At 47.0% G+C, this 119,774-nt stretch overlaps 1 protein-coding gene across 1 annotated transcript; it reads right to left on the bottom strand.

Annotated features, from left to right (window-relative positions):
- Positions 1-6,968: 6,968 nt before the first annotated feature.
- On the bottom strand, positions 6,969-110,886 carry LOC137544750 (uncharacterized). Its single transcript, XM_068265841.1, has 7 exons — positions 110,798-110,886; positions 102,159-102,235; positions 95,240-95,293; positions 86,966-88,736; positions 39,996-40,080; positions 10,947-11,098; positions 6,969-9,868 (listed from the first exon to the last, which is right to left on the bottom strand). The coding sequence occupies exons 4-7, from the start codon at positions 88,732-88,734 to the stop codon at positions 7,198-7,200; spliced, it is 4,677 nt and encodes a 1,558-aa protein (XP_068121942.1). The 5' UTR covers positions 88,735-88,736; positions 95,240-95,293; positions 102,159-102,235; positions 110,798-110,886; the 3' UTR covers positions 6,969-7,197.
- Between the last annotated feature and the right edge of the window lie 8,888 nt (positions 110,887-119,774).

Here is a 119,774-nt window from a genome sequence, read left to right as displayed (position 1 = left end):
ATACCTCAGCTGCATCAGCTCAGGAATCTCCTCTGCCAAGGCAGAGCAGCTATTTGGTAAACAAAGGATGTTAACCCTATGTCTGCGTCCATGAAAGCAGGAAGTAGACACACTGCAGATGTATTGTAGGATATGTATCGGCTGTAACAAAGAAGTGTTTTTCTTTAACCACTTGCCGACCGCACGCTTATACCGTGCGTCGGCAAAGTGGCAGCTGCAGGACCAGCGACGCAGTTCTGCGTCGCCAGCTGCAGGCTGATTAATCAGGAAGCAGCCGCTCGCGCGAGCGGCTGCTTCCTGTCAAATCACGGCGGGGGGCTCCGTGAATAGCCTGCGGGCCGCCGATGGCGGCTCGCAGGCTAAATGTAAACACAAGCGGAAATAATCCGCTTTGTTTACATTGTACTGCGCTGCTGCGCAGCAGCGCCGTAAAGCAGATCAGCGATCCCCGGCCAATCAGCGGCCGGGGATCGCCGCCATGTGACAGGGGACGTCCTGTCACAGGCTGCACAGGACGGATAGCGTCCTGTGCAGCCCCGATCACCGGGGGGACAGGTAGGAGAGGGAGGGGGGTGAATGTCGCCGCGGAGGGGGGCTTTGAGGTGCCCCCCCCGCCAGCCACACGCAGGCAGGAGAGATCGGACCCCCCCAGCACATCATCCCCCTAGTGGGGAAAAAAGGGGGGTGATCTGATCTCTCTGCCTGCACCCTGATCTGTGCTGGGGGCTGTAGAGCCCACCCAGCACAGATCACATAATTCAATGCTGGTCCTTAAGGGGGGGGGTAAAGGGTGGGTCCTCAAGTGGTTAAAGGTTATTATGCTGTTTTGTATCTTTCAGAGCAGAGAGGTAGTTCTGAGTGCCTTTCATACTGCTGAACAAGGATGTTCTGGAATTTGTACATTTTGGACTTTGGCCACTTTGCAAATTGGCCGGCCACTTCCCACTTTGGCCAATTTCTGGTTTTGGCCATAACATATTATACACTAGTGCTGCGGAGCGCACCGATATGTATGATGTGAACCTAACCAACTTGTGATTTCAACGTAAGTGGATTTGATGCAGTCGCATTGTATCTCCACATTGAACCTGCATGGCGCAATTGTATCACAAACACACACTGTCATGCGTCATACAATAACACGAGTTGCAGCATGACGGAAATAGATTTGCCAAGCAGGGATCGGCACACGCTAGCTAGCTTCCTATGAATACAGGGACAGAATAACAGCTGATGTACTGTATATACTGGGGGTGATAGGCCTATGTCATAAAACAGGGCCTAAATCTGTAATAAAGTAATCTATAGCAGGGGTAAACCCAGGATTTAAGGGGAGGGGGGATTCCTGAAAGGTCTCCCTCAGCCATGCACAATACAGTGTAATAATATGGTAGGACATCACTGACTCTGTTAAGTTCCTCAGAGCTGCTCTGTACACACGCTGCTGCTCCGTGCTCTGTACACACACGCTGCTGCTCCGTGCTCTGTACACACACGCTGCTGCTCCGTGCTCTGTACACACACGCTGCTGCTCCGTGCTCTGTACGCTCGCTGCTGCTCCGTGCTCTGTACGCACGCTGCTGCTCCGTGCTCTGTACGCACGCTGCTGCTCCGTGCTCTGTACGCACGCTGCTGCTCCGTGCTCTGTACGCACGCTGCTGCTCCGTGCTCTGTACGCACGCTGCTGCTCCGTGCTCTGTACGCACGCTGCTGCTCCGTGCTCTGTACGCACGCTGCTGCTCCGTGCTCTGTACGCACGCTGCTGCTCCGTGCTCTGTACGCACGCTGCTGCTCCGTGCTCTGTACGCACGCAGCTGCTCCGTGCTCTGTACGCACGCAGCTGCTCCGTGCTCTGTACGCACGCTGCTGCTCCGTGCTCTGTACACACGCTGCTGCTCCGTGCTCTGTACACACGCTGCTGCTCCGTGCTCTGTACACGCTGCTGCTCCGTGCTCTGTACACACGCTGCTGCTCCGTGCTCTGTACACACGCTGCTGCTCCATGCTCTGTACACACGCTGCTGCTCCATGCTCTTCACACACGCTGCTGCTCCATGCTCTGTACACACGCCGATGCTCCATGCTCTGTACACACGCCGATGCTCCATGCTCTGCACACGCCGCTGCTCCATGCTCTGTACTCACACCGCTGCTCCATGCTCTGTACACATGCTGCTGTTCCGTGCTCTGTACACACGCTGCTGCTCCGTGCTCTGTACACACGCTGCTGCTCCATGCTCTGTACACACCCTGCTGCTCCATGCTCTGTACACACACTGCTGCTCCATGCTCTGTACACACACTGCTGCTCCATGCTCTGTACACACACTGCTGCTCCATGCTCTGTACACACACTGCTGCTCCATGCTCTGTACACACGCTGCTGCTCCATGCTCTGTACACACGCTGCTGCAACGTGTTCTGTACACACGCTGCTGCTCCGTGCTCTGTACACACGCTGCTGCTCCATGCTCTGTACACACACTGCTGCTCCATGCTCTGTACACACACTGCTGCTCCATGCTCTGTACACACACTGCTGCTCCATGCTCTGTACACACACTGCTGCTCCATGCTCTGTACACACACTGCTGCTCCATGCTCTGTACACACACTGCTGCTCCATGCTCTGTACACACACTGCTTCTACATTCAAAGTCAACTGTAGCAGGGAAAGAAAGGGGGCAGTGCTGTGAGCTGCAGGATACTTGCAGATATTCTGGTGTCTCAACTTGTACCTGTCCCCAGACACTGCACCGGCCCTGGTCTGAGGGGGGATTCTGGGCAGCCGTGTTTGCCTATGAATAGTGCACTTCAAGCAAAAAATACACTGACACTTCTAAGTGAACCTAAAACAGGACCAAAACCATCAAACTGGCTACATACAGTACCTTGCAACTTTTTGAGATAATAAAGAGAGACCCTAAAAATAAAAAAAACCAAAAAACTAATTTTAAAACGTCCATTTTGCAGGAAGGGGTTACGTTAGATAAGGAGAGATAGATAGATCATGAGGTAAGTCATTTAAAGCGGACCTGAACTCAGAACTTCCTCTCTGCTCTAAAGGATAAGCAACAGCATAATAACCTTTAAAGAAAAACATTTCTTTGTTACAGCTAATAAAACTCCAGCAATAAATCTGCAGTGTGTCTACTCCCTACTTTCCTGGAAGCAGACATAGGGTTAACATCCTGTGTTTACAAATTAGCAGCTCTGCCTTGGCAGGGGAGATTCCTGAGCTAACGCAACAGAGGGATCAAATTACAACTTGTGCTTAGGTCACAGATGAGAGGGGATTAGACAGGCTAAACTCTCTAAATACACACAGGGTGCATTTCTCTGTTTTGCTTTTGTCCTGTGCAAGATTTCAGGTCCACATTAAGGAGAGTTAAATTGTGCTTTAGTAAGGTGATATAATTCAACAGAAAAGCTTTGTGAATCAGCCTCACTGATCGGTGTAAACACTGCTTGCTTCTCCACATTATTTCTTTTGTCTGCTTTATTCAGTCACCCGCCTCTTTTGTATTTCCTCAGGACTATACATACAACCAGCACAAATAAAAATTTGGTTAGTGCAGGGGTGTCAAACTCAAATACAACGTGGGCCGAATCTGAGCTCTGGGACCAAATCATGGGCCAACTTCAAAGTCTAGTGGCCACCTCTCTCCCTTATAAAGTTCCCTGGTGCCTAATAGCCCCCTCTATTTCCTATACAGTTTCCTAGTGACTAGTGGCCCCCTCCCTCCCGTGTACAGTTCCCTGGTGTTTAGTGGCCCTCCTCCCGCAACTATACAATTCCCTGGTGTCTTTAGTGGCCCTTAGTTAAAAATGAACTCAAGTGGTTAAAAAGGAACTACCATCCCCATATATGCTGTGTGAGCTCCCCCACAGCGTAGATCATACAGTAATCCAAATAACCTTCCTTTCCTTTCACCTGGGCTGTGGTCACATGATTATGCCTACAGGAAGTTGCAGACTCAGTTGTACTGTATGCTGGTAAAGAACAACACTTTGTGTTAATGCTGAATTTCTCCCCCAGCATGCATCTGAGTTGGCAGCTTCCTGTAGGCATAATCATGTGACCACAGCCCACAGAGAGTACATGTACAGTGACCAGATTTTTCTTGGCTCAACCTGGGACAGGGAAGGGGGGGGGGGGGGGGTTGCGAGTGCAAAAAAAAAGGGCGTGTCCATGACCACGGTGGGAAAATGGGCGTGCCCATGACGAGAAAACCGTAATGTAACTCTGAGGCAGAAGGCCAGAGTTTCCTCCCAAAACACAGATACCATGTTTCCCCGAAAATAAGACACTGTATTACTATATTAATTTTTGCTCCAAAAGATGTGCTAGGGCTTATTTTCAGAGGATGTCTTATTTTTGGGGAAACATTGGTAGTTTTCCTATACAAAATGTATATACTGCATGCCATGCTAAGCAAAGCCAGTGCAGGAGCACAAGCCGCATACACAGAGCTTGCAGTTTGCAGATATTGGCTCTCACTTCCAAGAAATGGATTCTGCTGCTCACGTGGGGAAGCCCTCCCAACAGGTCATGCATACCACAGCCTGGAGAATGATGCTGCAACATGGGGATCCTGGCAAGGTTAAATAGCAGCAGCCCTCCTGTGTCATAAAAAGATAAGCATCAGGATAATACACACAGGGGGCTGTGTATCTGCTGAGTCTATTTCTCCCAGGTAGAGAAATCTCAGACAGGCTCCCCAGAGCTACTATATAGGATAAGCTGTGTGTCCTGGGAAGAGTTGAAGCTCTGCTGATGCTTATCACTTTACAACACAGATCAAGAAGGCTGGCTCCTACAAAAACACAAATTGCCTGACACACACATAACGGTCTTTAGAACTTACATTTGCTGCTGTCATGTGGCTGCTGCCTAGCTAGGGCTTAAATTCAGGGGATGGCTTATATTTCAAGCATGCTTGGAATTCCTGCTAGGGCTTATTCTCAGGGGATGTCTTACTTTCAAGGAAACACGGTAGGCAACGTGACCCTAAAGGTAATTAGGCAATGTTCCCCAAATACACAAGAAATCAGTGTTCCCGCAATAATGTGGTGAAATTGGAGATTTGCATCATGGATGTCAGTCCATGACATGACCATGTACTCTGTAAAGTGCTGTAGAAGATGCAAGTGCTACATAAATACATAATAATGATATGGCGGGACATTAGACTTTTGACTATGGCCGGGATTAGATTGTGAGCTCTGCCAAGGACATGACTACATTCTCTGTAAAGTGCTGACTTAGATGCCAGTGCTTTATAAATACATTATTATATCGTAGGACATTAGACTATGACTATGGTGAGATTAGATTGTCTGCGAAATCTGCAGAAACTGCTAGTGCTACAGTATTAGCATAGCATTTAATAATCATGAGCCCCCAAAATGCCAAATGCTGCAACAATAACCCCAAAGTAGCAAATGCAGTCTCATCAAATAATAACTGCAGCAACCGTTACCTCCGACACATGAAATGCCACTACCGTTACCTCTGACACATGAAATGCCACTACCGTTACCTCTGACACATGAAATGCAGCAGAAAAGGATTACTCCGATAAATGAGGCAAACATTAGCTCATGTGGTCACAGAGTCCCACAGCTGGGACACCCAGTGGCCAAAAGTGGGACATAACCTGGGACACATTGCAGCCTGGGACATGGAACCCTGAACCTGGGACGTGTCCCAGGTAAAACGGGACGTCTGGTCACGGTATTACATGGTGAGTAAGGTACTCATTTTAGATGCAGAATAAGTACCGACTGTAGTTGTTTAATAAGTGAAACCAAAAGCTATCTTCGGGTATTAGGGGAAAACTTTGCCTTTGGGTGGAAAATTAAAGTGGACCTGAACTCAGAACTTCCTCTGATCTAAAAGATAAGCAACTGCATGACCTTTAAAGAAAAACATTTCTTTGTTACAGCTGATACAAATCCTGCAATACATCTGCAGTGTGTCTACTTCCTGTTTGCATGGAAGCAGACATAGGGTTAACATCCTGTGTTTACAAATTAGCTGTTCTGCTGAGGCAGCCAGCTGACAGAGCTGAGAGATTTGTACTGTGCAATAGTTTAGGTCCACTTTAAGTGTTCTATTCAACGAAGTCCCCTTCCATCAGCATGGAAGTCATCTGGATGGCGATGCCAACAAATTGCCCATGTGACTACTGGAATAAGTTATGTAATAATGGTTAGCATTTGGGGTCATTTTTAATGTAGGCCATACTGATCTGACATTTTATCCAACAAACTCTTCAAGCTAAACAAAAAAATTTGATTCATTTAGGATCTCAGGTAAGATGGGTAGAGGGAGAAGTTGTGGTAGACTGACGCCCAATGGTTTTACACTGCATCAACTGGTTCGAAGTTGGTAGGAGTCCCATTCCTTCTCTATCCTTGCAATTAAATTAACAGTATAGAAAACACTTTTTTTGATAGTTGTCCTTCAAAAAGACCTAAATGTAAACAATAATTTCTTCAATACCTAGTATAAAAATAATCCACAAGGGTTGATGGTCTTCGCTATCTAGAACAGTTTTGTAAACAAGTTCTTTTGAAGAGATCTAACAAGACCTTTGAAACACACAATTTGCTCACTCCCAGCTAAAGCAATTTCCGACCTTTATTTGGTCAGCAGGCGCAAGTCAGATGTACTGTCATACACCCCTTGCCTTCCATACTAAATCTAGCAGTAATTGCATAAATTAGGTAGCATTCAGGTGGGAGGCTTTGGTTGGATGCAATCGATGATTACGTCTTTTACAGGGACGCCCCGTGTAGGCACATCTCCCACACGGTCCCCTCCCTAACCACTCCCCTGTCAACCACATCCTGGGATGCTACCTAATTTATGCAATTACTGCTAGATTTGGTACGGCAGGCAAAGGGTGTATGACAGTACACCTGATTGGCTGACTGGCGCCTGCTGACCAAATAAAGGTAGGAAATTGCTTTAGCTGGGAGTGAGCGAATTGTGTGTTTTGCAGTTAGCATTCAGTTCAGAGGCAGTGGGGGTGAATTACCTGGGGGTGAAAAGTCCAGGTCCCACCCACACTTTACTCTAGGTATCGCATGGTGGTTTGGGGGCCCAAGCCAGTGAGAGACTGGGGCCCCCAGCTGTAGTGCGAACCAGTGTTTGTGATAACAAGAATTTTGGTCAACATTATACGACTGGCTAAGGAGCAGAAGTGTTTGTAGAAGCCTCTTTGCATCTAGAAGTCCAAGCGTGATTCTTCTTCTCTCCTGAAGCAAGAAACAAAACATCTGCCATGATGGCCTTCATAAAGTCCTGATTTGTGTGATCAAAAATCCTGGATAGCACCAAGTCCTTCTTTGCTTGCCTGTAGCTGCAGCGCTGTCGCGGTGTGCCCTGCTCATCGCCGTAAGAGGTCATGGCCTTCACCACCGCTTGCATCTGGTCAATGTTGCGATTGTAATCAAGGGCTGCAAGCTGTGAACGAGCCACCAAGTCCCAGTAAGAATAATGGTTTCCTTTTTCACAGTACTTCTGGGAGGTGCAATGATACACCTCTAATTCGCCGGCGTGGCAAAAATGGGATAGGTGCTCAAGGTCATCCATCAGATTTTTGTTCCGAACAACCTCCGCCAGTGCGCTGTGGGCAGAAGAACCCGCCTTGAGCCACTCCTTGCCTCTCTCCTCTTCTTCGAATAGAGGACAGTGACAGCAAGAGTGATACCATCTTGCATCATTCCACTGATGTTGGTTGGCCGCGTGGTGAATGATGGAAGTCCATTTCTCTTTGAGTAAAAGCGGGTTCTGATCACAGGTGTTAGCAGACCACCACAGATGATTTTTAGCAGGGCCAACCCATGTGGCCAGTTGTCTACAGTTCCTCTTCCTGCTGGCTACTGAAATCTTTCTGGACACAAATTTAGTGAAGTGCCAAATCTCCAGCTGGTGCTTAATGTGTCTATAGTGTTTCTTCAGGAATCTTCTTATCCCAGCGTTTCGGTCTGTGCATACTATGCAAACATTCACTTTCTCCTTCATCAACCGGTCAAGTGCAGTTCCACAAGCCTTGTTTTCAAGGTCTGCCAGAGAGGTAGAAGGACTTACATTTTCAACCTGAAAGTCAATAATTTTTTTAGACTGGTATTCCAAGAAACTGTAGGTACAGCATTTGGAACCAAACCCTGGTGACTCGCGCCGGCAATCCCCCACCAACACTACGGGTGTGATTCCTACGGCCCGGATGACTCTGCTCCTTTCCAGGTTCCAGTGACGATCAATCGTAGGGAACAGGTATAAGGTTTCGTTATTGTGATGGGTTGATTTTGAGATTCCAAGAATGCCCATGAGATGGAAAAGACTCTTTACCTTAGTAAAACTCAAGCCACTGCACAAGATACCCGCAGAAATCAGGAGATTGCCAACCGGCATGTGCCCAATCAAAGGCTGGCTGGTCCACAGGTGAAACTCATGTTTTAGTGAACAGATAGCAGTCACCATAATCGCAGAGCCTATTTGGTATTTTTTCAGTTTGGTTATGTTCCCACAACAGTTTGCCATTCCTAAACATTTGCAGCACAACAACAACTTGTTCAAGCAAGATTCAAACACTATAAATTTTCTGTCGTTGACCTCATCTGAGGTGTGATTTTCAGGCAGCAATATGGGTGAAACATCAACATCTTTTGGATCTTTGCTAATACGTTCGTCGTTGTGCTGTGGTAGATTGTGGTCAGCTCCCAGTTTACTTGCACTCAGGCCAAAACCATTGTTAGGCTGTCGGGACTCAGATCTTGGCTCAGACAGTAGATGATCTTTTATGCTGGACTCTCCATCTGGAGAAGCTGGGCATGAAGACCACCCAGGTGACACTGGTTCTTCTTCTTCCTCTATGCATTCAATGATGTCCTCAAAGGTCATTGTGGAGTCTGAAGAAGGCTCACCCAGTTTCTGAGTCTTATGTTCTGATGACACGTCCCTTGCATGAGTTAAGGCAGGAAGGGTAACAAGATTGCATTGGATTGCTATTGACCGGTGAGGTGGCCTTCGACAGATCTGCATGGATTTATCCTTAGTTCCCATGGACTTATCAAATTGTACAGATTTGTGTTTTTGCCCAGGAAAATACTCAGTTAATGTTCCAGTTGTTCGTTTGGATCTTGGCTGGTATTTTCTCTTTCTTGGAAGGCTAATAGAGCTCATGTCATCTGCACTTTGGGACGGCAAGAAGGAGTCATCGCCTGCTCCCGTAGAACAAAGATCGATGTACTGTGGAGAAGGAAAGTCAAGATAACTACGACTTGAAATATTCCATGATTGCTGCGATAACACAAATTCTTCAGCCGCTGCAATAAACGCAGAAGTAGATGGTACAGAAGGATCTATCGCTTCTTGGGTCAACGTCTCATCTTGAACAGACATGTCTAGTGTTGAAGTCAAGACGTGAGCTGAATCAGTCTCTTGAGTTGTGTTCAAGACTTGAGCTGAATTCATGTCTTGACTCGATATTGTCTCGGCGCTCTCAGCTGCCATCTGGAGTCTTTTCTTCTTGGCATAAGGATGTTCTTTGTGTTCCTCATCGAGAAGGTGATCGATCGAAGGGAAAATGGTTGGGATGGCGTCCTTCCGTAACACCTTACCGGATAACCTCTTTTCATAGCTGGCGCTGGTGAAATGTTTGGAGCAGATGCGGTAGACACCTTTTTTACTGTTGAATATTTTCGTTGCAAACTCATCCAGATCCTTCCCTTCTTTGAAGATCTGAAGCAGCCACGTCTTGATCAGCTCCACGTTACGAGGGAAGACGTGCAGCGTGATGTCCGGGTCCTTCTGACGCCAGTGGAAAGAACACCCTTTGACGATGCATGCTGGCATTCTGTTGAAAAAAATATGAATGTTATCAGGAATGTAACCCATAGAACATGCTCAAAGAACATTTCATCCTAGATCAAGAAACTTTATTGCTGATTACACAACACACAGTCCATCCTATACAATAAAACCTAACTGTCCCTGCTTCATCCACTTTCCCTGTCTGTCCGTACGAAGCTTTTTTTTGTATTGCGCATGTGCGCAGTACAGACAGCCGTTGGGACAGGAGGTCGGGCCAGGGAGCAGGGTGCGCACGTGCGTCAGCAGGCATGCGGGTGCACGCTGACTGGCGGCAGTAACTTCACTACCTAGAGCCCGTTTTTAAACGGGCTTAGGTAGCCTAGTAATGCAATAAGCATGCAGATCGGTCAGCTTGGAACCTGGCCATTTATGTTTCAAGAGAATTGATACATAAATAACTGCCCAATTACTTCTGACATATTATCGATTTTCGATTTTTCATAGAAGAGAATGGAAAATCGTTCGGAAATCAGATGGGACCAGTCGGAAATAATCAATCTGACAGTAAATCTGACAGAAAATCTCATTGTGTGTACCTAACATTATACGGTGAACAAGAGAAAATGTACCTTGTTAAAAAAAAAAAAAAACTTACAGGACCACTATAGCGAAAAAAGCAAGCAGTTAAAATCGGACAGAACCAACGGGTTTTAGACTAGTCCATGTCCTTATGGGGGATTCTCAGGGTTTTCTTTGTTTTCAAAAGCATTTTCAGGATGGCAGTTGCTAAGTCTAACTGCCAAAATAGTAACACGCCAGCCAGCCTCCGCACTCATTTGTACACTATTTTGGCAGTTAGACTTAGCAACTGTCTAATGCTTTTGAATGCAGGGAATGCATTTGAAAACAAAAGAAAACATTAAGAATCTAACATGAGGAGATGGACTTGTCCAAAACCTGTTGGTTCAGTCAGATTTGAGTTGCTTACTTTTTTCCACTGTAATGGTCCTTTAATAACAAACTATACAACAAAAATCAGTTGTGCGAATGATGTCACATTTATTTCACGTATTTCTTAAAGGGTATCTGAGACAGGGGAAGAGAAAAAAAATTATACATACCTGGGTCTTCTTCCAGACTGATCGATCCCACGCCGCCGTCCTCCGTTGCCTGAATTGTCCACTATTCGCCCCGGAAAGTCCTCCATTCGGTGCAGGCGCAGTCCAGACACGTGCTCTCCCATGGCCGGGAGCATTTTTCCGCCAACACTCCCCTGACCGGGGCATACATGCGCAGTACACTCCAGACCAGAGGACTTTTAAGGGCGAATTGCAGAGGATCCAGGCAGCACAGGAGGACGGCGAGGGAGTGATCAGCCTGGAGGAAGCCCCAGGTATGTAGAATTGTTTTTCTCTCCTGGTCTCAGGTTTTTTTTAAAACAGTATTGAACTTGCGCTGCCACCATGGGGGCTTAAAATATACTCACCAATATAATCGTATGTATGCCGAGGGAGTGGGGCACCCCACACTGGGGTGGGGGCACATTATTTAATATAAGGGGGGGCCTGGGTCCAAATAATTGTATAATACCGTAATACCGTGGTATTTTTTAGACGGTTATCATACCATGGAATTTTATAGCGTTGCAACCCTAATAAATACAATTGTTTATCCCATCAGTTTATTTTCACCTCGTGTTCACTTTAAAGGATACCTGAAGTGACATGTGACATGATGAGCTAGACCTGTGTATGTACTGTGCCAAGTACACAAATAACTATGCTGTGTTCCTTTTTTTCGTTCTCTGCCTGAAAGAGTTAAATATCAGGTATGTAAGTGGCTGACTCAGACAGGAAGTGACTACAGTGTGACCCTCACTGATAAGAAATTCCAACTATAAAACACTTTCCTAGCAGAAAATGGCTTCTGAGAGCAAGAAAGAGATAAAGAGGGGAATTTCTTATCAGTGAGGGTCACGCTGTAGTCACTTCCTGTCTGAGTCAGGACTGAGTCAGCCACTTACATACCTGATATTTAACTCTTTCAGGCAGAGAAAGAAAAAAAGGAACACAGCATAGTTATTTGTGTGCTAGGCACTGTACATACCCATGTCTATCTCATCATGTCACATGTCTGTTCGGGTATCCTGTAAGAGACACCTAAGCAGCAGAGCACACGCCTATGAAAAGCATTTATTGTGTAATGCACACACGCAGCATACATACTCCTCCAAGCTGTTCACTTACTCAGGAGCAGTCCAGTTTCAGAGGCCCAAACGCAGTTGAGTTTCTGTAATGAGAGAGGCACCATACAGGTAGATGTTCCCTGGAGACAATAAGAAACAAAAATCAATATGGCGCATAGGACATTGAAATGTATATAAAATATTCCAGCATTATGGGATCTCTGTAACGCCCTCCCTGCAGGCAGGTTGGATATAAATCATTACAGTGGGCTTCTAGCAAAAGAGGGGGGGGGGGGGGGCATTCACAAATGAAAGTAAAGCACCTCAGGGGAGCTTTACATATGCTTTCCACGGCATAATTTGTTTAGGAATTCCAATTTCAGGCTAGGTTTTCATTAGAATATCTTAAAGAAAACCTGAACTGAAAATTAAAAGTCAAAATAAGCATACACAAGTCATACTTACCTTCCATGTAGTCTACTCCTCAGTGTCTTTCTCCTGTCCCGCATCCTGTTTGTTCACTGTGATCAAGGGAATTTTTCGTCCATTTTGAAAATGGGCATTACCCATAACAGCTTTCTGGTCAGCACACAGTTAAACTGTAACATCACCCACTTGAGCCATAGGGAAACATGGACATTACCTGGTACATCAGTTTTCCTATCAGCTATAACTGACAACAACTGATATTTTACTGACAGCAACTGATATTTTACTGACAGCAACTGATATATTTCAGATCTGACAAAATATTGTCAGAACTGGAAGGGATTATTGTCAGAAGAAAATGGTGAGCTTCTGAGAGGAACTGGTGGCAAGGTAACTATGCAATGTTCATTTGAAGTTACCTCGTGTGGTTATTTTAAATATTTTTGCTCAGTACAGGTTCTCTTTAAAGCAGCAGGGACAGCCTTACTATCCCAGGAAAAAAACACATATATAAGTAGATAAATACTTGTTCTATTTACATAACATATGTATTGTACTGTCCATGTTTTGTTTATATAGTAAATAAAGATAAAACTGTTCCAGGCATTTTCCATCTTTACTGCCTCTGACTGAAGCCAATCCCGATGTCATTTCCTCCCTTACTCTTTTTTTATCCTAGAAACTGTACTGTCATATGTAGCTTGCTTTTGTAAACACATGGGAGCACAGCATAGATCGTATTTCAGCAGCTTCTGTAGAGGGGTGAAGTGTATTTCCCTTCTCAGCCTCAGCCTGTCACACTGAACTGCCCTCAGCCAATCAGTGAGGAACAGGAATGTGGAAGGGGAGATAACAAGCTTCCCTCCCCCCAGCAATGTACCACAATAGGGCTAGGCTGCTTGAGATAAGATTCATTACAGCAGAAACGTTTATGATTATATTGGAATCCTTACAATGCAGGGTCAGGGTGTAGACTACATAATAAACACAGAGCAGTGGGTAAATGGAATTTGATTTTGTGTCTGACAGTCCAGTTTTAAAATGCGGTCAAGATCAAAAATGCAATGGGATGTCGATGAGGTGGGCATGTTACTGCACAGCTAAAAGAAAAAATGTGCAAACTATTCCAGCATCTTCAGCCATGTTTTCTAATGTAGAACTGGGAAATATAGTCTGGCCTCTTGTTTCGGCACTACTTTGAATGACACATGGTCATACCTGAAATGACCATCCCAACAGCTGAATCTACAAAGAAGAGGAAGCAAACTGTACTGCAGCTTCTGTACACAGTTTACATTCACTTATCGTTCTTAGTGTTATTAGAACTTGCCTTGGTGATTTTGGGGTTGTGCATGCTTTACAAGATACAGCAAGCGAGTGAGAGAAGTGCAATTTAAGTGATCTGGGGTTTCTTCCAGCCCCCTCCATGCCCCCCCCATGTAGTTCCAATCCACTACAGTGTGCCGCTGCCCCCTCCAAAAGATCTGCGCATGCACAGCCCCAGTCACGCACCTCCTCAATCGCGCTCCGTTGATGGAAGCATTCTGCACAGGCACAGTGTAGGTCTTACAAACTGTGTATAAGCAGATTGCTCCCAGCCACAGAAACGCAATCAAGGAGGCACGTGGCCAGGGCCACACATACATGACATAGTTCGACTTGGGCAGTGGCACAGTGGAGTGGATCAGAACCACAGTGAGTGACCTGATAGGCCACAGGGGGCTGCAAGGAGCCTCAGGTTCTGCGAGTTAAACTGCACTTCTGTCTCTCGCCTCGGGTATCCTTTAAAGAGACTCTGTTACAAAATTTCAGCCTTATTTCTTCTATCCTATAAGTTCCTATACCTGTTCTAATGTGCTCTGGATTACTGCAGCTTTTTCTAGTTGCACTGTCTCTGTAATGTATCTAATCTTCTTTTCTTTGTCAAGCTTTGTCGAGCCAGGGAGGAATGTGCTGCCTCTGCTGTGATATGGAGAAGTTATGCACGCCCCCTCCACGCCCCCTCCAGGCTCTTTGTGTGTGCTTTGTTTACTACTCAAAGACAGAGCTCTCTGAGGGGGAAGGAAGCTGCCTGTCTCATGCTGAGAACTGTGAGAATCCCAGACTGGAGTGCAGATAATTCTCTATGTAATAAAAACTTGTAGTATACTGTAACATGAGATATATACAACCATCACTTCCTGGTTGGCGGCCATGTTTTTAGTTTGTAAACACTGCCTAAAACTGGCGATTAAAAGCCAGGATCGCGGCGGGGAGCGGCGGAAACGGCAAAGAGGGGCCCAGGAGAACATAATGAATAGAATGGTATGCTTTTTATTGTAAGAATTTGAGAGTACAGATTCTTTTTAAGGAGGTCATACCTTCCCCCCCTTAGCAGATTCTATTATTGTAAATATCACTGAAAGATGAATTGCAATAACTGATATAATGGATGAAGTAGTTAGTATAGCACAGTGATGGCTAACCTTGGCACTCCAGCAGTGACAAAGCTACAAATCCCATCATGCCTCTCCCTCCCAGAGTTATGCTTAGAGCTGTCAGAGTATTGCAATGCCTCATGGGATTTGTAGTTCCACCACAGCTGGAGTGCCAAGGTTAACCATCACTGGTATAGCATATCTTGGAGTTAAAGTGAACCTGAAACGTAATTCAAACAAAAAACAAAAACAGATACTTACCTAAGGAGAGGGAAGGCTATGGGTCCTATAGAGCGTTCCCATTCCTCTCCAGGTCCCCGGGTTACAGTGCTGTCTCCCCTGTTAGCAGTCTCCAACACATTAGTCGAATACTGCTCTCCACCGCAGGCTTCGGAAGTCTTCGGGCGGCTCTGTAGTGCACATGCACTAGCACGCTCCCTCGCAAATGCGCAGTATGGAGCCGCCCATTCCGTGAGAGGAACAGGAAGGCTCTATAGGACCCAGAGCCTTCCCCCTCCTCAGGTAAGTATCTGATTTTTTGTTATTTGAATTATGCTTCTGGTTTGCTTTAAGAAGAGAGTAATATAGTTTATGCTGCAGTACGGGAGGGTGGTGATAAACGGCAGACACTCGGGGTGGAGGGTTTGCTCTGCTCTGTGATGTTACAGTCACAGCTGGACAGGAAGTCAGGCAGGAAGAGGAAATCATTCTCTTCTCTCCCTCCCATTTCCCCCGCATGCCGTCATCTAACTAGCTTACCACTCTTCTGCTATAAAGCCTCATCTGCACGGTACAGTTTTCCATCAGATCAGATCTATTAGATGGATCTATTCAACAATTTACAACCGGTCCAATCAGATTGCGATAAGATTTTGCAATAGATTTTGGGTACTTATCAATGCAAAATTGATCTGAAACAATTTGGACATCTACACACGATGCAATTTCTTATGAGATCACCGGTCGATCGAACGGAAAATTGTACCGTGTAGATGAGGCTTTAAGCTTATGCCAGTCAGACACTAATCACCATTCACCCAATTTGCCAGATCAGAATCTCCCTAATTTGAAACAGAATGAGAAACTCCCTAAACTATGTAAACACAGAGATTAAATGTGACCATACATCTACCAGTGCCGGCAACTGCATGCCCGATCGACGATGCAACCAATTTCAGGCTGAGCATGCCGATTGGACATGCTGCAAGAGGATGGGCTGTCACGGCTGATCAGGTGTGCAGCCATAACGACGTGTGATATCGGGATGAGTGACAAACGCAAAGAAACCCCCGAAACTGTCCCCCCTAATGTCAAATGTGCCCTCCCGCTGCACTATACTTTACCTGTCCATGTCTAGTGGCTCCGTCCATACACACACCCCACGTGGTTGCCAAAATACCATAAGCGTGTGTGATGTCACCCGCGCCCATGTGGGGTACGTGTATGGATGACACGGACAGGTTAAGTATAGTACATCAGATAGGCACAGTTGATATTAGGGGGGACAGCGTCAGCGGATGCAGCTTCACAAGGCTGATTCCTGATTGATTTCAGTATGAAATTGATCGGGAATCGGCCTGCGTTGTATAGGCAGCCAACAGATCTCATTGATTTGTCTCTTGATCATATCTACCCATCATCGCTAGATGTATGTCTACCTTAAGGTGCATACACGCATCAGACTATAGTCTTTGGAAAATGAAAGATCACAGACCAATCTTACCACCCTTCATGTAGTATGAGAGCCATACCTACACCAGTCTTTCTCAACCTTTTTACCTTGGAGGAACCCTGCAAATAACTTTTGGATCTTAAGGAACCCCTGCAAACAATTTTTGGGTCTCGAGGAACCCCTACATTTATTTTTCAGGAGGTGTGGTCTTTAAAAGTAGGTTAGGCTGCTAATTTCACTATCTCCTATTACACTGCCACTCATTATACTGTCTCCTGACCCCTCAATTTAGTGCTTCTTGTTACAGTACCACCTATTATAGTGTGCTCTAGTACAGTGTTTCTCAACATTTTATCGGTATGTACCCCTTTTAAAGCTCTGTATTCACCAAGTACCCCCTAGCATAGTAAACATTATCACAAGAACCCCTTGGCAAATATATATTTAATTGTAGTACACTATAATTGGTTCTAAACTATTTCCAAGCATTTACTATTGCTTTTAATTAGTTAAAACACTAATTTGGTGTTGTTTAAATAAGATTTATCATTTTCTGAAACTCTAAATCTGTTATTCTTGGTGAAGTATATCAGGCCCGAGTACCCCCTGAAACCAACAGATGTACCCCCTGGGGTACGCGTACCACACGTTGAGAAACTAGGCTCTAGTATACTTCCCCCACGATGGGGTAAAATGCCAAGGAACCCCTGCAGAGTCCTCAAGGAACCCTGGTTGAGAAAGCCTGCTCTACACAGTATTTTCTATGGAGCTGAACTCCCCATCAGAAAAAAATCTTTGCAAGATGCTGCACACACAGATGCTGTACAGACACAAAAGATCAGCATCTGCAAAAGATCTGTTCCTGCCAAAAATCCATTCCTGCAAATTGCAATGATAGTCTATGAGATCTGCAGATCATCATACACACATGATTTAACTGACATTCATCTGCAGATCAAGCAATCATCCGCAGATCTGAAAATCCATCCTGGTGGATCTGATCTGCAGATGAATGTCAGTTAAATCATGTGTGTATGATGATCTGCAGATCTCATAGACTATCATTGCAATTTGCAGGAATGGATTTTTGGCAGGAACAGATCTTTTGCAGATACCGATCTTTTGTGTCTGTACAGCATCTGTGTGTGCAGCATCTTGCAAAGATTTTTTTCTGATGGGGAGTTCAGCTCCATAGAATAGACTGTGTAGGTATGGCTCTCATACTACATGAAGGGTGGTAAGATTGGTCTGTGATCTTTCATTTTCCAAAGACTATAGTCTGATGTGTGTATGAGCCTTTAAACTTGGCCGGGGCGCCAGATACAGTTTGCCTCAGAGAGAATCTAGTGATTATCTAGGACGGGAGCCCCTTTTTGATCTGGTGGATCTGTGGGTGAAGTTGTTTACAGGGGATTTTCAGGAAGCCAGGAGTTTTGAGGGGAGTGGTGTAGCTGTTTTTAGTTTTGCGCATCACAAGCTAATCACGAGTAACCACAGTGGTTACTCATGATTCAAAGTAGTTGTAATTGGTGCAGGTATGCGACGGGGTTATTACCCATAATGCCGCCGTCCACCCAGCGTCCTACTGGTCGCGTTGCAAGCCTCGCTATGGCGCACTTCCTCCAAGCCGGAAGGAGGAAGTGCGCTATAGCAAGGCTTGCAACCCAATCAATAGGAATCTTGCAGGCTCGTTGAAACGCAGGGCGGATGGCGGCATTTTCAGTAATTAACCCTGCGGCATACAGCCGCACACCTGCACCAATTACGACTCATTTGAATCATGAGTAACCACTGTGGTTACTCGTGATTAGCTCGTGTCGTGATGAGCAAGGCTAGCTGTTTTTTTTTAATGGTGTAGATCAGTTGCGGCGAACCTGTGGCATGCGTGTTAGAGGGTCACTCAGAACGCTCTGTGGGCTCCTATCCAGTCACCATTTTGGAGGTGCAGGCAGTGAAGTTGAGGCACATGGCCACATGCAGAGTGGGCGGTGGAGGGGTGAAGTCGCGCATTTCTCCCGGATCCATGAGGACGCTTGCGACCCGTCTTCTTCCTCCATGAAATCCCTGTGGTGCAGCACCACGTGAGAGACAAAATGCCTGGGAGGCAGAACACGAGTCGTGTGCATCCCATGGATCCCGGAGAGGTGAGTGACTTCACCCCTCTGCTGTGCACTCCTCATTCGCCCATTTCTCCCCCCGCACCTCCAAACTGACAACAGCACGCAGGCACAGAGAGGGCTCTGAGTGGCCTTTTCCTCTCCTCCATTGTTAGTACTCTGTTGACGCTGGGAGGAGGGGTGGCCACTAGACACCAGGCAAACTCACTATGGGAAGAAGAGGAGGGAACTGTTAGACAACAGGGCCCCTATGCAATTCCATTTTTCTCCCGAGTTTTCTCCTAGGTGATATTTTCACACCTTGCTTTTTTAAAGGGACTCTGTGGCCTTTTTTAAAAAAAAACAAAAAAGTGTCACTTATCTGGGGCTTCTACCGGCCCCCTGCAGCTATCAAGTCCCGCGCCATCACTGAAGCCCCCTCCGTTCCTCGCCACGGATCACCTGCCAATTATTCGTCTAACTAGATGAATAGTACTGCGGCTGCATAGCTCCCAACTGTCCCTCTTTCGGGGCCATGTCCCTCTTTCCTCCTCATTTGTCCCTCTTTCAGGACTTTGTCCCTATTTCTATGTAAATATATATATATTTCTCTATTAAAAATTGTGTTTAATTGACTCTAAACTTTATTCCCATCCTGTAAATTGATACATTACTAATTTTAAAATGTTAATATGAAGGAAAATGAACCAGGACAGAAAGGACCAGTGTGGTTTGAATTATAAAACAACATGTTATTCTTATGAAATCTCAATGGTATGCGTGACAAGGGGTGTGACAGGGAGTGGTCAAGGGTTGTGACAGGGGCGTGGCTTAAGTGTCCCTCTTTCTCATCTCAAAAAGTTGGGAGGTATGCGGCTGCGCGGCTGCGTGGCCTCGCTACCTCTCGCATCCCCGGGAGCTTACTGCCCAGGTGCAGTACAGAGCAGGGTTGTGAAGTCGGAGTTGGAGTCGAGGCAATTTTGGGCACCCGGAGTCGGAGTCGTGGTTTCAGAAATGGAGGAGTCGGAGTCGCACGATTTTTGTACAAAAACCACAGCCCTGTTAATTATTAGACTAAGGAGTCGGAGTCGAGGAGTCGGAGTCTGAGCAATTTTGGGTACCCGGAGTTGGAGTCGTGGTTTCAGAAACTGAGGAGTCGGAGTTGGAAGATTTTTGTACAGACTCCACAGCCCTGGTACAACGTTTTTTTGTACTGAGCAGTAAGCTCCCGATGACGCGCCGCAGTGCTATCCGTCTAGTTAGATGAATAATTGGCAGGTGATCCGCGGCGAGGAACGAAGGGAGCTGCAGTGACGGCATGGGACTTGACAGCTGCAGGGGGCCGGTAGAAGTCCCGGGTAAGTGACACTTTTTGTTTTTTTAAAAGGCCACAGAATCCCTTTACACCACCAGCAAGCAAGAAAATATTGGTAGTACCTTTTCACCTACTTATTGGTACTTTTTCAATTGCAAAATGCTGAAAAGGTATTTTAAATGGCTTATGAAAAATTATCTCCAAGGAGAAAAAGTTAATTGCATATACGCCCGTGGCCCATATGCAATTAACTTTTTAACCTGAGTTTTCTCCTAAGAGATAATTTTTGATCTTTAATTTAGAATAACTTTTCAGCACTTTGCATTGGAAAAAGTACCAAAAGTAGGTGACAAAGTAATATCTAAATTAAATTAAATTATTTTTTTTCTTTGCTCTTTGGTGGTTTAAAGGGCATTGACAAGTTTGAAAATATCACCTACGAGAAAACTAGGGAGAAAAAATGAATTGCATATGGTCCCTGGTACGCTGTACAGGAGAGAAGAGAACACTAGACACCAGCTATACTGTATGGGGGAGGTAAGAATATAAAAACATAGGTGAATATACAATCCAATGAACAGCAGAGTCTGCAGACATGAGGGCCCTACTTTAGGGGACCCAGCAGGAAACCTCATCGGGAAATTCTGCTAACGTGATTAAAGCCAATGGGTACCGCTAATAAAAAAAAAAAGTCGGATGCTCACCTAAGGAGAGGGAAGGCTCGGTCCTAATGAGCCTTCCCTCTCCTCTCCCGGTGCCCTCGGTGCTGCGCTGGCTCTCCCGTTCGCGTCCGCCGCTGCAGGGACTTCGGAGGTCTTCGGGAGCACTCGGGCTTCCGAAGACGGGCCACTCCATACTACGTACGCGCGAGTGCGTCATAGAGGGCACAAGAGAAGAGTTATTCATTCATTTTGGTATCATTTATCTAAATCATCGTTAAAGGACCTCTGTCGCGAAAAATCTTAAAATTTAAAATATATGTAAACACATACAAATAAGAAGTACATTTCTTCCTGAGTAAAATAAGCTATAGATTACTGTTCTCCTATGTTGCTGTCACTTACAGTAAGTAGTAGAAATAGGACATTACTGACAGGTTTTTGGAGTCCATGTCCTCATGAGGGGTTCTAAGGATTTTCTTTATTTTCAAAAGCACTTAGCGAATGGCAGTTGGTCCACCCAACTGCCAAAAAAAGTTTACAGTGAGCAGGGAGGCTGGCCAGTATCTTTGTATAAATCTTTATCAGGGAGTGTCTTTATAAAGAATAAAGGCCATGCTGAGAATCCCCTATGGAGAGATGGACTAACCCAAAACCTGTCGATAATGTTAGATTTCTACTACCTACTGTAAGTGGCAGCAACATAGGAGAAAAGTAATCTATGGCTTATTTCCTCAGGAAGGAAAGTACTTCTCATTTGTATGTGTTCATATCTATGAAATATTACATACGTTTGAAATTTAAATTTTTTTTTTCGCATTAGTGGTCCTTTAAACATGACGGGTGTTCTAAAATTTTACCATTCTGGAAAAAATAAAAATCCTTTGTAGCATGTCCATTCTGGGGAGATAGTAGCAAAAAAGTTTCTGTACCGTGTTAGCCAAACAAATTATATAGGTAGAAAAAAAAAAAAAAACCTTTTGTAAGAAATAATACCTTTTAATGGCTAAATAATAGAGTTAAATGATGCAAGCTTTCTGGGATCTAGTCCCCTTCTTCAGGCATATTTCCAGATGTAAGCTGAAGTAAAACACTGATGCAGATAAATGGTAAACATGAAGATGACAGTTGTGTTGGTTACTGTTTAGCCGTTAGGTGTCAGGTGATCAGCAGGCTGGAGCCAGTGAGTTAGTGCAACCATACATGAAATCCAGCAGGTTTCTGAAGATCATGAAGCCAAATCAATCATGTTACATAAGGTGTCATGAATCCTGTTCCACAATTTAAACCTTCTGTTAATGTCTTGAACATTTTCATAAATTTGTACTCAGAAACTTTTCTTGATTGATCATTTTTGAAGTTACCCTTAAGAACAAGTACTTTTAGATCTTGCATGCTGTGTCCTGGATCACAGAAGTGTTGGCCCACTGGTGTGTCCATTTTACCCTCATTAATTTTAAAGCGGTGATGGTTCATTCTTGTGCGCAGTTTTTGTCCTGTTTCTCCTATATAGATTCCTCTTGAGGGGCATTTCATGCAGCGTATCATGTATACAACATTGGATGACTCGCAGGAAAATTGGTCTTGTATTTGATGATATTTCTGTGAGTTTGGTATTTGTATTTGGCTTGTGCTCAAGATATAAGGGCAGGTCTCACACATTGTGTTATTGCAGGGTAATGTGCCTGGAGTATTTGGTGTAGATAATGCACTTCTGATAATCATTTGTCTCAAATTGGGAGGTTGTCTGAAAGCAAGCAGTGGTAAATCAGGAAAAACATCCTTCAGGCGTTTGTCTTTATGGAGTATTGAAGAAGAGGAGAAGGTCCGCACGTTGTCCTAAAAAGAGTCCTTTATTATGGACGTATCCAAAAATTCAGTAAACACAGTCACCCATCTCCAGCTGACATGTTTCAGACCAGATGGTCCTTAATCATAGCTGAAGTACATATGACACAGGAAGAGCCTATATACCCTCCTCCTGTGGGGGAGGCGGCCCTGAAACCAGGGATAGCCTTCTAATCCACAAAAAGAGGGGATATTAACAATAATAGGCATATTAAAATTAATAAAAAACAACTCAAACAGTGATATGATACAAATAGTAAAATGAGGGAGAACGATAGAAGCGGGCTCAGGTGCAAAATTAGGTAATAAGGGCCAAATCCCACCGGGAATTTAAACCACTAGGGGATCTCGTACCCAACCTATAGATCCATAAAGCCTCCCGGCTTTTTAATTGTTTGGTAATATCCCCACCCCTGGTGCTTTGAGAAATCCTTTCCAGGCCGTGGTAGGAAAAGGAAGACATGTCGCCATGATGGACTTGGCGAAAGTGTTTCGCCACATTCGAAATATTGGTACTCAACCAACCTGGACCACAGTAGTGTTCAGCCATTCTCGCACGTAAAGATCTAGTGGTACATCCTACATATTGGATGGCGCACTCGCTACAATTGACCAAATATATGACGTATCGAGTGCCACAATTGATAAACTGTTTGATAGGAAACCTATGGCCATTCGCAGCGGAAATCGCTTCCTGGGTTCGGGTATGGACATTGCAATAGTGACATGTCCTCAAACCACACCTATATGAGCCCGTCACATCAAGCCAGGTACGGTTCGCAGACCCAGAATTAAATAAACTTGGAGATAGTGATCGGGCCAGAGTGGGAGCACGCCTGCTCGCAAAGCGCACCCCCTGCTTTATGACATTACGCAAATCCTCATCCCCCTCCAGAATCGGGAGGTATTTTTTGAGGATTGAAACGATTTCATTGTATTCAACACTGTAAGTTGTCACAAAGGTAGGTTTAGGGGACTTGACCCCAGTATAATCTCTATTGTCTAAAAGTTGGTTCCTATCCCTAGACAATGCCCGGGCTTTACCCCTCTTAATCATTGGTTCTGGGTAGCCCCTCTCCCGCAGCCTGGCTTCAACTTTCCCAAATTCCTCCTCGAGCCAAGCTGCCTCCGAACAATTGCGGCGGGCTCTAATAAACTCCCCAACAGGGACCCCGCGGATAGTATGTGTCGGATGACAGCTGGTGGCTCGAAGGGTAGTATTGCCACTGCTGGGTTTACGGTAGGTCTTAGAGAGTATCGTCCCCCTAATTGAATCACCAACCAGGGTGACATCCAAATAATCAATGGAATCTTTACGCCAGTTGAAAGTGAACTGTAGATTAAGGGTATTGCAATTGAAGTAGTTCAACAACAAAGGGATATCCTCAGGTGCCCCTTTCCAGATGACCAAGAGCAAGAAGGAGGTCGGGTTGCTGAGGAGGTGTGCTTGCAGTCTCGTCCTCACTGCAAGCGGCTGATGGAGGGCCTGCTCAAGGATTGGAAACATGAAACAGCGGGCGCCCAGCAGGTAATACCAACACCTTCTCATGTTATTGCCTGCTCTCCTACATCTGCACCCTTTAATGTCAATGACTGCCCTTCTACATCTGCTCACACTGATATCCCTAATCCACATGCCACTAATGTGCCTGGCAATATCTTTGAACAGGATTTACAACTGTTTGACTCACAGGGTCTGTTGCCCGTGTCCCAAGCTGCTTTTGGCCAGGCTGTGTCTATAGATGAAGGGACCTCTCAGCAAGAATCCACCTGGCAGTGGCCCACGAGTGAGGAAATTAGTGATCACATACAGAGGGCCACCAGCCTTACCCACATCCCCCAGGCTACCACTGAGACTGTCCGGCAGCAGGACGATGGGGTCGTTCGGGGGGATAGACATTTGATAGGCCTGGGTGATCTGGCTTATGATTCTGATAGATGCCAGAAATTTGCGGCCGTTTTCTCCAGGAAACCATATGTGGGCGAGGTGGAGCCTGAGATAGGTTTGAGATCTTCCTTCTCGCAGTTGGAGTCTCTTGTTGAAAAGGAAACAAAGGTGTGGTGGGATTTAACCACCCTGAAGCAATATGTTGCTGAGAAAATTGTACCCAGGGGTTTACGTATTAAAAAAGTGCCGACCACAGTATATTCTGATCAATTTACAGTGGAGTGGAATGTCATTTTGACGGACTGTTCGTTGGCCCTGATGAGGTTAATAATCTCCTATGAGGAAAACAAGCTCATTGATCTTAAGTTGAAAATTACAGATCTGAAATCGAATATTTCGAGGTTTAGAGACTTGGATCAGTTTGATGTTCTTAATAAAAGAATGCAGGACAACATTGTTAAATTAGAATCTATCATTACGGAAACTAAAAGATCAAAATACCTGAGAGATGTGCAGGATTATAGATCCAATGTTGTTTATGAGTGGGGTAGGTGGGAATCTATGGCAAGATCCCCTAAACCACCGAGACCAATTCTACGTCGACCCCATAGGCAGCAGCCAAGACGAGTGAGCTTTAGTTCACCAGAGGCGTCAGAATTTTCGGATGCCTCTGATCGTTCTAGTGAAAGCCGCTCCTTGCAGGCTGCGGCTATTTTTGCCTCATCAAAAAACGCCCAAGGCCAGGCCACGTATTACAGGGGACAGAGGAAGGGTCGCAAGAAAAACAGAAGGAGGGGAGGAGGAAGACCAGACGGGCGGGTTTGAAGCACAAAAGGGGTAGAACTAGACAGGTGGCGGGTGAAACATGTAGTGTGGTTAACCTCTCTCACCATGAGCTTTCAGAGGTGGAGACACGGATTTTGGGTAGAGGCCTTTCTTTCGCACCGACCAATCACATGGATGTGTTCAACACTATTGTGGATGTGAATAGGTTCGTGCGAAACCTTTTATTGCAGAAACACTTTTCCGATTCTAATACGGTGAGAATGGGCGAACAGGGGATAAGGACTGGCGTTGCTGATATTGGAGGCTTTAAGGAAACAGATGCTAGATGGGCTTTGGATCATCTGGCGTCTGAAAGTACTGGGTTAGTCTCCCTTGATGATGTTAAGCCGGTCCGGACCCGTAACCCTGACTTCTACCCACTAATGAGTAGGACCCATCATGTTGAGACCTTTCAGGAGTTGGTGGAGAGGGATCTAGTTGAGCTGGAAAGTAGTCGGAACTTCTGCGGCTCTAATCTGTCGCACCGGGAACGGCAGGCCCTCCGTGACCTCAAGAATAATGCTAATATTGTTATTCGCAGTGCTGACAAGGGGGGGGCGGTTGTCGTCCTCGATAGCGACAGTTATAGAGCCGAGGCACTGAGACAGCTAAGTGATCCCGCCGTATACCAGAGACTTAGAGGGGATCCCAGGACCCTGTTCCAGAAGGAGCTCATGGATTTGTTATCCTTTGGTCTTAGCTTGGGTGTTCTGGATCAGAAGATGGTGGACTACCTAGGTGTCACTTGTCCAGTGACTCCGGTTTTTCACCACCTCCCCAAGATCCACAAGCCAGGCGTTCCCCCGGAAGGCAGGCCCATTGTGGCCGGCATCGGGTCTCTGGGGGAGCGCCTGAGCGAATGGGTTGATTCTTTACTTCAGCCTTTGGTGAGACGTCTTCCGGGTTTCATTAGAGACACTAAGCATCTTCTCTCGAGCCTGGGGGGCTTTGTCTGGAAGGCACAATACCATTGGATCACTATCGATGTTAAGGCCCTCTACTCATGTATACCCCACCATCATGCCATTAGAGCCATTAAGTATCACCTCACTAGATACTCTACGTATCCTGAGGACCTTCAGACTTTTATTTGTATGACCGTCGAGTACCTCCTGACCCGCAACTATTTCATGTTTGATGGCGGTTTCTACCTCCAGAGATGTGGCGCCTCCATGGGGGCCAAATTTTCCCCGTCCTTAGCCAATCTCTACATGGGATGGTGGGAGGAGTGCCACGTCTTTGGGGGTGAGAGCCGCCTTCTGGGGGATGTTGCGTGGTATGGGAGGTACATCGACGACCTCTTGGTCATCTGGAAAGGGGCACCTGAGGATATCCCTTTGTTGTTGAACTACTTCAATTGCAATACCCTTAATCTACAGTTCACTTTCAACTGGCGTAAAGATTCCATTGATTATTTGGATGTCACCCTGGTTGGTGATTCAATTAGGGGGACGATACTCTCTAAGACCTACCGTAAACCCAGCAGTGGCAATACTACCCTTCGAGCCACCAGCTGTCATCCGACACATACTATCCGCGGGGTCCCTGTTGGGGAGTTTATTAGAGCCCGCCGCAATTGTTCGGAGGCAGCTTGGCTCGAGAAGGAATTTGGGAAAGTTGAAGCCAGGCTGCGGGAGAGGGGCTACCCAGAACCAATGATTAAGAGGGGTAAAGCCCGGGCATTGTCTAGGGATAGGAACCAACTTTTAGACAATAGAGATTATACTGGGGTCAAGTCCCCTAAACCTACCTTTGTGACAACTTACAGTGTTGAATACAATGAAATCGTTTCAATCCTCAAAAAATACCTCCCGATTCTGGAGGGGGATGAGGATTTGCGTAATGTCATAAAGCAGGGGGTGCGCTTTGCGAGCAGGCGTGCTCCCACTCTGGCCCGATCACTATCTCCAAGTTTATTTAATTCTGGGTCTGCGAACCGTACCTGGCTTGATGTGACGGGCTCATATAGGTGTGGTTTGAGGACATGTCACTATTGCAATGTCCATACCCGAACCCAGGAAGCGATTTCCGCTGCGAATGGCCATAGGTTTCCTATCAAACAGTTTATCAATTGTGGCACTCGATACGTCATATATTTGGTCAATTGTAGCGAGTGCGCCATCCAATATGTAGGATGTACCACTAGATCTTTACGTGCGAGAATGGCTGAACACTACTGTGGTCCAGGTTGGTTGAGTACCAATATTTCGAATGTGGCGAAACACTTTCGCCAAGTCCATCATGGCGACATGTCTTCCTTTTCCTACCACGGCCTGGAAAGGATTTCTCAAAGCACCAGGGGTGGGGATATTACCAAACAATTAAAAAGCCGGGAGGCTTTATGGATCTATAGGTTGGGTACGAGATCCCCTAGTGGTTTAAATTCCCGGTGGGATTTGGCCCTTATTACCTAATTTTGCACCTGAGCCCGCTTCTATCGTTCTCCCTCATTTTACTATTTGTATCATATCACTGTTTGAGTTGTTTTTTATTAATTTTAATATGCCTATTATTGTTAATATCCCCTCTTTTTGTGGATTAGAAGGCTATCCCTGGTTTCAGGGCCGCCTCCCCCACAGGAGGAGGGTATATAGGCTCTTCCTGTGTCATATGTACTTCAGCTATGATTAAGGACCATCTGGTCTGAAACATGTCAGCTGGAGATGGGTGACTGTGTTTACTGAATTTTTGGATACGTCCATAATAAAGGACTCTTTTTAGGACAACGTGCGGACCTTCTCCTCTTCTTCATTGTTGTTTTAAGGACTTGGCCATCCTGGTTCCAGCACTGTCCGTTTCTGTGTGAGCGGTGTTTCCGAGTGTTTTTCTACATTTATGGAGTATTGGTTGTAGGGCTTTTGATATCTTCCTCAGTGTCTTTAATTTTGGGTTGTAGGTTACCACAATTGGGATTCTGTTGTTTTCAGTCTTTGGGGTGTACTTCAACAGTTCCTCTCTTGATTTTAAAGTTGCTCTGTGTATTTGATCATCAACGATTTGTGGATGATATCCCTGATCTATGAATATTTTACGTAGTGACATAAGTTGTCTGTCTCTGTCCTCTGAATTAGAACATACTCGGTTATACCTCAGAGCCTGGCTGTAAACAATAGATTTTTTGGTGTGTTCCGGGTGGAAACTCTTCCATTTTAGGTAAATATGCCAGTCAGTTGGTTTACGGTATATGGATGTTTGTAAAATTCTATCTTGTATATAAATTGTGGTATCCAGGAAACTAACATGGGAGGTTGAAATGCTGAGCGTTAACTTGATGTTCATGTGGTACTCTGAGAAGTTTTTGTGGAATCTGATTAATTCTTCCTGTGATGCTGTCCAGATTAATAGGATATTGTCTATAAATCTGAAGTAAGCCCATGGTTTAATTACACAAGTTGAAAGGAAGTTTTCCTCCAATCTGGCCATAAACAAATTTGCATATTGGGGCGACATCCTACTTCCCATAGCACTGCCCATTGTCTGTAGATACATATCATTCCCAAATGAAAAATAGTTGTGAGTTAGTATATACCTGATAAGTTGTAGTGTGGGCTCTGTTGGTAGATCATTTAGCTGAAGGAAATGTTGGCAAGCTGCAATACCGTCCTCGTGTGGAATGTTGGTATAAAGTGATTCAACATCCATTGTAGCCAGGATAGCACCCTCTGGGATTGGACCCATGGCAGCCAATTTGTTAAGAAGGTCAGTGGTGTCTTGGATGTAGCTGGCTGTATTCCTTACCATAGGAATACAACAGGACAAAAACTGCGCACAAGAATGAACCATCACCGCTTTAAAATTAATGAGGGTAAAATGGACACACCAGTGGGCCAACACTTCTGTGAACCAGGACACAGCATGCAAGATCTAAAAGTACTTGTTCTTAAGGGTAACTTCAAAAATGAGCAATCAAGAAAAGTTTCTGAGTACAAATTTATGAAAATGTTCAAGACATTAACAGAAGGTTTAAATTGTGGAACAGGATTCATGACACCTTATGTAACATGATTGATTTGGCTTCATGATCTTCAGAAACCTGCTGGATTTCATGTATGGTTGCACTAACTCACTGGCTCCAGCCTGCTGATCACCTGACACCTAACGGCTAAACAGTAACCAACACAACTGTCATCTTCGTGTTTACCATTTATCTGCATCAGTGTTTTACTTCAGCTTACATCTGGAAATATGCCTGAAGAAGGGGACTAGATCCCAGAAAGCTTGCATCATTTAACTCTATTAGTTAGCCATTAAAAGGTATTATTTCTTACAAAACGTTTTTTTTTTTTTTTTTTCTACCTATACATTCTGGGGAGACTGCTTTCTATTTTCTGCCCTTTGTGACTCTCAAAACAGCCACAATCTATCCTGCACCATTCAATCTTCTTTAACCACTTTGTCCTCCTTGACGTATAAAAACGTCAAGGAGGACAGGCGCGCTCCCGCGGCCGATCGCGTGCGTGCACGCGCACTCCCGGCCGCGGAGTCGGTAGCCACGGAATCAATGTATCGGGCTATGGAGCCCGATCATTGATTCCTCTCCCCCGCTGAAAAAGAGACAGCTTCTCTCGGAAGCTTCGCTCTTTCTGAAGCTGTGTCCCTCTAAGCGTACATTGTACGCTTAGAGTGACGTCATGTAAAAAAAATCGAGATTGCCATCTTGTGGCCAAAAAGTAAAACTACAAGTAAATGCCCAAAACATTACAATACACCAATATTTCCCCAAATAAAACACTTTTATATCCCACCCTCCCAAAAATGCCCACATAAAATGTTTAATAAAAAAAAACAAAAAAAACATTACTATAAAAAAAAAAAAAACACATAAATATTTACCTAAGGGTCTAAACTTTTTAAATATCTATGTAAAGATGAAATATTTCTCTCTATTTTTTTTTATAAGCTTGTAAATAGTGATGTATGCAAAACGGAAAAAATGCTCTTTTATTTCCAAATAAAATATTGTCGCGATACATTGTGATAGGGACATAATTTAAATGGTGAAATAACCGTGACAAATGGGCAATAACAATACGTGGGTTTTAATTATGGAGGCATGTATTATTTTAAAACTATAATGGCCGAAAACTGACAAATAATGAATTTTTTCATTTTTTTTCTTATTCTTCCTGTTAAAATGCATTTACAGTAAAGTGGCTCTTAGCAAAATGTACCCCCCAAAGAAAGCCTAATTGGTGGCGGAAAAAACAAGATATAGATCAGTTCATTGTGATAAGTAGTGATAAAGTTATAGGCTAATGAATGGGAGGAGAACATTGCTCGGATGCATAAGCTGAAAACGACTGAGATGTTAAGTGGTTAAAAAAAAAAAAAAAGAGAGAATTTGATCAATTTCTTGCTCGAACAAAACAAAGCTTTCGATTTTTCTGCACAACCAACTTTTTTTTTTTTTAAATCAAATTGGTGCACAAACTGATATTTTTATTGTATTGCATGCGGCCACCTTGTGGAAAATTAGGAATAAAGTCCCTTTACTGCTTGACATCTTCCCTCACTTCCTGTCCTCTGTGACACCCAGAAGATCAACAGGAAGTAGCCAACATTCTCCCCTATTCAGACTCAGACTGTAATAGCAGCTCTGCTAGGACTCTAACCTCCCTAGCTGTGTCCAAATACCCCATCGAAGTTTCCAAAGAAGTTAGCCATTTATAAACACACAGCTGATGCCCCTATAGGAGGCTTGCAGGGTGTCACCCTTCAGCTGCTGAGACCCACCCCGGCCACTAGGGGCAGAGCTCTCCTCTATTGACACTTCCAGCATGCACCTAGGCAGGAGAATCTGCATGTATTCCACCCCCCGCAGCTCCACAATGAGGAGAAGAGAAGTGAGGCTCACCCAGGACCAGGTAGGTGCTGCTCCTCCTGCAAATCTACCGCTTATCAAACCTGCTGCCTCCCTCCCGTGACGTCACCCCATGCCGGGCCACGCCCCCGTATGTGTACCGACACTAGAGGTCACGCCCCAGTGTGTCTCCACCGCTAGAGACTGAGGCTCTGCCGCCCCCCTCGTTACTATGAGGAGAAGTTACATTATGACTGTAGAATATGGGCGGGCTCGGGTGATCTGATTTGCTGTGAGCGGTAAACAGAGGCCGGTCACGTGACTGCACTTTGCAGGAAGTGGAGCGTGTCAGGTGATCGCCTGGCCCCTCGGTGCGCATGTGCAGTGCAGAGCGGACCCGCTGCCCCATGCACACCACCGGTAAGTGACTGTGGGCTTCCTCCTCTCCCATGCCTGATGTCCTGTTCCTCTATAAGATGCCTCCGGCGCTGCAGTCACCTCAGTAGCCCCCCCCCCCCCCGCCAGAGGGGGAGGTGTCCTGCCCGGTGTATTGGGGAAACTAGCAATAGCGACCCCTACACTCGTAGGCAAACGCAGGGGGGGGGGGGGGGGGATTACAGCTGCCCAGAATCCCCCCTTAGACCAGGGCCGGTGCAGTGTCTGGGGACAGGCACAGGTGGAGACACCAGAATATCTGCAGGTATCCTGCAGCTCAACGGTGTTGTAACATTTTAGCATATACCCGACAGAATAGCATACAAATGCTACTGAGCATGTGCAAAGTGATGCAAGTCATACATTAACCCCATAATGCCCATCAGCAGCATTAACCTTGCAACCCGAGTTAGCTGCCTGGGTGCTGATGGGCAATCTCCACTATCCAAGTGGACATAGAGTTAGAATAAAAAGTTGTCCGAGAGAAGCGAGGGGGCAAGGGGACACTGATTCTACTTAAAAGGACTATATCACTTTTTAAATTTATGCTATTCTGTCGGGTATGCTAAAGTGTTGGAACCTGTGTTCCTACTTTCACTATCAAACGTATGCCAGGAGGGATAGGATAGTAAAAGTCTATAGGAAGTAGGCTAGTTCGACAGTGTAGGTTAGATTGTTGGAGCACCCACTTTCTTTTCCTGCTGCAGAGCAATATGGATTGCAACCACTAGTGTAAGAAATAGGAGACGCAGCAGTAAACGCTATCCACACCACTAACCGAATAAGTTCAGTAATGTTGCCTGAAGCCCAGTGGACGAGGGTTCTGATGTTTAATTTTAGTATCAGTGTTTCTCGCTGGGTCCTCTATGTCAATGCTCCCCAACCCTGTCCTCAAGAGCCACCAACACTTCATGTTTTGTGGAAATCCACAAAAGTAGTTAATCAACTCTGCTGAGACACTAGTTACCCTACCTGTGAATTTTTGTGGTTTCCTGCAAAACATGTACTATTAGTGGGCCTTGAAGACAGGGTTGAGGAACTGTGCTCTATGTCGTACTACTTACCTTAGTCATAGTATAATGTCCTACCATATTATTATGCTCCCTGATTTACATTCAAAAATGTATCACAGGTGGCAACATCTTAAAGTGTACCTGAGACTGTTTTAATTGGTGTATTTATACCTACCTGGTTAGGTGTTGCAGGAGTTAACAAGGGGTTAATAGGCTAGGTAGGGGTTAAAACTTAATGGTGGGGGCACTTTATTGAGGCCATATCACTTTATTTTATTTTTTTTAACTTGTGAAACTTGTTTTTTTTTTCTTGTCTAACGTTATTGAGTGATTGTTGCTATTTGCTAGCAACAGTTATTCACTTTTACACAGGACCGTGCACAAGTGCACCCACGTGCAGCGGCTGGCAGAACTTTTTAATAGAGAACGTAGCTTCTACTTCCAAGAACCTACTCCACCACAAATTAGGAAGTATCAGTTATGTTCTAAAACTATAAGCAGTTAAAGGGAAGGTTCAGGGACGCTACAAAAAAAAAATCAAAATCCACATCCACTTACCTTGGGCTTCCTCCAGCCCATGGCAGGCAGGAGGGGCCCTCGGCGCTGCTCCGCAGGTTCCCGGTGGCCGACCTGGCCAGGCCGGCGGCCAGGTCGGGCCTCTTCTGTGCTCCATTGTGCGTTCCACGCCGGCGTGCTGACGTCCGATGACGTCAGCGCACCGGCGTGAAATGCACAATGGAGCGCAGAAGAGGCCCGACCTGGCCGCCGGCCTGGCCAGGTCAAGTCGGCCACGGAGACCACCGGGAGCCTGCGGAGCGGCGCCGAGGGCACCTCCTGCCTGCCACTGCTGGAGGAAGCCCCAGGTAAGTGGATGTGGATTTTTTTTTTGTAGTGTCCCTGAACCTTCCCTTTAAAGGGAACCTTAACTGAGAGGGCTATGGATGTTTACTTTTAAACAATGTCAGTTGCCTGGCAGTCGTGGCTGTATCACACATCTGAAACAAGCATGCCGCTAATCTAGTCTGACTTCAGTCAGAGCACTTGATTTGCATGCTTGTTCAGGGGCTGTGACTAAAAATATTAGAGACACAGGATCAGCAGGAGAGTCGAGCAACTGGTATTATTTTAAAAGGAAAAAAATCCATATCCATCTCAGATTAGGTTCCCTTTAAAGAACTCACGAGGTGACATGTGACATAAGATGGACATGGGTATGTACAGTGCCTAGTACACAAATAACTAGGCTGTGTTCCTTTTTTTTCTTTCTCTGCCTAAGAGTTAAAAATCAGGTATGTAAGTGGCCTTTCCTGTCCGGGTCAGACTCTAGCGTAACCCTCACTGATAAGGAATTGCAGCCATAAAATACTTTCGTGGCAGTAAATGGCTTCTAAGAACGGGAAAGAGATAAAAAAGGTCAATAGTTCATATATTTTAGCCCTGCCATACTTCAATTAACCAGCTGGGCGGTATGGACGAGCTCAGCTCGTCCATCACCGCCGGAGGCTGCCGCTCAGGCCCTGCTGGGCCGATTTTCATGAAATAAAGAGCAGCACACGCAGCCGGCACTTTGCCAGCCGCGTGTGCTGCCCGATCGCCGCCGCGAGCAGCGGCGAAAGAGGGTCCCCCCAGCCGCCTGAGCCCAGCGTAGCCGGAACAAAAAGTTCCGGCCAGCGCTAAGGGCTGGATCGGAGGCGGCAGACGTCAGGACGTCGGCTGACGTCCATGACGTCACTCCGCTCGTCGCTATGGCGACGATGTAAGCAAAACAAGGAAGGCCGCTCATTGCGGCCTTCCTTGTTTATTCTGGGCGCCGGAGGCGATCGGAAGAACGCCTCCGGAGCGCCCTCTAGTGGGCTTTCATGCAGCCAACTTTCAGTTGGCTGCATGAAATAGTTTTTTTTTTATTAAAAAAAAACCCTCCCGCAGCCACCCTGGCGATTTAATCAGAACGCCAGGGTGGTTAATGTGTCATTGAGAAAAGGCCATGAAACAGTAAAAGCTTAAAAAGTTGATTGAAATATAAAACAAAACTGCAGGATAATTTTAAAAGTCATTTTTAGAAGGAGGAGGACAGATACAATTGTTTATCTCAATTTTTTTTCCGCCTCGGATGTCCTTTAAGGTGTCAGTCTGTGCTGACCAGTCAGAACAAATCCATGTCTGTAGCTGTATTTCTGGTTATTTCTTTATCTGTCTATGTATGTTTATATATATTTATATCTTTGCCTTTTATTTTATTTTCAGATTAATCGCCACGAGTTTTCATACACTGAACAGGCAAAACCTAAAACCACTGGCAAGTTAATAACACTGAATATCTTGCTGCAATGGCATCCTTCAAGAGGTCGGATATATTGTCCAAGAAGTAAAAAGTCTGGTCTTGAAGGTGATGTGTTGGAAACAGGAAAAATGGGCAGGTGTAAGGATCTCAGTGACTTTGAAAAGGGCCAGATTGTGATGGCCAGGCGACTGGGCCACAGCATCTCGGAGACTGCAGCTCTGGTGGGGTGTTCCAGGTTCGCAGTGGTCAGCACCTACCAGAAGTGGTCCAAGGAAGGACAGCCGGTGAACCGGCGACAGGGACATGGGCGCCCGAGGCTCATTGATGCGAGTGGGGAACGGAGGCTAGCCCGTCTGGTCCAAACCCACAAAACGGCCACCGTTGCGGAAATTACCGAAATACTCAACTCTGGCCACGAAAGAAAGGTGTCTGAACACACAGTGCACCGCAGCTTGCTGCATATGGGGCTGCGCAGCTTTGGACAAATCAGAGTGCCCATGCTGACTCCAGGGCAGCGGCGAAAGCGTCTACAGTGGGCACTCGAGCATCAGAACTGGACTGTAGAGCAGTGGACGAAGGTGGCATGGTCTGATGAGTCTCGGTTTCTGTTGGAACGTGTTAATGGCCGGGTATGTATACGTAGCTCATCTGAAGAGGAGATGGCACCAGGATCTACGGCAGAAAGACCGCCAGCTGGTGCCGGCAGTGTGATGCTCTGGGCGATGTTCTGCTCGGAAACCTTGGGTCCAGCCATTCAAGTGAACGCTGCTTTGACACGCAACACCTATCTTGACATTGTTGCAGACCATGTACACCCCTTCATGTCGGCGGTATTCCCAGATGGCGACGGTCTTTTTCAGCAGGGCAATGCCCTCTGCCACACATCTAAAATCGTTCAGGAGTGGTTTGAGGAACATGATGAAGAGTTCAAGGTGATGACTTGGCCTCCTAATTCTCCAGACCTCAACCCATTCGAGAGTCTCTGGGATGTGCTGGAGGAACAAGTCCGAAGCATGGAGACCCCACCTCGTAAACTACAGGACTTGAAGGAATTGCTGCTAAAGTCTTGGTGCCAGATACCACAGGTCACCTTCAGAGGTCTTGTGGAGACCATGCCCCGACGGGTCAAATCGGTTTTAATGGCACAAGGAGGACCTACTCAGTATTAGGCAGGTGAGTTTAATGTTTTGACTGATTAGTGTTTATTTCTTAGTTGAAAAAACAAACACCACAACGGCAAGTCAGTTCTTTGTGAATAAAAAAAAAAAAAAAGTACGCTGTAAAAACTCTCTAGATAAAAAATAAAATCCACTACAAACAACTCCTGTATATAAAGTAAGTTATACATGCGGTACAGTTTATAATCCAGCATAAAAACAGTTCCAGCTTTCCCCTGTGTTTCCTGCCTATTTTATCCGAAAAACTTTGAAGCAAGTGACTCATGCTGCTAGCTCACATTTCCAATTCCTGAAACAACTTTTTGTTGTGAATGATGTAAAAATGCTAATTATCAGGAATGAAGGATCTCCCTAGAGGCCTAATATTCATTATGCACACCCCCTGCAGTGTATTCAAAAGGTGGGGCCCCTGTTGTGTCCGAGGGGTCTGTAATAGATCAGCAAAATGTTTTTCTTTTGAATCTGCTTTAACCTGTTAGCGACTGCTCCACGCCGAATGACGTGAGCAGCACGGCCGCTCCATGCTGATTGGCTTGGGAATAGATTGTAGGAGATTGCGTGCATCTCCGCATGAATGACGAAGCTCTACGCCGCCATCAGTCTCCCAGCAGCGATCGCCACTCGGAGACTGTTAGACAGCGAAACCGACGTCTATTAACACTGTACAGCGCTGCGATCTAAGGCAGAGCTGTATTGGGGACAGCTGTGTCACTCGGCTGTCTCCCTCCAGAGGCACAAATGCTGAAGCCTATGACAGCCGATCGCACTGATTGGCTGGGGGAGGGAGGGGGGATTATAAAATAAAAAAAGTGTTATTTATTTAAAAAATATTAAGATAAATATTTATAAAAAAAAATTCCCAGCAGCGATCTTAACTGTTGGTGGGCAGAAAAGGGGGGGGAGATCGGCCCTGCAATGAGCCCTTAACCCTCTTAGCGGTAGCCGCCGCAGAGGATATCTCAGCTCCTGGTGGTGCGATTTGCCTCATTTAAAGTGCTGTAGGCGCAGCTAGCACTTTGCTAGTCGAGCGTACAGCTTGATCGCCGCCGCTCTGCGGCGATCGTCCGCACGCAGCGGCGGAAGAGGCCCCCCGCCAGAGCCCTGCGCTGCCCGGACCAATGACTTCCAGGCAGTGCTATGGGCTGGATCGGAGGCATCTGACCTCCTTGACGTCATTCTGATCGTCGCCATGGTGACAGGAAAAGCCAAACAGGGGAACGCGTTATATACGCATTCCCCTGTGTGCTATTGATGCCGGCGACGATCGCACTAGAGGGACACATGCGGCCTCTAGTGTTTCATGTAGCTACAACTCTGGTAGCTTTACATAAAACAAAAAAAAGTATTTAGTAAAAAATGGCCTGGTCGCTGGGGGGGGGGGGGGGGGGGGGGGGTTAACACCGTGGTCCTTAAGTGGTTGAAATTTTAAACAAAATCGATTTCAAGAAAAGGTTGTTTTAGCTGTATCTGCGCAGTTTGGAACTGTATCTTGCCAGAGGGGCCAAAATTAACCACTTTAGGACCTGAGGCTTACACCCCTCAGTGACCAGACCATTTTTCACAATACAGGGCTGTGCAGCTTTGTCAGGTTGCTGCACAGCCCTACAACTCAGCACACAACTGAATCTGACCTCTTATTGTCCTTAATAGGACACGCTTTCGGAGGTCTCTGATCGCTGCTGGTATCTTTGTGGGGTTTTTTTCCCCTCCTTCCTCCCTCCTTTCCCTCTCACTGCCTCCCCCCTGTGCCGTCCTAATTGCCATAAGACGGCGATCGGCACTCATCTCTGCCTCTCATAGGCCTCAGCCTATGAGAGGGCTTCATTCCCCAGCCAATCCGGGGGACAGCCGAGTGTTCCCTGTACAGCACTGCAGGAGATCGCAGCGCTGTACAAATGTAAACAAAGGGGATTTCTTTCACCTTGTGGCAGAAAACAGATCTCGGAGCTCCGTGAACCAGCAGGGAACTATCGTGCGTGCGCGCTAAACTGCAGCTCCAGGACTATACGCCAATCGGCGTTAGGTGGTCCTGGGGCTGCCGCCATGGTCACGCCCATTGACGTGACGCGATAGTTAAAGGACAACTAATGAGAGGGATATGGAGGCTGCAATATTTATTTCCTTGTAAACCATACCGGTTACCTGGCCGTTCTGCTGATCCTCTGCCTAATACTTTGTTATAGACTCGAGTAAGCATGCAGCAGATCAGGTGTTTCTGACATTGTCAGATCTGATAAGATTAGCTGCATGCTTTTTTTTTTCTGGTGTGATTCATACACTACTGCAGCCAAATAGATCAGCAGTCCTGCCAGGCAACTGGTATTGTTTAAAAGGAGATAAATATGGTAGCCTCTACATACCTGTTGCTATACAGTTGTCCTTTAAGAATCCGTTTTTGTAACATTAAAGGGCAACTGAAGTGAGAGGGATATGGATGCTACAATATTTATTTCCTTTTAAACCTTGCAGGCAGGTAATTAAATCTGAACCTTTCCCTCCCTCTTGGGTATCCTTTAAATTCCAATACTTTATCTCTGGCCACTGTCAAACTAATAGTATTATTTCATTTCTTACTGCCTCAGACCGTTCCTCCTCAGTCAGGTCAGCTATATAAGGCTGCCATTTTATCATAAGTTTATCAATACAAAAAAGATATCATTTGAATTTGGACAATACGGATAAAAGTTAGTTCAGTGATTCAATAATCATTAAAGGACAACTGTAATAAGAGGGATATGGAGGCTGCCATATTTATCTCCTAGTGTCTGCATAGCACCAGTAACAAGTATGCAGCTAGTCTTGTCAGATCTGACAATAATGTCAGAACTACCTGATCTGCTGCATGCTTGTTCAGGGGCTATGGCTAATAGTATTAGAGACAGAGGATCAGCAGGACAGCCAGGCAACTGGTATTGCTTAAAGAGACACTGTAACATCAAAAACATCCCCTGGGGGGTACTCACCTCGGGTGGGTGAAGCCTCCGGATCCTAATGAGGCTTCCCATGCCATCTGTCCCACGGGGGTCTCGCTGCAGCCCTCCGAACAGCCGGCGACAGACCCGACTGTAAATTCAACATTTACCTTTGCTGGCTCCAGCGGGGGCGCTGTGGCTGCTTTCGGCTCCGAAGTAGACGGAAATACCCGATCTCAGTCGGGTCCGCTCTACTGCGCAGGTGCCGGAAACTTGCACCTGCGCAGTAGAGCAGACCCGACGGCGATCGGGTGTTTCCGCCTACTTCGGAGCCGACAGCCACCAGAGCGCCTGCGCAGGAGCGGGAAGGTAAATATTTACGTCGCCGCTGTACGGAGGGCTGCAGCGAGACCCCTGAGGGACGGAGGACGGCGTGGGAAGCCTCATTAGGATCCTGAGGCTTCCCCCTCCCAAGGTGAGTACCCCCCAGGGGACGTTTTGACGTTACAGATTCTCTTTAAAAGGAAATAAATATGGCAGACTCCATATCCCTCTCACTTCAGTTGTCCTTTAAGGAGTCAAGCAGGTTAAAATCAATGACAAAACCTTGACTAGAAAATTTGGTATGAAACGACATGAAGACTATAAGAGCATTTTGAAAAATTAGGACATTTATAAAACAAATGGGCGATCAAGTAAAGAGAGCAAACCACTAGTGTAGCAGGGTTCCATACCCTTGCCTCCAACCACCATTGTGCCCCAGCCAGTACAACAGACCAATAAAAGTGAAGCATATGTGGTTAGCTGCTAACGCTCTAGTTTTTTTTTTCTCTTGATTTTACCATCCTGAGGCCCGCCCCATTCCCAGGCTGAAGCAGATGCAGGGCTTGCCTCTTAACTGCACATGCAATCACACAGTGTTGCCTCCTCCTTCTCCTAAATGGTAATCATGACATAATTGATTTAAAAAAAAAAAAAAAAAAAAAAAAAAAAAAAGCAGTACAATATAGGTTATTGGCTGCCTTCTTGAAATATGTTGCGAGAGACTCTTGTCACGCTTCAAACATTAAAATACTTTTTATTTTTATTTTGTTATATACCTTTTTTACTTTTAAGGTTATGTATTGTTTTTCTATATTTCAGGCTTACAAAAGTGCATAGTGAAGAATTGCTCCCGTTTAACAGGAAAAAGTCTGTTCCCTCATAAGGTTCTTCACCTTTTCCATAGCATAATACTCGTCTAACAGTGGCTCCGCCTTGCCAACATGGAACAGGAAAGCCTGAAGCTTGTCTTTGGAGATCCTTCAAGACAAACACTCGGACTTGTTCATAACGTGCTCAGCTCACTTTAGACAAGACGTCTCTGCGTTGAAAGGGTTAACAAAGGTCCTTACAGAAGATATGAAGCCCGTACAAATCAGTGGATTTTGCTAAGGCACGGGAGATGCATTGGATTTACAGACGAGTTCATAGACAATAGTCTGTCTCATTCCTCAGATGACCCTATAAAGGTGGACATACATCTGTAGACTTGGCAGCCAATCAATCATCAGATTCAATCATTATCGAATCTGATGAATTGGTTGCCTGATCGACAATTCGACCAAATCCGGGTCTAAATTGGTGTCTTGTATTGACTGGAGATGCCGAAAAAAATTGGGCCAACATGCTTGAACAATTGCGCAGCGGTAGCAGCATGCAATGCACGACTAACATGACGGAAATCCCCGGCTGCATCGCCCTAAATATACATGTACCCTCCCCCCCATGCATTAATCCTTTACCTGTCTCCACGCTCTTCTTTATTATTTGTGCCCCACGTGGTTGCCTGCGTATTGCACGGGGGTCGTGTGCATGATGTTGCAGAGGGTGGGGTACATGTACATTTCATGGAATTGGCCAGCGGTCAATGGATCTCTCTCTGATCAGATTCAATTACAGAGAGATCTGTTTCTTGGTCGATTGCCTGTCAAAATAGTGATGTATGGCCACCTTAAGTGTCACATGACGTTTATCTGTAAGCAAGAGCTGTCAACTCGGCTCTTGCTTACATACATCAGTTGAGCCTTGTGGTTGGCTAACTGCTGGGAAATTTTCAATGTCCATGATATTTCAAAAACTTCACCTGTCGGAGGATCAAAAATAGTCAATGGAAAAAGAAATGGACTCAATGTTAGTGCGGTCTCTAGGAATACTTTACATCCAGGGTTTGGAAAAGATGGGGTCTCAAATAAAAGTAGAAAATTGTAATAAAAGAAGTCATAAGACATTCAGAGTCACAGGTAGCTGGTCCAAAACCAGAAGATGCAATGGCCAAAAACGGACTAGCCTCTTTTTGAGACGAGAATTGAGCTTGTGGGGGTTCAGATAAACCAAGATAGTTCCTACAAGGAAAATACTTGGCATTTGGGTGAGGTCCACCAGTGAGAAGGCTTCTGCTTTTGCAATGCCCGTTCAAACTTGGGAAGATAATGTCTTTGAAAAATGGAAACTATATAGCCCACAAAGATCAGCACACTCAATTTCAATTATGCAAATCCTCTTGCTGCAGATAGGAGTCATCGACCCCCAAAGTCCATCAGATGCCCACCTAGTCCAAATAGCCATAAGAGTTAGGTTAGAGTCTATAGTACACAACTCCAAAAGTGTATGTGTCTCAAAGCATGGCGACAGACATTAGCCTAGAGCTGGTTTAGGCATCCTGCCCGTCTTCAAGCCTATAACTGTGCAGGAACTGTGGTAGGGGTGGCTCAGCACCCTGTAGAAAAAGGCACAGGAGACAAAAGTACGGGAGCCCAGTAGTGCAATACGTCAATCATCACAATGAAATTAAGTAATTAGGAGTACTACTCACAAAGGAGGGTGGGGGGGGGGGCAAGCAACCACAGGAAGCAGGTGGAGACAACAAACCCGACTCCACTCGGGGTGGTCCTAGCCATAACCTGGAGATGGTCGCTCTCTTGGAAGAAAAGGGGGATAGAGGTCCACTGTGGCATAATCCACCAGTGCCATTAAAGTAGGAAGGGGGTACGGGATATCACCCTATTAGGCTCGTCTCACCCATAAGAAACCACATACAACCAAACAAAGATAGTATGGGGAGCCCAGAGCTGGTGAAAGATGTATAAATTTATTCATAAATATATGGCAAAATTCCACAAACAAACAACCGACAAACAAACATATACCCTCCCAATAAAAACACTAAGGAGCCAACTGACATCTGGGGTGAAGCGTATAACTTGGAGTGCACTCCTATCTAGTCAATATACGCATGCATGCAATTTCTTCAGGCCCAGGAAAACAGCTGCATCCCAACAGAACGGAACTTGATCCAAGGTAGTGAATTGCACCAGCCCGTGTGTATCAGCATACATACACGCCTCTGCACAGTCCGCTTACGCCCTCATTACAGACACCTTAGGTGTCTAACCTCAACCCCCATAGCGCAGGTATACTCATATTGTGGCACTCACGTGACCTGTGCAGATGGTTGTGAATGGCGTGGATTCGCCGTAGCAGGAGTTCTTTCTCCAGTAATCTGGTCAATTTGATGTTTTGGTCCCAAAGTGTTCAGGAGCAAGGAGCGGGGAGCATCCTTGGCGATTCCTTGTGTGCAAGGGGGGAGGAAGAGTGGCGGAGGCACGGGCGGCGATCCTCAGGAACACTTCCGCATCTGTGAGCGTCTCACGATAATCCACCAGTGGTCTGTCACCACCCCTCGGACAGGGTATGTACGGGGGTACACTTAGCACAACGGGGGAAAAAGAGGCGCTGTGGTATGATAAAAGCGTCTAAAAACAGCTTAAAAATGATAAGTATTGTGAGGTAGCTTACCTCAATGACAAAATCTCTGTAAGTAATACAAAAGATTTTTATTTAGCTCAGGCAACGCGTTTTGCGGGTCTGAGCCCGCTTCCTCAGGCCAATAGCCATCCTAAATGATAAAAATCAGTATAGCATAGCGAGGCTCCCTAAGCTTTACTGATTTTTATCATTTGGTACTGCTATTGGCCTGAGGAAGCGGGCTAAGACCCGTAAAACGTGTTGCCTGTGCTAAATAAAAATCTTTTGTATTGCTTACAGAGATTTTGTCATTGAGGTAAGCTACCTCACAATACTTATAGTTTTTAAGCTGTTTTTAGATGCTTTTATCATACTAGGGTGTCTTTTTCCCCCGTGGTGCTATAAATGTGCACATTTATCAACTTGAAGACAGGCATTCGATGGACTTTGGGGGTTGATGAATCCTATCTGCTGCAGTATATCTTTTGCAATAAAAAGCAAGAGGGTTTCCATTATTGAAATTGAGTGTGCTGATCTTTGTGGACTGTATAGATGTGATTCCGCCTGTTGCTCTGGTGGATTGATGGATTGTACCTCACTACAGGAAGGAGTGTGTGGCTGGGTACCCCCACTTTGTTGAAACTAAATAATGAACTTTGCAACTTCCATGTTGATTGTACTACGTGGAACATTGATGAGGGCAATTTCAAATAAAGAGAAAAAGTACTAGATTAACAAAATAAGTTGCCCCTCAAATGAAGAAAGAAACTATTTAAACTAAGAAACCAGTAAGGTAATGATATTTCAGCAGGTGATGTTCTTCCCAAAATACACCAAAGGAGGAAAAAAGACAAGCAACATTAATTTGTCTGACTCAATCCAGCTAATCAACACATTTTCCAGGTGTTAGACTGAAGAGGATACTTGTGCCTTTGCCACTCAAGGAATATGCCAAAGAAAAATGTGTGGTTTGTGCCTGGATCGACCTACAACAATGATAAAACACTACTTGGAGCGTATAATAGAGTTCATAAAGAGACAGCAGAATCCTTGGGGGTTGTATCTGGGATCTGCTGGAGGAGTTACAGCATAAAGCTTTGGGAAAGTCGGCCATAGGAGAGCATAGTTGGTGCTGGAAACGTACTTCTGTCTGCATTGCTTGATTTAACCAGTTTTGAGTTTTTTGAAAATCAAAGCAGTGTGCCATCTTCTCGCTACGGAATCATTATTTCATTAGCAAAGCCTTTATGACCCATTGTTGATCAGCAGCTCAAGAAGAAGACTCATTTGGTATAGCATCAGAAGACCAGGGAGATGTTACCTTGGATAGGAAGATGTCCTTGTGAAAATTGTTTGTTTTATGGAAAGAAAGCGAAATGGTCCTAGTCTTCAAGGCTGCGTGTGTTGCCTAGTGCGCACCGTTCCTGATAGATAAAATTTTATATAAAGAATTATAGTTTTTGAAGATTAGGAATGACACCTGCTCTGCTGGTACTGATCTCCAACCAAGGATAAATTCACAGGAACCATTATGGGTGCATACAAACATCCAATTTTACCACATCTATGTAGTATCAGCATGAAGTGGTGAATGAAAATGAGATTTTTGGAAAGCTATAGCTGTAGTGTACTTGAACCTTGCAAAGGCTTTTGGCACTGTTCCCCACAATAGCCTGGTGCAGAAGCTGAGGACACAGGGACTAGGAGAAAATGTGTAGATAGAGACCTGGTTAAAGAGGAACTCCAACCTAAACAAACAAACATACTGTCATTAAGTTACATTAGTTATGTTAATTAAAATAGATAGGTAATCTCTTACCCACCCTGTTTTAAATGAACAGGCAAATGTTTGATTTCATGAGGGCATGAGCCATCTTTTTGGTTGAAAGCAGGTGACAGGGAGCATGAGACACAGTTCCAACTGTCCTGTGTGCTGATCACCCCTCCCAGTTGCTAGGCAATGTGAATAACAACATAGGAAATCCCATCATGCTTTGCACAGCATCAGGGAAAAAATGCACGGGCAAATTTTGTTTGATGGGGCAGAGCTTAGCTAAAATGATGCTTGGGTAAGAAAAACAAAGTTTTGATGCTCTGAAACTGTTAAACACCAAGCCTTGTCAGTTCTGCTGAGAAGATTTTTAGTCCAGAGGTTCACTTTAAGGGACAGAAGGCAAAGATTGGTGAAGAAAGAGCATACTCAAAATGAGATTCTGTTAGTGGAGTCCGCCAGGGGTCATTACTTGGTTAAATTCTTTTCAAATTATGTATTCATAATTTAGCATAGAGAATACAGTGTAATGTTGCCATCCTTGCAGATACAAAATTATGCAGAATTATCAACACTAAACAGGATAGTGATATTACTACAGGATCTTCACAACATGGGCTGGCACATGGCAGATGAAATTTAAAGAGACTTCGTAACAAAAATTGCATCCTGTTTTTTTATCATCCTACAAGTTCCAAAAGCTATTCTAATGTGTTCTGGCTAACTGCAGCACTTTCTACTATGACAGTCTCTGTAATAAATCAATGTATCTTTCCCCTGTCAGACTTGTCGGCCTGTGTCTGGAAGGCTGCCAAGTTCTTCAGTGTTGTGGTTCTGCTATGAACTCCCCCTTGCAGGCCCCTCTCTGCACACTGCCTGTGTATTATTTACATTAGAGCAGCTTCTCTCTTATCTTTTACAAGCTGGATAAATCATCCTCTGAGCTGGCTGGGCTTTCACATACTGAGAAAATTCAGACAAGGGCAAAGCTGTTTGCAGGAAGAAAAGAGCAGCATGAAACTTCAGTGCATGAGAGATGCAGGGGGAAGAAACACACAAATGATCTCTTGAGATTCAAAAGGAAAGCTGTATACAGCCTGCTTGTGTATGGATGTATTTTCTATGTGTGGACATACTGTACATCAACCTACTTCCTGTTTTGGTGGCCATTTTGTTTGTTTACAAACAAACTTTTTAAAACTGTTTTTAACCACTTTTAATGCGGCGAGGAGCGGCGAAATTGTGACAGAGGGTAATAGGAGATGTCCCCTAACGCACTGGCATGTTTACTTTTGTGCGATTTTAACAATACAGATTCTCTTTAATGTTGATAAATATATACAGTGTGCACCTTGAACGTACCAATGGTATAGCAGTATATAAAATGGCATAGAGCTAGGAACATAAGACTTGGAATTATTAATTGATAAGTAAAAATAAAAAGTCTTCAAGCAGCAGCTAAAGTAAATAAAAATTTTGTATGCATAACATGGGAAATAAAATCTTGAGACGCTAGCACACTACTCCCTCTGTAGAAATCACTTGTGAGGCCATATCTGGAGTATGGAATACAGTTTTTGACACCACACTATCGAAAGGATCTTCTAGAACTGGTACAAAGACGGGCAACTAAATTCATCAGAGAGGGTGGAAGAGCTCACTTGCCTAGAAAGGTTGGACAAACTTGGCTTGTTTAGGTTGGGATAAAGTCAACTGAGAGGTGACCTGATTTGTATAAATACATCAGAGGGCAATACAAAAGCTTGGCAGATGAGCTTTTTGTCCCTAGGGTTGTACGACAGACATGGGGACATGATCTGAGCTTTAGATTGTAAGCTCGCAAGGGCAGGGCTCTCTCACCCTTTTCTGTCTTGGATTTTGTTGTTCATTTCATAGCTTGCACTCTGTTATACATTTTATTCATCATGTTACATCTGCCATTGTAATCACCAGTTGTGTATTTTGTACCAGTGTCCATATTTCATGTATATCATTGTCTGTATCATTATGTACCCCTTGTTTCTTTTCCCACTTTGTACTGTGTCACAGAATATGTTGGCGCTTTATAAATCAACTAGCAGACCTAAGCCACGTTTACATAATGGGCTCCAGGCCTCAATCACAACCCCCCCCCCCCTCTTCTGTGACTGCCGCACGTATGTGCGCGCATGGCCTGCACACACATGCAGTGCGCACACGCTACCCCCCCGGCCCATCCTCTTCCTGTCCCAACGGCTGCCTGCGTGCTACACATATGCAGGTAGCGCAAAAGCACAGACACAGGGACAGAAGGGGATGCAGAGACGGGTTTTATAATACAGGATAATAATAATGAAGGAAAAAAAGTATTTGCCATCTATTTAGAAAGGGGTCCTTCACAGTGAGAGTGGTTAAAATCTGCACTATCTTACCTCAGAAAGTAGTTATGGCAAACTCTATATCTGCATTTAAAGAGGGTTTGGATGCTTTCCTTGCATTGAAGGGAATCCATGGCTATAATTATTAGGTAATTCCCGGAAGGGTTGATCCAGGGATTTATCTGACTGCCTTCTGGGATCAGGAAGAAGTTTTCCCTTTTAATGGTCCCAAGCCTGTAAAAGTCTTTCTCTTTCACCCTGAATCCACCAGGATGTGTTGTGGGCTCAGGACAATGTGTTTTTGTGTTCTGGCTAACTTCCCTTGGCATTCAATTTCTTCTGGATTTCCGTGCAAAATGTGGTTTAATTAACTTTTATGAAATTTTTGCCAGTAACTTACCAAAATGTGTTAAGCATTGATCTAGTATACGTTTTAAGTATAATAAAACACAAAATCATGACAAAATACATTTTACTATTTTCCTTTTCTGCCAGGCCACAATTCCCCACTCTTCAGCTTTTTGGCAGAAAACTTAGTTTGTTTGTTTTTTTTTGCATTAAAATTAATGTACGAATTTTCGCAGGCAGGTCTCCGGAGCATGCGGAAAAAAAACAACATACCATTTTCAACTATTTTTCCTGGATGATTCAGGCTCATCCAGACTGCCAGGGAGGTTAAACTTGATAGATACATTTTTTTTTGTTTGTTTTTCTCTCAACTAAACTATGTACTAAGGCCAATAGATTTTGCATACTATGGACAGATTTAGGTACGCTGTCCTACTACATGGAGGCAATAAAATTGGCTGATTAAAAATGTGTGTATGCACCTTTAGGGCTGGTTCAGACGGACGTTTGGAGGCGTCGCGGTTTGCGGGTTTTCAGCAGCGTTCGTGTTGCGTTCGAATGCGGTCGCGGTTTTTCTTCCCATAGAGGGACATTATCCGTCACGGTTAACCGCCCCTGGAAGCTACATGTAGCTTCCAGGGGCTCCTTGAACACCAGGGAAAATCGGGACCCGAACGCTGTGTTCGTGCAAACGCGCTTGAAAGCTTGGTACAAACGCTCCCATTCACTTGAATGGGAACGTTTAACACCAAGCCCCGAACGCTGGCTGTAAACGCTCTGCAAGCGTCCATCTGAACCAGCCCTTAGTAAGGCATAGGACATAAGAGGAGATCATTGGCACCATCTACCAACTATGAAGCACAAATAACTCCATCCTCAATAAGAACACTGTGAAGATGCTAACATTTGGATTCTCTTTTCCTGTTGACAAAGTGGAACATTTTTCAAATAGAAATAGTCAGTCTGGAGGACAAAGTGCATTACTAAAGAGGAAGACAACATCAGAAGTTCTGCACTAAACTTCAGGAACTTTACAGTTTACCTGAGACGAGAAGCAGCTCAGGTTCCATACTTACCTGGGGCTTCCTTAAGCCCCCATGAGGCTGCTCGTCCCTTGCTGGCTCCTGTCACTTGCAATTCAGCCTGAAAGCCTGGGCGAGTTGTGTTTCATTGCGCATGCCAGGCGCACTCCTGTGCCTGGGAGCGTCCTGCACTTCTGCAGTGCTACTGCGTAGAACACTCCCAGGGATGGGAGCGCGACAGGAGTGTGCTGGGCTGGGTAACAAAGTGTGACTCGGCTCAGCTTTCGGGCACTATTGCAGGTAACAGGAGCCACCCGAGGCGACGGCCTGATGGGGGCTTAACCCTCCTGGCGGTACGCAGTTTCGGTGGTTGCGTTTGCGGGAGTAATTTTTTGAACAAAACTTATTGTAAACCTTGTAGCTAGCATTAGGCTAGCTACCTGTGTCCCCCAAGTGCCCCTGCACCTCTCTGATCCCCCCAATCGCCGGCGCTTATATTTATCCAGCCACGATCCCGCGAGAGCCGCAGCCTCCCCAATCAGCTTCAGTTGTCACTATGGCAATGATTGGATATGATGTCATCGACGTCATGCCCAGTCCTCCCCACAGCGAAGCCTGGAGGTGGTTGGAGAGCCTGCGCTATCGCGGGATCTGGAGGTGGTACGTATAACGACAGCGAGCAGAGCGGAGGGATTTGGGGACACAGGTAGCTAGCCTAGCGCTAGCTATAAGATTTACAACAAGTTTTATTCAAAAAATTCCTCCCGGGGCCATGTAATCCTCTGCGGTGGCTACCCCGAGTGTAGGTCGAGGCTACTGCCAGATAGGTATGGAACGCTTCTCTTAACCCTCCTGGCAGTATATTAAAAACCGCCAGGGGGCAGCGCAGCCGGTTTTTTTATTTTTTTATATCATGTAGCGAGCCGAGGGCTACGTTCGGGGTTACCGCCAGGAAGGTTAAGCAGCCGAATGATTGGACAAAAACATCCAGATAAAGTCAGATTTTGAAAGTGCAAAAACTCACTATGCAACTGACTTGGTAAAAGGCACAGCAGAGGTTTTATTCCTATGAGATACCTGGCCAAAACAGAATAAGGAACACCGTAATCGTCGAACAGGAAGTTTATAATGAAAGTGACTTGTTTACTTCCTGTCAGCACTGCAGATGGATGAAACTTTTATATACAGTATATATTTTGGAAGTGTGGATAAGAATCCAAATTGGATGGTCTTCCAGTTTTGATCGGTAGTATTCGCATGTGGCTCAGCGTCTGCTGAAATGCAGGATTTCCAAAATGTGTAAAAACAAAAAAATAAAAATCTATTTTTAAATTCTAATTGTTCATTTTGCCTTTATAATGACAAATAAATACCGTAGTTGTCACTTAAAGCATGAGTGCATTGAAAGCATAATATTTCATTCCTGGATGGATACAAGGGGGTTCGGTCACACAGCCGCTTGTCAGGAGAAAGGCTAGTAATCTGGTTTACAAATTGTATGCATCCTGGAGTTGGACAAGTCAACATCAACAGAAAGCAAATTTCCCATTTGGATTACATTTTAATGCAAGCGACAATTGGTAGCATCTCTCAGACCATCTCTAGGGAGGAATACAGTTTCAGGATCTCTAGCTAGGTGCCTCCTTTAACCTCCCTGGCGTTCAATTTTCCCAGGATTTCTGTGCAAAAAGTGATAACATTTTTTTTTTAAACTTTTTTTTTTCCTGTAACTTTCCAAAATGTGTCAAGCAAGGGTCTAGTATACAGTGCAGGAGAGTATTGATGTGTATGCATGTTTATACTGTTCACAGCATGTTTTTATGGAAGGATATATCTGTCCATACCGCTAGGGAGGATTTTCCCTTTGATTACAGAAGGTCAATGGCCTCAATTCACTAAGCTTATCTCCTGTCTTTAATAACTCTTCTGAGCTGTTTCTACAGTTATCACTATGGTGATAACTGTAGAAACCGCTCAGAAGAGTTATTAAAGACGGGAGATAAGCTTAGTGAATTAAGGCCATTGTCTTTGTCGAGTCTGAAGTGAATCTAAAGCCGCATCTACACGCGTAGATGCAGCCGCGATGTGGATTATCAATCGAGCCGCTGATGTGGCTCGATTGATAAGATCCGACAGGACGGATCTTGCTTCCGCCGATTCCCTGCTCGCTCCCCGCGAGGGGACAATGGCAGGGAATCGAGCGGGAGATAAGCGGCGCCGGCGGTGACGAGCGGGGAATTGAATCCGGAGCGGGGACGCGGCGGGCACGTGCGGAGACGCGGAAGAGGCGATCCGGCGGCTAATCGAGCCGCCAGATCGCCGCCGCATCTACTCGTGTAGATGCGGCTTAAAAAGATACCTAAGGGGAGGGAAGGCTTTGGGTCCTATAGAGCCTTCCTGGCCCCCTTGTTCCCCTGCCAAATTCACTGTTCAAATGTCCTGCCGCGGGAGGCTTCGGAAGCAGGGCTGTGGAGTGGGTATAAAAAAATCATCCCGACTCCTTGCTAATTGCTTAACCACTTACATTTCAGCGGTCTCTGTCCCCTTAACCCTCCTGGCGGTTTGTCAAAATCCGCCAGGGGGCAGCAAATACGTTGTTTTTAAAAAAATAAATAAATTTTTTCATGTAGCGCGGCGGCGCGTATAGCGGCGGATCGGCGGCGATCGGGCACTGCACGCAGCTAGCAAAGTGCAGCAAAAAAAAAATTATGCAAATCGGCCGAGCGGTGCCTCCCGGCGGCATAGCCCGTGCTCAGCACGGGCTTACCGCCAGGGAGGTTAAGGACCAGAGACCGCTGGTACAATACCAACAGAATCCCGACGAATCACTGCATAACCGTCGTACGCCGGGATTCTCCTGACATAGACTCTGCTGTCTCTATGACGGCAGAGTTCCTGTGAGCCGGTCAGGAGCCACTTTCATTGGCTCCTGACCATGTCTATCAATGTAAGCCAATGGGAGCAGCTTACATTGATAGACACGGCCAGGAGCCAATGAAATCCTGACCGGCTCACATGACTCTGTCATCATAGAGACAGGCAGAGCCTGTGAGCTGCGGCGAGAGACGTCGGGTTTGAGCAGCATGATCGGCGGGGAGCGACAGAAATGGCGAATTCGCGCTGTGGGTAGTGATTGAAATGTACGCCCTGCCAGCCAGGAGCCCACCTACACGGTGTAGATTTCAATCACCTCGGTCCTAAAGTAGTTAAGACTCCAACTCCTTTGTCTAATTTTTACAAAGGCGATGGATTGGGTTCAAAAATCATCCGACGACTCAGTTTATTGAAACCACCGACTCCAGGTACCCAAAATTACTCCTTGACTCCGACTCCACAGCCCTGCTCGGAAGTCTTGGGGAGCCCGAGTGCTCCCAAAGATGCCGGCACTGTACTGCAAATGCACTTGCGCATGCACGTTCACATCAGGGTCGTTTCTGTGCGCTTTTCACAGCGCACTGCCTTGTGCTTTCTGCAAGGTGTTGATTTTCCCATGTAATTAAATGTGCCTGGTTCACATCTATGCGCTGCGCTGAGCTGCATTACAAAAACGTGGTGTTGCATGCATTTCTGTGCGTTGAGCTGTAAAGCGCACATCAGTGCAAGTGAATGGGTGCGCTTTTTAAGTGCATAGAATCACATGCGTTTTTTACCCCATTTGAAAAAAAAAATGAAAACAAAGCTTTATTAACAACTGCTACAATAAGCAAAACATGCTTAAAAAAAATCTCTCCGCAACGCACTGGCGGTTTTTATCATGCACTTTTACATATTTTTCAACGCGTTCAATGTAAATGAGTCCTAAGACTTCCAAAGCCTGCATAGGAAGGGAGCAGTCCCCAACCCATCGGTTGGAGACTGCTGACGGAGGAGCCAGCACTGGAACGAGGGGACCAGGAGAGATACGGGAAGGCTTTATAGGACCCAGAACCTTCCCTCTCCTTAGGGCCCATTCACACCTGAGCGGGAATCTCGTGATTCCCGCTCAGGGCAAACCGCTAGCGGTTTTGTAAAAACCGCTACACATTGTAGCCATTGGCAGTGTTCTTACTTCCACGTTTGCGGTTAGCGATAACAGCAAATGCGCTGCATGCAGCGGTTTGCCGGCGATTAGCGTTCCGTGATTAGCGTGCAAAGCATGCTAATCACGATCGCTCCAAAACCGCCGCAGTGTCCAGTGATTTTTCCGTGTTAAAATCGCAGAAAAATCACTCCAGCAAAACCGCCAGCGTTCTGCGGTTTCAGATGTGAACAGGACCTAAGGTATGTTTTTTTTTTTTTTTTTTTAAGATTCTCTCCCTTTAAAGCAGACCTAAAATCTGTGTATGTCTCTGCCTCTTTTGATGCAAACCGTACACACTCCTGATAACGACCACTTCAGCCGATAATCAGGCGTGTGTACAGAGGCCTCCGACCCACAAGTGATCCGCTCAGCGGATCAACTCACCCCCAGCGACGGCCGATCACATTGTTCACGTCGCTGCATCGTCCTTCCACCTCCCCACATAGCAACACAGTGCGTCGGAAGCTATGCAGCCGATGCATGTCTGGGCCAGTGATGTCGCCCAAGGGGAACAGTTCCCAATCTCTGACAGGTGACATCCATCAAAGGCAACCTGAAGCGAGAGGGATATAGAGGCTACCATATTTATTTTCTTTTAAAAGATACCAGTTGCCTGGCTGTTCTGCTTACCTCTGGCTGCAGTAGTGTCTGAATCACACCAGAAACAAACATGCAGCTAATCCAGTCTCAAACATGATTTTCATGCTTGTTCAGGGTTTGTAGCTAAAATATTAAAGACAGCAGATCTGCAGGACAGCAAGGAAACTGGTCTTGTTTAAAAGGAAATAAGCACGGCAGGGGACATTTTTTCCACTACATTAACAGTAATCAGCCAGCCAGGTTAGCAATACAACGTGGATCAAGGTGTGTTATTGCAGTTGAATATGTTGGCTGTGGACGACTGTCTCCGTGCTGCGCATGCACAAGTACATTTCACCAGGCCCAGCAAAGAGAAGGCACCCGTGCACATTTTTTTTCCTCTGTGCACAAGCACTTCATTCTTCTGGACCTGTGCGGACCTTACTCGCACATGCTCAGTACAGACGTGCTTGTCCATGGCCACACTTGCATGCAGAAGAAACTGCAGGACCAAGTGCAGGGGCGTAACAATAGACCCTGCAAGGGATGCCTCCGCAGGGGGGCCCAGAAGCCACAGAGGGCCTGTGGTGGGAAAAGTTTGAGAGACTGACAACTAAGGGCGTGGAGAGAAAAAACGTATTCTGCTCTCGCACCATGGTTATATTGACTGCATGTGTCCACCACACAGATAAGGAATCATACACACACACACTTTGGAATTTATAGACTGTCCCTGCTCCCTAGGGTTCGTATAAAACATCTGTCTCACACTGCAGCAAAGTTCTGATGACTTCATGTACAACCAAACAAAGGAGTCACATTTTGAAAAAAAGTTGTAGACTGTCCCTTATTCAGCAATCACTCCGGAGAGATTCCTAGATTCTTATCACACACAGGCTAATGACCTTATGGTCACAATGGAGTGGGTAAGATTGATGTCTCTGCCTCATTGAAAGCTTGTTGTCTCATACTGAGTTCAAGACCCTGTAACAACAGTATCAATCAGTGACATTCTGAATGTTTTGCCAGTTACAGTGAATACTATATCTTATGTTCAGCATGTCATTGTTGTTCCTCCATATAGCATGTGCTCTCATGTAGTAAAAAATTAAAGCTGTGTGTGTATGTATGTACTGGGAGCAGAGCTGCGATGAGGGACTTGTCAGCTGCAAGGGGCTGGAGGAAGCCCACGGGTAAGTAGATCTGTGGGTAGCATAGATTGCCTGACGTTTCCCTTAAGTCTAAGTGTTTTTATCTGCATGGAGAAAACACATTGTTCCTTAGTTTTCTTGTGCAGAAAGCGAGGGAGGTGGGGGTGGGGGGCACCCATCCAAAGTTGGGCAAGGGGGCCCAGTGATGTCTAGTTAAGCCCCTGACCAAGTGCATAAGAATCTATCTTTTCTCCTTTAAGTGCCATTAAAGAGAACCCGAGGTGGGTCTGTAAATTAAAAAAAAGATCAATGCTACCTGATCCGGGGGCTGGGCGGATCAGGTAGCCGCCATCTCCATCGCTCCGGTGGCCTCCTGCTTTCACTTTTAACTCTGGAAGAGCTGCTCTCCCAGAGTAGCATTCAGGGAGGCGGGGGAGTGGCAAGGGGCGTGGCCGTCAAGAGACAGAGCTGCCCAATGGCAGCTTTGGAAAGCCTGCAGGAACACCCCTAGTGGGCGTTTAAAGAGAACCTGAGGTGGGTTTGAAGAATGTTATCTGCATACAGAGGCTGGATCTGCCTATACAGCCCAGCCTCTGTTGCTATCCCAAACCCCCCTAAGGTCCCCCTGCACTCTGCAATCCCTCATAAATCACAGCCACGCTGCTGACAAACAGCTTGTCAGAGCTGGCTGTGTTTATCTCTATAGTGTCAGTCTGCTGCTCTCCCCGCCTCCTGCAGAACTCCAGTCCCCGCCTGCATCCCTTCCCTCCCTGCTGATTGGAGGGAAGGGACGGGGGCAGGGACCGGAGCTATGCGGGAGGTGGGGGAGCAGCTGAGACTGACACTACAGATGTAAACACAGCCTCACAGCACGGCTGTAATTTATGAGGAATTGCAGAGTGCAGGGGGACCTTAGGGGGGTTTGGGATAGCAACAGAGGCTGGGCTGTATAGGCAGATCCAGCCTCTGTATGCAGATAACATTCTTTAAACACACCTCGGGTTCTCTTTAAGCAGGTAATACCTCTCTTCCCTTACCCTCCGGAATAGACACAATCGCTTGTCACTAATTACGGGGGGCTATAGTGCGGCGGGGGGCTACACAGGCATGTCCTGCAGCAGAGAACATGCCTTTGTGTCCCATCTGTGCACCCCCCCCCCCGCAGAGCCTCGGGTACTCTTTAAGACCCCTTTACACTGGCAGTCATGTGCACGGATGCAGAACGGAAAAGGAACACGCATCACCAAGGCTTCATGTTCCTCTCATGCCTTCGTTCCCACGCAGGCTCCTCCGTTTAAATCTCCCGCCTCGGGAAGCTTCAGGAGCCTGATCTCTCCCGAAGACAGGCGACTGGCAGGGTGGCCTCTTGAGCGTGTCCCAGTGGCTGCAGCTCTTGAGCGCTTTGAGTCCGACAGGAGAAAAGTGCTATACAAATGTTCAGATTATTAATATTATTATTACAGTATATCGCTTTAGACTCCCTTTTAAACCTACAAAACAATGCATCATTGATCTTATGCACTTTGTGTAGAAGACTATTGTTCCAGAGTAGAAGGACCGCAAAACGGAGTATTTTTGTTCTCTCTTTTTTTTTTTAAGAACACCAGAAGATGTGGCAGAAGTCTACATTCTTCCATAAACATCTTAGCTGATTTTGCAGTGCAGATTTTTGAATAAAGCCTGTAGCATTTATCCATTCAATGGTTCTGGGTGACTCTTCTCTTTCTCCTTTGGGCTGAATTCACTTACATTTGGGAAAAAATTTGTAAGATGCTCGGTAAAATACTTGAGTGTTTATCATACACAGGGCCGGCCCGCTCATGAGGCGGGGTGAAACGTTTGCCTCAGGCGACAAACTTCTAGGGGCAGCACCCGCCCGTCCATCCGTGGGTGCGGGGGGGCCGGCCACCGAGCCGGAGGGGTAGCGGACAGAACGGGGGTATTGGGCCTAGCGGTGGGGAGAGGTCGGACCCCCACTCCCTCACCTGGGTCCCCCGATCTGTGCTCCCCTCCAGCTGTAATAGGAAGCAGCCAATGCTCAATTGTAAGAGGCACGGGCGGGGAGGACTCACCTTATCTGCGTTCCAGCGTGCGCTCCACTGATGTCACTTCCTGCATCGCCGTCCATTTACATTACAGTGGGAGGCGATGCAGGAAGTGACGTCAGTGGAGCGCACGCTGGAACACGGATAAGGTGAGTCCTCCCTGCCCCTGCCTCTTACTATTGGGCATCGGCAGCTCCCTATTACAGCTGGAGGGGAGCGCAGATCGGGGGACCCAGGTGAAGGAGGGGGGGTCCAACCCCCCCTCCCCACCGCTAGGCCCAATACCCCCGTCCTGCCTGCTACCCCTCCGACTCGGCGGGGCAGTGGCAATTTTTTTTTATAAATTTGCCTCAGGCGGCAAAAAGTCTAGGGCCGGCCCTGATCATACATATTTTACAGCATTGGACAGTAGCATTCATCGAACATCCAACATCGAATGCTGTGTATGTTTGGTAGCTTGGCAGTTTTTGCTCACTAACATAGCGCCAAATTCAGTATTTCATCATTTTGTTTCTTTCAGCAAAATAAAAAGGTGAATTGTGGGTATTGTTAGAGGTGGAGATATGCAAATAAGTCACATGACCAAGCTTTGACACCAGATGGAGATGCGAAAGGCCACACCCAATGGAGTGACGGAGATAAGGGAGCCCAAATGCTCCAACCATCTTGACTTTCCACAAACCAAACTTTATACAGGTGTAGTGTGTTCAAATTTGTGTTCTGTATTGTTGGATGTACATCTTTCTGCTGTGTGAACTTCAAATATAACATTTTTGCAAACAAAATAAGTAACTTATTAAAAAAAATGTATTTTTTTAAAAACTAGACTCTACCACATGCGGTGTCTCCATGGAAACTACTTAACTACTTTTGTTAATGTGAACGTGTGGTATTTACAGATTTTTACAATAAATATCAATTTTACCATTTTTGTGTGTGGTAAAGATTTGTGAATTTAGTCCTTTGTCTTCTATAATCATCTGATAGGGTGGGAGGGTGGTCTTCTGTGTAACCCAGGCATGGGCAAACTCGGCCCTCCAGCTGTTACGGAACTACAAGTCCCACAATGCATTTGCCTTTAAAGTGAGTGTTTACCATTTTAAAAATAAAAAAGTCGGATACTCACCTAAGGAGAGGGAAGGCTCGGTCCTAATGAGCCTTCCCTCTCCTCTCCCGGTGCCCTCGGTGCTGTGCTGGCTCCCCCTTTCGCGTCCGCCGCCGCAGGGAGCTTTCGGAAGCCTTCTGGAGCACTCGGGCTTCCGAAGACGGCCCTACTACGCACGCGCGAGTGCGACATAGAGGACGCTCGCGCATGCGTAGTATGGAGCGGCCCGTCTTCGGGAGCCCGAGTGCTCCCGAAGGCTTCCGAAAGCTCCCTTCGGCATGCGGAAGTGGCAGTATTTGACCGACCTGGTCGAATACTGCCACGGGGGATCCTGCGCGGGACCGGGAGAGGAGAGGGAAGGCTCATTAGGACCAAGCCTTCCTTCTCCTTAGGTGAGTATCCAACTTTTTTATTTTTAACATGGTAAACACTCACTTTAAGACTTCATGACTGTGGCTGTCAGATTCCTGCAATGCATTGTGGGACTTGTAGTTCCTTAACAGCTGGAGGGCCAAGTTTGCCCATGCCTGGTGTAACCAGTCTTTCACCTCTGAGCTGACACTGATGAGTAAAGTGCATTTGGGTCATTTTATTGTTGACCACTCGGGCTGGTCAATAAGATATACAATATAATCTTGTTCTAATAAACTCAGGTATAGTTAGCTACCTCTCCAGGTCCCGACCAATCTCTATTATAAGTCGATAGGAGCAACGCCTGGTATAGTAAACTGATATAATAAAACTTCTGTCTTAGTAGCCACTGTGTGATGCTGACTCTGGCTATAGTAAACAGTGGACGGTGCATGCGTCATGTCAGTGGGCGGAGCATGCGTCATATGTCAGTGTAAAACTCACGGTCGGCTGCTTTCTTCAGGCTGGTTGCAGGTGAGTTGATGCCTGATAACATTTGTAAGAAGAATGGCACCTGCGCTGAATATACAGTACTGGGGAAAAAGGAATAATGTGAACATAAACAAAGGATGCAGTGTTGCCACTTCCACTTTGCAATCACCGATAAAAAGTATTGTCACAGCCCTCCCATGGGATTGTACACACTCCCGGGTATCTCTTCCCTTGTTAGCAATGACGCTCCTGGTAGCGCGTGGAGCGCAGTACAGGTTACTTTCACTTGTAGTGCAGATCAAAGCGGGCCTACTCGCTGCAAAACTAAGGAGGGTGGGGAGCAGAGTGATAAGTCCCGCCCACTGAGGTATCGGAGCCACTCATATTACAGATGAGAGTGGCTTATTATGACGGGCTGCATTTTGAACAGAGGCAGACGTGCTGCAAGTCCCGCCCACTTCACAGGAAGCGAGTGGCTGCCTCTGTTCAGTGACGGCTGCAATTTTTATGGAGCCCCGAGTACAGTACCAGCAATGTGCCCAGCCTGGCTATGCAGTCCTAACATATACTTAGTAGTCCACCAAATGTGCAAGTGCTTGTACTGTACCTCCAATGGGAGTACAGAGCTGCTTTGCAGCAGAGAATGTAGCAGGGCATGCTGGGCCATTCCTAGGACAAGTGCTTATACTGTACCTCCAATGGGAGGACAGAGCTGCTCCTGTGCAGCAGAGAATGTACCAGGGCATGCATGCTGGGCCATTTCTAGGACAAGTGCTTGTATTGTACCTCCAATGGGAGGACAGAGCTGCTCCTGTGCAGCAGGGAATGTACCCGGGCATGCTGGGATATTTCTAGGACAAGTTCTTGTACTGTACCTCCAATGGGAGGACAGAGCTGCTCCTGTGCAGCAGAGAATGTACCAGTGCATGCTGGGATATTACTAGGACAAGTGCTTGTACTGTACCTCCAATGGGAGGACAGAGCTGCTCCTGTGCAGCAGGGAATGTACCCGGGCATGCTGGGATATTTCTAGGACAAGTTCTTGTACTGTACCTCCAATGGGAGGACAGAGCTGCTCCTGTGCAGCAGAGAATGTACCAGGGCATTCTGGGCCATTTCTAGGACAATTTCTGATATAGTAAACTTCTGACATAGTAAACCACTTCCCCTGGTCCCTTATGCTGGGGATACACGGTACGTTTCTGTACCGTGTATCGACCAGCTGATCAGCTGATAATATTCAGCTGGCCCGATCAAGCTGCTCGACCCCCGCCGGCGGACAATGGCAGGGAATCGAGTGCTGATAAGCAGTGCTGCTCAACAGGATACCGGATATCCGAATAGACTCGGATATCCGAACTTTTTAGGCCTATCCGATCGGATCCGGATTCCGGATAGCTGGATGGGAATCCGGATAGCTCTATGCGGATAGTTGGTCTCATAACCCGGATACCCGCGGATACCGGTCGGATATCCGAATCCGGGTGCTGTAACCATGGACATTATGTCCATGACGTCATTCAGCCAATCAGAGCGCTCCCAGCCTAAGCCCAAGCACCCAATCACAGAGGAGAACCTTGGCCAGTCCCTCCTGTATATAAGGAGGGGGCCATGTTAAGAATCTCGTCCTTGCTTTGTGACTGCCACTGTGATAGGTTGTCCAGTGTGTTTGGCTGAAGCAAGTACATTATCCAAGTGATAACCCAGCGTTTTAACACTAAAACACCTTCTGGTTTTACTGTTGTACTGTGTTGTAGTTAGCTTAGCTAGTCTGTGTAATTTGTTAGTGTCAGTCAGTCTTGTCAGTCAGTCTTTCAGCTGCAGCAGCTGCGCTGCCTGTGCCTGCTACTAGGTCCTGTGTCTTTGTGTGTGCTGTGTCTGTGTGCACACACTCCAGGCTCCTTGCTGCTGGCTGGGCTGCTATTACTACTGCTACTGTGGTTTTGTATTGTGTAGTTGCAGACAGTGCTAGTACTACAGATTATTGCTGCTGTGCTGCTGCTGACTGAGTGAGCAGTGTCAGTGTGTTTAGTTGTTGTACTCCTGTCTGTCAATCTGCTGATCATTTCCAAGCCCGCCGCCAATAATAAAAGTGCACCAAGTACCCCACACACATCATCTGTGACGTCGACTCATCAGTGACAGTGAGTCTTGTACAGTACTATGTCTGGCACTGGCAGTGTGAGACGGGGGAGGGGAAAGGCCGGAAGGAGAGTGAGCAACATTACGGCCTCTGGCAGCAGTTCTGCCGCATCAGGCATTCCGCCGCTACCCACTGGCAGTCACGCTGCAGAGACGCAGCACCGTGTTGCGTCCATTTTCAAGCAGGGTCAGCGGTGCAGATTGGAGGAGAAGGACGCCGCGTCTGTGATGCAGCAGATGGCGCATGACGAGGAGCAAGCCAGTGACAGTGAGGCCACCACCACCACCAGCCCTAGCCCTAGAGAAAATATTCTCTGCAAAATTGGCTTTTCAGAAGAGTCTGAGATGCTGACAGTAATTGTTGGGGGGGAGCCCGTCCATGATGTGTCAGCAGAAGAGGAATTTGATGCGGGCTCATCATCCCAGCAGTTTGATGAAGGGGAGTTTGATGATGAGGTGAAGGACCCGGACTACCAGCGACCGGAGGGGCATGTCAGCTCTGACTCTGAGGAGGAGGAGTCAGTGGGTCTGGCACGCAGGTTGAGCATTTCAGGGATTGGCAGGAGCAGCAGTGGGCATGGAATACGTGACCCGCAGGCTGCTGCTCCATCTGTCAGTGGCACGACTACCACCAGCCGCACCACTCAACCCCAGGCCCTAACCACCACCGGCAGAAAATCCACAGCAGCATCCCGTTCTGAGCCACGTAAGGGAAAACACCAATCCCCAATATGGCAGTTTTTCCATCTGCCCTCACTGGATAGCAAGTATGTTACGTGCAAATTATGCCATGTGAAGCTGAGCAGAGGGTCTCACCCCTCCACTTATGGCACCTCCAGCTTCATAAATCATCTGGGCAATAAGCACAAACCTGAGCATCAGGAATTCAAGAGGCTGAAGGAAGCTGGCGCTGGCCCTTGCAGAGGTCAGAGCACTATAACAACCTTTGCCACTCCTGCTGACACTGAGGCCTCTTCAGGCAGCCAGTCCTCCTCAGTGGTCTCCTCTGTTCCCTCCTCAGCTTCCCGTGCAAGCCTAAAACGCCCCCACCACCAGACCCTGCTGAGTGACTCTTTTGTGGTCAGGGCTCAGCCTCCCGGCAGCCGTCGCATACGCCAGCTGAACGGCTTGCTGACACAGGCCATGTCCTCCCAGCTCCTCCCGTACTCGTTTGTGCAGGAGGGGAGCCGGATGCGTGCGCTCCTGCAGTGCGCAGCGCCGGATTGGCCAATCCCCAGCCGGCACTACTTTGCACGCAAGGCCATCCCAGCACTGCACCGCTTTGTAAAGGCCAACGTGGAGCGTGGGCTGGATCATGCGCTTGGTGCGCGCGTCCATGTGACAATGGACTCATGGAGCAGCCGCTTCGGGACAGGCCGCTATTTGTCCTTCACCGCGCACTGGGTCAGTTTGGTGGAAGGGGGTGAAGAGGAGACAGCAGCATCATCACCCCGGTGGGTGGTGCCACCCCGCAGCAGGGTCAGGGGAAGTGCAGCAGCTTCCAGCTCTGATCCGGTTCCATCCGCCGCCAAACAACCCCGCCTCAGCAGCAGCGTGAAGGCCCACCACTGCCAAGCGCTGCTGCAGATGGTCACGGTGGGCAAGAACAAGCTGACGGCAGACCACGTCTTGGCCAAGCTCCGAGAGCAAGAGAGCAGTTGGCTGACCCCCAGAGGCCTCAGAGTCGGAGAGGTGGTGGCCGACAATGGGGCAAACTTGGTTGCCGCCATCCAGCGGGGAAACCTCACCCACATCCCCTGTCTGGCCCACGTCCTGAACCTAGTGGTGCAGAAATTCCTGCACACCTACCAGGGGATGAACACTCTTTTGGGAGCGGCAAGGAAAACGGTGGGTCATTTTCGCCGCTCGGGTGGTGCCACAGCGACCCTTACAGCCGTGCAGCTGGAGCTGAACCTCCCACAGCACCGCCTCATTATAGACGTTCCAACACGCTGGAATTCCACCCTGGCGATGTTGGAACGTCTGGTTGAACAGAGGCGGGCTGTCAACCTGTACCTGGCCAGAGCCACCATGGATGCCAACTTGTTGGGGACCGGCACCACCCACCTCCCAGACATCATCCGCCCTGCTGAGTGGGGAAAAATGCAGCTGGTGTGCTTTGTGCTGGCACCCTTCCTGGAGGCCACCAACATGGTCAGCCGGGACCATGCGTCGCTGTGTGAGTGGGTGACCATTGTGTGCATGCTGGACAAGGCCCTCGATGCTCTGCTGGAAGTGGGAGAGGAAGCCTTGATCCAGCAGGAGCAGCAGCAGCACACTTCACAGTCCACCTCTGTGCAGCAGGAGGAGGATTCGGAGGAGTTGGAGGAGGACTTGGAGGAGTTGGAGGTCCCTGACCTTGAAGAGGAGGGGGCACAGCGGAGTGCAGCTGCAGTAGTGCGGGGGTGGAGAGAGCAAGATGAGGCTCCGGAATCAGAGGAGGACGACAGCACTGTCAGCGGTGCAGAATATCATAGGTCAGCAGAGATGGCAGCCCTCTTCCCTATGGCAGCGCACATGCTGCAGTGCCTGCGCAAAGACCCAAGGGTGAAGGAGATGAGTGCTCGGGAGGACATCTTGATCACCCTGATGCTGGACCCACGGCTGAAGGGGAAGCTGGCTCAGTTCCTGCCTGTAGGAGGAGACCCTGTGCGCCGAATCAGGGACTTGCAGCGGATTCTGGTTCGGCGCTTGGAGGAAGCCTTCCCCCGGACTCCCACCCCCCCTGCTGTCTCAGTCCAGCCAGCACAGCAGCAGGTGCCTGCATCCAGCATCAGCAGGCGCCCAACAAACCTGCTGTCTCTGACAAAGGCGCTCTATGCCACACCAGTACCGCTGCCTACAGAGGAGGTGCCTGCAGCAGCATCCGGCTCTCAAAGCCAGAACCAGCACCTGACCCGGATGGTGGCCGATTATATGGGGTCCTATAGCGGGCTTGACACCGACACCCCTGTGGACCCCTTGGAGTACTGGGTGAAGCACCTGGATATCTGGGGCGAGCTGGCGCAATACGCCCTGGAAGTGCTGTCCTGCCCGCCTTCCAGCGTTATGTCGGAAAGGTGCTTCAGTGCGGCCGGTGGCGTGGTCACTGAGAAGCGCTCTTGTCTGTCAGGCCAGTCTGTGGACAGACTGACTTTTTTAAAGATGAACGAGGCTTGGGCAGTTGGTGAGTTCCTGGCCCCTGTTGTTGGCAAGAGGGGGAAATGAAGTGGCTGAGTGGTAATCACTATGCCTGGCCTGCTTAACCACCCTTTACCACCACAACCTCCTGACTCCATCTTCATGAAGCCAGGTTCTTATTTTTTGAACTGTGCCGTGGTACCTGCCATGGTCAGCTGTGTAATTTTTTTGGAGGTGTCTGTGCTGTGCGAGTTGTGGGGCCCCAACTGCGGCAGTACGACCGACCGCTTCCTGGAACCTCTCCTAATTTTTTACTGTGCCGTGGTACCTACAACAGTGCCATGGTCAACTATGTAAACACAATAGCTGTGTAATTTTTTTTGGAGGTGTCTGCTGTCCGAGTTGTGGGGAGGCCCCAACTGCGTCAGTACGACCGCTTCCTGGAACCTCTCCTAATTTTTTACTGTGCCGTGGTACCTACAACAGTGCCATGGTCAACTATGTAAACACAATAGCTGTGTAATTTTTTTTGGAGGTGTCTGCTGTCCGAGTTGTGGGGAGGCCCCAACTGCGTCAGTACGACCGCTTCCTGGAACCTCTCCTAATTTTTTACTGTGCCGTGGTACCTACAACAGTGCCATGGTCAACTATGTAAACACAATAGCTGTGTAATTTTTTTTGGAGGTGTCTGCTGTCCGAGTTGTGGGGAGGCCCCAACTGCGTCAGTACGACCGCTTCCTGGAACCTCTCCTAATTTTTTACTGTGCCGTGGTACCTACAACAGTGCCGTGGTCAACTATGTAAACACAATAGCTGTGTAATTTTTTTTGGAGGTGTCTGCTGTCCGAGTTGTGGGGAGGCCCCAACTGCGTCAGTACGACTGCTTCCTGATACCACTCTGATGTTGATTGACAGCCATTTTTTTTTTGGGGGGGGGGATTTTAAGTCCACTCCCCACATCATCAGTGTTTCCCTTTTCACAATTATGATGCTACATGCCTCATATACCCTAAAAAACCTTTTTAAAGCAATTTAAAGGCCACTTCCGGGATTAAACACGGATATCCGAATCCGATCGGATACTAGGGTCGGATATCCGAATCGGATTCGGATCGGAAAATTTTGAATTCGGATATCCGATCCGGATCGGATAGCGGGGTATCCGGATCCGAATCGGATCCGGATTTTGAAAAGGGGTATCCGAGCAGCACTGCTGATAAGGAAGCGCCGGTAGGGACGAGCGGTAATCGACCCGCGCGGATGAGCGGGGACGCGGCTGGGGTCGATCCGGCGGCTAATCGCCCGCCGGATCGACCCGTGTATTCCCAGCATTAGAGTTTCCTACAACAAGATTATACTGTAGTATTTTCCTGATGATACAAACTGGATCAAACTCATTGGCTGCCGCATATGATTAGTCCATTTTAAATCTGCCTACATTTGCATATAATTTACATAATATTTACATAAACTCAAAATGATTGTCATTTCATTGAAAGTCTTTGTTGCCTCCAATGGAAACTTTGTTGGCTCCTATGGAAACTGACAAATGAGATTCAAGCATTTTGACCATTCTTCCTCAGTCACCCATGGTAGCAATCTCTTCCACCACTACCCTAGCATGAGTAAAGCAAGTATGAATTGTTAGCGTTAAAGCTCTTTCTATCGCTGCATCTTCTACCCCAGATCAATTTCTTGGTCGGTTGTCCAGCCTTGAGCTGTACAATGCAGTATGTTGAGTAACACACAGGCAGATATCCTGTTCAGTGCAAACTGCTGGAACCTGGAGAGTTAACTGTATATTGTTATTTGGGGGGCACAGACATCCCTGGAAGGGGGGCAGCACCCCAGCTGATCCCAATGTGTAGCACCACCATTGCCCCAGAGAACTGTATAGGTGGTGCCTTTAGGACTTAAAACTTGGCAGTTTTCGAAATTGCTTCTCCCAGTTTATGTACAGGCAGCAGTCTGAAGTTACCCCACAGGCTTTTTCCAGTAAACTCAATAAATTGGGCCTGCAATGCCAGCCAGGTGGCACTGTGACCTTAAAGGGAACCTAAACTGAGAAGGATATGGATTTTTCCTTTTAAACAATACCAGTTGCTTGGCAGTCCTGCTGATTTCTTTGGCTGCAGTAGTGGCTGAATCACAGACCTGAAACAAGCATGCAGCTAATCCAGTCTGACTTCAGTCAGAGCACCTGATCTGCATGCTTGTTGAGGGGCTAAGGCTAGAAGTATTAGAGACACAGGACAAGCAAGAGTCGGGCAACTGGTATTATTTTAAAAGGAAAAATCCATATCCTTCTAAGTTTAGGTTCCCTTTAACAGTCTCTCATCCTCCAACACCCTTGGTGTAATGCATTTGAATAGCCCTGCACTGTACTATTAATAAAAGTTGAGGAGAGCCACGCGACCTGTTATCTCGAATCTTGTGCCTTTAACCTCCTTAGCGGTAATCACGAGTCCAGCTCGGGGTGGAAAAAACAAGCTAGGAGCAGTTATCCCGAGCTGAACTCGTGGTAGCTGCCAGAATGTCTATGCAGAGCAAGGCGCGCAGCGGGTGTTTTAACTCACCTCCCAGAGGATCCCGATGTCAGCCACCATTCTTCTTCCGCTCAACTCACCTCCCAGAGGATCCCGATGTCAGCCACCATTCTTCCACTCAACTCACCTCCCAGAGGATCCCGATGTCAGCCACCATTCTTCTTCCTCTCAATTCACCTCCCAGGAGATCCCGATGTCAGCCACCATTCTTCTTCCTCTCAACTCACCTCCCAGAGGATCCCGATGTCAGCCACCATTCTTCCACTCAACTCACCTCCCAGGGGATCCCGATGTCAGCCACCATTCTTCTTCCTCTCAACTCACCTCCCAGGGGATCCCGATGTCAGCCACCATTCTTCCTCTCAACTCACCTCCCAGAGGATCCCGATGTCAGCCACCATTCTTCTTCCTCTCAACTCACCTCCCAGGGGATCCCGATGTCAGCCACCATTCTTCCTCTCAACTCACCTCCCAGAGGATCCCGATGTCAGCCACCATTCTTCCTCTCAACTCACCTCCCAGAGGATCCCGATGTCAGCCACCATTCTTCTTCCTCTCAACTCACCTCCCAGGGGATCCCGATGTCAGCCACCATTCTTCTTGCACTCAACTCACCTCACCTCACCTCACCTCCCAGAGGATCCTGATGTCAGTCACCATTCTTCTTCCACTCAACTCACCTCCCAGAGGATCCCGATGTCAGCCACCATTCTTCTTCCACTCAACTCACCTCCAAGAGGATCCCGATGTCAGCCACCATTCTTCTTCCACTCAACTCACCTCACCTCACCTCCCAGAGGATCCTGATGTCAGCCACCATTCTTCTTCCACTCAACTCACCTCCTAGGGGATCCCGATGTCAGCCACCATTCTTCTTCCTCTCAACTCACCTCCCAGGGGATCCCGATGTCAGCCACCATTCTTCTTCCACTCAACTCACCTCCCAGAGGATCCCGATGTCAGCCACCATTCTTCTTCCACTCAACTCACCTCCCAGAGGATCCCGATGTCAGCCACCATTCTTCTTCCTCTCAACTCACCTCCCAGGGGATCCCGATGTCAGCCACCATTCTTCTTCCTCTCAATCAACCCACCTCCTAGGGGATCCCGATGTCAGCCACCATTCTTCTTCCTCTCAACTCACCTCCCAGAGGATCCCGATGTCAGCCACCATTCTTCCTCTCAACTCACCTCCCAGAGGATCCCGATGTCAGCCACCATTCTTCTTCCTCTCAACTCACCTCCCAGAGGATCCCGATGTCAGCCACCATTCTTCTTCCTCTCAACTCACCTCCCAGAGGATCCCGATGTCAGCCACCATTCTTCTTCCACTCAACTCACCTCCCAGAGGATCCCGATGTCAGCCACCATTCTTCTTCCACTCAACTCACCTCCCAGAGGATCCCGATGTCAGCCACCATTCTTCTTCCTCAACTCACCTCCCAGAGGATCCCGATGTCAGCCACCATTCTTCTTCCTCTCAACTCACCTCCCAGGGGTTCCCAATGTCAGCCACCATTCTTCTTCCTCTCAACTCACCTCCCAGAGGATCCCGATGTCAGCCACCATTCTTCTTCCTCTCAACTCACCTCCCAGAGGATCCCGATGTCAGCCACCATTCTTCTTCCTCTCAACTCACCTCCCAGAGGATCCCGATGTCAGCCACCATTCTTCTTCCTCTCAACTCACCTCCCAGGGGATCCCGATGTCAGCCACCATTCTTCTTCCTCTCAACTCACCTCCCAGAGGATCCCGATGTCAGCCACCATTCTTCTTCCTCTCAACTCACCTCCCAGGGGATCCCGATGTCAGCCACCATTCTTCTTCCTCTCAACTCACCTCCCAGAGGATCCCGATGTCAGCCACCATTCTTCTTCCACTCAACTCACCTACCAGAGTATCCCGATGTCAGCCACCATTCTTCTTCCTCTCAACTCACCTCCCAGGGGATCCCAATGTCAGCCACCATTCTTCTTCCTCTCAACTCACCTCCCAGAGGATCCCGATGTCAGCCACCATTCTTCTTCCACTCAACTCACCTCCCAGAGTATCCCGATGTCAGCCACCATTCTTCTTCCTCTCAACTCACCTCCCAGGGGTTCCCGATGTCAGCCACCATTCTTCTTCCTCTCAACTCACCTCCCAGGGGATCCCGATGTCAGCCACCATTCTTCTTCCACTCCTCCGAGGCTCTGCTTCCCCCTGGCGAGATCGCCGTCTGTCATCAGGATGACAGCCGGCAATCTCACTATAGGGTTACAGCGCCACCCGGAGGACGGAGGGAAAACTGCAGCGCTGGATCCCAGGGAGGTGAGTCTGTGCTGGGCTGCTGCAGATCTCCCGAGCAGCATGATTTTTTTTCAGGCTTTAGGATCTAAAAGCATGCAAAAAATTGCACTGCTTTTAGACCCTAAAATCCGAAAAGAATCATAACACCAAGGGGCTTAATTAAACAGTCGGTGGTCTGTGAAACCCACCTCAGGCTAAGTTTTCATGGCTCTTGGGAGCTGTATTGTTAGACATTGCTTGTATATTGCCACAATGCTTTTATATTATTAATGTGCATTCTTACTATGCCCAATTAACCATTTTGCATTCCTGGGTACCCCTTAACGTGGATCCGAGATGAACTTTTACTCATTGCATAATTGTGTTCCTTACATATAGTTTATAGGGCATTCCTCAAGCCCAATACTTTTTTTGTTTTGTTTTAATACTCTAATTCCCTATAAACTAAACAAGCCTCGCCCACAGGTTTTAACAGTGCCTTGGCACTCCATGTAGCAAGGGCTTATGGGAGCTCAGTCTGGGCAGGAGGATAAGATAAGATATATAGACCAGTTACTTGTTATAGTTAGTTTTTCATCTCGGATCCGCTTTAAGGTTCCTGACAATTTGTACCACTATTGATACAGCAATAACTTTTTATTACCCATGCCATCAAAGTGGTATATACACTCACCTAAAGGATTATTAGGAACACCTGTTCAATTTCTCATTAATGCAATTATCTAATCAACCAATCACATGGCAGCTGCTTCAATGCATTTTGGGGTGTGTTCCTGGTCAAGACAATCTCCTGAACTCCAAACAATGTCAGAATGGGAAAGAAAGGTGATTTAAGCAATTTTGAGCGTAGCATGGTTGTTGGTGCCAGACGGGCCGGTCTGAGTATTTCACAATCTGCTCAGTTACTGGGATTTTAACGCACAACCATTTCTAGGGTTTACAAAGAATGGTGTGAAAGGGGAAAAACATCCAGTATGCGGCAGTCCTGTGGGCGAAAAATGCCATGTTAATGCTAAAGGTCAGAGGAGAATGGGCCGACTGATTCAAGCTGATAGAGGAGCAACGTTGACTGAAATAACCACTCGTTACAACCGAGGTATGCAGCAAAGCATTTGTGAAGCCACAACATGCACAATCTTGAGGCGGATGGGCTACAACAGCAGAAGACCCCACTGGGTACCACTTATCTCCACTACAAATGGGAAAAAGAGGCTAAAATTTGCACAAGTTCACCAAAATTGGGCAGTTGAAGACAGGAAAAATGTTGCCTGGTCTGATGAGTCTTGATAGTCGGAATGTGGAGCAAACAGAATGAGAACATGGTGGTGGTGTAATGGTGTGGGGGATGTTTTCTTGGCACACTTTAGGCCCCTTAGTGCCAATTGGGCATCGTTTAAATGCCATGGGCTACCTGAGCATTGTTTCTGACCATGTCCATCCCTTCATGACCACCATGTACCCATCCTCTGATGGCTACTTCCAGCAGGATAATGCATCATGCCACAAAGCTTGAATCATTTCAAATTGGTTTCTTGAACATGACAATGAGTTCGCTGTACTAAAATGGCCCCCACAGTCACCAGATCTCAACCCAATAGAGCATCTTTGGGATGTGATGGAACGGGAGCTTCGTGCCCTGGATGTGCATCCCGCAAATCTCCATCAACTGCAAGATGCTATCCTATCAATATGGGCCAACATTTCTAAAGAATGCTTTCAGCACCTTGTTAAATCAATGCCACGTAGAATTAAGGCAGTTCTGAAGGTGAAAGGGGGTCAAACACCGTAGTAGTATGGTGTTCCTAATAATCCTTTAGGTGAGTGTAGTTTTGAAAGTACTTTTCTACCTACTTTTTCAATAGTTAATTAAATATATATATATATATATATATATATATATATATTATTCTATTGCCTAGATCAGTGGATGGCTAACCTTGGCACTACAGCTGTGGTGGAACTACAGGTCCCATGAGGCATTGCAATACTCTGACAGCTCTAAGCATAACTCGGGGAGACAAAGGCATGATGGGATTTGTAGTTTTGTCACAGTTGGAGTGCCAAGGTCAGCCATCACTGGTCTAGATTAATATCCTATTGTCGAATATGAATCTAGAGGTGTGATACAAATCCAGCCAATAAAAGACCGTCTGCATGCGAGTCTTCCATCTCCCCAGCATCACACTAAAGTTAAAGAGAGATTTAACGGTTACAATTTACGCCTTGCCTGGAATGCCAAACCAAATCCTTCGAGCATCACCGGGGGACCTTAAAGTGTACCCAGATGAAAGACCTCTCAGGTTCCATACTTACCTGGGGCTTCCGTAAGCCCCCTTGAGGCTGCCCAGTCCCTCGCTGTCTACCTGGGTGGCTCCTGTCACCCGCAATTCTGCACGGAAGCCTCCCCTGTCAGTGCGCAACCCTAACGGGCTCCCACAGCTGGGAGCCTTCTGTGCTTGCACAGTACTGCACAGACGCAGAACACTCCCAGGGATGGGAGCGCGACGGGGGGGAGCGCGCCTGCGTGACAAAGTGTGACTCGGCCAGGCTTTCAGGCAGTATTGCAGGTGACAGGAAGCACTCGGTGAAACTGCAAGGGGCACCCGGTTCCCACGTCCGCGTGGCCTCCGCGATGCAGCCTTGGTCCTTCTCCCCAGCGGCCGTCTTCTGGCTTCGCTGTACAGCGGCCGTGAATGGGGGATCCGGAGCTGTATAGCGAAGCCAAAAGACGGACGCCGAGGAGAACATGGACCATAACACTTTTCCCCTCAAACGTTGGGGTCGAAAAATACGGTACTTTTTTTCCAAAGTAAAATGAGCTGTAAATGAACTTTCTCCTATGTTGCTGCCAAAAAAAAGTGTGCAGCGAGCAGGGAGGCTGGCCAGCATCTTTGTACAAATCCTTTTTAGGGAATGTCTTTATAAAGAATAAAAGCTTTGCTGAGAAACCCCCATGAAGAGATGGACTAGTTCAAAACCTGTCAGTTTTGTCAGATTTCTACTACCTACTGTAAGTGACAGCAACATAGGAGAAAAGTAATTTATGGCTCATTTTACTCTGGAAGAAACATACCTATTTTTTTTCAGAATAGTGGTCCTTTAAAGTGTCTCTTATTCTCATCTCAGAAAGTTGAGAGGTATGTTGTTATATTTCCAGTCAGACTACTTTTCAAGCCTCAGATCAGTAAGCGATAAACGTTTAGGGCATATTCACAGTGGGACGTTGCATTGTAATGCAACGGTAAAAGTCGCAACGCAGCATTACAACGAAAAAAAAAAAAAAAAAAAAAAAAAAAAGGTACTAACGCACATGAATGCTGCGTTACCACAGTAGGTACAGTGGAGCATACAGGCAATGAAAAGCACGCCTCTCTGTAAAGTGTGCATTTAGAGGTAACGCATTGCAAGCAGTGAGATACCATAAGGCAAAATTTACAACGCGACATGAACGTGGCACTGTGGATGTTGCATAGGCTTAACATTACAGTGCGGTAACCTGCGTTATAATGACTTTATAACGCAGGACAATACCAACCCACTGTGAATGCGCCTTTGGACTGCCACGGACATCTACAGGTGTTTTCGCATCTATACGCCACAGATGTCTAAAGGCATTTTAATACAAAATTACTTCTACGGACATCTATAGGCGATCTTGCTTCTCTATATCCCTGTGCCACTATCAGGGCCGGCCTTAGGTTTCACAGCGCCCTGAGCGAAACCTGATTTTTGTGCCCCCCCCTTCATCCTTTTCCCACGTGCACACACATGCACTCACATATACACACACACAGGCCCATATGCAATTCACCTTTTCTCCTGAGATATCTCCTAGGACAGTGGTTCCCAACCTTTTTGATGTTGTGACACATCACACCAAATGCTCAGATCTCTGTGGCACGTCACGTATGTATATTAGAAATAATACTATTAATAACCACGAATGGATGGAAAGAGTGCATTATCCTGAATACACTTAAAAATGAAGGCTAGAACCTTTCAGGAATATTAATAAAAACATCAGTGGGACAGTTACCCACCTCCTCCGCCATATAGAATGATAGCACAGCACTGACAATTTGCACCACACATTATAGCTGCAGTGCGCCCCCACCAAAATGCCCTCAGACTCAGTATAGGTAGGTAGCCAGGTATAGGTGCCCCCAGTATAGGAAGTCAGTTGAAGGTCTCCATCCCCCCATAGGTAGCCAAGCGTAGGTGCCTCCAGTATAGATAGCCAGAAGTAGGTGCCCTCCCTCAGTATAGGTAGCCAGTGTGACGCCTTCGATGACATCTCGAATGCATCATGCCGTCATAAGCCCAAATTCCATTGCAAAATAGAAAAAATTACATTTTGGCTTAAACCAACCCTTTCTTTTTTTTTTTTTTTTTTCTCTTGCACTCTGGCTAACAAACACTGGCTAAATACATCGCTTCTCCCATCCAAGGGTGGAATTTGTCACCTAGCCTTGCTGGGTAGTTATATAGCTCATCCATCAGAGGAAGGTGAGACATCAGCCTGACAGAACCAATCTATGCATCCACTTGTAGACAGCCGGGCACCGACCCAGCAGGAGTCCGACACACATAGCTGCCTTGTGGCCTGAGTTGAAAGGAGACAGGAATGATCCTTATCACGCCATCTGGCGGCACCCAAGCATTCAAAAAACTGAAGAACCTATATTTAATAAATAGGCACAGATTGGTAATATTTCTGGTGTTCCCAAGATCGCAGTTCCCTCAAATTCACGGAGTTTATTAGATTCCACACGACACTGGTCCTGAGAGATTTTCAGCCCTCTGGATCTTTCGGAACCAGTGCCAGTAAGGTGAAAGTGAGGGACGGTGCTATTAGCGATCCAGACTCCTCGTGTTTGGTATTAGCAGATTCCCCCACTTGTGCTGATTATGAATATTTATTTGAGTTCCTGATATTACCCACGGGCATGCCGAGAGCGGGCAAAATATGAATTGGCCCAAAACCTCTCCCTGCCTAAGGGGGCATTGCCTTATTCAAATTGCAAGGCTGGACTTGTATGTGTCATAACTCCTCCCACCTACAGTGAGGAACAAAACTGACATGACCCAAAAGTCCAGCGTCCTTTACCTTCAATCTGATGCCTAGTAACATCCTGGCAGCCCGCAGGGACACGGGCCAGCCTCCATCTTTGAACTTTCTAACAAAGGCCTGTTGGCCGCATGGCAACCGCCATTTTGGGACTTTCGCCAAAGACTTGCGATTGCCGCATGGACTACCAATAACGGTATTTGAACTGTATATAATCAGACATTCTGTTCTCTTTTCCTCTCTTCTCTCTGTCAATCAATCTGTTCTAAAATAAGCTTTGTGTATGTAGTTTAGAAATAAACTAACGATTTTATCGTTCAGTCTTGTGCCTGTTCTGGTCATCTGATTGCTGCTATAACGAATCTGCCCTCTGAAGAGTCAGTCATACTACCGCATTGTTTTATGATTTGCTTATAAATTGTTGATTTGCTAGCTAGGTTGTAAATAACCGTTTCTTCCTTCTAGGATTAGCTAGTACCAGATTTCCTGTGCGAAATCGATAACTTCGTTTCTCGATTGTAAATACAATTCGAGATTGCATCATATAGGGACCCAGTAACCTTTCTTTAACGTCACATTGCTCACAGTCTTTAAGCCGTCGGAAGTGATTATTCCCCGAACGTTGACTTGAGCGTGTTGAATGTGATTGGGCTGGCTAACGTATTATGATAGCGTTGGAGACTGTCCGCTCCATACAACCGGACAGTGGTGGCAGTGTATTTACCCGATTTCCAGCGCGAAATCGATATTTTTAGTTTACCGATTGTATATACAATCAAAATTGTACATGTATGGGCACCTCCAACCAATCTTAACCGTTTACTACGCGCACAGTGAATTTGCCTCCAGCAGTCTCTAGTGCATGAGACCTGCATGGCAACAGTGGCCTAGTAATACGGGATTGGTGGATGTTTGTCCCATTACATATTGTCGGCAGCGGCGCGACCAATCTTTATTGTCAGTCTGTTCACCGTACTTCCTGCGTATGCTAACGGAAGCAGATTAGACGGGATTGGCACGCTCTGTCGCCCTTTTCTTCTTCCCTCTGACGATCCAGCAACCGGTCTCGTTGTCCGTCTGCGCCCGTACTTCCTGCGTACGCTAACGGGAGCAGATCTCAACGGGATCGCGGGGCTGGATTGTCACATTGGTGGGCAGTGGTGGTGATAGCACACCCCAAAACCAGGCATAGCCAGCTTTTGGGAAATCAGAGCGCAAAGATCTGACAAACTCAGTCTTTGCAACCAGAATAATAAGACAGTGGTCGCTAAGTATCCTGTCTTGCAGAACCGAAGTTCTGGGCACAAAACGGTACACTTTGATAGCGAATAGATTGGTCTACATTTCCTAACATTTTCTTTGCTATATCCTACTCTTTCTTGTACTCTTCTCTTCTGAATGTCTGATTCAGTTCTGGATTACCAGAATTGGCCTGTCTCTGACTTGCGAACACTGTGCGAGTCACGCGGCATCACCGCTTGGAACCGCAACCGTACACAGCTGCTCCAAGCCTTGACGGAGAGGATCGGCCAGGCGATGGAAGTTTCCGATTCCCTACAGGAAGCCTCGCCACCCCCTCGTACACAGTCGCCCAGCACCATGAGCTCTGTGAGTGCTGATGTTGCTACTTCAGCTCCGGGTGATGTGGATACCCAGGAGGATCACACCATGCTCCCAGCTTCGGCTAACCTACAGCCAGGAGCAAGCAGCTCTGGACTAAACTTTACTGCCTTGGGCCATATGAGCCAGCAGTTGTTACCAGGACTGACAGGAGCAGATTTGCGTTTATACTTGGAGTTCCAGGAACGACAGCAGCAATTCCAGGTTGAGCAAGAGGAGCGGCGGCACCGGCATGCCCTAGAACTTGCCCGGGCGGGACCAGCTTCTCCTAACCCTCCTGCTGCAGGAGGCACACCTCTACCTGCAATCCCTAAAGCCAAGTTTCCTGTTATGGAGAAAAATGGGGACATTGACTTGTATCTACGCTCGTTTGAAAGAGCATGCCGCCAGTTCCGCATCCCTGAGGCTCAGTGGGCACTCCACTTGACACCGCAGCTCACTGGTAAAGCCTTGGATGCTTTTGCGGAGCTACCCACAGACCAGGACAGCGACTACCAGGCTATCAAGAAGGCCATTCTCGCTAAGTTCCAGCTCACGCCAGAGGTCTACCGGAAAAAATTCCGCCTGATCCAGAAAGGATCCGCAGACTCTCACGCAGACGTGTATAGCCGTTTAAGCACCACGCTGCATCAATGGCTCCGAGTCCTGGAAGACAAGACTTATGATGCTATTGTGGATTTAATGCTCCACGACCAGTTCCTTGCTGTCTGCGCTACAGACGTGAGACAGTTTGTGTTGGAGCGAAAGCCTAAGTCTGCGAAAGAAGCCGTTGAGCTGGCCGACATGTATGTCGCGACCCGGGTACCGGACACTCGCAGGCCTGCGGTACCAGACTCTCGCAAAACCCTGGTACCTGACAGCCGCAAACCTCCAGCCCCTGACAAGGACAGAGCTATGTCCCAGAACTGGAGAGAAAGCAGGCCCGCTGGCCCTGCGAACCGGGAGTGGGCCAAGCCCTGGTGCGAGCGCTGTCAACGTCCTGGCCACACCAAGCAAACTTGCTACGCCGGCAAGCCAGCCCAGCAACCTAGCCAGGCGGCTAGCACCGCAGCGACATCAAGGCCTAGAGGGGCCAACCCATCCGCACCTGCTTCGTCTACTGCACTGCTGGTTGGAGGATCCGAGGTACACCGCATCTCCCAGAACCACCAGCCGGTCACGGTGAACGGCCAGACTGTCGTCGGACTTCGAGACACCGGCGCAGATGTCACTCTTGTCCGCTCACATCTTGTTTCGGAAGAGGATATTCTCCCAGGGAAGTACCTCACCCTGACAGGCATCGGAGGTACTCGAACCAACGTGGTCCAAGCCCAAGTCACCATCGATTGGGGTGTGGGGTGTCAAAAGCGAGTGGTTGGGGTTCTAGATGATCTTCCCGTGGCCACAGTGCTTGGCACTGATTTGGGCACACTTGTTTGCCACTATGAATACCCTGCGGACCCGCAAGTGACCCAAGCCGGACTCCCTGACAACCAGGTACTGTACCAACCTTTAGGAAAACAGGGTGAGGGGAACCCTTTACCTGCTATTTCTACCATACCGACCGCATCTAGGCGCGAGGTATCAGACTTAAATGTACAAGCGACTGAATGTCTTTTTACTATGCCTGTACCTATCACTGTTGACCCAGATGCATGTGTCAATGTCAATAATTGTGCTATGCCTGATTCTGTCTCTGTTCTGGCCATTACACGTGCTATGGCCAGCCACCTGAACTCAGAGCCGACAGCAGGGACCCCCTCTGGCTGCTCTGACCTTCAGGCGGATGACAATCAAGAAAAGGAAATCGTGTCATACAATCCTAATGTTTGTGATGCTGATGGTACAACTCAGCTGGCAGATACTCCCAGTGTCGCCAGTAACCTGGGCTCAGGTGATGCGGGAGAGGCAGTCCCAACTGTCCCTCCAATAACATCTGACCCCAGCAGTGAGGGTAACTCTCCGCAGCTGACTTCTTACATCACCGGTCAGCTGGAGGAGACCTGTGGCACGGCCTTCGTGCAGGCCTTGAGGAGTGATCCCAGTCTGGAACCGCTTAGGGCCCGAGCCGGCCAGCCTCCAGATGAGAGCACTCCGTACAAAGTATACTGGGAAAACGATAGACTGTACTGCGAACCGGTGCAGCCTATCCCAGGTGATGCGGGTGGGAACACCCGCCAGCTGATAGTCCCTAGGGAATTTCGTGCGCAGGTACTCCGCATAGCTCACGACATTCCCTTAGCAGGACATTTGGGTACCAAAAAGACCCAAACCCATGTGCAGAACCATTTTTTCTGGCCCGCGATGGGGAAGGACATAGCCAAATACTGCCGATCATGTTCCACTTGCCAGAGGGTTAAGAAGGCCGGGGGCACCCGCAAAGTTCCTTTGCAGCCACTGCCTGTCATCACTGAGCCCTTCCAGAGGGTGGCAGTGGATATAATTGGGCCCCTACCCATTCCTAGCACCTCTGGCAAGCGCTACATTCTAACGGTTGTGGACTACGCCACCCGTTATCCTGAGGCGGTAGCACTGTCTTCTCTTAGGTCTGCCACCGTAGCAGATGCCTTAATCGGGGTCTTCTCGCGAGTGGGGTTTCCCGCCGAAATGATCTCCGATCAGGGCTCCTGCTTCATGTCGGAGCTAATGGAAGCCCTCTGTGAGCGAATGCAAATCAAGCACACCACTTCCAGTCCCTATCACCCTCAAACCAACGGTTTGTGTGAACGATTCAATGGAACGTTGAAACAAATGCTGGCAACCTTCGTAGAATCGCAGGGGAAGGACTGGGAGAGGCACTTGCCTCATTTGCTGTTCGCCTACCGAGAAGTGCCACAGGAGTCCACTGGGTTTTCGCCTTTTGAGCTCCTCTATGGCCGAGACGTCCGAGGGCCATTAAAACTGATTCGGGAGACTTGGGAGGGGAAAGATGACCCCTCAGAAGTCTCCGTGGTGGAGTATGTCCTAAAATTTCGGGACAAAATGGAGTCCCTTGTAGCCCTCATGACGGAAAATCTGTCCAGGGCACAGGCCAAACAAAAGGCCTGGTATGACCAGCATGCTAGGGATCGGTCATACAAGGTCGACCAGAAGGTTTACGCCCTACTCCCTGTCAGGCACAACAAATTGCAGGCCGCATGGGAGGGGCCGTACAGCATTCTGAAACAGGTAAACCCAGTCACCTACCTAGTAGGCCTGGGAGGTAAACGTCAGAAACTGTTCCACGTGAACATGTTAAAAGCACATGAGGAGCGAGAACAATATGTAATGGCCGTGTGTAGCCAGCTAGAGCCAGAAGAGCCGGATCCCTTGATAGACCTGTTAGCAGAGCTACGAGAAGTGGCGGAGGATTGGGACATCAACCCCCACCTCTTGTACCCGCAGCGATGCCAGCTCACTGCCCTCCTGAGTGCGCACAGCGCCACCTTCTCAGGACTCCCTGGCCAAACCAACCTAGCGGCTCACCGAGTTGACACAGGGACCCACACGCCCCTACGGCAGGGCCCCTATCGCACCTCACCAGAAGTACAAGCCGAGATAAAGCAAGAGATTGAGGAGATGCTGCAACTGGGGGTCATCCAGAAATCCGCTAGCCCATGGGCCGCCCCGGTTGTCTTAGTCCCCAAAAAGGACAAAACAACCCGGTTCTGTGTTGACTATCGGAGACTGAATGACATCACCACCACGGATGCATACCCCATGCCCCAAATCGATGAATTGCTGGATCAACTGGCTTCCGCCAGCTATCTGACAATCATGGATTTGAGCCGTGGATACTGGCAAATTCCGCTTGCGCCCGAGGCGAGAGCGAAATCTGCATTCATCACCCCTTTTGGGCTCTATGAGTTTACTCGTATGCCCTTTGGAATGAAGAATGCGCCAGCCACCTTTCAGCGGGCCATGAACGAACTGCTGGAAGGAATGCAAGGTTACGCAGTAGCCTACCTCGATGACATCGCTGTATTCAGCCCCACCTGGGAAGAGCACCTTGACCATTTGTCACAGGTGCTGGGAAGGCTGTCCGCTGCCAATCTGACCGTTAAGCCCAACAAATGTCAGATTGCCAAGACTGAGGTTCACTACCTAGGGCACAGAGTGGGCAGTCAGACCCTGAAACCCCAGATAGGGAAGGTCGACGCCATTGTGGCATGGCCTCAACCTACCAACAAAAAACAAATCCAAGCCTTTCTGGGAACAGCGGGGTACTATAGGAAGTTTGTTCTGTCCTATAGTACTTTGGCTAAACCACTGACCGATGCAACAGGTAAAAAACAACCCAACAAGGTCACGTGGAACCCAGCACTAGAGCAGGCATTTCGGGCCTTGAAGGAGGCGCTGGCTAGCGCTCCTGTCCTCCAAGCTCCTGACTTCTCCCGCCCGTTCATTGTTCAAACGGACGCCTCCGACCACGGTCTGGGCGCCGTACTTAGTCAGGTAGATGCAACCGGGAATGAGCATCCTGTCCTATACCTGAGCAGGAAGCTACTTCCTAGGGAGGCTGCCTACTCCACAACCGAGAAGGAGTGTTTAGCGATAGTGTGGGCCCTCCAAAAGTTGCAATCGTACCTATATGGGCGATCCTTTACGGTTATCACTGACCACAACCCCCTCAGCTGGCTGAAGCGGACTGCTGGTACCAACGGGAAACTCCTCCGCTGGAGCTTAGCGCTCCAGCAGTACGATTTCACCATCCAGCACAAACCGGGAAGCCGGCATCAGAATGCTGATGGGCTTTCCCGCTGTACTGAGCCCAAGTAGCAAGTTGTATTGCTTCAGTCAAGGTCCTGTTAACCCATCCTTCCCCAATCTTGGAAGGGGGGGAGATGTGACGCCTTCGATGACATCTCGAATGCATCATGCCGTCATAAGCCCAAATTCCATTGCAAAATAGAAAAAATTACATTTTGGCTTAAACCAACCCTTTTTTTTTTTTTTTTTTTTTTTCTCTTGCACTCTGGCTAACAAACACTGGCTAAATACATCGCTTCTCCCATCCAAGGGTGGAATTTGTCACCTAAAAACTGAAGAACCTATATTTAATAAATAGGCACAGATTGGTAATATTTCTGGTGTTCCCAAGATCGCAGTTCCCTCAAATTCACGGAGTTTATTAGATTCCACACGACATTGGTCCTGAGAGATTTTCAGCCCTCTGGATCTTTCGGAACCAGTGCCAGTAAGGTGAAAGTGAGGGACGGTGCTATTAGCGATCCAGACTCCTCGTGTTTGGTATTAGCAGATTCCCCCACTTGTGCTGATTATGAATATTTATTTGAGTTCCTGATATTACCCACGGGCATGCCGAGAGCGGGCAAAATATGAATTGGCCCAAAACCTCTCCCTGCCTAAGGGGGCATTGCCTTATTCAAATTGCAAGGCTGGACTTGTATGTGTCATAACTCCTCCCACCTACAGTGAGGAACAAAACTGACATGACCCAAAAGTCCAGCGTCCTTTACCTTCAATCTGATGCCTAGTAACATCCTGGCAGCCCGCAGGGACACGGGCCAACCTCCATCTTTGAACTTTCTAACAAAGGCCTGTTGGCCGCATGGCAACCGCCATTTTGGGACTTTCGCCAAAGACTTGCGATTGCCGCATGGACTACCAATAACGGTATTTAAACTGTATATAATCAGACATTCTGTTCTCTTTTCCTCTCTTCTCTCTGTCAATCAATCTGTTCTAAAATAAGCTTTGTGTATGTAGTTTAGAAATAAACTAACGATTTTATCGTTCAGTCTTGTGCCTGTTCTGGTCATCTGATTGCTGCTATAACGAATCTGCCCTCTGAAGAGTCAGTCATACTACCGCATTGTTTTATGATTTGCTTATAAATTGTTGATTTGCTAGCTAGGTTGTAAATAACCGTTTCTTCCTTCTAGGATTAGCTAGTACCAGATTTCCTGTGCGAAATCGATAACTTCGTTTCTCGATTGTAAATACAATTCGAGATTGCATCATATAGGGACCCAGTAACCTTTCTTTAACGTCACATTGCTCACAGTCTTTAAGCCGTCGGAAGTGATTATTCCCCGAACGTTGACTTGAGCGTGTTGAATGTGATTGGGCTGGCTAACGTATTATGATAGCGTTGGAGACTGTCCGCTCCATACAACCGGACAGTGGTGACAGTGTATTTACCCGATTTCCAGCGCGAAATCGATATTTTTAGTTTACCGATTGTATATACAATCAAAATTGTACATGTATGGGCACCTCCAACCAATCTTAACCGTTTACTACGCGCACAGTGAATTTGCCTCCAGCAGTCTCTAGTGCATGAGACCTGCATGGCAACAGTGGCCTAGTAATACGGGATTGGTGGATGTTTGTCCCATTACATATTGTCGGCAGCGGCGCGACCAATCTTTATTGTCAGTCTGTTCACCGTACTTCCTGCGTATGCTAACGGGAGCAGATTAGACGGGATTGGCACGCTCTGTCGCCCTTTTCTTCTTCCCTCTGACGATCCAGCAACCGGTCTCGTTGTCCGTCTGCGCCCGTACTTCCTGCGTACGCTAACGGGAGCAGATCTCGACGGGATCGCGGGGCTGGATTGTCACAGCCAGCTATAGGTGTCCCCAGTATAGGAAGTCAGGTGTAGGTGCCCTCAGTATAGGCAACCAGCTATAGGCGCCCCCTTGGAAGCTCAGCTCCAGTCGCTCATATCAAAGGCCGGCTATGGCCACTATGTACAAAGTTTTGGCTCAGAAAAATTTTCTACTGGACTTAAAATATGCAAAGGATTCTACGTTGATGCAGAATTATGCAAATTTTACTGCAAATCTATGCAGCCTGAAAATGGACCAATCAAATGCTTTAACTGCAAGATTTGAATAGATTTTCATAATAACAAATTATCATAATAATTAGAATAATCCTCAACCATCTCAAAATTATTTGCACCTTAATTACATCCCTACTGACTAGTGTGGTACATGTGGATTTGTGTTAGACATTTAATAAACACAATTTCTCCAAGGGTTAATATGCAATTAGAAGAACATCCATTCAATGTAATTATGCAAATTGTCCACTGGACCAATTCATAGATTCTTCTCTCCACCTCAGCAACCACCAGTTGCCTGCTCACTCCCTGCCCTTGCCCTATCAGTCTGAAGCTATGCTCTCCTATCTCATTCTCGTAAATTAAAATAGGCCTTTATTAAACAGGGATGCACAGTGTCAATCACTCCCCCCCTGCATACACATGTGACAAAAAGGGGTGTGGTTCAGACTGACAAAGTGAACCATGCATACACAAGTCGCTGACGAGACATCTGCCATTTTTATCTTTATTTTTTTACAAACATGAGCATATGAGGAAACCGTGCCTAAACTGGAGGTATTAACCACCCTGGCGTTCTGATTAAATCGCCAGGGTGGCTGCGGGAGGGTTTTTTTTAAATAAAAAAAAAACTATTTCATGCAGCCAACTGAAAGTTGGCTGCATGAAAGCCCACTAGAGGGCGCTCCGGAGGCGTTCTTCCGATCGCCTCCGGTGGCCAGAAGTAATAAGCGGCCTTCCGTGTTTCGCTTACCTCGTCGCCATGGCGACGAGCGGAGTGACGTCATGGACGTCAGCCGACGTCCTGACGTCAGCCGCCTCCGATCCAGCCCTTAGCGCTGGCCGGAACTGTTTGTTCCGGCTACGCTGGGCTCGGGCGGCTGGGGGGACCCTCTTTCGCCGCTGCACGTGGCGGATCGCCGCGCTGCAGCGGCGATCAGGCAGCACACGCGGCTGGCAAAGTGCCGGCTGCGTGTGCTGCTTTTTATTTGGTGAAAATCGGCCCAGCAGGGCCTGAGCGGCAGCCTCTGGCGGTGTTGGACGAGCTGAGCTCGTCCAGACCGCTCAGCTGGTTAAAGGGAACCTGAACTCTTGCACAGGACAGAAGAAAAACAGAGAAATTCACCCTGTATGGATTAAGAGAGTTTATCCTGTTTAATTGTCCCTCATTTGTGTCTAATCACAAGTTGTAATTTGATCTCTCAGTGTCACATGACTGCCATGGCAAAGATGGCAGATAAGCTCATTTGAAAGCACAGGATGTTAGCAATATATCTGATTCCATAAATCAGGAAGTAGAATCAGTGCAGGATTTATTTTAGGATTTGTATGAGCTGTAACAAAGAAATGTTTTTTTTTGTTTAAAGGTTATTATGTTGCGTATCTTTTAGAGCAGAGAGGATGTTGTAAGTTCAGGTCCACTTGCAGCAAGAGGTATATGGAGGCTGCCCCATTTATTTCCTTTCCTGCTGATTATTAAGGCATCAGTAGTGTCTGAATCACCCACCTGAAACAAGCATGCAGCTTGTGAGAAACATCTGATCTGCAGGCTTGTTCAGGGTCTATGGCTTTTTTTTTTTTAGAGGCAGTAGATCAGCAGCACACCCAGGCTCTGAATTCTTTAAAACTAAATATGTCAGCCTCCATATTCCTCTTGTTTCAGGTTCCCTTTAACAGACAAACTGGATCCGAGATGAACTTTTACTCATTGCATAATTGTGTTCCTTTCCTATAGTTTATAGGGCATTCCTCAAGCCAAATACGTTTTTGTTTTAATACTCTAATTCCCTATAAACTAAATAAACCACGCCCACAGGTTTTCAGAGAGCCTTGGCAGTAGCAAGAGCTCATGGGAGCTCAGTCTGGGCAGGAGGAGGAGGTGTTACTAGCCATTGATTTCAGAGGCAGAGGGGAGGAGGGAGGAGGGGGGATTAGGTTTTTTTCTCAGGCTGAGTGATCAAGATGCAGATAAGCCTGCCTCTGTGTAATGTTTACAAACAACATGGCCGCTGTCATTGTATCACAGGAAGAAATAATCATTTTCTATTGAAGCTGTTTGCAGCTAGATTTGCTGTGTAAACTATCGAAACTTTAGATAAGATATATGGACAAGTTACTTGTTATAGTTAGTTTTTCATCTCGGATACACTTTAAAGAAAATGCAACAGGAAAACAGAATCTGGAGACCTTCTGCAGCAAAAGGAGGGAGACTCCTTAGGAGTAGTCAAAGTCAGGTCATCTTAATCCCAGTGAAATGTAACTAGCCCAAGCATGGGCAAACTAGGCCCTCCAGCTGTTAAGGAGCTACAAGTCCCACAATGCATTGCAGGAGTCTGACAGCCACAGTCATGACTCATAAAGGCAAATGCATTGTGGGACTTGTAGTTCCGTAACAGCTGAAGGGCCGAGTTTGCCCATGCCTGAACTAGCCTCTAAAGATCACCAGTTCGGAGACCATAAGCCATACAGCAGAATCGTAAGTACATATCATGGTTTCTGTACCTGTTCATGCCCCCCGTTGACCCCCATAACCCAGGGGCCCATCCATCAGGCCATACAAGTGTGGCCACTATGACCAACCCCCTAACTCCACACATTTGGCATCTTTATTTGCAGTTACAGGTGCTCCTTATGAGAGGACACCTCCAGTAGCATCAGAGAACCCTGAGGTTGCCATTAAACTTAAACCATTTGGGTGGAGAGTTTGACCAGACCATGACCTTCTCCAGGAGGTAGTGCTGGAGAGGAAGCTGTGATGTAAAAAGATGGAGTCCCCGCCTATGGCCCTGAACTGTCCTCCAGGAGCTGCTCCCTCGATGATTCATCAGTTCAGGTTTCTGGTGGATCATTTATATTATCCCTCTTGAGATGCTTGGAGATCTCTGGACCCCGATCCTGCTAATATCCAACTGTGACAAAATATTACTCAATGGGTAAATTGGCCCTAAAGGGACAAACTATTTATTTTTAAATGTAAGGCAAAAATAAACAATAACTTGAACATAGACTTTTTTTACATCCTGTATTTCAGTTGACAATGAGCCAAATATCATCATCCATTTGTCTCATTTGGAAGACCATCTGATTTTGGACTCTTATCTGATGTTCTTACATAAGACATATATAAGTTTCAGAATACTGCAGTGCTTGACGGACCTTTCTGGCGGTGTGTACGTCATTGTGGATGTGTGTTTCTCTTCTGATTGACCACGGTCATCATCCTTTCATCGCTATTTTGACCAGCTGTCTTGTAGTATGGCAAAAACTCTGTCCCTTATTTTACCAAGATAGCGTCTTAATGTATTTCTTTTTTTGTTTGGGGGAGGGGGGGGGGGAGGAGACATCTTTCAAATCAAACTGTATTGTGATGTTTTTGCTCAAATTAGGCTTAAAGGGGCACTACAGCGAAAAACTGTAAAATTTAAAATGTGCAAACATATACAAATAAGACATATTTTTTCCAGAGTAAAATGAGCCATAAATTACTTTTCTCCTATGTTGCTGTCACTTACAGTAGGTAGTAGAAATCGGACAGAAGTGACATGTTTTGGACTAGTCCATCTCTTCATAGGGGATTCTCTACAAGGCTTTTATTCTTTATAAAGATATTCCCTAAAAAGGATTTAAACAATGATGCTGGCCAGCTTCCTTGCTCACTACACAGTTTGTTGGCAGTTGGACACAGCAACTGCCATTCACTAAGTGCTTTTGAAAATAAATAAAACCCTGAGAATCCCCCCATAAAGAGATGGACTAGTCCAAAACCTGTCACTTCTGTCAGATTTCTACTACCTACTGTAAGTGACAGCAACATAGGAGAAACGTAGTTTATGGCTCATTTTACTCTGGGAAAAAAAATATACGTCTTATTTGTATGTGTTTGCACATATTTTACAGTTTTTCGCTGTAGTGCCCCTTTAACTGCTGCTCATACAATATCCAAGTTTGTCAACAGCTTCAGAATTTTCTCTTGAGTGCTGCCCAATACACACTGGCAACCGAGCTGACCACTTATGTTTAACGTGGACCTGACCTCAGAACCTTCCTCTCTGCCCTATAAGATAAGCAGCAGCATAATAACATTTAAAGAAAAAACATTTTTGTTACAGCGAATACAAAGCATGTAATAAATCTGCAGTGTCTACTTCCTGCTTTCATGGAAGCAGACATATTCTCAACATCCTGTGCTTTCAAATAAGCTTAGCTGCCGTGTCTGTCAGGTGACACAGTGGAGAGATCAAATTACAGTGGCGATTAGTCAAAAATGAGGGGGAATTAGACAGGCTAAACTCTCTAAATACATACAGGGTGCATTTCTCTAAGTTTTCCTTCTGTCCTGTGCAAGAGTTCAGGTCCAGTGGAGCTGAACTCTTGCACAGGACAGAAAGAAAGCATAGAGAAATGCACCCTGTATGTATTTAGGGAGTTCAGCCTGTCTAATTCCCCCTCATCTGTCTCTTAGCAAAAGTTGTAATTTGATCCCTCATCTGTGTCAGCTGACTGCCAGGGCAAAGAGTTCGTTTGTAAACACAGGATGTTAACAATATGTCTGCTTCCATGAAAGCAGGAAGTAGACACTGCAGATTTATTACATGCTTTGTATTAGCTGTAACAAGGAAATGTTTTTCTTTAAGGGTTATTATGATGTTGCTTATCTTATAGAGCAGAGAGGAAGTTCTGTATTCAGGTCCGCTTTAAGAAAGGTTATTCAAGAGAATAATAACATTTAGGACACCTGAATGGAGGCCGATTTACTTCCTTTTAAACAATGCAAATTGCCTGACTGTCCTGCTGATCCCTCTGCCGCCAATGCTTTTAGCCAAACACCTGGAACAAGCATGCAGATCAGGTGCGCCGACTGAAGTCTGACTACACTAGTCACATGTTTGTTTCAGGTGTGGGATTCACACCATACTGATGTATGAAAGATTATCTGGATGGTATGGTTTAAAAGGAAATAAATATGGCAGCCTCCATATCCCTTACTTCAGGTTTTCTTTCAAGTGAACCCGAGGTGAAAGTGATATGGAAGCTGCCATATTTATTCCCTTTTAAAGTATATCAGTTGCCTGGCAGCCCTGCTGATCTATTTGGCTGCAGTAGTGTCTGAAGTACACCAGAAACAAGCATGCAGCTAATCTTGTCAGTTCTGACAATATTGTCAGAAACGCCAGATCTGCATATGCTGGTTTAGGGTCTATGGCTGAAAGTATTAGAGGCAGAGGATCAGCAGAGCAACTGGTATTGCTTAAAAAGGAAATAAATATGGCAGGCAGCTTCCATAGGTCTCACATCTCTGGTTCACTTGGAAAGTTTGTTACATGCTGCCAACAGCTCCCTGTCCTGTCATATGCGTTATTGGACCTTGATGCCTTTGAATTGTTCCAGGACAACACATTTTTGACCATTAGTTGGAAAGCAGTATCAGCAAATGTATGTCTATATTAATCTTCTAAATCTACAGTGTCTAAAAGACCGCCTTTCAGCAGAGGAGGTGTACTAGGCAATATGGGCAGCCTTCAAATCTAGAACCCTTTAGGAGTTTCATCTCCAATAGAACAATGTTCACATGGACCTCTTTTCATCTAAGGTAACATCTCCTTCTTGTCCATGGCCCGTTGATGCCATTTTAGATTCGTCCTCTTCTTGGATCCACTGGTCGATACTGGGAAAAATATACTTGTCTTCATACCGATGGAAAGAGGATTCTGAAAATATCTGTAGTGAGATGATGTCACACAGTCCCTTGATTTGGGCAAAACTTGAGCCAGTTAACACAAGCAGCGTTGCCAGTAGAACGTTCCCGGCTCCAACTCCATTCACCCGAGGCTGACTTTCCCAAAGCTTAAGGTTGTGACCCCTGCAGCAGGTCCCAGAGACCACCAGCAAGGACCCCACCGTGTGTTTATCAAATTCTTTTATCTTCTCGCAGCAGTAATCTTGTCGACATCGCATGTTGAACAGAAGTTCGTCCAGGCACGATTCAAAGACAACATACTTCTTTTCTTTGGCGTATTCTTCCTCAAGTGGCAAAGGCACGTTATCTTCATCTGACGATACAGAGCTGGAAACATTGGAATCAGTTTGTTTTAACGAGTCAGACAGTTTGTTTTCGGTGTTCTTTTTTTTCCTTTTGTGTTTTACTGTGGGAGGAATGTTACCGGTTCCATTATCAGTCAGTGAACATGACCCCTGGGTAGATAAATGTCCATTTTCGTTGCAAGGACCGTCCTCCTGGATTTGAACTTCTACTTGTTTCTCTCTTTGAACTTTGCCCTCTTCGTCCTCTTCCGTATGTTTCTTACCATAAGACTGTTTCTTGTGGACTCTTTTCCCTGTTGATAGACCATCAGAGGTTGACTTGATAGCATCCCCGTGAAAATGACCAGTTTCATTATTCTGTGTCTGTATTTCAAGGATATCATCTTCCCCATTCTGACTTGGTTTTGGAACAGGAGAAGGTTTCTCGGTGGTTGTCCTGTCTAAAATCGTGTTCTCGGAATGTAGGGTGCCATTTTCACTTTGAGAACTCGCTTGCTTTAGCTGAGTGACAACTGACTCCCAGTCGTCTACGGTGATGACCTCGAAAAAAGATAGCTCATTGGTGTCCATTTCATCCTCCTGTTCTGAATCACCTACCTGTGACCCGGTATTTTGGGAAGGTCTCAAAACCCTTTCATTAGGGTTCTCTACGTCTTTTATTTGAAATGCCATCATTTCTGAGTCCTTGACGGGAATTATTTCAAGAGACGGCACCAAGACTGCGTCCATGTCTTTTCCCATCGTGAAATGTTCATTGCCAATTTGCTGGCCTTCAACCAGCCTGAAGCAAGGATCAACTGACGAAAGAGTAAGAACGCCAAGAGGTTCTGTTTGAGTGCTTGTGTTGACAAGTCTCGATTTGAGTTGGACGTGACATTTACACAAGCATTTGACTTTCACTGGTACGACCACTGGTACCGGTGCCTGAGCCAGACTCTTCTTTATCCGGACTCGCTTGATAATTTTGTGCATCATTGGCGGCTTTGCAAAGTCCAGCAGTGACTTTTCTGGGAATTTGCTCGGTCTGGCGCCTACTTTGAGAACTCGTTTTGACCCTTTCCAAACATAGGAGTCTTGGGTGAAGTGGGCTGAGCACATTCTGAACTTGTCGGAACGTTTATCCTCGAGGATCTCTAGAGAGATGAGTTCCAAGTCGTCTTCTTCCACGCCAGCAAGGCGGAGCCACTCTTGGATGTGTGTTATGTTCTTTGGAAAGGGATGAAGAATAATGTGAGGGTACGTGGTCTTTTTTCCTGATCGATGGTGGCATCTAGTCACTGCGCACTTTGGCATATCTAGAATATATAAAATATAGGATACATTAGACCAAGTCCAGGGAAGTAAGGAAAAAGGAACATTGCCTAGTTCTAAGATGGGTTACAACGATAAATACACATTTACTTCAGGTTTCCTTCAACCATTACTTTAACCATTACTGCCTCTGGGAGCCCCACATCCGCAGCAGCAGCCGCAGGGAAGAGCTAGTCACACCCCTGCAGTTTGGGGTGCTGTGCGGGCGATTGTGCAGGCAAATGCCCGCGATCACGATGTAGTCCCCTGTGCCAATCCGAACATGTCTGCCGAGAATGAACACTGGTTTTAGCTCGAAAACAGTGTTCATTCTGAAATAGACCCGTAGGCCACCGTGATCGCAGGCATCCATTGATAACAGCGTCACTTCCTTAGTTACAACGTAGCAACACATTGCTTCTTATAGTGTACATATTGAATGCGAATAGGAAGCGCTCAATGGGGACATCTTGTGGCCAAGTAGTAAAGTTACACCTACATACTTTAGGGAATGCCTTTTTTTTTTAAATATGCATGTCAAGAAGGCATATTATTATTAACCAGTTCACCCCCAAGGGTTTTTATCCTAACGGACCAGAGCAATTTTCAGTTGTCAGCGCTCCTCCCTTTTATTCCCTAATAACTTTATTACTACTTATCACAAGAAAATGATCTATACCTCGTTTTTTTCGCCACCAATTAGGCTTTCTGTGGATAGTACATTTTGCTAAGAATTTTTTTATTCTAAATGCATTTTAATGAGAAAAACAGAAAAAAAAGAAAAAAAATCATTATTTCTCAGTGTTCAGCCTTTATAGTTTTAAAATTAAACATTCTCCTGTGGATAAAACAAACACGTTTTATTTTCCCAGTGGTCCCGATAATTAAACCGTTTAGATTATGTCCCTACCACAATGTATGGCGACAGTATATTATTTTGAAATATAAGTGGTTATTTTTCTGTTTGTTCTGGCCATAATTACAAGCCCCTATGTAATAAATTAAAATTAATTTTCCCCCATAAAATATAGAATAAAAAAAGCTGAGTCCCTAAGGCAACTATTTATTTATTTTTTTTAAGCTGATTTTTTTTTTTTACAAGTGTTTTTTTTGGGGGGGAGGGTTGGAAGTGTAATTTTATTAATGATGTGTATATACTTGAAAATGGATGTATTTTGTAGGTGTAATATACTTTTTGGCCACAAGATGGCGCTAGTGAACACTCATAGGCCGTGTTCATTTTTTTTTTTTTTTACACTTTATTAAACTGTTACATTTCCTGTTTATGTGAATGGGCGTAGCCGCTGTTCGCGGTCACGTCCATTCACTCCAGGCACTGCGATTGGGTAGAGGACTGTTCGGTCCTCTTCCCCAATCACCCAGCACGGGATCCCGACGGTAATGGCGGCGGTAGTGGCGGACACACGGCGGTAGCAGCGGCGGGAATGCGCGACGTATTAAAACGTCATGTTGCTGTTAATAGCGGTAAGCATGACGTTTTAATACGTTAGGATGGCGGTAAATGGTTAAATTATGGGCTAAAAAGTAGTAATGAATGTACAGTGGCTTGCAAAAGTATTCGGCCCCCTTGAAGTTTTCCACATTTTGTCACATTACTTCCACAAACATAAAATCAATTTTATTGGAATTCCACGTGAAACACCAATGCAGACTCCAAGAGGTTTTCTTCCAAGATTACCCTGTATTTGGCTCCATTCATCTTCCTATCAACTCTAACCAGATTCCCTGTCCCTGCTGAAGAGATGCACCCCCAGAGCATGATGCTGCCACCACCATATTTGACAGTGGGGATGGTGTGTTCAGAGTGATGTGCAGTGTTAGTTTTCTGCCACACATAGCGTTTTGCATTTTGGCCAAAAAGTTCCATTTTGGTCTCATCTGACCAGAGCACCTTCTTCCACATGGTTGCTGTGTCCCCCATATGGCTTGTGGCAAACTGCAAATGGGACTTCTTATGTTTTCTGTTAGCAATGGCTTTCTTCTTGCTACTCTTTCATAAAGGCCAACTTTGTGCAGTGCATGACTAATAGTTGTCCTATGGACAGATTCCCCCACCTGAGCTGTAGATCTCTGCAGCTCGTCCAGAGTCACCATGGGCCTCTTGACTGCATTTCTGATCAGCGCTCTCCTTGTTCGGCCTGTGAGTTTAGGTGGACGGCCTTGTCTTGGTAGGTTTACAGTTGTGCCATACTCCTTCCATTTCTGAATGATCGCTTGAACAGTGCTCCGTGGGATGTTCAAGGCTTTGGAAATCTTTTTGTAGCCTAAGCCTGCTTTAAATTTCTCAATAACTTTATTCCTGACCTTTCTGGTGTGTTCTTTGGACTTCATGGTGGTGTTGCTCCCAATATTCTCTTAGACAACCTCTGAGGCCGTCACAGAGCAGCTGTATTTGTACTGACATTAGATTACACACAGATGCACTCTGTCATTAGCACTCATCAGGCAATGTCTATGGGCAACTGACTGCACTCAGACCAAAGGGGGCTGAATAATTACGCACACCCCACTTTGCAGTTATTGATTTGTAAATGTTTGGAATCATGTATGATTTTCGTTCCACTTCTTACATGTACACCACTTTGTATTGGTCTTTCACGTGGAATTCCAATAAAATTGATTCATGTTTGTGGCAGTAATGTGACAAAATGTTGAAAACTTCAAGGGGGCCGAATACTTTTGCAAGCCACTGTAAAAACTTAACAAAAATGCACCTTTACTTCCAAATAAAATATGGTCACCATACATTACACTAGGGTTATACTTTTAACGTTGCAATAACCGGGACAAATGGCAAAATAAAATGTGTAGATTTTAATTATGGTAGCAACATTTTAAAACTAGAATGGCTGAAAACTGAGAAGTAATGATTTTTTTCTATTTTTTTTCTTATTATACCCATTATAATGCATTTAGAATAAAATAATTCTTAGCATAATGTACCACCCAAAGAAAGCCTAATTGGTGGTGGAAAAAACAAGGTACAGATCATTTCACTGTGATAAGTAGTGATAATGTTATTGGGGATGAAAGGGAGGAGCGCTGAAATGTGAAAATTCCTCTTGTCCATAAGGTGAAAAATACCCGCGGGCTGAAATGGTTAAAGAGGACGCTCTTGATGAGGCCTGTGATAGTCATGTAGGCTGAACTTGGACGAACTGCGTTTACAGCTCCACAGAGAGAGGAGGGGGAGAAGAGGCAGATAACTGCATACACTTTCCTATGAGGAGGGGGAAGGGAGTCATGAAGTGGCACATACTGTCCTATGGAGAAAAGAAGGGCAGGGGAGATAGGAGGCTGCATGCACTGTTCTATGAGGAGGGGAAAAGAGGCAGGAGGTGGCTGTGCTATAGAGCGGGGCTGGGGGGTGCATGTACTGTCCTATGCAGAGAAGAGAGGGGATGGGGGAAAGGCAGAAGGCTGCATGCTCTGTCTGCAGTGAAAATACCATAATGAATAAAATTGCTTATTTTTTTTACAATATTCAGTTATAGATTATGTAGTCAGTGTTTGCCCCATTGTAAAATCTTTCCTCTCCCCGATTTACATTCTGAAATTTATCACAGGTGGAGACACCTTTAGTTCTGCTAGGTGATCTCTGCGGAATGTTCATGTCACAGTTGCTCAAGTCTTACCTCTCCTCGCATCCATCGCTAGCTCCTGCAAGGGCGGCGGAGTGTAACGATCGCTCGTTACACTCCAGCTGCCGAGTCCCACGCTGCTCTCCTCGCTTCTGTCTCCGCATGGCGGAGGACACCAGTACAACGTGCTTCCTGGAGCTGGCGTCCTCTGTTGCTAGGCATATGCGCCTCTGCTGCCCTCTTATTGCAGTGGCCATAGGCGGTACTGCACCCTCCGTAATTGAGAGGCAGGGTATTTTAAAAAAGACAAAGACAAACACTTACATAGCGCTTTTCTCCTGGCGGACTCAAAGCACCAGAGCTGCAGCCACTAGGGAACACTCTATAGGCAGTAGCAGTGTTAGGAAGACTTGCCTAAGGTCTCCTACTGAATAGGTGCTGGCTTACTGAACCGGCAGAGCCGAGATTTGAACCCTGGTCTCCCGTGACAGAGGCAGAGCCCTTAACCATTACACTATCCAGAGGAGCTGTCAGCCATACGATCTCAGAAAAAAAACAACACATATATACGTAGATAAATACTTGCTCTACTTACATAACAGATGTATTGCCCAATTGTGTATGCATTGCCTGCCCTCCACTATAGAAAGTGCCTTGTCTCAGCATGAGAAATATTGGCCAATCAGAGAGGAACAGAGATGTGGGAGGGGGAAACAGGAGGGAAAGAGGCTTCAGCTAATCAGACTGCATTAGTTAAGTCTGAGGGGAAAGTAGTACAGCAAAAAAAGGACAACCCAGCATGCCCTGCAACTTCCTTTTTGTGTACCAAATAAGAGTCAGGTAATCTGGGGAATGATCATTTATCAACCAGAAAAGTAATAGTGATTTTAACTTTTGTATTACCTGGTTAGCATCCTTATTTCTTGTTTACTAGATAAAAATAAAGAATTGATTTTGTATTTTATGCCCGACAGTTACACTTTAAGTCCTGCACTCGTACAGCTTATGGCTTTTGCATCCCTGGTCACAGCCACAGCATCTCCCTGCCGCTTTCGTCTCCAAGTCGTCCCCCTGCTGGAATCCCTCTTCGACCAGGATCTCCTCTCCAGATTCCCCTTTGGCTAATCCCTATTGCTCTACCTGCCAGCCTGCCGGCATTTGCCTTCCCTGGATCATCCTTGCCTGTCAGTTTACCCTGCCTCTTAGCTTTGCACTTCCCAGCCTGCCTCCCTGTGCCTTTCCCTGGATCCCTGCACTACACGTTAGTCTCGAGCCTCACTTCCCTGCCTGCTGTGGCAACTCGAGGATTCCCTCAGCTTGCCAGTTCCCTTCAGGGAACTCTCCAGTCACCTGCATCAACCTGGGGATTCCCTCAGCCTGCCAGTTCCCCTCTGGGAACTCTTCAGCTACCCCGGGGATTCCCACCAGCCTGTCCTTCCCCCTCCTGGGTTACTAGCTGGTCAGCTCCCTTCCCGGAGGTACTCAGACTGTCAGCATCTCCAGGACTTACCCTGTCAGTCGGCACCCCTCCTGGGATAGCAGCTGTCAGCCCCTTACCCAGGATTCTCCCTGCCTGTCCGCTGCCCTCCTGGAAGCCCCCCCCCCCCCCCCTCCCCCAGTTAGTGTCCTTCCTGGGATCCCTGTTGGTTAGGCCTTCCTGTCCAGCCAGTCCTGTCCAGCTAGCCTGTCTTGGCCCAATGGTCTGCTCTGCTCAAGACCCCTTCTATCCCGTCAGGTACCCTCCGTTCTTCCAGTCACTGTTGTGGCAGTCCTGGGGGTCGTGACCTGGCAGGCACCAGGCAGCAAAGTAGTCCGCCACCCACTAGGAGAGACGGCCCATCATCCCTTGCGGGGTGCGCTGGAGAAGACCCGTGCCTGCTTAGACTCCACGCCTAGGGCTGCTCGCCCCTTGATACCAGTGACGGGATCAACAGAACGCCGATGGTTAGCAAGGACCATGACAGTTTGTTAGTGAGAGTTCTGTGCACAGAGGGAGATACTGCTTGATATTTGGAAAAAGCCATCACTTCCCACAGTGCAACGAGGTTCACAAACAGCAAACTGTCAGGACCAAGGCCATGACATCACACCATGGGAGGGGTTACACCACAATATCAGCCATGCAGACCCCACTGAAGATCTATTTGAGAAAAGGGAGCGATTTCTTGTGGAAAGGGGGTAACAGCTACTCAAGATCGAACCTTGGTTAAAGTTCCTCTTTAAAGGACACCTGAGGTGAAAATAAAATAAGATAAACAATTGCATCAATCCTCCTCCTTCTAAAAATGACTTTTTTTTTTAGATAGCCCACATTTTTATTTTATAATTAAATCTATTTTAAGTTTTTACTGTTTTATTGTTTTTGCCCAGTGACACATTCATTGAAGTATGCCAGAGCTAAAATCTATGAACCATTGAACCTTTTTATCTCTTTCCTGCTCTGAGAAGCCATTTTCTGCTAGGAGAGTGTTTTATGACTAATTCCTTGTCACTGAGGGTTACACTGTAGTCTGACCCAGGCCTAACCCAGACAGGAATTGCCACATACCTGATTTTTAAACCTTTCAGGCAGAGAAGGAAAAAAAGGAACCCAGCATAGTTATTTGTGTGCTAGGGACTATACATACACATGTCTATCTCATCACGTTACATGTCACCTTGGGTATCCTTTAACTGCATTTAACCCATTCCTTAATGGGCACATAAGACTGGCAATGCATGGCCAGACATCACCCAAAAGAAAAAAGTGCCAGGGATGTGAACCTCTCTAGGTATTTTAATGTTCACTCATGTCTGTAGGTCAAGCCTTTCAATAAAGCTGCATAATTTTGAAGTGGTGCATGGGCCTCCTTTTTCAAACATATCAAAGTGTAGCCAAGGTACAATTATTTCAACAAAGAACTTACTTGCAGCTGAAGCGCTTGTCTTTTCTCAAAAGAAAAAAAAAGGTGAAGAACGACCTAAAAAAAAAAAAAAAAAAAAAAAAAAAAGAAAAAAAAAAAAAGGTAAGGGTAACATATAAGCGAATTTATAGAGTATAAACGGATGAGAGAAAGTTTTGACAGCTATACATAAACATCCCACAACATTATTTGGGTGGAACAGATTCCAGGCACAGAAGTTTAGAACACCTTTATTAACCCCGACAGCTCACTAATCTACTGCACCACATTTCATGCCAGTATAGGGCATGATGTATAGGGCACACAGAGGGGTGAGGTATAATGAGGTATGGGGCACACTGTCACGGTCAGTTACCTGTCCAGGCGAGGCGGCTGGCACATGCGGATGCTGGCAGGCGTCCTGGGGGGTCCCGGCGGGCTTCCCTGCAGGGTGGTCTGTCGGTGCTCGCCAGCGCGCGTTGCGTTGGGCGGTGTGAGCATTGGCGCTGAAAGGCGTTGGTGTGAGGGCCGTCCACGCACACGCGCGCAGGGATGTCTGTTTTATGCATCTTCCTTGTTTGTGCGCGTGTGCGTTTGCGTGCGTGTGGTTGCGCATGCGCGTGTTCGTGTGTGTGCGCATGCGCGCGCAGCACGTTGCACCGTGCGCGCGTGGCACGCTACGTCGTGCGCGCGTTTGCGCGGTGCGCGCCAAAAGGCCTATTTAAGCCTGGAGAGCCCAGACCTCTGTGCTGTAGTATTGCAGCTAGTTTGGTTCCCGTGACCTGACATTCTGTCTGCCTGTACACTGATCCTGCTCCATGTTGACCTTGGCTTGTCTGACTATCCGCTCTGGCTTTGACCCTTGCTACGTACGACTACCCGCTCTGCTGCCGAACCTTGCCCGTCTGAGAACCCGCTCTGTTGCCGAATCCTGCTTGTCTGACTACCCGCTCTGTTACCGACCCCGGCCTGTTCACGGATCTGCTCTCCTGCCTACCAACTACAGGATCTGCGTGTCAAGACCAACACTGGTGTACGGGTCATTGCAGTACCAGACCCGTCCTGCGGAAGTCTCCAGTTCCGGTTTACTCCTGGTTCTGCGAGCACTTCTGCCCCGTGCCAACCAGAGTACCCTGTTCCCAGCTCAGGGCCTTTGGTTGGTAAGTTGCAGGAGTTGCTGCCCTCAGCATAACGGTCTCCATAACTCCAGGTACGTGACAGAATACTACAGCCGAATGTTTCCTCTATCAGAGCCTGAACAGGAGGTGTTGAGAGAATACATCGAGGAAAATGTAAGGAAAGGCTTCATTCGACCTTCAAAGTCCTCTGCGGGTGCTGGAATCTTTTTTGTACAGAAAAAGGATGGGACTCTCAGACCTTGCATCGATTACAGGGAATTGAATAAAGTCACGATCAAGAATAGGTACCCTTTACCACTGATGCCAGAACTATTTCAGAAACTACGCGATGCTAAGATTTTTACAAAACTGGATCTTAGAGGGGCCTATAATCTAGTAAGAATAAGGGAAGGAGATGAATGGAAGACCGCCTTCAGATCACGTTACGGTCATTATGAATATCTGGTCATGCCCTTTGGGCTTTGTAATGCACCGGCTACGTTTCAACACTTCATTAATGATGTACTAAGGGAATTTATCGATCACTTTTTAGTAGTTTACTTAGACGACATCTTGATTTTTTCAGCATCTTTGGAAGAACATAGGAAACAAGTCTGTCAAGTACTGGAACGATTACGATTGCATAGTCTGTATGCAAAGGCCGAGAAGTGTGAGTTCGAACAACATACAATTCAATTCTTGGGACTCATTATTTCTGCTGAGGGGTTCACCATGGATCCACAGAAGGTCCAAGCCATTCTGCAGTGGCCAGCTCCCGTCAATCGGAAAGCAGTTCAAAGATTCGTAGGGTTTGCAAATTTTTACAGGAAGTTTATTAGGAACTTTTCTGCCATCATCTTACCCATTACAAATCTAACCCGGCAACACACTCCGTTTAAATGGACTGCTGAAGCCCAGTGTGCCTTTGAAAAGCTCAAGGAGTTATTTACTTCTGCATCCATTCTCAGACACCCTGACCCAGTATTACCATACATCCTTGAGGTGGACGCTTCAGACTCGGCAGTGGGTGCAATTTTGTCTCAGAGATCAGGTGAAAAAGCCGTGCTTCATCCCATAGCATTCTTCTCTAAGAAATTGTCTGATGCGGAAAGGAACTATGACGTGGGGGACAGGGAGTTACTGGCTATCAAATATGCATTAGAGGAATGGAGGTATTTATTGGAAGGAGCATCCCAAGATATACTGATTTACACGGATCATAGGAACCTAGAGTACCTGAAGACGGCAAAGAGACTCAACCCCAGACAGGCGAGATGGGCACTTTTTTTCTCAAGATTTTCGTTTCATATCACATATCGACCTGGTTCAAAAAATACTAAGCCAGATGCGTTGTCTCGCATGTTTCCTGAAGATGATACGTCACCTGTAATGGACACTGTTCTTTCTAAACAGAACTTCCTATTGATACAACCTGATCTGATCGAGCAACTTCGTCGAAATACTTCAGATCCACCAGATAAAATTAAAGCACAGTTGGTGGCCAAGGATGGTTTGTGGCTCTTCAAGAATAGAATATTCGTGCCCGAGGATCATCGACGGGAAGTGTTCAAACTATATCATGACCATCAGTGGACTGGGCATTTTGGCAGTGCAAAGACATGGGAATTAATTCAGCGCACTTTTTGGTGGCCAGCTCTACGAAAAGACTGTGAGTAATATGTTAAGTCTTGTCAGGTGTGTAATCGGAGTAAGGGTTCAAAGCTTAAACCATGGGGGTTGTTGGATCCTCTGCCTGTTCCTCCTAGACCGTGGCACTCAATTTCTATGGACTTCATTGTAGAATTACCAAATGCGGAAGGTTTAAATACAATTCTTGTGGTGGTGGATCGATTGACAAAAATGGCGCACTTCATTCCCATGACAGGATTACCTTCTGCCAGAATCACGGCTACAGTATTCATCAAAGAGATCGTACGTTTGCATGGGGTTCCTAACAACATTGTGTCAGACAGAGGGACTCAGTTCACGTCACAATTCTGGAAAAGTTTATGCCAATTACTCAATATACAGTTGCATTTCTCATCCGCTTATCATCCCCAATCCAACGGACAAACAGAACGCACCAACCAGACATTGGAACACAGTGTTCTCCCCAGGCTCTTTTAGCCGGGTGCTCCACCCGGCTAGATTTGGTGATCACCTCCTCACCTCCTCCTATGCTGTAAGCAGAGTTGCCCTGCATTTTCATCTCGACCCACCCGGCTACTTTTTCATGCCACCCGGCTGGAAAAAAATTCTGGGGAGAACACTGGAACAGTACCTCAGATGCTTCATTTCAGGATTACAGGATAACTGGTCTCAGTTGTTACCATCTGCGGAATTTGCGTATAATAATTCTGTACATTCTTCTACTAAACAAACCCCATTTTTTGCTAATTACGGTTACAATCCGTCATTTTTGCCTGGAATGATAGAAGAATTTCCGGTTCCTGCTGTGGAAGAATTAGTCAAATGGCTGGCTCAGAATAATCAACTCCTGCAACAATCTATGGCTCAGGCTCAAGGGAACTTCAAGAAGAAGGCTGATTGTCACAGGAGAGGAGATTTGGACTTGGGAATCGGAGATCGTGTGTACTTATCAACCAGGAATCTAAAACTCTCATGCCCGTCCAAAAAATTAAGTCCCAAATTTATTGGACCTTTTAAAATAAAAAGAAGAGTAGGACAAGCATCCTATGAACTCGAACTTCCCAGCAGTTTCAGAATACACCCTGTATTTCACGTTTCTTTATTGAAACCGGTATCGCCGGAACTCTTTGTGGGACAAAACTCTATACCACCTCCACCAGATATGGTGGATGGTGAAGAGGAATTTGAAGTGGAAGATATCCTTGATTCCAGATGGAGGAATGGTGGTCTACAATACTTGATCAAGTGGAAAAACTATGGAATTGAGGACAACTCTTGGGAACCAGTCTCGTTTGTCCATGCAACCGCATTGGTGAGAAGATTCCATCAGAGGTTCCCTGATAAACCAAGTCTAAAAGGCATCCGGAGGCTGCCCGTAAGGGGGGGGCATTGTCACGGTCAGTTACCTGTCCAGGCGAGGCGGCTGGCACATGCGGATGCTGGCAGGCGTCCTGGGGGGTCCCGGCGGGCTTCCCTGCAGGGTGGTCTGTCGGTGCTCGCCAGCGCGCGTTGCGTTGGGCGGTGTGAGCATTGGCGCTGAAAGGCGTTGGTGTGAGGGCTGTCCACGCACACGCGCGCAGGGATGTCTGTTTTATGCATCTTCCTTGTTTGTGCGCGTGTGCGTTTGCGTGCGTGTGGTTGCGCATGCGCGTGTTCGTGTGTGTGCGCATGCGCGCGCAGCACGTTGCACCGTGCGCGCGTGGCACGCTACGTCGTGCGCGTGTTTGCGCGGTGCGCGCCAAAAGGCCTATTTAAGCCTGGAGAGCCCAGACCTCTGTGCTGTAGTATTGCAGCTAGTTTGGTTCCCGTGACCTGACATTCTGTCTGCCTGTACACTGATCCTGCTCCATGTTGACCTTGGCTTGTCTGACTATCCGCTCTGGCTTTGACCCTTGCTACGTACGACTACCCGCTCTGCTGCCGAACCTTGCCCGTCTGAGAACCCGCTCTGTTGCCGAATCCTGCTTGTCTGACTACCCGCTCTGTTACCAACCCCGGCCTGTTCACGGATCTGCTCTCCTGCCTACCAACTACAGGATCTGCGTGTCAAGACCAACACTGGTGTACGGGTCATTGCAGTACCAGACCCGTCCTGCGGAAGTCTCCAGTTCCGGTTTACTCCTGGTTCTGCGAGCACTTCTGCCCCGTGCCAACCAGAGTACCCTGTTCCCAGCTCAGGGCCTTTGGTTGGTAAGTTGCAGGAGTTTCTGCCCTCAGCATAACGGTCTCCATAACTCCAGGTACGTGACACACACAGAGGGATGAGGTATAATGAGGTACGGGGCACACAGAGGGATGAGGTATAATGAGCTATAATGAGGTATGGGGCACACAGAGGGATGAGGTATAATGAGGTACGGGGCACACAGAGGGATGAGGTATAATGAGCTATAATGAGGTATGGGGCACACAGAGGGATGAGGTATAATGAGGTACGGGGCACACAGAGGGATGAGGTATAATGAGGTACGGGGCACACAGAGGGAGGAGGTATAATGAGGTATGGGGCACACAGAGGGATGAGGTATAATGAGGTACGGGGCACACAGAGGGATGAGCTATAATGAGGTACGGAGCACACAGAGGGATGAGGTATAATGAGCTATAATGAGGTATGGGGCACACAGAGGGAGGAGGTATAATGAGGTATGGGGCACACAGAGGGATGAGGTATAATGAGGTATGGGGCACACAGAGCGATGAGTTATAATGAGGTACGGGGCACACAGAGGGATGAGGTATAATGAGGTACGGGGCACACAGAGGGATGAGGTAAAGTGAGGTATGGGGCACACAGAGGGATGAGGTATAGGGCACACAGAGGGATGAGGTATAGTGAGGTATGGGGCACACAGAGGGGTGAGGTATAATGAGGTATGGGGCACACAGAGGGATGAGGTATAATGAGGTATGGGGCACACAGAGGGATGAGGTATAGTGAGGTATGGGGCACACAGAGGGATGAGGTATAGTGAGGTATGGGGCACACAGAGGGATGAGGTATAGTGAGGTATGGGGCACACAGAGGGATGAGGTATGAGGTATAGGGCACACAGAGGGATGAGGTATAGTGAGGTATGGGGCACACAGAGGGGTGAGGTATAATGAGGTATGGGGCACACAGAGGGATGAGGTATAATGAGGTACAGGGAACACAGAGGGATGAGGTATAATGAGGTACGGGGCACACAGAGGGATGAGGTATAATGAGGTATGGGGCACACAGAGGGAGGAGGTATAATGAGGTATGGGGCACACAGAGGGATGAGGTATGGGGCACACAGAGGGATGAGGTATGGGGCACACAGAGGGATGAGGTATGGGGCACACAGAGGGATGAGGTATGAGGTATAGAGCACACAGAGGGATGAGGTATAATGAGGTACGGGGCACACAGAGGGGTGAGGTATAATGAGCTATAATGAGGTATGGGGCACACAGAGGGGTGAGGTATAGTGAGGTACAGGGCACACAGAGGGGTGAGGTATAATGAGCTATAATGAGGTATGGGGCACACAGAGGGGTGAGGTATAGTGAGGTACAGGGCACACAGAGGGGTGAGGTATAATGAAGTATGGGGCACACAGAGGGATGAGATATAATGAGGTATGGGGCACACAGAGAGATGAGGTATAGTGAGGGATACCTCATTATACCTCATCCCTCTGTGTGCCCCATACCTCATTATACCTCACCCCTCTGTGTGCCCCGTACCTCACTATACCTCATCCCTCTGTGTGCCCCGTACCTCACTATACCTCATCCCTCTGTGTGCCCCGTACCTCATTATACCTCACCCCTCTGTGTGCCCCGTACCTCACTATACCTCATCCCTCTGTGTGCCCCATACCTCACTATACCTCATCCCTCTGTGTGCCCCATACCTCATTATAGCTAATTATACCTCATCCCTCTGTGTTCCCTGTACCTCATTATACCTCACCCCTCTGTGTGCCCCGTACCTCACTATACCTCATCCCTCTGTGTGCCCCATACCTCATTATACCTCATACCTATATAGTGAGGTATGGGGCACACAGAGGGATGAGGTATAAAGAGGCATGGGGTACAGAGAAGTTTGGGATAGTAATATAGCATAGCTAGGCTTTGCACCAGGGGCCACAGCTGAACGGTGAAACTTGAGAACAGAAAAGGCATCTGCCTGTTTTACTCACCTGCTTCCAGCTAAGAGAACAAAGAGCCTGGATCACTCCTTCCAACAATGCTGGAGGACAGACCACCTGTAACCCTTCTGCAAGAAAAAACACAAGAGCAACATGTAAAGAATTAACAAAAAAAACAAACAAATAAACAAAACAAAAAAAAAAATCACAACACAGATAAAGTATAGAAAAAAAACAAAACTGTCAGTGCCTATTTACTATTCACAGATGGTCAGAAACATGCCGTTATTGTTTGCTGAAATAATGCCGATCTTCTGTTGATTGCCGTATTCACAAAATAAGTGCAAAACACTCAACTTTCAGTTTATGCCAAATATTGGCACTGTTATCCACCATCACGTTTTATCATCGGAGGTGACAAATTAAATTTTTTTTTTTTTTTTTTTAATAACAATAAATGGTCTATTATGTATATGCAAATTGTAGCAAAATTTATTTAAATAGGTTCACAATAATAAAAATTAGGATATATGTGGGGTGAAAGGATGTGGGGAAAATTACAATAAAAACATTAAACACATTGCGGGGCTAACTAATCACTTTGCTGGCCAGCTTATGTTCGATAATGATCCATGTGTGCATACATTCACCACATTCAACCTGCAATGTTTTTGATGTAATTTACGTAACTATGCAGTGGTACCACTTATAGGCTTTTTTAAGTGCGCAGTATAAGCGCGAATGGGGTTGGTAGATAGTCTCTGGCAAGCGTGAGCTATATGCTGCTTGATCTGTGTAGATAGCAAAAGTCAGTCACTTAATAGTACTATGCAGCTTTACGAACATGCTTTAGCTTAGAAGCAGGATGGCAAGCAAGCAGTCTCTTAGTAGAATGCAGATAGGTTTTGGCAATTGTATTAGTCTTGTATATGTTTGTATTCTGCAAAGCGCATTGCTATCTCACCAGTTTACTTGCCGCTGTGATCACCATTCAGCTCCTTGGTTGTGGTGCGTTTGTCGTTTTAGGAGCGGTCTGCACTGAGCGGCGGTGTGCGGACCCTTAAGCGGCTGGCGTCCCAGCTTGCTTGTTCGCCGGGTCTATCCATAACTCCAGCCTGATTAGCACCACAACCAAGGAGCTGAATGGTGATCACAGCGGCAAGAAAACTGGTGAGATAGCAATGCGCTTTGCAGAATACAAACATATACAAGACTAATACAATTGCCAAAACCTATCTGCATTCTACTAAGAGACTGCTTGCTTGCCATCCTGCTTCTAAGCTAAAGCATGTTCGTAAAGCTGCATAGTACTATTAAGTGACTGACTTTTGCTATCTACACAGATCAAGCAGCATATAGCTCACGCTTGTCAGAGACTATCTACCAACCCCATTCGCGCTTATACTGCGCACTTAAAAAAGCCTATAAGTGGTACCACTGCATAGTTACGTAAATTACATCAAAAACATTGCAGGTTGAATGTGGTGAATGTATGCACACATGGATCATTATCTAACATAAGCTGGCCAGCAAAGTGATTAGTTAGCCCCGCAATGTGTTTAATGTTTTTATTGTAATTTTCCCCACATCCTTTCACCCCACATATATCCTAATTTTTATTATTGTGAACCTATTTAAATAAATTTTGCTACAATTTGCATATACATAATAGACCATTTATTGTTATTTAAATTGCATTAGACTGGTTGTGTATTGAAGTGCAGCGCTGTATCATTGTGTATAATACTAGTGGATATCATCCACAGGAAACAGACGCCACAGTGTGTACTGAGGCGCAGATCTAGGAGGTTTAGTCACCTCAAATATTTAGGGAGACGAATTAAATCTTGCTTTACTGTGGCTTCTTCCAGCCCCTAGAGGTCACGTGTCCCTCGCCACAGCTCCGATCTGCTCCTGTCTCCCGGTGGCAGTCTCTGACGGCCTTCTGCACATGTGTGGGCTAACACAGTACGCTCCCAATGACGTGGGCACATTCGCACACACATGCGCAGAAGATGCCAACCCATCGGGAGTTGTCGATCCCAGTGGGACCCAGGGGAAGACCGAAGCTGTAGGGAGGGACACAAATTACGTCTAGAGGCTGGAAGAAGCCCCAGGTAAGTTAAGCTAGATTTAATATTTGTCACCTTGGATATCCTTTGAAGGACAGTTTCCCAACCCTGTCCTCAAGGCCCACCAACGGTGCATGTTTTGCAGCAAACCACAAACATTCACAGGTGGGGTAATTAGTGTCTCGGCAGAGTGGATTAACTACCTCGCTGGATTTCCACAAAACATGTACTGTTGGTGGGCCCTGAGGACAGGGTTGGGGAAAACTGCTTTAAAGCAAACCTATGAGGTTTACTACAACCAATCTGGAATACTTACCTTAGGAAAGGGAAGCCGTTGGACCCTGAACAGCTTTTGTGGGTGACCACTCTGCACAGATCACACTTGAGTGAATCACTTGGTTTTTGCCGCTGTGCAAAATTGCATGTAGAAATTGAAGTATGGATTTCTTGTGGACATCTGTGGTCAAGTGTTAAAAGGTGTGTTTTTCTGCGTACGGGTAAAATCAGTTCTGTTACCTTTTCCGCATACCGCCAGCGATCCCTACTGCCAATAGTCAGCTGCTGTCGGCTATTGCCAAGAATCGCCAGCTGAAAACCGTGGCTGTTTTTCAGAGGATTCAAGTATGATCCCTGCCTTAATGTTGAAGGTCCTACAGTATCTTCCAGAGCCTACAGCAGGGACAGATCCTTACCCCTCTGGGAAGAGGCACGGTTTCTGCCATAGAACTCACCTAAAACAAGCATGTTGCTAATCCAGACAGATTTCAGTTAAAAACATCTTAACCACATGCTTGTTCAGGAGCTATGAGTAAAAGTATTAGAGGCGAGGGATCAGAAGGACTGCCAGGCAACTGGTATTGTTTAAAATGAGATAAATATGGCAGCCTCCATATTCCTCTCACTTCAAGTTTCCTTTATCATCTTAGAGGCAGAGGATCAGCAGGACAGCCAGGAAATATGCATTGTATAAAAGGTAATGCATAGGAAATAAATATGGTAGCCACCATATCTCTCGTCCCTTTCAGGTGAGCTTCAAGGCAAACAATGGGTTCCTATTCGTAGGAAGATCTCAGCAGGGGATTGATTATCAGCGGAAATCTGATCAGAAATTAATTCTGAGCAGACAGATAGGAGCTCAAATGACTGATGAAGATTAAGGTAGCCATACATGTAGTGATTCTGATTCAATCAACAAAGTGACCAACTTTATTGGGGAATCGACTTCGTGATGCTACCTTTACCACCACTCCAACCAGTGAATCATCAGAAATTATCAGAAGGTCAGCAAAGATCTAAAGCTGCCCATACACTGGCCCGATTTGCGGCCGTTTCGACAGCAGATTCGATTACTGGGATCGAATCTGCTGCCAATCGTTCGCGCTAAACGCACACGCCGATCCGATTTCTTCCCGAAATCGGATCGGTCCGTCGATTGCGCCGCGCGGAAAAATACCGTCGATCGCCCGCGGGTAGGGAGCGCGTTGCTAGCGGCGGCCGATCCGATCAGGTATACATTACCTGACGCTGGCTCCCGGGCATCTTCTCCGCGCTGCACGGCTCTGTTCCTGCGTCCATCCCAGCGTACATTAACTTCCTGTGTCACTGCAGTGACCAGGAAGCTCAGATAGAGGGCGCTCTACAGTGTACGCTGGGATGCGGTGCGGGGCCCACGCGGAGAAGAGGACCCGGAGCCAGCCTTAGGTAATGTATACGGGGGGGGAGACAGGCGGCAGGAGCAGCTCAACAGATTGTAATCGGTTTCAGGCTGAAACCGATTCACAATCTGTTTGCAGTAAAGGCAGCCATACGATCCCTCTCTGATCAGATTCGATCAGATAGGGATCTGTCAGCTGGTCGATCTAATGGCAAATCGACCAGTGTATGGCTACCTTTAGGGCCCTTTTCCCCTTGTGCGGTATCGCTGCTGATTCCCCTCTGACGAAATCGCATGCGGGTGCGATTCCGCATAGGTTAGTATTTATGCGATTTTAACCATGTCACTGCCTGTGTGATTTAACATTAGTTTCTATGCGAAATCGCGGTAAAAAACGCATGCCAAAACAGCATGCGATTTCCCAATTAAATACATTAGCGGCAATTCGCATAGTGGTGTGCAGGGTGCGAATTCTGAGGGCTCTTCTGTGCAGATTTCTCCCGCACAGAAAAATGCTCAGGATTACTGACAAGTGGAAACAGGGCCATCCACTTGTATTGGCTATGCGAATCCGCATGCAGACAATGCATGCAGATTCGCGATAGTGGAAACGGGCCCTAACAGATTACTAACAGGTTTAATCAAAGTAATCACACTCGTCACAAGTGTTAGAAATCTGACTTGTGTATTTATATTCATTAGAACAAATGGCTGAGGTGCACAGAGTCTGCAGCATGCAATATACAGTGCTGCCCATAATTATTCATACCCCTGGCAATTTTTTACTTAAAGTCACTTTTATTCAACCAGCTAGTAATTTTTTGATGGGAAATGACATAGGTGTCTCCCAAAAAATAATAAGATGATGTACAAGAGGCATTACTGTAGTGTAGAAAATAAACATATCTCAGCTTTTATTTACATTTGAGCAAAAGGTGTCCAGTCCAAAATTATCCATACCCTTCACAAACTGTCACAGTCTGTGGGAAAATCCAAAGTTCTATACCATCCCAAATAGTCCAAGCTGTTCTAAATCATCCTAACTACCCTGCTTAATTTGGAACAGCTGTTTTAATCAACTCAACAGGTGAAAAACAGCACCTCTTTGCAGTTGGTTTGTGGATAGTCAGTGCTAAGACAAAAGAGCTCAGTGATGACTTGTGGCTGCGCATTGTGGCTGCTCACAAGTCAGGATAGGGCAACAAGGCCATTTCTAAATGTTTTCAAGTTCCAGCTGCTACAGTGCAAAGTATCATTAAAAGATACAAGATGTTCCGCACTGGAAAATCTCAAGAGGACGTGGTCGGAAGCCAAAAGGGACGCCTGTGCTGGCCAGGAGGATAGTGAGAGAGGTGAAAAAGAATCCAAGGATCACCACCAAGGCCATCCGGGTGAATCTGGGCTCTGCTGGTGGAAATAACAATAATATTTATATAGCGCTTTTCTCCCTGGGGACTCAAAGCGCTGTGACCCTGCATTATGCAGTCTCAAAGGCTAGGGAAAAGAGGTGAGTTTTTAGCCTTTTTTTTAAAGCTGTCCAGAGAAGGAGCCTCTCGTACTGAATGTGGAAGTGAGTTCCATAGAGTAGGGGCTGCATAGGAAAAGGCCCGAGCACCAAATGTTAAGTGTATCCTGGGAATAACCAGCTTCATCTTGTTGGCAGAGCGGAGGGTGCGTGGAGGGGCATAAAGTTCCAATAGATCCGCTATGTATTTGGGTCCCATGTGGTGTAGAGCCTTAAATGTCAGCAGGCAGATCTTAAAATTGATTCTCCATTTTACTGGCAACCAGTGAAGAGTTTGCAGTACTGGGGTGATGTGTGAGCTGCGGGGGGCATTGGCTAGGAGTCTGGCTGCAGCATTCTGTACTAGCTGTAAGGGGCGCAGAACCTTATCTGTAGATCCGATTAACAGGGCGTTGCAGTAGTTTAGGCGGGAGGATACAAATGCGTGAACCAGGGCAGGTAGGTCTTCAGCTGGGATAAGGTGTTTTATTTTCGCTATATTTCTTAGATGGAAGAAGGAAGACTTGACGACAGCTGATACCTGCTGTCTGAGTTTTAGATTTCCATCCAGGATCACCCCAAGGTTTCGCACAGAGTCTTTATACTGCACAGTATCTCCCCCAATTGCTAGTTTGAGGTGGTGAGTGTTTTGAACTTTATCCATCATGTGTGGACCACCTACCACCAACACCTCTGTTTTGTCAGAGTTCAGCCTCAGCCAGCTGGTGTTCATCCAATTTTGTAAATCCACTAGACACGCATTTATGGATGCTGATGGGTCTTGGGTGCCAGGCTTGAAGGACAGATACAGTTGTGTGTCATCTGCATAACAATGGTATCCTAAACCATAGTTCTGGATTATTTTGCCCAGTGGGAGCATGTAGACTGCAAAGAGTAATGGTGATAGTACAGAACCCTGTGGAACTCCATAGGCAAGTGGCACTGGATTAGAGTAGTGTGTGCCCAGACATACTTGCTGTGTCCTGCCAGATAGGAAGGTCTGAAACCAGCTAAGAACAGTACCCCTTAGGCCACAGTAATTCTTCAGTCGCTGGATTAGTATTTCATGGTCCACAGTATCAAATGCTGCTGACAAGTCAAGAAGAATCAGAATTGAGCAATCACCCTTGTCTCAAGGCAGACGATACAACGGACATTGCACACTGCTGGGTTCCACTGATGCAGAACAAGGATGACACCACTTCTCCAGATAAGGCCCACAAAAGCTTGTTTGGCCTTTGCAAATGCTCATCTGGACAAAAAACTTTTGGTCTTCTGTGTTATGGTCAGATGAAACACAAATTGAGATGTTTGGTCACAATGATGTTTCCTTCATTTGGCTTAAAAAAGGAGAAGCTGTCAACCCAAAAAAACACCATTCCCACTGTCAAACATGGTGGTGGAAACCTAATACTTTGGGGGTGTTTTTCAGCCAATGGACCAGGGAACCTAATCATAGTAAACGGCACCATGAAAAAAAGAGCAATACATGAGGATTCTCAACAACATCAGGCAGTCTGCAGAGAAACTTGGCCATGGGCACCAGTGGGCATGACCCAAAACTCACAGTAAAGGGGCCCATACACTTACCCATTTTCCCGCCGATAAACAGCAGATTCGATCACTGTGATCGAATCTGCTATGAAATTGTTGCACAAGCGCTGACCGAAATCGATTGTTCCCATCATTCCTGTCCGTGCAGAAGATTTAGCTCGATCCCCAGCGGGTCGGGAGTGCATCGATTGCAGCGTTCGAATGTCTGAAAACCGACGCTAGCGGCAATACATTACCTGATCCGGCCGGCGCGAGTCCCCGCTGCTTCTTCTCCGCGCTGGGCTCCGAGTCCGGCAGGCTTCACTTCTTCCTGCCCCGACAGGAAGTTTAAACAGTAGAGCGCCCTCTACTGTTTAAACTTCCCTGGACAGGAAGTACAGTGAAGCTGGAGGAGCCCTGAGCGGAGAAGAAGACAGCGGAGATCGGGGGACTCGCGCCGGCCGGATCAGGTAATGTATGCGGGGGGGCAGCGTCAGCTTCACAGATGGTGATCGGTTTCATGCTGAAATCGATTCACAATCTGTTTGCAGTAAAGGCAGTTATATGATCCCTCTCTGATCAGATTCGATCAGAGAGGGATCTATCTGTTGGTCGATCTAATGGCAAATCGACCAGTGTATGGCCACCTTAATAGTGATGAAGAAATGGTTAGCAGACAGCAACATTAACGTTTTGGAGTGGCACAGCCAGAGTCCTGACTTGAATCCAACTGATAATCTGTGGAGAAAGCTAAAGGTCAGGGTGATGGCAAGAAGACCCTCCAATTTGAAGGATTTGGAGCTCATTGCTAAAGATGAATGGGCAAAAATACCTGTGGAGACATGCAAAAAGCTGGTCTGCAATTATAGGAAACATTTGGGTGCTGTAATAACCAATAAACGCTTTTCTATTGATTATTGAGAAGGGTATGAATAATTTTGGATTGGACACTTTTTGCTCAAAATGTAAATAAAAGCTGAGAAACAATAATGCCTCTTGTACATAGTCTTATTATCTTTTGGGAGACACCTATGTAATTTCCCATCACAAAAATGACTTGCTAATTGAATAAAAGTAACTTTAAGTCAAGATTTGCCAGAGGTATGAATAATTATGGGCACCACTGTATTAGGCAGAGACAGGTACACTTATACAGCCTGCAGAGAGGGGAATTGGAGCATACAATACATACGGCAGAGACAGGTACACTTACACAGCATGCAGGGACGACTGCAGCATGCGATATGTGGGGTAGAGACAGGTACACTTACACAGCCTGCAGGGAGGAGGACTGGAGCATGCAATATCTGAGGCAGCGACAGGTACACTTACACAGCCTGCAGGGAGCAGGGATAAAAACATGCAATATGTGGGGCAGAGACAGGTACACTTACACAGCTGGAAATGGAGAGGACTGGAGCATGCAATATGAGGGGCTGAGACAGGTACACTTACATAGCCTGCAGAGTGGAGGACTGGAGAATGCAATATGTAGGGCAGAGACAGGTACACTTACATAGCCTGCAGGGTGGAGGGCTGGAGCATGCATGTAGGGCAGAGACAGGTATACTTACATAGCCTGCAGGATGGAGGACTGGAGCATGCAATATGTGGGGCAGAGACAGGTACACTTACACAGCCTGCGGGGAGGACTGGAACATGTTATATGAGGGGCAGAGACAGGTACACTTAGCCTGCAGGGTGGAGGGATGGAACATGCATGTAGGGCAGAGACAGGTACACTTGCATAGCCTGCAGGATGGAGGGCTGGAGCATGCAATATGTGGGGCAGAGACAGGTACACTTACATAGCCTGCAGAGTGGAGGACTGGAGAATGCAATATGTAGGGCAGAGACAGGTACACTTACATAGCCTGCGGGGAGGACTGGAACATGTTATATGTGGGGCAGAGACAGGTACACTTACATAGCCTGCAGGGTAGAGGGATGGAACATCCAGCCAGCGTTCTGGGTCTGTGTGACTCCTTCCTGTGTGTACACTGAATGTCGTTGGTTCCATACTTCATTTCCTGTAGCCTCCCCCTCCCCTCCCTGGTATGTGATCCAGCTGCACAGAGCCGAGCTACACATTGCTGGCACTCCCTCTACAGGCAGAACATGTGTATTGCAATGCATCCCAGCTCTCCCTCTTGGAGGGCTGTCCCCAGTGTGGAGACATTTCTCCCTGTCCTTTGTTTGCTCCTCTTGCTCTTCTTGGGCTCTATTCACAAAGAGCCAAAATTTCCGCAAAATTTTACCGCTATATTTCCGCCAGCGGTAAACTCCGCATTTTTTCCACATTCACTAATATTTTCCGCATGTTTTCCGCATGCGGGAAAAAAGATGCGGAAACAGCCATTATTCATGCGGGAATCATGCGGTAAAAAGGTCGCATGAAAAAGTGTTTAAAAAAAAAAAAATAAAGTACAGCAAGCACAGCCCTTAAGCCTCCAGACTTCATTAAAGTCAATGGGATGCGGAATATATCACCTACTACTTGTAGGTGATAAAAAATCGGTAAATAACGACGAAATGATGCGCCTGAACATTTTTGAGAATTGATTTTTTTATTGCGGAAAATACCGACTTTTGCGGACATTTTTCCGCATGAATCCCGCACTTTTAGCGCACTTTTTCCGCAAGCGGAAAAAACATGCGGAACATTTTGAGAATGTCAACTTGACGGTATTTTGGTCGCAAACTTCCCGCATGTAATTTACCGCATGCGGGAAGTCTTTGAGAATAGAGCCAATTGTGTTTAACTTTGTCTCCACTACAGGTATTTAAACTAACTTAGCATACCACTTCTAAAGGGGCCCATACACTCAGCTGATTTTTGGCAGATCGATCAATTAAAATCGATCGATTGGTCGATTTTGACCGATTTCAATCGATTTGGCAGGCTGGAAAATTTAGGTCGATCTGTTGAGATTGCTTATCATTTTGCATTGGCCCTAATGGAAATCTGATGGCAAAAAAATGCCATCAGATCGATATTGGAAATCTGTTCCTAGTAAAAAAATGTTCCTAAACACATCAGATAGATCAGAAATCTTTCTGATGATCTATCTGCTGCTAATCTAACGAGTGTATGGCCACCTTAATTGTCCCTGAAACAGCTAAAGTATTAACCACTTCACAACTGAGGGGTTTTACCCCTTGAGCACCAGAGCAATTTTCACCTTTCAGCGCTCCTTTCATTCCTTCGTCTATAACTTTATCATTACTTATCACAATGAAATGAACTATATCTTGTTTTTTTCGCCACCAATTAGGCTTTCTTTAGGTGGGACATTATGCCAAGAATTATTTTATTCTAAATGTGTTTTAATAGGAAAATAGGAAAAAATGTGGGGAAAAATCATTATTTTTCAGGTTTCGGCCATTATAGTTTTTAAATAATGCATGCTACTGTAATTAAAATCCATTAAATTTATTTTCCCATTTGTCCCGGTTATTACACCATTTAAATGATGTCCCTATCACAATGTTTGGCGCCAATATTTTATTTGGAAATAAAGGTGCATTTTTTTCAGTTTTGCGTCCATCCCTAATTACAAGCCTATAGTTTATAAAGTAACAGTGTTATACCCCCTTGACATAAATATTTAAAGAGTTCAGTCCCTAAGGTAACTATTTATGTTTTGGGTTTTTTTATTGTAATTTTTTTTTCTTTTTATTACAAAAAAATAAAAAAAATAAAATTGGGGAGTGTGGGAGGTAATGAGTTAATTTACAGTATAATGTAAAACTATATATTTATATATGAAAAATGTTTTTGGGTGTAATTTTACTATTTGGCCACAAGATGGCCACAGTAATTTTTTGTGCATGCGTCCTGTAAGCGTAGGAAGTACGCTTACAGGAAGTGCAGTGAGGCTGGGAAACTTTTTTTTTTCACAATGATCGTGCTGCTTCTCATAGAAGCAGCCGATCATTGCTGGGGGGCTTAGATCAATGAACAGGAACGTTTTTTCCTGTTCATTGATCTCCGGGTGGCTGCGTGCACAAGCGCGGGAGCGCTGGCTCCCCCAAAGTGTCCTCCCTCGACAAGCCTGACAAGCGCTGATTTATTTACCTATCCTGGCTCCAGCGGGGGCGCTGTTGCAGCTCTTTCTGCACGGAGATAGGCGAAAGTAGCCGATCTCTGTCTAATCCTCTCTATTGTGCAGGTGCAGGAGACTTACGCCTGTGCAGTAGAGCGGCCCGACAGCAATCAGCTATTTCCGCCTATCTCCAAGGCAGAGAGCCGATACTGCGCCTGTGCTGGAGTTAAATATTTACATCCCCGCTGTTGGGGGAGCTTTATCGCCGCCGCCGTGGGACCGAGGAGGACGGGAAAAGCCTCATTAGGATCCGGAGGCTTCACCCGCTAGGCACATGCATAGAATCGCTTACAAAAATCACTCCAAAAATTGCTAGGCATAACTAGAAAATCGGTAGGCACATGCACAGAATTGCTTACTAAAACCACTTCAAAAAATGCTAAGCGTTTGTGATTACACCAGCGCTTTTAGGCGTTTAAAGGACTCATCAGCGAACCCCCCCAAACTACTTACCCGGGGCTTCCTCCAACCTCCTGGCCACCGACACATCCAGTGCCGCAGAGCCACTCGCAGCCGCCAGGTCAGGGCTCCCCGCCGTCCTCTACTGCGCCTGCGTGAGCGCCGCTGTCAATCAAGGCCATGTTGTCCGCGGTGTACTGCAGGACGTGAAGGCGGGAAGGGGCTAGAGGAAGTCCTGGGTAAGTAGATGGGAGGGGGGGGTGGTTTGCTGATGACTCCTTTTAAGGGAAAAAATTACTTCCCGACTCACGGTGGCAGTCAAATAAAATCCCTAGATCTACTCTGCCAAGAATTACCTAGTGATTATAAAGTGGATGTCCTTCAATTCAAGGAAAGTATCCAAGCCTCTTTTAAAGGAAACCAGAGACGAACAATAGTCAAGGGTTTATACATACCTGAGGTTTCCTCCAGCCCCATCCACACGGATCGCTCCCACACCGCCGTCCTCAGCCTTCTCCAGCTCCCATACCGGGTCCCGTAACTTCGGCCAGTCGCAGCCAGTCTGAGCATGTGCAGTGCGCTCCCTCCATCTCTCTCTGGCAGAGAATAGTACTGTAAAGGCCCAGGTGCAGTACTATTCTCCGCCGGAGAGAGATGGAGGGAGCGCACTGCACATGCTCAGACTGGCTGCGACTGGCCGAAGTTACGGGACTCGGTATGGGAGCTGGAGAAGGCTGAAGATGGCGGTGTGGGAGTGATCCGTGCAGAGAGGGCTGGAGGAAGCCCCAGGTAAGTATAAAACCTTGACTATTGTTGGTCTCTGGTACACTTTAAATGCAGATATAGGATTTGTTATAACTACTTCATGTGGTAAAATAATCCACATTTTAACCTCTTGAAGACCAGAGCTTTATACCCCCCTAATGACCAGGCCATTTTTTACAATTCAGCACTTTACAGCTTTAACAGTTTATTGCTCAGTCATACAACTTACCACCCAAATGAATTTGACCACCTTTTCTTCCCACTAATAGAGCTTTCTTTTGGAGGTATCTGATTGCTGCTGCGATTGTTTTTTTTTTTGTTTGTTTGTTTGTCTTTTTACTGATTAAAAAAGATCTTTTTTTTATCAAAAACTCTATTGTTTGTATAGATCGCAGTGCTGTATACCTCTATTTTAGCCTTTTTGTGTTAAAAAAAATCACTGTTCCCCGCTGTTTACTGATGGGCGTTCGTGTGAGCTCCCGTCTATTCTAATCTCGTTCCTCGCACGATCACACCATATGGCGTGGCTGAGGAACGAGGAAGCCACTCTGCGGATCTGCAAAGCTCTTGTATTTTTCTGATGTATTTATATATCAGGTCACCCCTTGGCCATCTTTTTTCCAAGCTAAATGAGCCCAGTTTGTCCAACCTTTCTTGGTGAGACCTTCTGTCCCTCTGATTCATTAGGTTGCCTATTTTCTGGTAATTAAAGAGCCAAGACTCGGGTTAAGAAACACATACTTAGCTAAGAAGAGGGATGCCTCTGGATCCTAATGAGGCTTCCCACGCTGTCCTCTGGTTCTCCGCCACTGCCGGAGACCCTCCAGCTGTTCAGTGCCGCGCTCCTCTTCTGGCATGAGCACAGCCATGTGGCCCTGAACAAATTACCTACAAGGAGGACAGTGAGGGAAGCATCATCAGGATCCAGTGTCTCTTACCAGGTAATTATGTGTTTCTGAACCTAAGCTTCAGCTCAGGCTTCATTCACATGGGAGGCTGAAGGCTGTGAATTCACCGCCTGTCAGCTGTTCCCATTCACAATGCACTGAGCAGGGTCGGCTCTTCCATGAAGCAGCGAGAATCGCGTGCTTCAGGGTGGAAGCAATTAGAGAGTGGCAAGAGGGGGCTACCCTCCCCAAATGTCCCCCCTCCTTGCACTCCCTACCTTGAAAATAAAGCGTGCTGCTCAGGGGCGTTGCTAGGATCCTAAAAGAGCTCCTTGGGGCACCAAGGAGAAAGTAAGAGTGGAAAAATGGGCGTGGCTATGACATGGGTGCCGGGAAAATGGGCATGGCCATGACGTGAGCATAGCCAACTGTAATGTAACAGTGTAACTCAAAAGGGCCCTGAGTTTTTTCCCAAAACACAAATTGACCCTAAAGGTAATTACGAGACAATGAGGCTAGTGGTGGGGTGGGTGAGGCAGGTGGGTGGGAAGGAGGGTGCTTCAGGCTGGATGCTAGTGGAGCGGAAGGTTTGGGCTTGGCTGGATGCTAGTGGGGTGGGTGGGATGCTTGGGTCAGGCTTATGGCTAGTGGAGTGGAAGGTTTGGGCTTGGCTGGATGCTAGTGGGGTGGGTGGGATGCTTGGGTCAGGCTGGATGCTAGTGGAGTGGAAGGTTTGGTTAGGCTGGATGCTAGTGGAGTGGAAGGTTTGGGCTTGGCTGGATGCTAGTGGGGTGGGTGGGATGCTTGGGCTTGGCTGGATGCTAGTGGAGTGGAAGGTTTGGTTAGGCTGGATGCTAGTGGGGTGGGTGGGAGGTTTGGGCTTGGCTGGATGCTAGTGGAGTGGAAGGTTTGGGCTTGGCTGGATGCTAGTGGGGTGGGTGGGATGCTTGGGTCAGGCTTATGGCTAGTGGAGTGGAAGGTTTGGGCTTGGCTGGATGCTAGTGGGGTGGGTGGGATGCTTGGGTCAGGCTTATGGCTAGTGGAGTGGAAGGTTTGGGCTTGGCTGGATGCTAGTGGGGTGGGTGGGAGGCTTGTGGCTAGTGGGGTGGAAGGTTTGGGCTTGGCTGGATGCTAGTGGGGTGGAAGGGAGGTTTGGGTTAGGCTGGTGGCTAGTGGAGTGGAAGGTTTGGGCTTGGCTGGATGCTAGTGGGGTGGGTGGGAGGTTTGGGTCAGGCTGGTGGTTAGTGGAGTGGAAGGTTTGGGCTTGGCTGGATGCTAGTGGGGTGGGTGGGAGGTTTGGGTCAGGCTGGTGGCTAGTGGAGTGGAAGGTTTGGGCTTGGCTGGATGCTAGTGGGGTGGGTGGGAGGCTTGGGTCAGGCTGGTGGCTAGTGGAGTGGAAGGTTTGGGCTTGGCTGGATGCTAGTGGGTAGAGTTGGGCCGAACGGTTCGCCTGCGAACGGTTCCATGCGAACTTCAGTGGTTCGCGTTCGCGTCCCGCATGCGAACCTTTGCAGAAGTTCGGTTCGCCCCATAATGCACATGGAGGGTCAACTTTGACCCTCTACATCACAGTCAGCAGGCCCAGTGTAGCCAATTAGGCTACACTAGCCCCTGGAGCCCCACCCCCCCCCCTTATATAAGGCAGGCAGCGGCGGCCATTACGGTTACTCGTGTGCTGCCTGCGTTAGTGAGAGTAGGGCGAGCTGCTGCAGACTGTCTCTCAGGGAAAGATTAGTTAGGCTTAACTTGTTCCTGTCTGGCTGCATACCTGTTCTGTGAACCCACCACTGCATACCTGTGCTGTGAACCCACCACTGCATACCTGTGCTGTGAACCCACCACTGCATACCTGTGCTGTGAACCCACCACTGCATACCTGTTCAGTGAACCCACCACTGCATACCTGTGCTGTGAACCCACCACTGCATACCTGTTCAGTGAACCTGCCACTGCATACCTGTTCTGTTCAGTGGACCCACCACTGTATACCTGTTCATTGAACCCACCACTGCATACCTGTGCTGTGAACCCACCACTGCATACCTGTTCAGTGAACCCGCCACTGCATACCTGTTCTGTTCAGTGGACCCGCCACTGTATACCTGTTCTGTTTAGTGAACCCGCCACTGCATACCTGTTCTGTTCAGTGGACCCGCCACTGTATACCTGTTGTGTTCAGTGAACCTGCCACTGCATACCTGTTCTGTGAACCCGCCACTGTATACCTGTTCTGTTTAGTGAACCCGCCACTGTATACCTGTTCTGTTTAGTGAACCCGCCACTGCATACCTGTTCTGTTCAGTGGACCCGCCACTGTATACCTGTTCAGTGAACCCGCCACTGCATACCTGTTCTGTTCAGTGGACCCGCCACTGTATACCTGTTCAGTGAACCCGCCACTGCATACCTGTTGTGTTCAGTGAACCTGCCACTGCATACCTGTTCTGTGAACCCGCCACTGTATACCTGTTCTGTTTAGTGAATCCGCCACTGTATACCTGTTCTGTTTAGTGAACCCGCCACTGCATACCTGTTCTGTTCAGTGGACCCGCCACTGTATACCTGTTCAGTGAACCCGCCACTGCATACCTGTTGTGTTCAGTGAACCTGCCACTGCATACCTGTTCTGTGAACCCGCCACTGTATACCTGTTCTGTTTAGTGAACCCGCCACTGTATACCTGTTCTGTTTAGTGAACCCGCCACTGTATACCTGTTCAGTGAACCCGCCACTGCATACCTGTTGTGTTCAGTGAACCTGCCACTGCATACCTGTTGTGTTCAGTGAACCTGTCACTGCATACCTGTTCTGTGAACCCGCCACTGTATACCTGTTCTGTTTAGTGAACCCGCCACTGTATACCTGTTCTGTTTAGTGAACCCGCCACTGCATACCTGTTCTGTTCAGTGGACCCGCCACTGTATACCTGTTCAGTGAACCCGCCACTGCATACCTGTTGTGTTCAGTGAACCTGCCACTGTATACCTGTTCTGTGAACCCGCCACTGTATACCTGTTCTGTTTAGTGAACCCGCCACTGTATACCAGTACCTTAATTACACTACCTGATTGATGTATACACATGCAAGATGTTTGAAAGCACTTTAGGCCTGTCATTTAGCATTCAATGTGATTTCTGCACTTAAAACGCTGCTTTGCGTCAAATCCAGATTTTTCCCCGGGACTTTTGGCATGTATCCCACTCCGCCATGCCCCCCTCCAGGTGTTAGACCCCTTGAAACATCTTTTCCATCACTTTTGTGGCCAGCATAATTATTTTTTTTTTCAAAGTTCGCATCCCCATTGAAGTCTATTGCGGTTCGCGAACTTTAACGCGAACCGAACCTTCCGCGGAAGTTCGTGAACCTAAAATCGGAGGTTCGGCCCAACTCTACTAGTGGGGTGGGTGGGAGGCTTGGGTCAGGCTGGTGGCTAGTGGAGTGGAAGGTTTGGGCTTGGCTGAATGCTAGTGGGGTGGGTGGGAGGTTTGGGTCAGGCTGGTGGTTAGTGGAGTGGAAGGTTTGGGCTTGGCTGGATGCTAGTAGTGGGGTGGGTGGGAGGTTTGGGTCAGGCTTGTGGCTAGTGGAGTGGAAGGTTTGGGCTTGGCTGGTGGCTAGTGGGGTGGGTGGGAGGTTGGGTCAGGCTGGTGGCTAGTGGAGTGGAAGGTTTGGGCTTGGCTGGATGCTAGTGGGGTGGGTGGGAGGTTGGGTCAGGCTTGTGGTTAGTGGAGTGGAAGGTTTGGGCTTGGCTGGATGCTAGTGGGGTGGGTGGGAGGTTGGGTCAGGCTGGTGGCTAGTGGAGTGGAAGGTTTGGGCTTGGCTGGATGCTAGTGGGGTGGGTGGGAGGTTGGGTCAGGCTGGTGGCTAGTGGAGTGGAAGGTTTGGGCTTTGCTAGATGCTAGTGGGGTGGGTGGGAGGTTGGGTCAGGCTGGATGCTAGTGGGGTGGAAGGTTTGGGCTTGGCTGGATGCTAGTGGGGTGGGTGGGAGGTTGGGTCAGGCTGGTGGCTAGTGGAGTGGAAGGTTTGGGCTTTGCTGGATGCTAGTGGGGTGGGTGGGAGGTTGGGTCAGGCTGGATGCTAGTGGGGTGGAAGGTTTGGGCTTGGCTGGATGCTAGTGGGGTGGGTGGGAGGTTTGGGTCAGGCTGGTGGCTGGTGGAGTGGAAGGTTTGGGCTTGGCTGGATGCTAGTGGGGTGGGAGGGAGGTTTAGGTTTGGCTGGATGCTAGTGGGGTGGGAGGGAGGTTTGGGCTTGGCTGGATCGTAGTGGGGTGGGTGGGTGGGAGGTTGGGTCAGGCTGGTGGCTAGTGGAGTGGAAGGTTTGGGCTTGGCTGGATGCTAGTGGGGTGGGTGGGAGGCTTGGGTCAGGCTGGTGGCTAGTGGAGTGGAAGGTTTGGGCTTGGCTGGATGCTAGTGGGGTGGGTGGGAGGCTTGGGTCAGGCTGGTGGCTAGTAGAGTGGAAGGTTTGGGCTTGGCTGGATGCTAGTGGGGTGGGTGGGAGGCTTGGGTCAGGCTGGTGGCTAGAGGGGTGGGAGGGTTGGCCTTGGCCGGATGCTAGTGAGGTGGGTGGGAGGCTTGGGTTAGGCTGGTGGCTAGTGGAGTGGAAGGGTTGGCCTTGGCCGGATGCTAGTGGGGTGGGTGGGAGGTTGGGTCAGGCTTGTGGCTAGTGGGGTGGAAGGTTTTGCCTTGGCCGGATGCTAGTGAGGTGGGTGGGAGGCTTGGGTCAGGCTTGTGGCTAGTGGAGTGGAAGGTT

This window comes from Hyperolius riggenbachi, chromosome 2 (assembly GCF_040937935.1).
Source record: "Hyperolius riggenbachi isolate aHypRig1 chromosome 2, aHypRig1.pri, whole genome shotgun sequence".
NCBI classification, from domain to species: Eukaryota; Metazoa; Chordata; class Amphibia; order Anura; family Hyperoliidae; genus Hyperolius; species Hyperolius riggenbachi.
This window is presented reverse-complemented; position numbering and strand designations above follow the sequence as displayed.

Bases quoted from the DNA above. Each gene is read 5' to 3' on its own strand.
- LOC137544750 (XM_068265841.1), bottom strand. From the start codon at position 88,734: ATGCCAAAGTGCGCAGTGACTAGATGCCACCATCGATCAGGAAAAAAG. The intron at 11,099-39,995 runs GTGAAGAACCTT...TGCCCCGGTCAG, and splicing joins AGTATTATGCTATGGAAAAG to GGGAGTGTTGGCGGAAAAAT. The intron at 9,869-10,946 runs GTATGTATAATT...TTTTTTCAACAG, and splicing joins CAGTCTGGAAGAAGACCCAG to AATGCCAGCATGCATCGTCA.